Source organism: Ornithorhynchus anatinus, chromosome X1 (genome assembly GCF_004115215.2).
Source record: "Ornithorhynchus anatinus isolate Pmale09 chromosome X1, mOrnAna1.pri.v4, whole genome shotgun sequence".
NCBI lineage: Eukaryota > Metazoa > Chordata > Mammalia > Monotremata > Ornithorhynchidae > Ornithorhynchus > Ornithorhynchus anatinus.
The window spans coordinates 8,479,635-8,623,813 of record NC_041749.1 but is presented as its reverse complement, the minus strand read 5'-3'; the positions used below and the strand labels follow the sequence as shown (position 1 = coordinate 8,623,813).

At 40.9% G+C, this 144,179-nt stretch overlaps 2 long non-coding RNA genes across 4 annotated transcripts; one reads left to right on the top strand and one right to left on the bottom strand.

Moving 5' to 3' along the window:
- The first annotated feature begins 34,294 nt into the window (after positions 1-34,294).
- LOC114806566 lies at positions 34,295-109,579 on the top strand. 3 transcript variants are annotated; one of them, XR_005659512.1, is made up of 4 exons: positions 52,652-52,768; positions 107,284-107,356; positions 108,861-108,890; positions 109,339-109,579. It is a non-coding gene; the product is annotated as an uncharacterized LOC114806566 (long non-coding RNA). The 3 variants fall into 3 exon arrangements; XR_003754603.1 differs by lacking the exons at positions 52,652-52,768; positions 108,861-108,890 and adding an exon at positions 34,295-34,586; XR_003754604.2 differs by lacking the exon at positions 108,861-108,890.
- On the bottom strand, positions 107,174-130,684 carry LOC114806565. Its single transcript, XR_003754602.2, has 3 exons — positions 130,618-130,684; positions 110,839-110,912; positions 107,174-107,386 (listed from the first exon to the last, which is right to left on the bottom strand). It is a non-coding gene; the product is annotated as an uncharacterized LOC114806565 (long non-coding RNA).
- Positions 130,685-144,179: the final 13,495 nt, after the last annotated feature.

Here is a 144,179-nt window from a genome sequence, read left to right as displayed (position 1 = left end):
CTGAGCCATGCTGCTTCTTGTGAATTAACCACTTACTTTGTGCCAAGCAATGTCTCTAAGCACTAGAAAAGAACACACAGGTGAGAATTAGACACAGTTTCAGTCTTTTCATTCATTTATTCCTTCAATAGTATTTATTGAGCGCTTACTATGTGCAGGGCACTGTACTAAGAGCTTGGAATGTACACTTCTGGGGGCTCACAGTCTTAAAAGAAAAAGGAGGGAGAGGGTGACGGCCACAGACACATAAGGAGAGATGAAACAAAGCATTTAGGCAACATAAAGACAAATACAAAGATCAGTAGGGTGCTGTGGTGCGAAGAGCATAATTTTAAGCTCCTCGAGGTTCAGAGTTCACAATCACAACCCGGCCACAGCCTTCCCAAGGTTTTGTGGAGGCGGCATAAGGTTGCGGCTTCTTTTCTCTGCCCTCCGGGGCGATGCAGGGCAATGGAGGAGGGAGATTCCTTGGTAACTCCGGGAGGCAGCTTGAAGCTGGGCTAGAAGAAGACCCTGGGGATCACCTTGGCGGGGCAAGCAGGAAGAGTCACCCGATTCGATCATCTTCTGGTAAGCAAAGCCCGGGACATTTACCTGCTGTGTGACATTGAGCACATCGCCTAATTCAACTGCGCCTCAGTTCCTCATCTGCAAAAGCAGCATGGCCTATTGGAAAAACGCATGGGCTCTGGGAATCAGAGGACATAAGTTCTAATCAAGAGCTTAATACAGTACTCAAGTGGTTAGTACAGTGCTCTGCACATAGTAAACACTCAATAAATACTATTGAAATACTACTGAATAATCCTGGCTCTGCCACATGTCTGTTGTGTGACCAGCTGTGGCTTAAGTCCAGACTCTCTGTGGTGCATAAGACATGCAGGGATCAGAGTTCTGGAAGCCCTGATGACGAAGATGAGGGGAAGAGGCCCAATCGGTTCCAATTCCGACTCTGCCGTTTGTCAGCTATGTGACTTTGGGCAAGTCACTTCACTTCTCTGTGCCTCAGTTACCTCATCTGTAAAATGGGGATGAAGACTGTGAGGCCCACGTGGGCCAACCTGATCACGTTGCATCCTCTCCAGTGCTTAGAACAGTGCTTTGCACATAGTAAGCACTTAACAAATGCCATCATTATTAATTGTAAGCAGTTTGTCTCAGCCGGTCTCCCTCACTAGGTTGTAAGCTCCAGGAGAGTGGCATCTGTGCTTCTTGTTTCTGTTGTACTTTCCCAAGGGAAAGATGGGAGGCAAGAAGCACTTAAGCACTTAACAAATACCAACATTATTATTATTAGCTTGGGGAGGCGTGAGGTGCTTTTTTTCTCAATCTGACTAACAATTGTCAGGATCAGTCCTTAAAAATGCCCTAAGGTAAAAGTGACCAGCTGATGACACCTATTATTCTCAACCTCCTGGCTCTGCATCTGGACTTCCACTTTTCATCTTATCTACATTCCTTGCTTTTCACCTTACGTCCTTATTGTTTTTATTAATAATAATGCTAAAAATAATGGTATTTGTGAAGCCTTTACTATGTGCAAAGCACTGTACTAAGTGCTGAATCAGATGCAAGATAATCAGGTTCCAGATGGAGCTCACAGGCCAAATAATAATAATAATGGTATTTATTAAGGGATTACTATGTGCCCAGGATTAATCATTCATTCAATTATATTTAAGCGCTTACTGTGTGCAAAGGACTGTACTAAGTGCTTGGGAAAATACAGTTCAGCAATAGACGGACAATCCCTGCCCACAACGAGCTCACAGTCTAGAGTGGGTGGAGACAGGAGTCAATGCAAATAAACAAATACTACAAATAAGCACCAGGGCAGAGACAAGTTAATTCAGTTGGACACAGTCTCTGTTCCACATGGAGCCAAGAGTTTAAGTAGAAGTGTGTAGGATTGAATCCCCGTTTTACAGATGAGGTATCTGAGGCCCAGAGAGGTTAAGTGACTTTCTCTAGATCACACAGAAGAGAAGTGTTAGACCAGGATTAGAATCTAGGTCCTCTGACTTCCAGGCCTGTGCTCTTTCCGCTAGGCCATGATCCCTATTTTGTAGGTGAGGGAACTGAGGCAGAGAGGAATGAAGTGACTTGGTAGAGCACCCTTGCTGGAATCAAATAAAAGCCCTATTCTAGGAAAGTTGTAATTATTTAAACTGTCTAGCCATGCCCAAGTCATCATTCCTTGTCTTATAATGTTGGTATTTGTTAAGCACTTATTATGTGCAGAGCACTGTTCTAAGCACTGGGGCAGACACAGGGGAATCAGGTTGTCCCCCGTGGGGCTCACAGTCTTCATCCCCATTTTACAGATGAGGTAACTGAGACACAGAGAAGTGAAGTGACTTGCCCACAATCACACAGCTGACAAGTGGCAGAGCCGGGATTCGAACCCATGACCTCTGACTCCAAAGCCCAGGGTCTTTCCACTGAGCCACGCTGCTTCTCTGCTTCTTTTATGTATTCAAAAAGATACACATAAAATAGAAAGCAGAGAGTTTCATTTGACCTAGGGAATTGGGCAGGCCATCAAAAGATGGAGCCCAAGGTATCTAGGTTGTTATGTCAGGCAGCTGGAAAAAAGCAGAAAAAGTGTGGCCAAGGGAACAGTGATGGGAGAAGAGGAAAATTTCTAGGAAAGTGGTAAAATTGGGTTTAATAAGGACTGAAAGTATAACCGATAACCTAATGCAGTCTTTCTGTGCACAGTTGGTGATCAAAGCCAGTGGAGGAGTAATTACTAAATCCCAACTGAAGCAGGAATGAGTCAGGAAGTAGTGATGATAACGTAGAAAGACTTTGTCTTCCATTAGATTATGAGTTTCTTGAGGAGAGGAAACGTGGTGAGCCCACAGTAAGCTACCTTACCAGTGACTATCTATGTTCCCATGCATAGCAAGAAGTAAGAGACTGGAGAAGGGACTGATGGGCTCTACCTGAGGTAGGTGATTGCTGGCCTGTGGGGGCCGAGGATGGAGGGAGGCAGGACCTTCCCTCCCTGCTCTACCGGGTAGCGGGCCTGGGCCCATCAGTGACTGCCTCGTAGGGCCACAGCTGTGATGTGTAAAGCAGATAAAAGGCGGTCATTTTGAATCGCAGGAGGGCATTTACAGAGCTCGGCACACACAGGCATGCAGCAGAGAGGGGGCAGAAACCTGCAGAAAAGCCAGAAGGAAGCAGGCTGAGAGCAGCAGAAGCGGCAGAAGAGCAGCACTGGCCAGCAGCAGAAGGCTGCAGCACTGGAAAGTGGAAAGAAGAAGCATCGGCGTAACAGGCTCCTAGGACCACAGACTGGTATTGGACCCTTGGTGCAGTGGGACAAGTGAGTATGTGTATGTGTCACTCCCTTGCACCTTAGTAAAACTAAGTAAAAACCTTTCCAAAGTAACCTCGGTGACCGGAGTTGTGGTTTGACTTCTACTACGTGTCCTCGAGGCTCTCCCGGAGCCTGGGAAGTTCATGTTTTATTTTTTACGGTATTTAAGTGCTTACTATGTGCAAAGCACTCTTCTGGTTGGTATGAGTCGGGAGCTAGCGACAGGAAACGTTTCTCTTCTGTGGAACTCTCCAGTGCCAAGTACTCTGTTTTGAATACCATCGATTGATTGATAACACAGTTTCGAAGGATCCCGAGCTCAGATATTTGGAGCTGTCTATTAGACATGCATTATGGAATAAAAGAAATCAAGTGTAAAAGAGCACAGAAATATATGGAGATTTCAAATCCTATATCATCAACATATGGTAGTTAAAAGAAATGTATTTTACCCGCTTCTAATCTACTAACGAATGAACGATGACAAATAACTGACTTTTAGGGATATGCAAATTGATTTATATCTCCCAATGATAGTAAATATGAAAAGGCTGGCATAGCTGCCCAAATGAATCTTAGTAATAACATATGCTTTTGACATATATGTTGAAAAAATGTGAGAGAAGACAGAAGGCATTTTACCATGCTAATGGGGTACCTACCCAGGCAAAATATTAGATCAATTTTTCAAACAAGAAATGGGAGAGAATGAAATGAGATCGCAATTCTTCCCCTTTTTCTTCCCCCAGAGTTGCCAAGGGTTAAATTCCTACCCATTTTCCCCTAGCTAAATCAGGACTGGATTTGAGTTTTAATAGTTAAAGAGAATCATTGTGAACAAATTAAGTTGAACAGCTGAGATTTGGCAAGACATTTTCATCATGGATTATGATGATTTTTATTGATGAGAAAATTTTGCTCAATGTGCTAAATATACAGTTTCAAGATAGGTAATGTAGTTTCCATAAATAGGGATATCTGCCTCTTTTATCTAATCACTTCATGGGCTGTGATCATCGTGTTTGAATTTCAGATATTTGAATGTACGTATAATTCCTGCTTATTCATCAGCCCTATTTTAAATGCTGTATTTTCTTCTATTATCCTTGCCTCACCGGCAAATCGTTGTTCCAGCTTTAACCTTTACGTCATCTGAATCCACTTTCTTCCCGTTAGCCCGGTGCCTTAAACTTAGCACAACATTTCATATGTGAGATCATAAAGCCTGAGTAACAGATCTCTGTGTAAGTAGCTTAAAATAGCCCTGACCTTTTGCATTTCCCATTGCACTGTCTCCTGAAATATAACTTGTCAAAAACCCATTTCATCATTAGTGCTTCCTAGTTCTAGGTTTTCCAACAAATGCTGGTGTTTTAGGATATTTTTCCCTAGGTATATTTGCTTCTTCTCTTTATTTGCCGTCTGTTCTATCTGCCAATATTTCCACCTTCTTTAGTTCCACTTGCACAGTTTCTCTGCCTAATTGACTTCTCTGACTTATTCTAACCCCCAAATAAATCAGAATAATAGTAGCACAGTCATCATAATGAATAGTTTAGTGTAGTAACGTAATCAACTCTGCTATTGATAGTCCATAGACAAGAGACCTCCAAAGAGATCTTGCTTTTATATCTGGTTGTGAAATTCAGGATGTGACTAATAAACAATACAAATAATTAAAATGGTGAAAAGACAATCTTTCACCATCCAGTCCTTGATCCCTCCCTCCCCCTTCCCCATCTTCCAAGTTCTACTAAGATCGTACCTCCTCCGGGAAGCCACCCTGATTATCCTCCCCTTCCATTCTGGGTCTCTTTTGAACTTGGGTCCATAGCTCCTTCCCACTTTCATAGTCAACCGACTTACCTACATATACCTTATACTCCATTGCTTCCTTCATCTGATATATATTTTAATATCCACCTACCCCATTAGCTGGGGTAATGTTAGTTCTTACAGTTCGTGGAGTGCCCTACACTCAAGTAAGCCACCAATAAATTCCATTTTTTGGTTGATCAGTCGATTGAAAGCAGATAAAAATATGCAATTATTTTAAAATCAGTTTAGTCCTTCATTCATTCAATCGTATTTATTGAACACTTTCTATATGCAAAGCGCTGCATTAAGCTCTTAGGATGGTGCAATATAACAACAAACAGGCACATTCCTGCCCGCAATGAACTCACAGTCTAGAGCGGGAGACAGGCATTAATATAAATAGATAAATAACAGATATGTGCATATGTGCTGTGGGGATGGGAGGGAGGATGAATGAAGCAAGTAAGAGTGGGGCAGAAGGGAGAGGGAGAAGAGGTGAGGAGGGCTTAATCAGAGAAGGCTTCTTGGAGGAGATGTGATTTCAATAGGCTTTGAAGTGGGGGACAGAAATGATTTGTCAGATAGGAGGAGGGAGGGCGTTCCAGGCTCGAGGTAGGATGTGGGTGAGAGGTCGGTGGCAAGATAGAGCTCGAGGTACAGTGAGAAGGTTAGAAGTAGAGGAACAAAGTGTTTGATCTGGGCTGTAGTGGTCCTAAGCATTTTCCTCCTCCACAATGATAAGAGCAGTTAATGGACACAGAACTCAATGCATTTTTCCCACTCAGCGTTGACCTTATCTCTGAGCTTGTAAATACTTGAGACCCATACTCGTGTGGTGTTACATGTGGTAAATTAGGCACACAGCATGATCCTGGCATATAAGGAGCTTCCAGTCTCCAGGGAGAAACAGACATTACAATAAATTATAGTAGGGGAAATAACAGCAAAATGGCCTCACCTCTCCATCTTTCCCATAACTCGAGACACCACTAGTAGTAATAATAATTACAGCATTTGTTAAGCACTTACTATGTGCCAAGTGCTGCTCTAAGCACTGGAGTAGAAACAAGGTAATCAGGTTGACCCACGTAGCGCTCACAGTCTTAATCCCCATTTGACAGATGAAGTAACTGAGGCACAGAGGAGTTAAGTGGCTTGCCTAAGGTCACACCGCAGACAAGTGATGGAGTCGGGAATAGAACCCATGTCTTTTGATTCCGAAGCCCGTGCTCTTTCCACTAAGCCACTATCCTCTCTGGCTCACAGGCCTGGATCATTTTTCTGAAAAAAAACAAAAAACTTAGAGTTCACATCTCCCTACTCCTCATAATCCTCCAGTATTTGCCCATCCACTTCTGCGTCAGTTACAAACCCCTTACCATCCACTAACAAAACATTTAATCAGCGCACCCCATCCTATCTTGGCCTGCTGATTTCCTACTACTAACCAGCCCAGCACGCTTTGCTCCTCCACTGCCAACTTACTCACTGTACCTTGCTCTTGTCTATCTCACTGCCAGCCCCTTCCCCATGTGTCTGTTTCAGGACTGGAATTCCCTCCCCTTTCATATAAAATAGATCAACAATCTCCTCCTCTTCAAAGCTTTATCAAAATCATCTCTCCTCCAAGAGGGTTTAATAATAATAATAATGTTGGTATTCATTAAGCACGTACTATGGGCCGAGCACTGTTCTAAGCACTGGGTTAGATACAAGGTAATCAGATTGTCCCACTTAGGGCTCACAGTTTCCATCCCCATTATACAGATGAGGTAACTGAGGCACAGAGAAGTTAAGTGACTTGCCCAAGGTCACACAGCTGACGAGCGGCGGAGTCGTGATTAGAACCCATGACCTCTGATTCCCAAGCCCATGCTCTTTAAAGGCTTTGTTGTCTTTTCCCTTTCTCCCTTTCCCAACTTTGCTGCCCAAACGCTCAGATCTATATCCTTTAAGTACTTGATATTCACCCCACCCTCAGGCTCAGAGCACTGAAGTACATATCCTTAATTTATTTTAATATCTGCCTCATCATGTAGACTGTATGTTCTTGGTGGGCAAGTAGCATGTCTTCCATTCCATCTCTGTTGTATTATACTCTCCCAAGCACTCAGTACAGACCTCTTTCCACAGTAAGCCCTCAGATCCCACTGACTGATTATCCTCTTTATGCAGCAAATCGGCAAATTATAAATTTTCTTTCCAGGAAAAATTACTTTTATATCTCTTAGAATATATAATTATTCACACCAGGCATCATTATTATTATTATTACTATTATTGTGGTATTTATTAAGCGCTTACTATGTGCCAAGCACTGTTCTAACCCCTGGGGTAGATATAAGGTAGTCAGGTTGTCCTATGTCGGGCTCAGAGTCTTAATCCCCATTTTACAGATGAGGTAAATGAAGCCCAGATAAGTGAAGTGACTTGCCCAAGATCACACAGCAGGCAAGTGGTGGAGTGGAGAATAGAACCCATGACCTTCTGACTCCCAGGCCCATGCTCTATCCACTACACTGTGCTGAGCATTGCATTAAGTGTTTAATTGTTCTTGCACAACCAAATATGAATATATGAACCAATACAAAATCATTACCATTAACGGAGTCTTCCCTTTGAATTTTTATCCTCACTTCAAAATAATATTTTGGTTGAGAAGTAAATTACCTCAACTTACCTCAACATTTTAATTGTATCACTAAAATGACTTTGTGATTCAATTTGCATTTGACAAATGCGTTTTGGCTCATTTAGTGATCCAGAATCATTTTCACCCTCTCCTCTGTCTCTGGCAGGAAGTCCCTGATTTCTGTTGATTTGAGTTAATAGACAAAATATTATCTCTGGCAGAAAGCCAAAGATATGAAAATGCCTATTTCTCTCTTTCCCTGAAAGAAATTTGATCTTGAAGCTTGGGGGATAAGGGGAAAAAAACAGGGTGGTGTGTCTATTAAGTGAGAAGCAGCAGGGTCTACTGGATAGAACACAGGCTTGGGAGTTGAAAGGACCTGGGTTCTAATTCCCACTCCCCCACTTGTGTGCTGTGTGACCTTGGGCAAATCATTTACAGCATGGCTTAATGGAAAGAGCACGGGTTTGGGAGCCAGAGGTCATGGGTTCCAATCCCAGTTCAGCCGCTTGCCAGCTGTGTATCTTTGGGCATGTCACTTAACTTCTCTGTGACTCAATTACCTCATCTGTAAAATGGGGATGAAGACTGTGAGCCCCACATGGGACAGTCTGATCACCTTGTATCCTCCCCAGCGCTTAGGACAGTGATTTGCACATGGTAAGCACTTAAATGCCATAATTATTATTATTATTATTTACTTTCTCTGTGCCTCAGTTACCTCATCTGTAAAATGGAAATTAAGACTGTGAGCCCCATGCGGGACATGGATTGTGCCCAACCTGATTAGCTGATATCTACCCCGGCACCTAACATAGTGCCTGACACATAGTAAGCGCTTAACGAATACCATAAAAAAGTTAAAATCCTACATCCCATGGACAAATACTGGGAAAACTATATATTCTGTCGTAGCAGCAAAAATATCTCAGTAGAGTCGTTGGAAATCCACAGGCTGAAACAAAAGCATTTGTGCTGAGCCCCTACTGAATTTGCTTCTATTTTTTGGACAAGAAATAATCAGAAGCATGGCACAAGATTAAAGCAAAGAAGCTTAGTTGCAAATGGTCTTAGATATTTAAAATTATAGCATAGCATATAATATAAAACCACCAGCAATGTCAAGTGATATTTTAGGCTTTGATAAAAAGGAAGTGTTTGAAATTAAATCAATGAACATTCTTTTCAAGTAATAATAATTTATAGACCATATCTAATCCCCATCTTTGTGTTCTCTCCCTTTGCTTAGTACAGTGCTCTGCACACAGTAAGCATTTAATAAATACTACCCTAACAAGACTTACTTGATGAGATCAAAGCAAGTTAAGCTGTTCACTAAATTCTAACACTTTTCCCAAAGTTAATTATCTTCATTTTGATGAAAACAAAGGAGACATCCAAGTATTTTAGGGAAATTTTCCGTCATTATCCAGGAGGACAGTTTAGAAGATGCTGGTAGGGAAACCTGTGAGGGGAATTATACGATAATCTAATGGGTAAGTCATTCTGTTCTCACAGAATATAGCTCACTGCAACTTATTTTACATTCCTTCCTTGAAAATCTTAGCCAATGTTTAAAATAGAAGATGATGAAGAAAAGTAAGAATATTTTGGACCTACTCTCTATACTATGCATTTTATACCTCCTCCTTGGTATTCTACTCTCCCAAGTGTTTAGGACAATGCTCTGCACACAGTAAGCACTCAATAAATACCATCATCGATTGACTAATTGAGAATGAATCAGTCTTCCTTTTAGTACCATTGTTTTTTTCTTCACTATGGAGAAGACAGAGCCAAAGTAGTTTACAGATAACTAGGAGGAAATCCTTAAATAGTAAATCAATCCATAGTTTTTATTGAGCACTTACTGTGTGCAGAGCACTGTATTAAGCAGTTGGGAGAGTACAATACAACAGAGTTGTTAGACACAGGCCCTGCCTACAATGAGCTTACAGTCTAGAGAAGCATATACATTCATATGCATAAAAGGATTTCGAGATTTTGTGACTATATGAATGTAGAGATGATGATGATGATGATAATAATAACAATAGTAAGCGCTTACTATGTGCCAAGCACTGTTCTAAGCTCAGGGTATATATAAGTTCATTCATTCCTTCAATCGTATTTATTGAGCACTTACTGTATGTAGAGCACTCTACTAAATGCTACAAGTTAATCAGGTTGAACATGGTTCCTGTCCCACAAGGGGCTCACACTCCTATCCCCATTCTACAGAGGAGATAATTGAGGTCCAGAGAAGTTAAGTGACTTGACCTAGGTCATATAGCAGAGATGTGGCAGAGCTGGGATTAGAACCCAGTTCCTCCTGACTTCCAGGCCTGTGCTGTATCCACCAAGCCATGCTGCAGGAGTGCTGAGATGAGAGTTGAGAGACCCAAGGAGAAGAAAGATGAATCGTATCCTGGCCAACGGGGGATTTCAGAAGTTTGTAGATGGCGAGCAGCTGAATTCCTGCAGAATTGAAGGGTGAAGGAAGAAGGCCACAAGCCAGGGGTTGGCGGCAGAAGAGGGGATAACGAGACACACAGAAAGGACAGTTTAGAAGGAACAGTGTGAGATATATGGTGGAGAAGGAGAGGAGAATGGCTTTATTTCCTATCACACCACTTTCTCTCGACTAAGAACAAGTCGTTGCAAGCATCTCCCACATGTAGATTTCATTTTCCACAATGCCGTGGGTTTGTTTTCATTACTGTACAGATGGTTTGGTCATGAGAGGCTCTTATAAAAACTACTTAGCACCAGCTTCATTTGGGGGCTTAGGAGAAAATTGTTCCTCAGGAAGATTCAACTTCCAGCTCTGGGTTTAGGTGTTTTGAACATGACACATCTGAGTTGCTGGAAGAATGTTGCTAGCTCAAAAGATGTGACTTTAATCCTCACATTTTCTCTCCATTTGGAAAGACTTTGCTCCTACTTATTTTTATGCAAAAACAAGGGAAGAAAACAATTTTCACAAGATTCGTGAAATTGCTCGTGCTGTCTTATGTAACATCATCACTCTATTCCTAGTCGCTACACATTTTTAACAGGTCATTATTTTTCAATAAGAGCTTTACTGTGCCCTGTGGAAAGTAGAGTATTGAAATTTCATCTTTTGAATAATGTATATTTTTATCAACCCCAGAGCACCTTTAATAGTAAGAAATTAACTTGACAGACATCAGTTCTATTTGCAAATGCGTGATTTCAGAAAGCAAATCCGATATTATATAACTTTTAAATTGATTTGTTGTCTTTCCAGAAGTAAAGCAAATAAGGGAATTAAAGTCCTTAGATTATGAGGTTTTTAGATTTGTTTTTCATCATTATTTATGGTCAGACTAGTCTGATATGCAGCTTTCTTGAGTTTAGCTCTTCCTATTTGACTGACTGGCAATAGAGGTGAGTTGTAGAACACGATCAATTAATCAGTAGTATTTATTGAGCCCTTATTGTGTGCAGAAGACTGTATAACATGCTTAGGAGAGTATAGCACAAGAGAGTTGGTAGACACACTCCTTGCCCCCAAGGAATTTACAGACCAGACAGGGAGTCAGACAATAAAATAAATTATGAATATGCACATAAGTGTTATGGGGCTGAGGGTGGGTGGGATGAATATCAAGTACATTGAGGGTACAGATCCAAGAGCATAGAGAGACACAGAGGGAGAGAGAATAGAGAAAAATAGGGGAAATGAATCCACAAGAGGCAGATGCTTGCAACAACTTTATCTTAAGCAAAAGAAACTGCAACAAAATAGGAATTGAAGCCACTCTCTTCTCCTTCTCCACCAGAGATCTCACTCTCTGTACCTTCCAAACTGCCATTTCAATGTTCTTCATTATTGGGGGAAGGTTACACAAGTGCCATGGATTCGGATCGTTGGAGCTTTTTTGTTTTTTGAGCTGCCAAATGAAAGATTTAATGGATTTGGGATTTAATAAAATCCCTGCAAAGCCTCTTCTTCCAGAGGATAAATGGAAAGACTAGTACATTTTCCCAATCTGCTTCCGATTCTGGATGCAGACTTGTAAAATGATTCACTGCTGGGAAATTCCACTTGGATTGTAAGCTCCTTGAGGTAAGGGATCTTGTTTCTTTCTCTATTGCACCCACCCAAAAGATGAGTGTACTGGTTGTACACAATATACTGTAATAATGTTGGTATTTGTTAAGCGCTTACTATGTGCAGAGCACTGTTCTAAGCGCTGGGGTAGACACAGGGGAATCAGGTTGTCCCACGTGGGGCTCACAGTCTTAATCCCCATTTTACAGATGAGGTAACTGAGGCACAGAGAAGTGAAGTGACTTGCCCACAGTCACACAGCTGACAAGTGGCCGAGCTGGGATTCGAACCCATGACCTCTGATTCCAAAGCCCGTGCTCTTTCCACTGAGCCATGCTGCTGTAAACTCCTTGAGGAAAGGAATGTCCCTCCTTTCATTCATTCATTCATTCAATAGTATTTACTGAGTGCTTACTATGTGCAGAGCACTGTACTAAGCACTTGGAATATACAATTCGGCAACAGATAGAGATCGGCAACAGATAGAGACAATCTCTGCCCAGTGATGGGCTTACAGTGTAATCAATCCTTTCTCCACTGTACTTTCCCAAATGCTTAGAATGATGTATTATTGATGATTCTGGTATGAAAATCTAGAGTTTTGAGGATAGAGTTGGTAACCACATTCCCTGCCCACAATGGGAGAGAATAAAGAGAGAGATAAACATTAATATAAATAAATGAATGTGGATGTGTTCATCAGTGTTTTGGGGCTGAGGGAGGGGTGAATAAAGGGTGCAAATCCCAGGACAGGAGTAAATACGAGATGGAAAAAAAGAGGCCATGGCTAAATTGGTAGAGTTGAAGGTCATTCGATGTAGGATGGTAGTTACAGTGTGAAAGGGGATAAACCCTCCAAGGGAGTGGGTGTAGACTGAGAATAGAAGGGAATCCAGAAGAAGGCAGAAGCTTACTCTCTTTGCTCTTTCTCTAGAAATATCCGCGGGTTGTTTCTAACATACCTAGTTGTCCTGGCTAATTACTATTAATTATACCATCATCTTTCCTTGGTTCCTAGCCCTACTTCCACTGTCCAATTTGGCCCCATAAGCCTCCTTCACATGGGAAAGGAGGTTTCTGAAAGAAATGAGCTGTGAGAAAACCCCCAGGAAGGAACAACAGCGAATTCCACTGTATGTGAGGAAATGCTGGTTTCCCCATCTTCCTGTTTTCATGATTTGGGTTGGTAAAAATCATGCCGACTGTTCAACTTTAACTGAAAAGACTTTAAATAGTTAAGACGCACACCTCCACTTAAACAGGGCTCTAGCCAGGAATCTATTTGATGAATAACTACCCTGTCAGAGACTCAGTAATAAGACATCTTCAATTTCTCCAGGTGACTAGTTGCAGGTTTAGCAGAATACAGTAGCTGTATCTTGATGCTCGGTGTTATATGTGCAAGTCATTCTGATTATTCTCTTGTCAGCCTCCTTGCACCTCTTCAACCAATATGCATCAGTTTTAAGGAGACTCTTTTATCATCCTAGATAATTATTGCTTTCATTTTTGACAACGTCTTGAAGTTTAAATTAAACCTTTGGAAATGCCAATGTTTACCCTGGAGTGTAATGACATTTATTCATAATATAATGAAAAATATGTATCTCTCCTGCTACCCTGACATGTTAAAATTCTAGAAATGAAGATTGGATGGATTGAGAATATTTATTTTTTATCAGAAACTAAATGGCTTCAGACATCTATTGTAGAAAAAAATGGTAGTAATTCAAAAGAAAAACTTTGTGGACAGAAATACAGAAACAGATGTCAGAAACATATCAGTGAGGATTTGAACCCCAGGCTTGGTGATGAGTAACACACTCCCCAGAAAAGTGATTTTAACCCAAAGTGATACCATAGGGTTCAGTCTTTGTATTACTGATCTTGAAAAGATGTGAGAATGGTTGGGATCAGTAAACCTGCCCCAACAGTACAAGTACCATTTTGGGGGCCATAGAGCACCTAAATTTTTAGAAGAGAGATTCCTGGTTAATGTGGCACTCTTGGATCTCAAGACAAAACCTGAAAGGGAATTCATTCTTTCTCACTCTCTATTTAGTTCCTGCCCTCTAGAATTGAGCTTTGTGAATGGTCTATCATCTGAACCGCTAGATTCAATGAAATAGATCAAAACTATTCACTTTGGAAGTCTTGCTTCATGGCACTTACTGCTCTTCTGGATTAACAGGAAACATTCATTTCCTCTGCCATTTTTACCCATTTGAAGTTCTGGTTCTAATGGTCCTTGATGGGGGTTTGGGTCTTTTTGGATTGTTTGGGTCTTATGAGACCATTTTTCTTCATCATTTCTCAGTGCAGCAGACACTACCAGAATTATTTCTTTAACGTTTTGCAGACCTCTACTCAGTTACATTTAGCAGTTTCTGAAAAGGCGCTTGCAATGTCCATTTGGGCTATCAGAGGTGAGATTTTCAGGATAGAATTCCAGGCCTCCCTATAAAAATGATGCCTATTTCTGATGGTGCCAAATGTATAATGAAAATAATGATGACATTCCATTGTCATCCAATTCTTGTTGAAAAAGTGTTCATTGAAAACAAATTCCGAACTTTAAATATCTCAATCCTTGTCATACTATCCTATAGGAAGTCCAGTGGGTGATCTCTTCATCAGTCCTGGAATATGCCTTTAGTCCTAAATAGAATGGTTACTCATTGAAAAGGTATTTTACTATGTAGTTGTATTTGAATATGCATAATTCATTTTAAAATGGATTAAATTTATCTTTATTTTTTTTTTTAAATACTGAAACTTAAGGATTCAAATGCAATTGTTTTCATCACATACATGTTTTTAAATATCTCCATTATCATGGTAACACTAATTTCTTAGTCCTTAGTAATAATAGTGCTTACTGTGTACAGAGCATTACACTGGGCATTGGGAAAGTATACAAAGGTGGGAAATATTCTCTGGACTTCAGGCGACTCAAAATCTAAAAATAAAGAGTGGGAAGAGGGGACTGGTGACAAACAAAAAGGGATTAATCAATTAAAAAAAAGTGATATTTAATGAAATCAGTGAAGATCTGAGTTGAACTTTTTTGAGAAAAATGATCTGGAAAACAGAGTGAAGTGTGCAGCGGAGTAGGGAACGAGGAGTTTTTGCTTGATGTGGAGGTGGATGGGCAACTACTGGAGCTTCTTGAGGAGTGGGGAAACACGGTGTTAATGTTTTTGAAGGAAAATGATTCAGGCAGCAGAAGGGAGTATGGACTGGAGTGGAAAGAGGCAGGAGGCAGGAGGTCAGCAAGGAGGTTGATACAATAATCCAGGAAGGGTGAGAGAAGTGCTTGCATTAAGGTGGTAGCAATTTGGACGGAGAGGAAGGGGCAGATTTTGGCAATGTAGTGAAGGTAGAACTGACAGGATTTAGTGATGGCTTGAATATGTGGGTGGAATGAGAGAGAGGAATCAAGAATAATGCCAAGATTATGGGCCTGTGAGACAGGAAGGATGGTGGTACCATCAACAGTAAGCAACGGCAACGGCACTTCTCTGCTGTGTAACACTGGGCAAACCATTTCACTTTTCTGGGCCTCGGTTCTTTCATCCGTAAAAAGGGATTAAGACTATGAGCCCTATGTGGGACAGGAGCCTTGTCCAAGCCAATTATCTTGTAACTACCCCGGTGTTAGAACAGTGACTGGTTCATAATAAACACTCAACAAATAGCACAATCATTATTATTGATCATTATTCCTATTTCATGGAGTTGGCCCCAGGCTGTAGCTGCTTTTCTCTGTCCCACTGGGGAGTTGTGAGGCAGGTCAGGACAGAGGTTCCTGGGTGACCCTGGGAGGCAGCGGTCCAGGTGACGAAGATGCCAAGGGCCCTGGATGTAGCAGCAGGAAGATGTCAGTGATGGTGGATTTGCTCCCATGCCTGTCCGGCAGTGAGAGGCACCATGGACTGCTCTGGACTTATGCTGTCGAGTTGTCTCCGACCCATAGCGACGTCATGGACACATCTCTCCCAGAACGCCCCACCTCCATCTGCAATCGTTCTGGTAGTGTAAACACAGACTTTTTTTGGTAAAAATCAAGAAGTGGTTTACCATTACCTCCTTCCATGCGGTCAACTTGAATCTCCACCCTAGACTCTCTCCTGTACCACTTCTGCCCAGCACAGGTGAGTTTTGACTTGAAGCAGATTGCCTTTCACCCTCTAACTACTGCCCAAGCTAAGAAAGGAATGGGTAGGCCTCTGCTTGACTCTCCTTCCCATAGCTGAGACTGGTAGAGAACTGGAAACCCTCCTGGTGTGATTGAGAGGGGTGGACTGCTCTGCAGCTGCTTAACTCTTTGAAGCCTGCTGTGTCCCTGATCCCATCTGGTGGAGTGGGATTGGCAGGAAGTCAGAAAAGGCTTTTGCTGCCTATCATTCTACAAGTCAAGCTAATAAATGTGTAATTAATTATTAGTAAAGCTAATAAATCATTTCATTTAATGAAAATTTAGATTCCATTCTTAGATGGGCCTGTGTTGACTTTCAAAATAACTAAACATGAAAAGATAGAAAAATTACCACTTGTACTCAGAAAAATGGAAGATGGGAATGGAAGATGCCATTGGAAAGGTAAATGCATTTTCATCGTATTTATTTTTTGTAATGGTATTTGTTGAGTGATTCCTATCTAATTATAACAGTAATAATGGTATTTATTAAGCGCTTACTATGGGCTAAGCACTGTTCTAAGGACTGGGGTCTAGATACAAGATAATCAGTCTGGACACGGTCCCTGTCTCACTTGGGGCTCACAATCTTAATTCCCATTTTACAGATGAGGGAGCTGAGAGAGAAGTTAAGTGACTTCCAGGCACTGTTCTAAGTCACTAGGGTAGAGACAAGTTAATCAGGTTAGACACAGACTAAGTGCAACATGTCACAGTCTTAATCTCCATTTTACAGGTCTGGTAACTGAGATAGAGAGAACTGAAATGATTTGTCCAAGGTCACACACCAGACCAGTGGCAGAGCTGGGATTAAAACTCAGGTCCTTCTGACTCCTGGTCCACACTGCTTTAAAATCTAATTAGTTCAGCATTTTTAAAGATCAACTATTATCTAACTGGTATCCAATAGAGTTCTTACATAAAGCCTCCCTGCAACACTTCCTGATTGGTAATGTATTTATTGAATGAAATAGACATCTGTATCAATAATTGGATTGTCCACCATTATCCCACTAGATGCTTATGCTCTCTGTGGGCAGTGAATGTGTCAACCAACTGTATTGAAGTATACTCTCTCAGTGCTTAGTACAGGGCTATGCACACAGTAAATGCTCAACAAATTCCACTGATTGATTGTTAATGATTGATTATTCTTAGTTAAGAAGACATTATTGGAACAATGTATATATCCCCCAGGGTTTTCTAAATTGGAGTAATTAATTTAAAAATTGTTATTACCTTAAACATTTTGCTCTAATATATTTCATTCAATTCAAAGCATTAAACATGGTCTAATTCTTAAGAGTATTGCTCATTCAGTGTGACTTAAAATATTTCAATTGGCATAAAATGAATAGAACTAACCTAAGATGGAGACTCAAATTTTGTTTTTCACTCCTAAAAGAAATATGGGACAGACTGACTGTAATTTGTTATGTGACTCTTAATCACTAATTAAAGATAAAATTACATTTGAAAAATAATAATGCTCACACATTGCATTTTCTTCATTACTAACCTTTAATTTTCTACTCAGTGTAGTTTCAGATGATCAAAAACCTTGATTTTTACTGGCCTAGTTAACATTTTGAAAAGTACAAAAAAATTCACCAATTCAAAAACTCCAGCAACTTAATAGCAATGATAGTGCCACGGTGCTGTTTTATGAGGTAATAATCCAGTTCCATTCTTGGGATAAAAGTGTTCAGTATTCAACCTCGTAGTTTATCCACCCAGGAGCCAGATTATTGCCTCATAAAATAGTGCAATAGTTCTATCATCACTTAATTAGAAAACAGGATATTTTACAGCTTCTTTTTATTGTATTTTTACGGTACTACTCCAATGCCTACCTCACTGTTACAAAAGTAGTATCTGATCAGAAGGCATACAACTTTGGTCCAGTGGAAAGCACACTTCTCTGGAATTCAAGAAAACAGGATTCATGTCCTGGTTTGGAGGGCTGAGATATCAATTCATCGATCAATTGATCAATGGTATTTATTGAAAACTTACTCTGTGCAGAGCACTGTATTAAAAACACTAGGAGAATACAACAGAGCTGTGGACAGAACACAGGCCTAAAAATGAGAAGGATCTGGGTTCTAATCCCAGCTCCACTACTTGTCTGCTGTGTGAGCTTGGGCAAATCACTTAACTTCTCGATGTCTCAGTTACCTCACCTGTAAGGTGAGGATGAAGAATCTGAGCCTCATGTGGGACATTGACTGTGCCCAAAGTGATAAGCCTGTATGTACCCTAGTGCTCAGTACAGTGCCTGGCACATAGTAAGTGCTTAGCAAATACCATTAAAAAAAAAAAAAAGGAGGATCATTGCTGAAGGAATCTGAAGCAAAAATGAAATAAAATAAGCATATAATGGGCATTCCATGAGGTAGGCAGATCCAGCAGGTATTTTTAATCAATCAATCATATTGATTGAGCTCTTACTGTGCAGAGCAGTGAAAGCAGTGTACTAATTTACTAGGGAAAGCACAATATAACAAACACATTCCCTACCCACAGTGAGCTTACAGTCTAGAAGGGAAGACAGGTATTAATACAAATAAATAGATCAATCAATCAAATAACAGATATTTGCTTTGGGGATGGGAGAGAGGATGAATGAAGGAGCAAGTAAAAGCAGTGTAGAAGGGAGGGGGAGAAGAGGAGAGGAGGGCTTAGTCAGGGAAGGCTTCTTGGAGGAGACGGGCCTTTGATAAAGCTTTGAAAGTGGGGAGAGTCATTGTCAGATGCAAGGGAGGGAGGGCATTCCAGGCCAGAGGTAGGATGTGGGCCAGAGGTCAGCAGTAAGATAGGCAAGATCTAGGTGCAGAGAGAAGGTTGGCATTAGGGGGTGAACGGTGCAAAGCATATGCTCCACTGGTGTGCTCGGGTTGGCTTTCTGTATGCCATTTCTCTTCCTGATGATCACCCTGATCCAGGCTGGTATCATTTTCCTTCAAGGTGGGAGGGAAAGAACTTCCTATTCTAAAACACCGATACAGCAGGTGAGAGGATTGCCCACCAATGTGGTCTAGTGGATATTGCATAGGCCTGGGATTCTGAAGGGCCTGAGTTCTAATGCCGCCTCTGCCACCTGCCTGCTGTAAGACCTTCACTTGTCTGTGCCTCAGTGACTTCTTCTGAAAAATGAGCACTGAATCTGTGAGCCCCATGTGGGACAGGGACAGCGTCCAACCCAATCACCTTGTATCCCCACAGTCCGTAGTACTGTGTCAGTCACATAGTAAATGCTTAACAAATATCACAATTACTATAATTACTGTTACGATAGGCTATTTGCAGGCAAGAAGCAAAGAGGCAGGTGCCGGAAGAAATACATTTAATAACCCAACCTGAGAGGAGCATGAACTTAATCGTGAACGAAATCAATCAATCAATTAATCATTCTTATGGAGCACTTGCTATGTGCAGAGCACTATACTAAGTGATTGGCAAAGTATAAAAAGGAAGGGAAATTAAGAAGGTTGGTCAAGATTCCAAACTCTTATGACAGTGTTTGCACACAGTAGACATTCAATAAACACTAATGATTTCATTGGTTGACTAACGGACGTATCCTGTGCAGTGACTTCTGCTGAACAGAGATCTGTTGCCTTGTTCCACCTCTCCAAGGATTTATTCATTCATTCATTCATTCATTCATTCAAACATATTTATTGAGCACTTACTGTGTGCAGAGCACTGTACTAAGCTCTTGGAAAGTACAATTCAGCAACAGAGATAATCCCTGCACAACATCAGGTTTACAGTCGAGAAGCGGAAGACCAAACCAATAAACCAAAACAAGAAAACAGGCATCACTACCATCAAAATAGATGAATAGAACCATAGACAAATGCACATAATAATGTTGGTATTTATTAAGCGCTTACTATGTGCAGAGCACTGTTCTAAGCACTGGTAGATACAGGGTAATCAGGTTGTCCCATGTGGGGCTCACAGTCTTCATCCCCATTTTACAGATGAGGTAACTGAGGCCCAGGGAAGTGAAGCGACTTGCCCACAGTCACACAGCTGACAAGTGGCAGAGTGGGATTCGAACTCGCTTCTGACTCCCAAGACTGGGCTCTTTACACCGAGCCACGCTGCTTCCCCTAATCATCACATCATTAATAATACCACCCTATTAGACTTAATCCCAAGAATTAAATTCAATTGGAATCAAAATCAAAACTTTAAAAATAGAGCTTGGATTATTTCTTCTTATGGAGCAAATGCAGTTTTACCTTAACATTGTCACTGTGGCAACTGTAGCTCTAGGAAGGGTCAATGATCATTTAACAAGTTGATAGACATTAATGGAAAAAGCATTTTTAACTCATCTTTAAGACTGTGCAGACATGGGATTTATCACATGACTTCCTTTAAGGTGGAATTCCACTGTGATATTCATTGTTTCATAGCGGAAGTATAATTGTTTTAATCCTGGACATATAATGTAATCATCACGATTACCTAGGAAGGTCTACACAGTCCATATTTATCAGTGCAAAAGTTACAGTATAGGTCAAGGAAATTATTTTACAAGGCTTTTTTTTTTTTTGAAAGCTTTATGTTTTTAAAAGTCAATTCAGGACCCACCACTTTATGCTCTAAAGTGTGTCCTTTGGGTAACATGAAAGCTAAAGGATGGGGTGAGCATAGTAGAGTGCCTATAATTCACTCAATTCAGTCTCACAGATTTGACAGTTTGCTCTGCCAAAGAAGTTCAGTGTTCCCAGTGAGAAAAAAAGCCCAAGCTGTACAAGGGGTAAAAGTGATGGATAAAAATCAAAATTGTCTTCCAAAATGGGGAAAAAAAATTCCATTGTCTTGAGAGCTTTGATTGAAACTGTTGTTTTTTTTTTTTTTTTTCAATCTCAGCTAGGCAAGATGGAGTCATCCTTATCCTTGTGTAGTCTTTTCTGATGCCTATCAGAAGGCCATCGATTTAAAACAGGATTTTTTATAATTGGGATTTATCTGTGCCGTTCAAACATTAAATGCCGAAGTCATTTCATCGGTCCCACAATAGTTTGTATACTAGTTTGTAAAGTTGCCTGGGGACTTAGAATGAAAGAATTTATAAAAATGTCAGTTATAGTTGTCCAAAAACAAACCAACAGATTGTCAGAAATAGTTCAGCCAATCTAACAGAGATCTTCTAAAACAGCAATATTTTTTAGGGAAAAAAAAATCAAAAAAACAGAAAACGAAACCCCTAAATGATTTACCTCCATCACAAAAGTTAACTGTTTTGTGAAACATTCATATATTTTCTGTTATCTTTTAAGGATATGCCAAATCCAATGGCTTCAGGAATTTCTTTCTCATTTGATATTTTCCTCAGCCCAGAGGAAAGTGAATAAAATCATTTCCAAAATGAATAGATAATGTTTTAATCGCTAAATAATCTGACTAAAGATCGATCTGCATGCACATAATCTTCTTGTTTACCTCTTCGGTGCCTTCATTTTAGATTCATTTTTAATATTTCAATGTGCATACAACTGAAGTATTGAGTTGCCTATAAAGATGTTAATTAATTTTCCAATGTTCTGTAATTTCCACAATTCCTTTTTTAATCTATCCAACTCTTTCCTTTCTTTCCTTTCTCACTCCAGTAGTCAAAAAGTTTATCCATGTTTGCCTTCAAGAGCTAATCAATAAATCAATCAAATGGCTCCACCTCTTCTCTGCTGTGTGACCTTGGGCAAGTCACTTATTTATCTGTGCCTCAGTTACCTCACTTGTAAAATGGGGATTAAATTGTGAACCCCATGTCCAACCTGATTAATTTGTATCTATCTACACCAGCACTCACTTAATACAGTGCCTGGCACATAGTAAACACTTAAATACCATAAAAAAATTAATCAGTCAATGATATTGTGTGCACAGAGAAACTGATTCTTCCTCTTTTCATGTCACTAGGCTCTAGGGAAAATCCTCTGGGTTTCCCAATTTCCATTCCTGTCATTACTGGGATTAACATAAATATTGATAATAATAATAGTATCTGCTCAGCACTTACTATGAGTCAGGTACTGTACTAAGCACAATCAATCAATGATATTTATTGTTTTCTGTGTGCAGAGCACTTGTACTAAGATGTAAGGGAAATATAATACAACAGAGTTGTTAGATCCTATCGCTGACCACAAAGAGCTCACGTTCTGCAGAGGACTAAGTTTGAACAATATAAGATTTCAGGAAGCATTTCACAGAATGAGCTGAATAAGCCATATTTGTTCATTATTCCTGTCTTCTTCCTGGGGTATCATAGAAATATGACAGCCTCAAAATAGTTTAAGAAGGGCTCACTTTAATGCGCAGTATTTATTTTCTTGAATTTGTATATCATAAGACACAAACCTACTATTCTGGATCAACCTGTTTTCTGTTATTTCAGGTAATCTTATTGGAGCAGGAATTTTTTTTTTTCATTATTGGCTATTTCTCCTTGCTACTCTAACCCCGGTCACAGAAAAATGTGATGATTACTTTAAAAAATAATACAATACAGAAATAAATGGGAGGATTACCTGAATAGTCCCCTAAAATGGAATATTGCAGCAAGACAATCCTCTAAAGTGTCTTCCTATTATAATCCAAGATTTCCAGCAGTGAGCCCTAAGTAGAGAAACAGAAATTGGAGTCAGATTGTCTGCTTAATAAAAAGCAGTCGAATAGGACCCTTGATCAATTTTCAGCAGCAAATTAGAAAACTCACAAACTGTAGGAAGAAACTATCAGAGCCGTGATGGCCTCAATCTCAGAATATCTTTTAGGTAAAAAGGGAGAGCTCTCAGAACAGCTCCAAAGAGATAAGGACACCTATGCCCTTTCACACGAAATAAAATTCTGTATGTCTTTCAAATAGTCATGACTGCAACATTGGATAATGTTCTCTTAATCTGCGTATAAACTTTGAGTAACAGTAGCATCTCTCCTCAATGAAGGGCAATGCCAAACTCCATTATAAGAATCATTAAAGGGTATAAAATAGTAGAGATAAGGGAAACATCCCTGCAAATGAGAGAATGTGTACATAACACCATGCAGGTCTATAAAGGTAAAGTGTAGAAAGTGTATTCCCTAGTATTGCACAGAAGGATCCTTGCAAGGTGGAAATAGGGGTAAAAGGATGGAGAGGACGAGGAGTTGACCAGTTATCCATTTAATTTGATGGATGAAATTGACTCAGGCAAAAACCAATCAGTGGCATTTGCTGAGCACTTATTGTTGGGCAAAGTGCTGTACTAAGCATTTGGGAGAGTACGACAAAGCCAGCAGACACGTTCCATGCCTACAAGGAGTTTTATATTCCTAGAGCAAAAAACTTGTGGTTGCCCATCCACTTCTGCATCAAAAGATCCTTAGCCTGGGTTTTAAAACATGCATCTGTAGCATTAATATAAATAAATATAATTATAGATATATACACACCATTAATAAAATGAATTGAATAATGAATATGCACATATATACACAATGCTGTGGGGCATGGAGGGGGCAGAGCGGAAAAAGCAAGTCGGGGTGATGGGGAGGAGGAGCAGAGGAAAAGGGGGGCTTAGTCTGGGAAGGCCTCCTGGAGGAGGTGAGCTTTCAGTAGGGCTTTGAAGGGGGGAAGTGTGCTAGTTTGGTGAATGTGAGGAGGGAGGGCATTCCGAGTCAGAAGTAAGACATGGGCCAGGGGTCGACAGCAGGACAAGCAAGAACAAGGCCCGGTGAGGAGGTTAGAGACAGGAACGGAGTGTGTGGGCTGGGCTGTAGAAGAAGAGAAGGGCAGTGAGGTAGGAGGGGGCCAGGTGATGGAGAGCTTTGAAGCCAAGAGTGAGGAGTTTTTGCTTGATACAGCAGTTGATAGGCAACCACTGGAGATTTTTGAGGAGAGGGGTGTCATACCCAGAGTCTTTGTGTAGAGAGATAATCCGGGCAGCAGAGTTCAGTATAGACAAGTGGGGAGAGACAGGAGGTTGAAGGATCAGAAAGGATGCTGATGCATGAATCCAATCAGGATATGATGGGAGATTGTACTGACAAGGTAGAGTTTGGATGGAGAGGAAAAGACTTCAGAGCCTTATTAAAGGCACATCTCCAAGAGGCCTTCCCTGACTACATTCTAATTTCCGCTTCCCCCATTCCCTTCTGTGATGCCCTTGCACTTGGATTTGTACCCTTTATTCAGCCCTTCCTCAGCTCCACAGCACATGTGTACATATCTGTTACTTATTCATTTCATTAATATTAATGTCTGTCTCCCCCTCGAAGCTGTAAACTTATTGCGGACAGGGAATGTGTCTACGAACTCTGTTATATCATACTCTCCGAAGTAATTAGTACAGTGCTCTGCTTCCTCATCTTTTCCTCATCTCCCACTCCTTTCTGCGTCACCCTGTCTTACTCCCTTTGCTCTTCCCCCACTCCCAGCCCCAGTTGGTGAAATGAAGAAACAGGGAAGAGAAAAAGGACCTTATGAGGACACAAGGAAATACAATTTCAAATGATGGGGCAGAGCTGGGAACGGTTGTGGGAGAGCAACAGAAGGCACATCAGCTGGAGATTCAGCAAGAATAAGTGGAATGACTTTCTAGAACAGAGCTTCAGAAACATCTCAGCACTGATGCACGGCAGTCTTTCAGTGGGGTAGGAGCTGAGTTATGGGGAAAAGACCACATGCCCATCTAGATTCCATCAGAGTTTCTTGACAACCTACAATCTACAACCCTGGTAAACAGTTTATCGGTTGAACGCTTTCTGAACACCTCTGCCCATCTTCGAATTCCTCTCTGTTTCACGGCCTCTCTGTTCAATAATATTTATAAGTTCATCAGCTCTCTTGAAAACTGATGTAATATTGTTTAATTCCAAGGTTTTATCAGGTGGTGAACTGATCATTCAAATAATCATATTTATTGACCACTTACTGCACTAAATGCTTGGGAAAGTACAATTTAAACAGTAACGATCTGGTAGAAATGGTCCCTGCCCAACTTCAACTGTTTTGTCATTTTTCAGTGATGTATCAGATTGTCAAAGTCCTGTGAGATCCTCTTTGGCTAACGATTCTTCTGTGTAGTTCACTGACACCTGCATCATTCATTGCTAAATGAAGCTGCTTCCTTCCTTTACTACCTGTAACACTTCTATGTGAAGTTGGACTGGTCATTACCTTGTAAACTGCTGTGGACAGGGATCATGTCTGTCAACTCTAGTGTGTTAGGCTCTCCTAAGAACTGCATTTCACTCCCCCTTGCCCTTAATTCAGTACTCTGCTTGTAGTAAGCACTCAATAGATACCACTGATTGATTGATTACCGATTGTTCAGATTTCTGTTGGGCATGAAGCATCAAACCATACAGACTGCATCTACCAGGTGGTTGAATCTTCAGTTATGAGTTAGCATGGGGCTACAATTCCATAATTATCATCATGATTCCAGGATTATCCTCATTTTGAACTATGACCCATTTATCTATCCAAGTCCTCCAAGATGACCTGAAAATCTGCCGCAGTACCTGGCCACCTCATCCACTGTCTAAGTGGTTTAATCGATGTTAGTAGAAGCATAGTGATGTAGTGGATAGAGCATGGGCCTGTGAGTCAGAAGGTCATGGGTTCTAATGCCGGCTCCGCCACCTGTCTGCTGTGTGACCTTGGGCAACTCGCTTCAGTTCTCTGGGCCTCGGGTACCTCATCTGTAAAATGGGATTGAGACTGTGAACCTGATATTGGACAGGGACTGTGTCCCACTCAATTTGCTTGAATCCACCTATGTGCTCAGTACAATGCCTGGCACGTAGTAAAAGCTGAACAAAATATCATCATTATCATTCTTATTAAATGACCTAGAAAATTAGGAATGAAGGCAGGGAAGAGGGAGATGGGTCATTGTATTCAGCCTGGTTTCTACCCTGCCCAGAGTGGGTCCTCGGCCTCCCTCCATTGACAGCACCCCTTCCAGAACCCCCATCTCTTCTCTGTCCCACAGATCGAGAGTTACAGAGGGGAATGCCCTGGGTGGGCAAGATCCTTCCCAAGGAATCCAGGACATAACCGCTTCAGGTGTTCCTCCCCTGACCAAAGATCCGCGGCATCACATTGAGAGGCCAGGAGTAGGTCAGTGGGGGAAGAATACTGCTTTGTATTTTCCAGAAATGTTCTCCTTGTCTCTCAGTCTCTGGTTTCCTTTATGGTTTCACTGCATCAGAAGCTTGGCAGATATTCCAGATAATCAGAGCCAGTCTGTAGGAATCAATTAGAGGGTCATGAGCTTGTCATAAATCAACCCCTTCAACTGGGCAGAAGATGATCAGATGCAGCTGCTGAGGAGTGGCTATAATCCAGTCAAACATAGTTTAGGTAATTTGCACCTAATAAGACATCAGAGGTGAAGGGAAACACTCTCAAACTATGGTATAGAATAAGGGATAGAAATGAAAAATAATATTAAGGGCTGTGTGTGGCCAGCATTTTTTTTTTTTTTTGGTATTTGTTAAGTGCTCACTATGTATGTATCAAGTCACTGTACTGAGCACTGGGGTAGATATACGTTAATCAAGTTGGACACAATCCCTGTCCCACATGGGGTTCACATGAGGATCTAATCCCATATGAGGATCTGGGATTAGAACCCAGGTCTGTCTAAGAAGCAGCGTGGCTCAGTGGAAAGAGCCCGGGCTTGGGAGTCAGAGGTCATGGGATCTAATCCCGGCTCTGCCACTTAGCAGCTGTGTGACTTTGGGCAAGTCACTTAACTTCTCTGTCCCTCATTACCTCATCTGTAAAATGGGGATTGAAACTGTGAGCGCCACATAGGACAAACTCATTACCTTATAATCTACCTCAGTGTTTAGAACAGTGCTTGGGACATAGTAAGTGATTAACAAATACCATTATTATTATTGTTGTTTTATTTCTATGCACTAGGCCATGTTGCTTTTCAAAATTTACCAAAATATTTTTTGATACACAGAAAATAAGAGGGTGGATTTTTTTTTTCTTTCCTAAGTAACCCACTTACCAGATTGTTCAAACATCTAATTGGATACCTTCCAGATTCTTTACTTGTAAAGAGGATCACACATCTGAATTACTTTTCCCCTCACATTCAGACATGAAATGTATAGTCCTAAAATTACTCAAATTGAATAACCCCAGAATGCATATGGAATTACATCAAATGGCACAAAATGGCAGCCTACTTTCCCTCACTGGCTTCTGAGAAAACACTCCATATTTTCAAGGGAACAGGCTGTAGAATTGGAGAAGAAAGGTCTAAGAGTGGTTCCACTGCCTCCAGGTTCTCTTCCTACTCCTGGCAGCCTGAGGGACTTTTGCATTATATTTTATTAATTCTGGGTGGTTCTTAATTTCCATTTTTATCCACTGTGCAAAGAAAAACAGAGTTATTTTTATATCCTCCACAGTTCTTGGTACTAACGTTAAGAATAGTGGGGGGTTTTCTTTGTTCCACATTTAAAAAATGCATCCAGAGTCAACTGTGATGTGCATCTCTAAAAAGGAATTAAATGAATAAACAGGAATCATTTTATTTTGCATATACTTAAAGATTGTTTGGAGCTATAGTTAGGAAAAAATGAAGAGTGTATGAGAACCATCTTTGTGCATTAGTTTTTCTGCTTATGTGGTCTATGTTTTAAATTGATTATTAAATTTACTATTTTTAAAAAGCATATAGCTAAAATATATTATCCTACAATAGGCTTTTAACAAAAACAACTCAGACCGCAAATGACTGTCTTTGTGGGATGTTTCGGTTTAATTCTTGTGTTTTTGAGAAGTAGCATGCCCTAGTGGAAAGATCACAGGTCTGAGAGTCAGAGGATCTGAGTTCTAATTCCAGCTCCATACTCGTCAGTTGGACTTTGGACAAGTCGCATAACTTCTCTGTGTCTCAGTTAGCAGTTTAAGACCATGATCCCTGTGTGGACAGGGACTGTGTTCAACTCAATTATGTTGTATCTATCCCAGCACTTACTACAGTGCCTAGAACATAATAAGCATTTAAAAAGAATAGTATTAAAAAATGATCTGATGGATCATATTCAAACTTAAGCATCAATTCTCATTTATGAAGCAAACCCATGTTTTTCACTATTAAAATATGTGAACCACTTTCCCTTCTTTTCCAATCGCTTTCATTGGAGATGTGTGTTCATTCACATTGAATTTGAACCTTTGTGGAGCAAACACCTCACAGAATTATAACACTCTCGAACCGAGCTGCTCTAAATAGACTTTAAAATTGCTGTATTACTACACCGCTCCGAAGGGGAGTTCCATCCCATAAGCCCAAAGTCCAAGTAAACTGAAGTAAGATTTATTTATAGCCATTCTTACAATAACAGTGGTACTGACGGGGATTGTAGGTGTGACTGACAAGAACAAAGTAGTTGGCCATCCCTTCCAACTCCCACCAGGGAGCCGATCTCAAGATTGTTGATATCAGCACTCCTGCCCCAGTGACCAGCAGAGCTGTCAACTTTTCCACCTGAGCACAAGAGAAAGAGAGTAGCAAGGAGTCAGAACTAAAAGAGTATAGACTTCAAAGAGCAAATCGGCCAGAAAGTCCAAAGTTACTATATTAATGATTATGTGTATGTTTGTTACAGGCAGGGAACGCTTCTGCTAATTCTGTTGACCGATCTGTTCGGTCAGTCAGTCAATCATTTTTATTGAGTGATTACTGTGTGCGGAACACGGTACTAAGCACTCCGGGGAGGACAATGTAACAATATTCACTTGTATTTATTGAGCGCTTACTGTGTGAAAAGCACTGTACTAAGCACTTGGAAGAACACAGTATAACAACAGACACATTCCTGCCCACAACAAGCTCACAATCTAGAGGGAGGGGACAGCCATGAATATAAATAAATAAATATAACAGACGCATTCCCTACAAACAGTGAGCTTACAGTTTAGACATGAGCTCTCCCAAATGCTTAGTATAGTGTTCTGCACATAGTAGGTGCTCCGTAAATATGATTGATTGAGTCTTTTCAACCCTGTTAGGAACCTCTCAGAATGTTCCTCAGAGACCTGAACTGAAGGAGCCTGGGAGTTCAGCTCAAAAAAACACCCTGAGCAATCACTCCCACTGACCCCTGTGGGATGGACCCTTAGGCTGACCTAGCTGATTGTCAGCAGTTGCCTCACCCTTCATCTTGACATTTTAAAACAACTCCGAGAAGATCTAAAGGAAAAATAATCCATCGACAAATACTCTCTCCCCCGCTTCACATCTCTTTCAAGAGGACTTCCCAGAAGCCCATTTTTCCTCATCTCTCAGTCCCTTCTGCACTGCACTTAGTTCCCTTTGCCCTTTTCTCCTCCCAGCTCCATCGCACTTATGTATATATCCCTTCATTTTATTTATTGGTATCGCTGTCTGTCTCACCCACTCTAATAGTAATTACGCTATTTGTTAAGAGCTTACTATGTGCCAAGGACTGTTCTAAGTGCTGGGGTAGATACAAAGTAATCAGGTTGTCCCATGTGGAGCTCACAGTCTTATTCCCCATTTTACAGATAAGGTAACTGAGACAGAGAGAAGTGAAGTGGCTTGCCCAAGGTCACACAGCAGAAAAGTGGCAGGGATGGGTTTAAAGCCCACGTCCTCTGTCTCCCAAGCTCGTACTCTTTCCACTAAGCCACCACAGTAAGCCCTGTGTGGGCAGGGAATGTGACTGTTAATTGCTATATTGTACTCTCTCAAGCGCTTAGTACAGTGCTCTGCACACAGTAAGTGCTCAATAAATACGATTGAATGAATGATAATGCCAATAGACAAGAATACAGAAGTTTCTTTTTTTACAACTTTATTATCAACTGGTGCTTTCACTTCCTACTGATTAAAACAGTATGGGGCATCAGATGAATCAGTTGAATGATGAATCAGTTGAATGACCAGCTAGGAAGAAATTCATAATACTTGTTTTTTTGTTTTTCCTCCATTTGTTCCTGGAAAATTAAGACTCTGAGCCCGTTAGGGAGGGATTGTCTCTCTTTGTTGCCAAATTATACTTTCCAAGCACTTAATATAGTGCTCTCCACAAAGGAATGGTTCAATAAATGCGATTGAATGAAAGAAAGAGTAGGTGATAAATCATAATTAGCACATGAACATATTAGAAACAAGATCGGAGATACTCTTCGTAGCCTAGCTTTTTCCTTCCTTGCATCCTCTCTCCTTCAGCCCCAGTGCACATAGCCAGTGATTAAGCAGGCTAGTCAGGCAGTCAGCAATTGTTTTTAGTGAGTAATTAATTTGTGCAGAGCACTGTACTAAGCGCTTGGGAGAGTATGATACAACAATAAAAAGACACATTCCCTGACGACAATGAGCTCCAAACCTCACTGTATAACACAATATATCAGAGAAGCCCAAAACTGGAGGACATTTTGGCTGCCACCTTACTTTTCCTGCCACCTCCTCAGTCACCTCAGCATCCTTTTCCATTTACCTCCTCCAGGAAGCTTTCCCTAATTCATCACTAACTCCTCCTAGTCCCTCCACAATCACTTCCCCACTTCTGCCACAGCACTTGAACACTCACACTCACCCAATTGCATTTCCACACAGACCTTTACTTAGTAAAATGCCTCATTCAGTGCTCAGCACACAGTAAGCGCTCAATAAATACCACTGAATGAATGAATGATGTGATTTCAGAAGGACTTTGCAGAGGGAACGTGTTGTGGTCTAGTGTATATGAAAGGACATTGAGTTTTAGGCAGATGGAAGGGAGGGAAAGGAGAGCAGGGCACAATGAGGAGGTTAGCTTGAGGAGATTGGAGAGTGGGAGCTGGGATGTAGTGGGAGAACGGAGGTCACGTGTAGGAGAGCAAAAACTATGAGGAGATTCTACTTGATGTGGAGAAGAATGGGAAAACCATAGAGATTTCTGAAGCAGTACAGCAGAGATGTACTGTTTCAAAATTCGGGATCATGATCCAGTCAGAAGAGTGAAGTACTGGGTGGAGATCGACTGGAGACAGAGAAATCAACAAGGAAGCAAATGCACCAGTCCATTAGTACCTGATTGAAGAATATTCCAACTAAGATATTGATATGTAATCAATAGATCAATCAAGGGTGTTTATTGAACGCTTACCGCATCCAGAGGATCGCGCCAAACATTTGGGAAATACAGTGCAATAGAGTTGATAGATGCCATCCCTGTCCCCAGGACAGGGAAGCTTAGATACTTTATTAAAAGGGGGGATTTTCTCCAAGTCACTTTGAAATTCTTTGGAGGTCTGCTAGCTGAATTTACTAGGATGTAATAGTAATAATAATGTTGGTATTTGTTAAGCTCTTACTATGTTCAGAGCCCTGTTCTAAGCACTGGGGTAGCTACAGGGTATCAGGTTGTCCTATGTGAGGCTCACAGTTAATCCCCATTTTACAGATGAGGTAACTGAGGCACAGAGAAGTTAAGTGACTTGCCCACAGTCATAGCTGACAAGTGGCATAGGGAGGATTCGAACCCATGACTTCTGACTCCCAAGCCCAGGCTCTTTTGTCTCCCTTGATTTTTTCCAAAGGCAGTTGTAGATTATCTTTGTTCCAGGGAGGTATACAGGCAGAAAATAGCAATAGGTTCAAGAAAGCCTAGGATAAATTTGTAATGAGTGATGAGAAGAAAACAACAGCGATGTTCACGATCCTTCGGCTCCTCCAAGCCTCAGACGGTACCGTTGTTGGAGAGCACATAAGCTGAGATCCTCCATAATATGGGTTTTCAATGAGTTTTGAAGATAATTTTGCTAGGATTTGGAGAACAAAAGCACCAATCTGTTTTGGATGCAACAAGATGTAATTACGGTACGTGTTAATTATGGTACTTGTTAAGCGCTTATTATGTGCCAAGTCCTCCTCTAAGCGCTGGAATAGATACAAGGTAATAATAACATCATGGTATTTGTTAAGTGCTTAATATGTGCCAGGCACTGTACTAAGCGCTGGGGTGGTTACAAGTGAATTCCTGTCCCACGGGCAGCTCACAGTCTCAGTCCCCATTTTACAGATGAGGTAACCGAGGCCCAGAGAAGTGATGTGCCTTACCCAAGGCCACACTGCAGACATGTGGCAAAACAGGATTGGAACCCAGGTCCCTCTGGCTCCCAGGCCTGTGATCTATCCACTTAACTGCTTAGTACAGCGCTCTGCATAAGGTAAGTGCTCGGGCAATACGATTGAATGAATGAAGCTACAAAGTCTTCCACAAAGGATTAGTGTCATTTTGAACAACGACTTGTTTATCAGGTGAAGTTCTTCGAGATGACCCACTAAGCCGCTACATTATCTGGGTGCCTCATTGATTGTGTAGGTGGTTTAAACTAGGTACTGTCTGGCCTACTGACAAGGGGGTGGGACCAAGGGAATAGGGACTCGTCACCCTCCCAAATTGGCTTGGTTCCTTCCCGCGCCCACGTTTTGTAGAGGAGGGGCGATGACATGACACCTCCTCCCCCACTGATACCCCTATCTGTCCATCAGAGGACCAGGGCTGTTAACGCTTAGAACAGTGCTCTTCAATCAATAAATGCTCAATAAATACGATTCAGTGAACCAAGGGGTGAAAAGCACCATGGCTTAGTGGAAAGAGCATGGGTTTGGGAGTCGGAGGACATGGGTTCTAACAGTTATCTCATCTGTAAAATGGGAATTAAGACTGTGAACCCCATGTGGGACACGGACTGTGTCCAACGTGATTAGCTTGAGTGTGTATGTGTGTGGCTAGGACATGTGTGAATACTACAACCGGAGTTTTTTGGGTGTTTTTTTTAAAATGGGCGGTTCTGCAAGAACTCAACTCCCATTTTATGGGAGATCTGGGTCCCCTGGGTTGCATGGAATACAGAGCGACAAGAAAGATATTTATGTTCTCAAGTTCGGCTTTTTCAGATCCCTTACTATTTCTTTTTCATGGTATTTGTCAAGTGTTTTCTTTGTGCCAGGCTCTGTACTGAGTGCTGGGATAGATGCCAGCTAATCGGGTTGGACACAGTCCCTGTCCCACATGGGGCTCGCACTCTAAATTCCCATTTTACAGATGAGGTAACTGAGGCACAGAGAAGTAAAGTGACTTGTCCAAGGTCACACAGCAGACAAGTGGCGGAACCTGGATTAGACCCAGGTTCTTCTAACTTTCAGTCCCATGCTCCATCCACTGGGTCTCACTGCTTCTCTAAGAGACATATCTGCTTAGTATATTTTAAGAACCATCCATTTATCTCCCTTCTTTTCATCTTTGAGAGGCAGACTTTAAGCCTTCTACTTTGTGTTTTTGAGGATTCCTTAATCTTATCCTTTGAGATACTCTGTGAAAACCTATTTGAAGGTCTGAATTATCCACTCCTGTCTCTAGTGAAGTGGCTCAATCATTTACACTTTCAGCAGCTGCTGTTCATTCTTTTTTAATGTTAATTTAAGTTGCAGCATTTTAATATTTTATTTTATAGTGTTTCCATAACTGTCCTGAGCATATGTCTCCCTAATATTGCATATATTCCCTATTTATACAATTGAAATGGGTAGACGTATCCATAAAGCTGAATTACTCTTGTCAGAATACTCTGTGTAATTTAAGCAGTTTATGCTTTATTAATTTGCATATGCAACATGGAAATATGTATAATTAGGATTTTTTATTAGTTTGTCTACACAGAAGGGGCTTTATTTTTCAGTTTGCACATTTCGTCTTTTCTGTCCCTAGAGGCAAAGGAGCGGCAAAATTAACTTTTATAGAAATAAGGATTAGAAAATTGATGTACCACTTTACTAATACGGTGGAACATAAAAGTATAAAAATCTAATTTCAAATTCAACCTTTCCTCAGCCCAATACATTTGCAACGGTAATGATTAAGTATTTATGTTCCTGTAGTGAGTAAGACCATATCCAGAAGAGGCCATTTCCAAATCCTTTAAAGAAAGCCAGGTAAGGGAATGAAAAGGAAGATAGCATGAACGACAAACCCTTGGGGTGGAAGGGTGGTTCTTTCTAATAATAATAATGGTGATGGGATGTGTTGAGCGCTTACCATGTGCCAGTTACTGTACTAAGCGCTGGGGTGGATACAGGCAAATAGAGTCAAGCCTGGTCCCTGTCCCATGTGGGGCTCACGGTCTCAATTCCTATTTTACAGATGAGGAACCTGAGGCCTGGAGAAGTGAAGTGACTTACCCAAGGTCACACAGAAGACAAGGGGTGGAGCCAGGATTAGAACCCTTGACCTTCTGACTCCCAAGCCTGTTTTCTATCCACGACACCACGCCGCTCTCCAGCTTTCCAGTCCTTTCCTGAAGCAACTGGACATTCTGGGAAAACCCTACCTTCCTTTCAGTGGGCTAATTTCTCCTCAGGGAGAATGGAGGAAAGAGAGAACTGAAGAAGTGGGAGAGGCCATTCAATCTGAAGCTTCCTTCGATATCCTCCTTCTGCCTTTCGGCCTGTTGCCCTTAACAGCCAGCCAGAAGAGATTCCAAGTGGTAAAGATTTTCTCTCTGCTTACGCTCTACCTGGAGTAAAAGAGAAGTTAGAGGGAATTAATTGAAGGACTATCTTATTCCAAACATTTCCCAAGCAAAATTTCAGAAACACGCTGCTCGAGAAGCAGTATGGGTCCAGTGGATAGAATACAGGCCTGTTGGTCAGAAGGACCTGGGTTCTAATTCTGGCTCTGCCACTTGTCTGCTCTATGACTTTGGGCAAGACACTTAGCTTCTCTGTGACTCAGTTACCTCATCTGTAAAATGGGGGTTAAGACAACGAGCCCCATCCGGGACAGGGACTCTGTCCACTGTGATTACTTTGTATCAACTCCAGTGTTTACTACGATGCCTGGCACATAGTTAGTGCTTAACAAATACTATTAAAAAAAGCCAACACCAAGTATCTGATTTCAGTTGATTAGATTATCAAGGTTGACCTCTGCAGTTTTGAACCTCAGTGCCTTTAAAAATTACCTTGGAAACCTTCACTTTGATGTTTTGTGTGCTTATCCTTTCCAATTTGAGGTACCGATTAAATCCCAACATTGGTCATTATCTTGTTTGGAAAGCTGATTCAGCCATGGTCACTGGACCAGCACAGAATTTTTAACTGGGTCCTGGCTGGACCTCTTAAACACATATTTTCCTTGTATTTCCCTAATGGTGAGACAGCTAGTTTTGGTCCTAGTTTGTGGAAACACAACTAAGGGACTCCACTGTCACTCTCATGAGGTAAAAGTCCCCTAGTCTTAAGCCATCCTCTGTTTGAAAGCATCTCATAATTAGGTTAATCGTGCACATAAACTTGCACACCTAAATTTTATTTTTGGTGACTGTGAGAAAAGTGACAAATGATGGATTAAGTCCCCATTTTTTTAGCATGTCAAAATACATTTACTTTGATAAATACTTTGCGCAGTTTTTTTCTTCAACTCTTTTACCTGCCAGGACATGAGCAGTGTGTATATGGAAGTCTGGCACTTAAGATAATCAGCAGTAATTGGAAATGGGTGCTGAGCAGATAGAATACTTTACTTGAGAATAAACCCATTTTAAACATTTGCATCTTTTTCTTGTCTCCCGGGTGAACCTATAAAATTCTGGGCCTCTCCCAGGTCTTTTGTGTGAATGAAATATGCATTTGTTCAATCATATTTATTGAGTGCTTACCGTGTGCAAAGCACTGTACTAAGCACTTGGGAGTGTATAATACAACAGCAAACAGATACGTTCCCTGCCCACAGCAAGCATCCTTGATTCTGTCAAATTCTGGAGTATGGAGAGGAAATGTGAAGTGGTCAGTTATATTTTCTCTCCCTTTTTTAACTCTGAGCCTGTAGTTGGTCAGGGATTGTCTCTATCTGTTGCCAAATTGTACATTCCAACTGCTTAGTACAGTGATCTGCACACAATAAATGCTCAATAAATACCATTGAATGAATGACTGAATGAATTTTCATGGAGTCATCATGCAACCTTGATAAACTGCTCCTAACTTCTGCATCTTTCCTATAGTTGCCAGTTCTACACTATTGATAAAAACACCTACAAAGATGCTATCCATCTTGTAGTTTTTCATAAACCACTTGCCGACAGTGAACTAATATTTCTTTTTAAGTTTAACAACTCATGTCCAAACTGAACTGAGTGCTTTATTTAACTTTTACTTTCATGACTAACTTTTTTTTGAAATTCAATTTGTTACAGCTGCCATTTTAAAAGGCAGCTAATCACCCGATTTCATAAATATTACACTTCTGAAGTCAGACCCCAGGTAAATGGAGCTAAATATTATTATTAATAATAATGACAATAATAATTTATTGATAATGATAACTGTGGTATTTGTTAAACATTTGCTAGTGTGTCAAGCACTATTCTAAGCACTGGGGTAGATAGGAGTTGATCAGTTTGGACACAACCCCTGTCCCACATGGGGCTCACAGCCTTAATCCCCATTTTACAACTGTGGTAATTGAGCCACAGAGAAGTTAAATGACTTGCCCAAGGTCACACAGCAGACATGCGGCAAAGCCACGACTAGAGCCCACGTTCTCTGACCTCCAGGATGATGCTGTTTCACTATCTACATGAATGTTTTGGGTTGGTTTTTTTTCTGCTTGTATTATAGATGCTTTAATAACCACATTTGCACACAGTAAGCACTCAATAAATACAATTGAACGAATGAAGTCAAATTTGAACAGTGCGGTTTAGATTGAGTATAATCGATCAATCAGTGGTATTTCTTGAGCTCTTACTATATGCAAGGAACTGTAATAAGTGGTTGGGAGAGTGCAATACCACAGAATTAGCAGACACGTTCCCTGCCCATACCGAGGTTGCAGCTTACGGGAGTAAGAAGGCAACGGGACAACTTTTAAAATTGAAGGTGCTTCTAGAAGAAAATACTGAGATTAAAAAACTACTTGCACACAATTCACTGACGTTAGTTTGAAGTCGGAACTTCATGAGATCATGATGGCCAGTGGGAGGAAGGAAAATCAGATTTTATGGGTAAGAAATGCAACAGTGCAACAAAAAAGAGTCGTTACCTGAGCATAATGGGGAAGGCGATTTTATTAGCCGCACGTGAACAATGATAAAAATATCACTATTAGAGTCATCTTGAACCTAATGAACCTATATAAATAAAATATGAGATGCCTTTTGTTAAGTGTCAGTGGTGTGATGTTTTCAGTTTGATTTCACTAATTCTTAGCTCCCACAGGATGGATTGTAGTGATGCAAATCCCCCACTAAACTGTAGTAGACTTTATTTTAAATCTCCATGGCATAGTTACTGTGCCCTTAGGTACCAGCCTTTTAGGATTAATTGCCGGGCTCTATCTGTTTTATGACCTCATGCAGATTTTCCTGACAAGCAAGTTTTTAAATCCCCAAACCCATGAAATCTGATTCGCAGAGAAAAGAGGGATGAAGGAGAAGAGTGGGGATGCTGATTTCAGATATGTGAAAATAATACTAAGCCACTTTAGCACTTTAATACTCACTCCAGCTCCACAGTCCTTATGCACATATCCTGTACTCTACTTATTTTCCCCTGTCTATATTTTATTTTCATATATGTGTGCCTCAATAAACTGTAAACTACACATGGGCAGGGATCATGCCTACTAAATCTGTTGCATTCTGCTTCACCAAGCATTTAGTACAGTATTCTGTTCAGAGGAAGCTCTCAATAAATACCGATCAATCAATAAATGATATTCATTCATTCGAAGTGCTTGGATGGGAACAAACCAAGAAAATTAGCAAATATGTTCCCTGTGTTGTGGACATGGGATAGGTCTGTTTATTGTTATATTGTACTCTCCCAAGCGCTTAGTACAATGTTCTGCACACAATAAGAGTTCAATAAATATGATTGAATGAATGAATGAGATTACAGTCTAGACGAGGAGACAGTCCCTTGTACTTTCTACTAGGCCACACAGCTTCCCCTTGCAGGCAATCAATCAATCATATTTGAGTGCTCACTCTGTGCAGAGCACTGTACTAAGCTCTTGAGAGAGTTCAGCATGACAATTTAACAGACACATAACATGCTTACAGTCTAAAGGCAACGAATGTGAAATACCTGGAGAATGTTTTATGATGTTGATGATGTCATTTGTTAAGTGCTTACTATGTGCCTAGCATTGTTCTTAGCACTGGGGGGTTACCAGGTAATCAGGTTGTCCCCTGTGGGGCTTGCAGTATTAATCCCCATTTTCCAGATGAGGTACCTGAGGCACAGAGAAGTGAAGTGACATTTGGTGAAGCTGGGATTAGAACCCATGACCTCTGATTCCCAAGCCAGCGTTCTTTCTACCGAGCCATGACCTTTGATTAGAGAGAAAGGAGGCTGGCTCTTTGCAAACTGGTGGCCATGTCAGAAAAGGGGTATTGCAAAGAATCTGTGCAGCTATCATCACCGCAGAACCGTACAAAGAGTCTGGTCACAAGGTAAGCTCGTCGTGGGCAGGGAATGTGTCTGTTTATTGGTATATCACACTCTCCCAAATGCTTATTACAGTGCTCTGCACCCACTAAGCGCTCACTAAATATACTCATTGACTTAATAGTCAGTGCAGTTGATTTACCGAATGCAGGAATTTTCACCCAGGGAAGGGGTCATGTTCATCAGTTCTGTTGTATATCTCTCCTAAGAACCTACCATCGTCCTTAGCACACAGTAAGCACTTAATAAATATCATCGATTGAAACGCTAAATGCACGATGCTTCAAGTCAGAGAACTTGTTTTTGTTTGTTTTTTTTTTTCTGTTTTTCATAGCAGTTGTTTAGCACTTTTAGTTCATGTTTTTTGCTTTGGCTGATAGGTATCAGAGAGCCCAGTAGATCGTTATAATCATTATTATGATATTTAATTGGAAATAGATCCAGGCAAAGAGTAGCCCCGTACAGGAAGTATCCTGAAGATGGTTGTTGTTGTTTTATGGAATTTGTGAAGCACTTACTGTTCTGAGCACTGGGGTATTTAAAGTTTATCAGGACGGCCAAAGTTCCGGTCCCATATAGGGCTCACAGTCTAAGTCGGAAGGAGATTTATTTATTACTCTGGAAAACAGATGTTTGTTTGGGAGTCATCTGGAAGAAGGAGAACAGATGTTTGGGTTTTTGTTTTGTTTTTTTTTTTGCATTTCCAAAGTTAAATTTGATTCTGGCCTGGCTTCTGCTCCATTGGGAGAACTACTCCATGCTAGCACAGTGCTAACTGTTCAGTACAGTGCTTTACACACAGCATGCACTCAATAAATACAATTGAGTGAATACTGGCGTTGACCCCGAAGGTCACAAACCAATAGTCCTATCGTTCTCTGGTTTTGGAAGCAGAGCTATGTTTGGTTAATTTAAGTAAGGAGAAAAAGATTTCCTAGTCAATCATGCGTTACTTTTGCAGAGATATGAAATAGCTTGATTAGAGTCATGCCCCTTAAACTATCAAAATAACTTCCACAGAAGACAATGGGTGAATTTTCAAAACACCAGCCAAAGATTGAATTTGAGTCGGACATGCAAATAATTTACAGATGTGCCTGCTGCTATCGCATTAATTCTCACATTGTATGATCCTGCCTTGGAAATCAATACATAAGAAATGATTCACATGACTGTGTTTATTGAATGATATTTTATGGTCACAGCCAATTCCTCAGCACGCTGTTGAACTATGAAATTATTTACCAGTAAATATTTCATTAATGTGCAAACATGCACCACTGACAAGTAAATATTAATAAGTAGTAATCTCGATATGTTGATGAATAAATATTTGCACAGAGGAATAGCTGATACACAAGGCTTGGGTGGTTATCACAATACATATTAGGTGAATATTTTCATGCATGAAAAGGATGATGATTATGAATGCAGTCCACTATCTAGAGAAAGGTGTCTTTTAAATTATTCTAAATATAGGCTGCATGGAGACTGAAGAAAAACAAAGCATTTAAAAGTGAAATTATGGAGTAATTATCATTACAAAGGGTAAGAAAGATATGAAATGAATGAGAAGAAGTGAATAGGCCCTGGCCCTAAAGAGTCTGGGAGTCAGAGGACCCGAGTGTCAGAGAACCAAGGTGTCAGAGGATCTGGGTTCTAATCATGGTTCCTCTACATGTCTTCTGTGTGATCTTAGGCATAACAGTTAACTTCTCTGAGCTTCAGTTATGTCCTCTGTAAAATGGGGTTTAAAACTGCGAGCCCACGCAGGACACAGACTGTGGTGAACTGCATTATCCTGTATCTACCCCAGCACTTAGCACAATTCCTGGCACATAATAAGCACTTAACCAATATCATTAAAAAAGAAATGACAGTGGACTCTCCCCTCAGTGATGAAAGTTGAGCCTTGATCCAGATAGTGTGAGAAACTGTAGAGATAAATCAATTATAGTGCTAAGGGTTTTACTCAGAATCAACTGCATTCTCTTATCTCTGCCGGTCATATTCCTTTTGGGGACCAGTCTGTAACATCTAAATGGGGTTGCAAAGTACTGCAATGTGGCCTAGTGGAAAAAGCACAGTGCTTTGATTCAGATGACTGCCTGCCCTACCACTAGCCTACTGTGAGACCTTGGACAACTCTCCAATCTCTGAACTTTGGTTTCCTCATATGTGAAATGTGGATTAAATGACTGCTCTCTCCCCAATTTAGCCTGTGAGCACCAAGCAGGACAGGGACCTTGTCCAATCTGCAAATATTTGTATCTACCCCAGTGCTTAGTAAAGTTCCAGGCACATAGTAAGCTCTTCAGAAATACCACCAGTATTATTAAGGGCATGTGTGGACATGTGTGGCCAGCTATAGGAAGAACTGGGATAATATTATTAATAATCAGGGTATTTGTTAAGTAATTATTATGTCCCAAGCATGGAACTAAACACTGAGATGAATGCAACATAATCAAGTCAGATACTGTCCCTTTCCCCTTTGGGACTCTTCCAAGGAAACTGATGAGGAAACAGAAGCACAGAAAGGTTAAGTGACTTACCCAAGGTCACCCAGCAGGCAGGTAATAAAGTCAGGATTAGAACCCAGGTCATCTGACTCCCAGAACTGTGCCCATTTCATTAGACCACACTGCCAGTTTTCCTGTTTCCCAGAGTAATATTCTTTCCATTGGATCAACATCAAAGTTTCCAGTTTTAATCAGTCACTGGTTTAAACTCAACTCAGCTCCGGCCTGAAAATTTCCAGATTAAAGGGATGTGTTTTTGATGCTTCTGTGGGGATTGCCCAAATTCACCTAGGCACTTGGTCTCCCAATCTAGTTGAGTTAGGAGAAACTGTTCCTAACCTCAAGGAGCCTACAGTCTAGTGGTGGGGTAAGAGAGCGAGAGAGAGAGAGACCTTATAAGAAATTAGTTGTAAGGAAAGCAACAGAATGCAAGGCTATGGTCTTAAGGGCCATGGAAATAGAGGTGGGGTGAATAAGCCTTTTCCTCTCCCACCTTTTTTCCCCCATGATTTACCACCCGAGCAGGTATAAAAAAACACCTGGTGAGAAATAGTGTGGCCTAGTGGATAGAGCTCAGGCTGGAGACAGAAGGACCTGGGTTCTTGTCCTGGCTCCGCCTTTTGTTTTCTATGTGACCTAGGCCAAGTCACCTAACTTCTCTGCACCTCAATTACCTCATCTGTAAAATGGTGATTAAGACTGTAAGCCCCATGTGAGACATGGACTTTGTCCAACTGGACAAATTTGTATCTTCTATGCTTGATACAGTGCCTGGCACATAGTAAATATTTAACAAATACCTCAATAACCAATCATCATCAGCTGATCATCTTATTAGTCAGAAAGCTAAGTCGGTGGGATCCTTTGCACTCCACCACCACGAAAGTGCAGGCTTATCCTAGGTCCGTACATTCCATAAATACTGTAATATAGAGTAACAACTCTCCCGGGAAATCCTCTTCTTTTATGAAACTTGTGAGGGCTCCATTGCATCAATCCTTCAAGGAGGTTGATCGCTTATCAAAAATCCATGTATAGGGAGTTGCTGGCCAATCTCTATTTTTCCTAATAATAATAATAGTATTTGTTAAGTGCATACTATGTGCCAAACACTGTCCTGCCCCACCTGTAAAAGCTTAAGATAGCAACCTCCTATTGGCTCTCTCACCGATCCTTTCTTGCCTTATTAATCTAACAATCAATTAATGATGTTCAACAACCCCTACTGAGAGGTGTATTAAGGACTGAGGAGAGTATTCTTCACTCCGCTGCCCGGCTCATCTTCCTGCAGAAACGATCTGGGCATGTCACTCACCTTCTTAAACAACTCCAGTGGTTGCCTATCAACCTCCGCTCCAAACAAAAACTCCTCACTCTAGGCTTCGAGGCTCTCCATCACCTTGCCCCTTCCTACCTCTCCTCCCTTCTCTCTTTCTACCACCCACCCCGCACGCTCCGCTCCTCTGCCGCCCACCTCCTCACCGTCCCTCAGTCTCGCCTATCCCGCCGTCGACCCCTGGGCCACGTCCTCCCGCGGTCCTGGAATGCCCTCCCTCCTCACCTCCGCCAAACTGATTCTCTTTCCCTCTTCAAAACCCTACTTAAAACTCACCTCCTCCAAGAGGCCTTCCCAGACTGAGCTCCTCTTCTCCCTCTACTCCCTCTGCCATCCCCCTTATACCTCCCCTCAGCTTAACCCTCTTTTTCCCCTTTTCCCTCTGCTCCTCCACCTCTCCCTTCCCATCCCCACAGCACTGTACTCGTCCGCTCAACTGTATATATTTCCATTACCCTATTTATTCTGTTAATGAATTGTACATCGCCTTGATTCTATTTAGTTGCCATTGTTTTTACGAAATGTTCTTCCCCTCGACTCTATTTATTGCCATCGTTCTTGTCTGTCCGTCTCCCCCGATTAGACCGTAAGCCCGTCAAACGGCAGGGACCGTCTCTATCTGTTGCCGACTTGTTCATCCCAAGCGCTTAGTACAGTGCTCTGCACATAGTAAGCGCTCAATAAATACTATTGAATGAATGAATGAATATAATCAAATCAAGGCCCACATTCTCTGGCCTTAAAGTTAGTGCAAATTAAAGGGGACAAAAATGAACAGCAGGAGTAGAAGGAAAAGGATTTAGCAAGAAAAATAGAGCACATATATTGGGAGAAAGACCTGGATCAATATCTGAATGGAGAAACAAATACAAATATAAATGTACATATAAATGAAAATAGACCTGCACATATGCAAATTCCTACCGTCTCTGAGCTGTATATTTTCATGTCTTCTTCACTATCCCTCATGCAGCTGCCACTGAAGAATTTCTGATCTCTGACACTGTTGAATTTTCATTCCAAAAAAAAAGTAAATATTAAAAGACACATGAATAGCGATTAGCACTGGGTCAGAGTCCCTGCCACAGAGAGGGATAAGCAGAACCAATCTATCTGGATTCAAACCTACTCAGGTTCAGTGTGTTTTTAAAATTTCTAGTCCCTCCCTAAGGGTAGATCAACCATTTTGTATTCTATTATCAGAAAATGGCCACATTTTTTCTTCTGGGTTCTTCATGCATCTTGTTTAGTTATCATGCATTTTGCTTTTTAACTAGTCTAATAAACCCTGAAAACTTTCATACATAATGTTGTAGCCTTGTTCCTGGTTCCAAGCCTTCTGGGTAAATATAAAGTAGATGAGGGTTGTTTTTCTTTTTGGTTTCCACATAGGTATTACAGCTTGTACATCAGAGTTAGAATCTCTGGCATACAGCCTCCTGCAGCTTGGTGCAGAAGATATCAGTTGACAGTTTAGAAGATTTGAAATGAAAGCTCAAACATCAAGGGAGTTTTCTGAGACTCACCATAGGCAAAAATGAGTATCACCTGTTTTGTGATAGAATACAAATTAATGATTTAGACATACTATTTTTTTTTCATACAATGTGTTTTGTTTCTCTGTCACAGCAATCAGACTTTGATAGAATCCTCCTTTTGTAGAGCTAACAGCAGTTGGACTAAGTATTATACCACTGTCTCTGAGCCCAATCGATCAATAAATTGCATTTCTTGAATCCTTACGGTGTGCAGGACACTCTACTAAGCGCTTGGGAGAGGAACACACAACAATATAGACACATTCCCAACCGACAACGAGGCTGCTCTGTGAGGGAAGCCTAAGTATACTAGGAAAAACAGTGTGGCCGATAAGTTTTCTCTTGCGTCCAGTTGTCAGTCATCCTTGACAGGCAATTTCATTTCTCCAAGGGTTGAACCTTCTCACTTTGCCTCCGTCTTGCCTGTCTCGCCGCCGACCCCTGGCTCACTGTCCTGTCTCTGGCCTGGAATGCCCTTCCTCCTCAAATCAGACAGACAATTCCTCTCCCCCTCTTCAAAACCTCCTCCTCCAAGAGGCCTTCCCTGACTAAGCCCTCATTTCCTCTTCTCCCACGCCTTTCTGTGTCACACTGACTCGCTCCTTTTTTTCATTCCCCCTCCCAGACCCATGGCACTTATATACATATCTGTCACTTCTTTATTAATATTAATGTCTGCCTCCCCTTCTAGGCTGTAAGTTCGCCGTGGGCAGGGAATGTGACCATTTATTGTTATATGGAACTCTCCCAATCGCTTAGTACAGTGTTCTGCACACAGTGAGTGCTCAATAAATACAATTGAATGAATTAATTAATTAATTAATTAAGCAGGGAGCCCCTAGGCAAGCGGGATAGAGAAGAAGGTGTAGGGTAAGAATGGGGGAGGAAGCAGAAAAGGGGAAAAAAGATTTAGCATCCTCCACAGCCTGAGAGGCAGAAACTCACTAGTTTCCAATCGCAGAGTTTTACCCATCTGTTAAGTCTTTTGGCTTCATGTTGTGCTGTGCTAGTGTGATTAATAAAGAGTGAACTTTATTCCAGTTTGTTGTGGGTTTTTTTAGGGATGAGAAGAAGGGAGAATATGGTCCTTGCCCCAGGGATTAAGTGGTGAGGCATAGAGTTTAGGGGGAAAGAGGTACATTCCTGGATCGTTCTTTAAAAGTGGCTGCACTCTCAGGAGTGATTGGGTGGTGAAGAGAGGAAGCTTGTGACAGTGATGGTTTGACAGGAATTCATTCAAACATTTATATTCACTGAGTGCTTACTATATGCAGAGACTACTGTATTAAGTCCTTGGGAGAGAGCAATACAACAATATAATGGACATATTCCCTGCCAATAATGAGCTTGTGGGGAAAGGAGGGAAGATATGATGAGACAAGACTAGACAAGAAAAGATAAAGGAGGGAATATAAAATTTGGATGGGCGGGATAAGGGCTAGGTTGAGGAGTCCACGCAATCGGTGAACCTAAGAGGAAAGCAACAGAAATTTTGGGGATTGTATTATTAGTAATAATAGTAGTAATAATATTAATAATAGAGAAGCAACGTGGCTTATCGGAAAGAGCACGGGCTTGGGAGTCAGAGGACTTGAATTCTAATCCCGGCTCCGCTAAGCTGTGTGAATTTGGGCAAGCTGCTTAACTTCTCTGTGCCTCAGTAACCTCATCTGTGAAATGGGGATTAAGACTGGATGCCCCAGGTGGGACAACCTGATTACTTGTATCTACCCCAGTACTTAGAACCATGCTTGGCACATAGTAGCGCTTAGTAACAAATACCATTGTTATTATTATTAGTAGTAATAGGAGTAGTGTTTTTTGAGTTGCTACTTGGGCCAGTGAACTGAACCTGGTGTTTGGGAAGTAGAGAACAAAGAAGTGACAGTTCTCTACCTGCAAGGATCTTACACTCCAGTGGTTGAGACAAAACTAGAAATATCTACAACTAGGGCTGTCAGAGTGAAACGTTGAACAGACATATATGCGCACATGCTGATAATGAGTATAAATAAGCTCGTAAGTGATAAAATTGGCTGATGGGTTCATATGGTTTAAGATGTTGGGAAATTAATCGGGGAAGACTTCTTGGAAGAGGTAAAAATTTTAGGAGGGCTTGAAATGTGAGGGCTTTTTCAAAAGTGTAAGTGAGGGGACAAGGAGGGAGAGAAGAGAGCTTGCCTCATCGCAGTGTTGAGTTCAATGCTTTGCGTACAATACATCTTTGATAAGTGTCACTACTACTTTTATAAATATGTTTTTATTTGTATTTTTTATACTTTCATGTATAAATAGAGTATAGATAGTTAGGACCTTTTCTTTATAATCTACCTGAGATAGATCTAAATAGGAAACAAACAGTGCTAATCAAAGGATAATAATAATGATAATGATGGCATTTGTTAAATGCTTACTATGTGCAAAGCACTATTCTAAGCACTGGGGAGGATACAAGGTGATCAGGTTGTCCCACGTGGGGCTCACAGTCTTAATCCCCATTTTACAAATGAGGTAAGTGAGGCACAGAGAAGTTAAGTGACTTGCCCAAAGTCACAGCTGACAAGCGGCAGAGCTGGGATTAGAATCCATGACCTCTGACTCCTAAGCCCCTCCTCTTTCCACTACGCCACGCTAGTCCCAGCTCCATGACTTGCAGGCTTAGTGGCCTTGGACAAGTCATTTTACTTCTCTGTGTCTCAGTTTTCTCATTTATCAAATTGGGATAAACTAACTGTTCTCTCTGAAGTAATCTATCAGTGACATTTATTGAGTGCTTATTGTGTGCAGAGGAGTGTACTAAGCCCTAGGGGAGAGAACAGTAGAGTTGGTAGACACAATCCCTGCACACAAGGAATTTACAGTCTAAGACACTAAAATTAATTACGGATAAGGGAAATGGGAAAGTATAAAAATATATAAAATACCCTAATTTTAAAATTTTTCTATGTATAGTACTATGCTTAGTAGAGTGCCTGGCACAATTTAGTCTTTTTTACCCCCTCAGTAACTCCATGGATTAAAATGTGCTATATAAGTGCTTAGTACAGTGCTCTGCACACAAGCACTGAAGCAGCATGGCACAGTGGAAAGAGCACGGGCTTTGGAGTCAGGGCTCATGAGTTCGAATCCCAGATCTGCCACTTGTCAGCTGTGTGACTGTGGGCAAGTCACTTAACTTCTCTGTGCCTCAGTTCCCTCATCTGTAAAATGGGGATTAAGACTGTGAGCCCCACGTGGGACAACCTGATTCCCCTGTGTTTACCCCAGAGCTTAGAACAGTGCTCTGCACATAGTAAGTGCTTAACAAATACCAACATTATTATTATTATTATTATTATTATTATTATTAATAATAAGTGCTCCATAAATATGATTGAATGATATATACTTGAAGTGTGGTATATGAATCAGTTAGATCATTACAAATGAAGAATTACCTAAGCTAAACATCTCTCCATGGCTTGCTATTGGTGGAAGCTTCTTCCAGTGGTATGAGACCAGGATTTTATATGTGAATCTGTCTTGGGTCTGGCTCTGTAATTTTATAAAATCACTTTAATGAAACTCAAGATTTCTTCAACACTATGAAGTTCATGGTACTATGTGAGGGAAAAGCGGAGGGCCTAAAATAAGAAACACCACTGTCATTGCATTAAGTAGTTTACAATCTACTTTATGCTCCTTAATTACTTCAGTTTTCTCATTGGGAAGTGAAGATCAAAGGGGTCTCATTAAACACCATGGATCTACACAAGGCAAATTTCACATGTAACATGACATGTAAAGAAGCATAACAACTCCTATCCACTTCTTAAGTGCTGTCATTGTTGCTCCTCTCTTTTTCAAGCTAACACAGGAGGTGGCAAACTATTGGTTTGGTGTCGCATTTCAGGCTCATAATGTTGGCAACCATTAGGTTGACCTGAGTCAGAAGGTAAATCCTAACACTCCCTACGTGCAACATCTTCCTAAAATCCCATCTTCTTCAACATGACATGCCCTGTAATTTCCCAGCCATTTGCCATATATTAATATAGGCATCCTGAGCACTTCTCTATGTGTTTTCAACTGAACTTTTCATTAAACTTCTTTATCCTTTGCTAATATTTTCTTTATGTGAACGTTAAAATCGCTGCAGGCAGCAAATGTGTTGTCTCCCTGTTTTGCATTTCCAAGTACTTAGTTCAGGCAATTGCATGGAGGCAGGTCCCCATAAATACTAGAGAATACTAGAGACAAATGGAGAAGCAGAATGGCATAGGGGAAAGAGTTTGGGCTTGGGAGTCAGAGGTCACGGGTTCTAATCCCAGTTCCACCACTTGTCAGCTGTGTGACTTTGGGCAAGTAACTTCACTTCTCTATGCCTCAGTTACCTCATCTGTAAAATGGGGATTAAGCCTGTGAGCCCCACGTGGGACAACCTAATCATCTTGTATCCCCCCAGCGCTTAGAACAGTGCTTTGCACATAGTAAGAACTTAACAAATGCCATTATTATTATTATTATTACTAATATGTTAACTGTTGCAACCACTAATACTGCCAACTTCTGCTATTACAGCTACTCTATTTTGGTCTTAAAATTGCATTTCTCTGCAGGCTCTTTAACTCTCGCACAAGTTCCCACAGCTGCTGAACTAGGAAGCCTGAACTTTGTATTTCTTCACACTCCTCCTCCTCCTCCTCATCCACCTCATCAACCAAACTGGAGAAAGAGAAGGATGGGGTGTGCAGGGTTTGTTGGTTGGAGAAGTCTTAAAGGCTACCTGCCAATCAGATGAATGATGGCAATCATTCAGTAATCTGTTTCGCGTGCTTACTAAGCTCCTCGAAGAGTATAAACCCTGCTCACACATTTAGGAACATTCCTTGCCTACAGTGAACTTAGAGTTAAAATGGAGGGTAGATATTAATATTAAATAAATGAATTATGATTATGGGCATGTGTTGTGGGGCTCAGGAGGGGGTGGTAAATAAAGGGAGAAAGTTGGGATGACAGAGATAGGAGTAGGAAAAGAGGATATGAGAGTTTACTCAGGGAAGGCTTCGTGGAGGAGATGTGCCTTCAATAAGCCTTTGAAGTGGGGAAGAGAAACTGTCAGATATGAGAAGGGAGGATGTTTCAGGTCAGAGGCAGGACGTAGCAAGAGGTCAGCAGTGAGATAGAGGAGACAGAGATACATTCAGTAGGTTGACATTAGAAGAGCAAAGTGTATGGACTGGTTTGCAGTAGAAGAAAAATAAGGTGAATATTTGTTTGGGTTTTGCAAAACAAGTTTGAGTCTTCAATGACCTGGTAATGTTTGTCTGACAAATAAAAAACAAACTGCTCTTTTTCAGTCCCTTTTTGTTGTTGTTGTTTTTTGGTGGATTTATTTTGATATCTCTTCAGTAATTCACCCATAGTTATCGAGTGCTTACTATGTGCAGAGCAGTGAACAAAGAGCTTGGGAGAGTACAGTACAAAAATCGACAGATACATTTCCTATCCACAACGAGCTTACAGTCTCAACTGGGGGAGACAGACATTAATAAAAAGGAATAAATGACAAATACGTACATAAATGGTGTGGGGTTGGAAAGGGAGATGAATAAAGGAAGCAAGTCAGGGCGATGCAGTAGGGAGTGTGAGCGGGTGGGGGGACGGTGCTTAATCAGAGAAGGCTTCCTAGAGAAGATCTGTAAGGCTTTGAAGGGGGAGAGAGTAACTGTCTGTTGCATTTTTAAGTGCTTACTATGTGCTAGGCACTGTTCTAAGTGCTGGGGTAGTTGCAAGGTAATCAGGTTGGATACAGTGCACATAAAAATGATGGTGATTAAGCACTTACTATGTGCCAAGCACTGTTCTAGACACTGGGGTGGATACAAGGTTATCAGGTTGTCCCATGTGGGGCTCACAGTCTTCATCCCCATTTTCCAGATGAGGGAATTGAGGCACAGAGAAGTGAAGTGAGTTGCCCAAAGTCACACAGCTAAGTGGAGGAGGCGGAATTAGAATCCACGGCCTCTGACTCCCAAGCCCGGGCTCTTGCCACTAAGCCACTCTGCTTCTCCATGGGCTGATAGTCCTAATCCCCATTTTATGTAGCACAGAGAAGTTAAATGACTTTTCCAAGGTCATATAGCAGACAAGTGGCAGAGCCAAGGCAAGACTAATTTAGATTGTGAGCCTCTTTCTTAGATTATTGAGTCCTTTGGAAACAAGAGACCATGTTTAATTCTCACCCCGTTGTTTTGTTTTTTTCCCAGTTCTCAGTACTAATAATAACAACAATAGCAATAATATTTAGCAAGATAATCAGGTCAGTCACAGTCCCTGTCCCACTTGGGACGCACGGTCTAAGGTGGAAGGAGAAAGGTATTTTTAGCTCCATTTTACAAATGAAGAACCAAGGCACAGAGAGGGTAAGTGACTTTACCAAGGGCACACAGTAGGTAAATGGAACTGCCAGGGCTAGAATCCAGGTCTCCTGTCTCCAAGTTCCATGATCTTTCCACTACGGCAACAAACTCACAGCAAAATTTGACACTCATTAAATGTTCTGTAGACTGTGAGCTCCTTGCGGGCAGGGGTTGTCTCTCTTTATTGCTCTGTTGTCCTTTCCCAAGCACTTAATACACTGCTCTGCACATACTAAGTGCTCATTAAATACAATTAAATGAATGAATAAATATGTACTGCTACTATTATTAGTAGTAATGATAATATAGTTTTCATTAAAAACTTACTGTGTGTGTAATTGTATCACACTCTCCCAAGTACTTAGTGTTCTGCAAATAGTAAGCTCTCAATAAATACCACTGACTGATTAATTGATTGATTACAGCATAATTTACAGTAGCAAGTGCTGGGAGAAAATATGCCGGTGGGGATTAGACATAGTCCCTGTTCCTCGTGGCTAGAATGTTATGTTGATTTTAAAAAAAAAAAGAAACTTTGCAAAAGTGTTTCTTATGTAGTCCTACTCTTATTCCTATAAATATGTCTAATGTGATAGAGCACGGGCCTGAGAGTAAAAAGGTCATAGGTTCTAATCCTAGCTCTGCCACTTGTCTGCTGTGTGACCTCGGGCAAGTCACTTCACTTCTCTTGGCCTCAGTTACCTCATCTGGAAAATGGGGATTGAGACTGTGAGTCCCACATGGGACAGGGACAGTGTCCAACCTGATTTGCTTGTAGCCACCCCAGCGCTTAACACAGTGCTTGGCATGTAGTAACCACTCAACATACACTATTATTATTATATTGCTACAATATATTATTATAATTATTTATCGGTATTATAATAAACTGAACGTATCTTCCAAGTCTATCCTTAAGTCAAGTGGAAGTGAGAGTAGGAATAATCAGTAGTATTCACTGGACAACTACTCTGAGCAAAACACTGTATCAATCAATCGATCAATCGATCGATGTATTTCAGTTCACCATACTAAGCATCTGGGTGAGTGTTCTACCACAAACCTGGTAGACATGTTCCCTACCCTCAGTACAATGTTGAGACAAACACTAAAGTACATTTTGCATGGAATTTAGAAACTAAGAGTATAATTTATTAAATGCTAATTGAGAAAATGCTTACAATACATTTTGCAAAATTGAATTGCTATCATAGGGAATTATGTATTTGTAATAACCTCCTATTTTTACCCAAACACCGAAGAATACCAAAGAAAAGAATTTTAGGCTATTATTAAAATTCATTACTACAGATCCATTGTAAAACTAGCATATTAATTGATTAAATTTTCCAATCAGACTTGAGGATTATTCTTCTTCAAACATAATCCTCTATTTGAAGTTGAGTCACCTAAAATTAAAGCACCTACATAGTGACAGGGCCTCATTATGACTGTAAAGCCGTCACTGGGCAGGGATTGTCTCTATCTGTTGCCGAATTGTATATTTCAAGTGCTTAGTACAGTGCTCTGCACATAGTAAGTGCTCAATAAATACTACCGAAAGAATTATTATAACATTCCCTTTTCCAATGGCAAGGAGGAGAAGTGGTAGATTTTACTGGATATTATGTTCCAGAATCAATCAATCAATCAATCAATGGTATTTATTGAGCACTTACTGTATGGAGAGCCACACTGTGTATGCACTTGGGAGAGGACAATATAATGATATATCAGTGTTGGTAATAATAATAATAATGATGGTATTTGCTAAGCACTTACTAACAATAATAATAATAATGGTGGTATTTGTTAAGCACTTACTATGTGCAAAGCACTGTTCTAAGCACTGGGCGGATACAAGGTGATCAGATTGTCCCACGTGGGGCCCATAGTTTTCATCCCCATTTTACAGATGAGGTAACTGGGGCACAGAGAAGTGAAATGACTTGCCCAAAGTCACAGAGCTGGCAAGCGGTGGAGCCAGGATTAGAACCCATGATCTCTGACTCCCAAGTCCGGGCTTTTTCCACTGAGCCACGCTGCTACTAGGTGCCAAGCACTGTTCTAAGCACTGAGGGAGATAAAAAGTGATGAGGTTGTCCCATGTGGGGCTCACAATCTTAATCTCCATTTTACAGATGAGGTGACTGAGGCCCAGAGAAGTTAAGTAACTTGCCTAAGGTCATACAGCAGACAAGGGGCGGAGCCAGGATGAGAACCCACAACTTCTGACTCCCAAGCCCGTGCTCTTTTTACTGAGCCCCGCTGCTTCTCACAGAGTAGAAGACAAAAGAGCTGAATTTCCCAGAATGACTAAGGAGTGAGAGCCAATCAAGCTCTCCTCAAAACAGGTTCATCCTGTTCTGCCTTTCTGTGGAACTGAACTGCTGGTCTTAGGAAAGAATCTGCCAACAGGTATTGTGAGTACTCTCTTTTAAATTCCTGCCTGCTTAAGAAATGTGGTATAGATATGATTTTGTGTGTTTGTAATTTGGTTTTGATTGAGCTTTCCTCATTTTCTCTTACTACAGTTCTATACTGAACCTATTCTGAGCTTAGGTATTATATTTGGGAATGTCAAGTAGTAGGCAGAGTCTCTCTCAGGTTCTCCCTTCAGGCTAGCAAAAATGGCAGGCCCTCTGGAGAATGACTTAAGATCAGTGGCTAATATTTACATGCCAAAATACCTAAATGGGATGCTCTTTGAAATTTAAAGGTTTTTTCTGTTAATTTTTTATTTGTGTTTGCAGTGGAGTGTAAACTGGTTGTGGGGAGGAATATGTCTGTTATATTGAAACCTCTGAAATGCGTAATTCATTCATTGTGGTATTTGTGAAGTGCTTAACTTGTAAGCTGTGTGACTGTGGGCAAGTCACTTAACTTCTCTGTGTCTCAGTTACCTCATCTGTAAAATGGAGATTAACTGTGAGCCTCACGTGGGACAACCTGATGACCCTGTATCTACCCCAGTGCTTAGAACAGTGCTCTGCACATAGTAAGCGCTTAGCAAATACCATTATTATATGCCAGACACTAAGCTCCGGGGTGGATACCAGCAAATTGGGTTGGACACAGTCCCTGTCTCACGTGGGGCTCACAGTTTCAATCTCCATTTTACAGATGAGGTAACTGAAGTGATAAGTGAAGTGACTTGCCTAAGGTCACACAGCAGAGAAGTGGTAGAACTGGGATTAGGACTCATGACCTTCTGACTTCCAGGCCCATGCTCTATCCACTATGCCATGGTGCTTAGTACAGTGCTCTGCATACAGTAAGTGCTCAGTAAATACGATAAACTGATTGGATATTAATGTATTTTGTTTATGAACTGAGAACTATTCTTGCTGCATAGAAAAGGGTCAGAAAGTATATAGTATTGGTATGTGAACTATTTAGAGGCAAGAAACATTACCTGTCCCTTACATTCCGCTCACTGGAATAAATTAGAATAATAATGCAATACAAAATAAGGTTGCCCCTAAAAATATGTAAATGTAACTGAGAAGCCATCAAGCTATTTTATCTTCTAATTAGTTTTTTGTTTTGTTCAATTGAAGAAAACCTATATTGCAGGAAAATTAAAAAACTTGAAATGTTTCATGTATTTTTCCCTTAATAAATGTGAAAAGAGCGTCTCAGGCTGAAGGTACAAATTCATTCTAAAGATTCTCAGTGTGTAATCAACATTTACATACTTTGACCTCAAAGAGGAACAACGATTATTAAATTCCTTAGCCGTTCACTGTTACAACTTTAATAACTCACACCCCACTGATGGAAACATTTGCCGGGCCTCCTCCGGGACCACTCTCTGGGAAACTGCCCTGCATCAAGTATAGCATTAGTCACGAGTTGCTCTTATGGATGATGTCAGTAAAGTGAATGGCACATATTATTCCAAGAGAGGGGTTGTGGTTTAGCAAGCACAGCATGGGCCAATCAATCAATCAATCAGTATTGACTGAGCACTTGCCACTTGTCAGCTGTGTGACTGTGGGCAAGTCACTTAACTTTTCTGTGCCTCAGTTCCCTCATCTGTAAATTGGGGATTAAGACTGTGAGCCTCATGTGGGACAACCTGATTACTCTGTATCTACCCCAGGGCTTAGATCAGTGCTCTGCACATGGTAAGTGCTTAACAAATACCAACATTATTATTATGTGCAGAGCAATGGAATTAGTAGACATTCCCTGCCCATAATGAGTTTACAGTCTAGAGGACAAATTTGCAGTCTACAATCACATCATCTCCAAGAGCCCTTTTCCAATTAAGCCCATTTCCTCCCGGCTCTCAATCCCAGCTGCATTGTCTTTGACCTTGGATCTGGGATCTTTGGGCAATTGGCATTTTCCTCACCCACAGCATTTCATTTATTCAGTCATATTTATTGAGCGCTTACTGCGGGCAGAGCACTGTATTAAACGTTTGGAAAGTACAGTTTGGCAACAGATAGAGACAAATCCCTACCCAACAATGGGCTCACAGTCTAGAAGGGGGAGGCAGACAAAAAACAAAACAATTAGACAGGCATCACTAACAACAAAATAGTTTAATAGAACTATAGATATATACAAATAAAATAAATAGAATAATAAATATGTATGAATATACACAAGTGCTGTGGGGCGGGGAGGGGGGTAGAGCAGAGGGAGGGAGTAGGGGCGATGGGGATATGTATATCTATAAATTATAATTATAAATTATTCAATTATATGAATTCTTGTCTCCCTCTTCTAGGCTGTACTCATTTTTTTAATATACTTGTTAAGCACTTACTCTGCATCAGGCATTGAAAGTATTGACGTAGGTAAAAATTAATCAGACTCAATGCAATCCCTGTCCCACACGGAGCTCACAGACTCAGTGGAGGAGGAATAGGTACGGAATCCCCATTCTATGGCTGAGGAAACTGAGGCGTGGAAAAGTTAAATGACTTGCCCAAGTTCATACAGCAGGCAAAGAGCGGAACAAGGATTAGAACCCAAGTCTTCTGACTCCCAAGCCTATGCTTTATCTATTAGGCCACACTGCTTTCTCGTTGTTGTTCGGATATATGTCCACCATCTAATATTCTACTCTCCCAATTGCTTAGTACGGTGCTCTGCACACAGTAAGTGCTCAGTAAATACTATTGATCGAAGAGTTGTGGCTTCTAGTCCCAGCTCTGGCGTTGCTTGGTTGGGTGAGCATATCAGTTGGCCTCTTAGTGCCTCTGTTTCCTCATCTGTGAAATGGGGATAATTATCTGCTCTCAACACCGATTTGACTGTAAATCTTGTAGGAGACTTGGACTACGTCCGAGCAGATTATCTTGGCTCAGACCGAGACCTTAACACAGCGTAAATGACTTCTGGAAATTTATATTGCTTGAGCTATACCTTTGGATGATGTTACTTGAAGAAAGGAGGCTTTTTTCTCTTTTATTTTTCTTTTATAAATGAACAACCACAGAGGTCGGATTCCTGCTGTATTGAAGCTACTGAATACGAGAGTAGGATAAAGTACAATGAAATGCAGGGTTGTAGAATGAATGGCAGTAAGAGAATAGGTATGAGGCAATATGCATGATGTCGAAAGGTAATAAACAAGACAAAAAGGAACATTGGTTGCAGTAAAAACCGAGACTCACTAGGGAAGAGGAAACAGTCTGCATTCAAGAAGATGTGTTAATGAATGTTTTGTCAGTGAGTGGATGGTTTGTTTCAAAAAGGTGATACTTTGAGCTATAATAGGCTCATTGAAACTTTAGGAAGGATATAAGAAATCTTAAAAATCAAAATACAAGTACCTAGAAATCGCAAAAATAAGGACAGTGTAGATTACATCATCCTACAACTTCCTTTGGACTCAAGGAAATTTTTATTTTAGCACATACACATAAAGATAAATTTTTGTAATGCTTAAAAAGTAGTTCAAAATTTTTGAGGACAAGGTAATTAAAAATGTAGGAATTTAAATCGATCAATCAGGGGTATTTAATGAGCACTTACTGGTATTTAATGAACCCCTGGGGGGTTACAAAACGATAGCGTCGGAAGAGCCGATCCTTTCCAACAGGGAGTTTACAGTCCAGAGGAAGAGTCACACATTGAAATAACCAGAGACAGGGCAAATGACAAGATATGAGGATATGTACATATTTTCTGTGGGAATGTGGTTAATACCAAGTACTTGAGGAGTTTAGATCCAAATGCACAGGCAACATAGAAGGGAGAGGGAGTAGGGGAAATGAGGATTTAGTTGGGGAAGGGCTCTAGGATGAGATGTGAATGGAATAAAACTTTGTAGGTGGAGAGAGGACTAGTCTGAAAGATATGAAGGGGAAGGAAGTTCCAGAGCAGATGGAGGATATTCCCCCTTCAAAACCCTACTCAGAGCTCACCACCTCCAGGAGGGCTTCCCAGATTGAGCCCTCCTTTTCCTCTGCTCCTCCACCCCTCTCCATCACCCCCACTCCCTCTCTCTGCTCTTTGCCCTTTGCTGCCCCATAGCACTTTTGTATAGTTGTATGTATTTATTATTCTACTTATTTTTATTAATGTGTATATAGCTATAATTCTATTTATTTTGATGCTATTGATGCCTGCCTACTTGTTTTTTTTTTTGTTGTCTGTCTCCCCCATTCTAGGCTGTGAACCCATTGTTGTGTAGGGAGTGTCTCTATCTGTTGCCAAATTGTATTTTCCAAGTGCTTAGTACAGTGGTCTGCACACAGTAAGCACTCAAATAGGATTGATTGAATGAATGAATGACAGTGTGAAAAATGGGATCTAGTAGGTACAGCCTGAGTCATAGTAGACTTTTAAAATTGTAAGGTTGAACAGATGAACGAAACATGTTCTGTGGTCACTGAAAACCCAGACTGTTAGAAACAATTCAGAGTAGCTAACACTTTATTGTAATTGTTTTGTGTGTTTTTTTCTTTCCTTGAAATTGGGAATGAAATTCCAGGGGTTGGTATTTGTCAGCAGTAGCATACCATCCACCGCTGCTCCCTTCGGCTCTTATTGCAGACACAGCCCTGAGGAGACACTGCCTCATGAGAAGCAGGAGTAACATGTCTAGCTCCAGGGGCTTGGAGTGCAGAGAAATGTGGATGAGAGAGAGAGAGTAGGTGGATAGATTTATGTAATGTTTCTCCACCCTCCAGGAGCCTCCAGTGATTGCCCACCGACCTCTGCATCAAACAGAAACTTCTCACCATTGGCTGTAAAGCACTCCTTCACCTTGCCCCCTCCTACATCACCTCACCACTCTCACAATATGTACTATTTTCTACATGGGTCACATTGTTTTCTTCAGCCTATCAAAGGATATAGATTGCATGGATGGTTCACTGTCTACACTTACTTGGGCTTGTAGACAGTAAATTCAGTTGCGATAATGACAATAACCATATGGTCTTCGTAACAGTATTGGTCTTAGTGGATAGAGCACCGGCCTGGGAATCAGAAGGACCTGGGTTCTAATTCTGGCTCCTCCACTTGTCTGCTGTGTGAGCTGGGGCTAACCATTCAAATCCTCTGGGCCTCAGTTCCCTGAGCTTTAAAATGGGGATTAAAAATCTGAGCCCCATGTGGGACAGGGGCTGTGTCCAACCGGCTTAACTTGTATCTACCCCAGGGTTTAGAACAGTGCTTGGCACATAGTAAGTGCTAACCAAGTACCATAATTATTATTATCCATTATTATTTGTATTAATTCTGCAATACCACAATGGAAGGAAGACACTTAAACCTATTCATTAATGAAAGAATCAGCGTGGCTCATTGGAAAGAGCCCAGGCTTGGGAGTCAGAGGTCATGGGTTTGAATCCCAGCTCTGCCACTTGTCAGCTGTGTGACTGTGGGCAAGTCAGTTAACTTCTCTGTGCCTCAGTTACCTCATCTGTAAAATGGGGATTAAGACTGTGAGCCTCACGTGGGACAACCTGATTACCCTGTATCTACCCCAGCACTTAGAACAGTGCTATTCACATAGTAAGGGCTGAACAAATACATAGTGAGGGCTTAACAAACATAGTAAGGGCTTAACAAATACCAACATTATTATTATTATTATACTGGGAATGATTGTCAGAAAAATCTTGGACTCTAATGGCAATTCTTATTGTGATAAACCTATTGTAGACATTTTTCCTGCAAGAAAGTGTTGAGAAAATTTTTAAAACAATGACACCAGCACTTTAACTGTGAAATGTTTCAACTAATCTGTCTTTCAGTCAGCTTTCTGCTTAGATTTCAAAGCCTGTAGAGTCATAGAACGTGTTGGGAGTCACTTACTTTCCCCTTTATCACTTCCCATTATCATTATGTAGGAAAATGAGACTGAGCTTTGTTCCCAATTAGCTATCTTTGGCAGTGCACTGGGAAATGAAGATTCACTGAGAGACAGCACAAGAAAAATGCATCAGTGATTCTGAGTTGGAGCAGCAGTTTGCTGTGTGTTAATTGCAATAGTTATGATCTAGCCAGCCCCATTATTACAGACTAATGATCATTAACTTCTGTTTCCCACGTTGATATCTGTATTCTTCTCTTAAAAATACTTTGTTATTTAGCTTGCATTCTTCTTAACTGATTTCAATCGGTATTTCACAGACACCTCTTTTGAACAAACTACAAAATCTGGACCTATTTAAATAGTATAATAAGAGTACAGAAAGATAGGATGCCTTTGTTCTAAAGGGTTATTAGAAGGATTAATGTCATTTAAAACCATACTCCTTTACCAGATGAAGTCCTTCAAGATGACTGGAGACCAGTCTCCTAACCTCACCTGCTCGGTCATTGTCTATGAAGGCTTTCCCTTGTCAGCAAAGGGACAAGGGGGCCGAGCCTAGGAAAAGGAAAGGTGGGATATTCTGTGATTCCCGCTCTCTTCCTCCTCCCCTCCCAAAGCAACTCCCACCCCACCCTTCTTCTGTCCTCCAGGGGCTTGGGGACTTAGAGGTTGGGTGTTAGGCACGTCCCTCTCCCCTACTCCCCAGAGGAGCTGGGACATAGGATTGTGAGGCTCATGGGATAATAATAATAATAATATCAATAAACGATGGTATTTGTTAAGATCTGTGTCAGACACTATACCAAGCGGTGGAGTGGTTATAAGCAAACTTGTTGGACACAGTCCCTGTCCCATGTGGGGCTCACAGTGCCAATCTCCACTTTAGAGTTGAGGTAACTGAGGTCCAGAGAAGTGAACTGGCTTGCCCAAGGTCACACAGCAGAGAAGTGACAGAGTTGGGATTAGAACCCATATCATTCTGACTCCCAGGCCTGTGCTCTGTGCACTATGCCTAGCTGCTTCGTGGCATGAATGACATCCATGCCCACTCCGAGGAGCTGGTTTGGCAGGTAGTCTATAGGAAATAGAAAACATTGGCCCAAAGTTTCTTCCTGCTATCTCTAATGACAAGCAGCAATAGGAGAAAAAACAAATGTGTGTGAATGGCAGATGTTCCAATAAATCAGATCCCGTCTGCAGTAACCAATCAGAGGATGCAGCTAATTAGTGGGTCATAAATCAAGCCGTTCATCTTGGTGGATAACGACCAGAGAGGGGCACCTGAGGATGCTCAGATTATCATTTTGAGTGATAGGGCATGACACACTACTTCTCTGTGCCTCAGTTTGCTCATCTGTATAATGGGGTTGAAGACTGTGAGCCCTTTGTGAGTCAGGGACTGCGTTCAACCCAATTATCTGGTACCTACCCCGGTGCTTAGGACAGTGCCTGGCACATCGTAAGTACTTAATAAATACCACAATTATCAACAAATACCACAATGAAAACGTACTATTATTATTTGCTTAAAATAAATAGTAGAAAATTCAAAGCTCATATTTCAGAGATAGAGCTTTCCCTCTGTTCATCTCTGTTTCGTGGTGTCAACTCGTCTTATAACAGTTAACTGGCTGTTATCTCAGCAGCGATGGATGAGGACCTGAAATATTTGTATGTCTATCTTAATCGTTTCTCAGTGGCAAGTGGATTAACGCTCTACTGCAGGCGTGAAAGGCATCTCGCCAGAGGGCACAGCTCAGATGGACCTAGTGGGGGTTTATTGCATAAAGGCCTGATTGGATTAAGAATTATCTGTAGATTCCTAGCTTTTGATCCACAGGTCATTTCTTGGAGGGAAACCTGAATTTATAATCACTGTACATTGTAAGAGTCTGAGAGAGAGCCTGGTACCTCTCCCCTGCTGAAGGTGCACCTCCTCCAAGAGGCCCTCCCAGACTAAGCCCCACATTTCCTCAACTCTCACTCCCTTCCGCATCACCCTGACTCATCCCCTTTGCTCTTCCTCCTTCTCCCTGCCACACAGCACTTAACGTATATATCGATAATTTCATTTATTTATATTGATTCCTATTTACTCGTATTGATGTCTCTCTCTCCCCTCTAGACTGTGAGCTCCTTTTGGTCAGGGATAGTCTCTCTTTATTTCTGTATCGTACTTTCCAAGCACTTAGTACAGTACTCTGCACAGAGTAAGCGCTCAATAAATATGACTGAATGAAGAAATGAATGAATTGGGGAAATCAGTTCCAGTTCTGAGAGGCATTTAAATCCCCCCCCCCCCCGCCCAAAAAAATAAATGAAATTGCTGGCATCTACCCGAGCTCGGCTAAATTCCCAGGAAGGAAACTGACATGAAAGCTAAATAACCTCTCACCCCCAGAGACATTCTCTCTGGATGGCTATAATAGACATTCTGTTATATTAACCCCTGCTATTTGTGTAATGCTTTCCTCTGAGCAATTTAGAGCACTTTTGAAGCACATAATGTAGCTAATAAAGTCTTCTTCCAGTCCTGTGAGACAAGTGCATTTTGAGTGACAGTCCATGAGCAGTACGTTCATTTTCTTTTAATTTGAAATAGTAAAATATGTGGCATTCCTTTGACAGCAGGACACTCGGATACAGAACAGCACAAGCGATTTCTCTTTGTAGAAGCTGAGATTATCAGTATGTTGGACTAGGAATGAGAGCTCTCTTGAAAGGAGAAAAAGAGGTCCGTGACTCCATACTTGATGACTTCAGGGTGCTCTTGTTAATACGTGAAATGGTATTTGAGGAAAATATTATTGAATAAAAAGTGCAGACTACCTTGTGATAAGCACTGTAAACTTTCAGATGCCTTATGAAACCTGTTTTGACTAAACTTTCCAGTGACTGGAATGGGCTGCAAGGAAGGTCTGCACCTATATGTTGAAACTAATCAGACAGCCCCATCAAATTACAGAGACAGGAGTCGTAATGGAGGGCAAGAGCAAAAATGGCAATAAATTAGGCTATTTATTGAGTGCTTGTTGTGTGCAGAGCACTGTACTAAGCATTGGGAGAGGGGATAGCGAGGCAGGCAGAGGCAGGAATTTGGGGATAGGCAGGAAAGTTGCTGAAAGGCCCGGTATTATGAAAGAGAATTGGTTCATGGACAAGTGAAAAAGCTACTGCCCCGTAAGTCAGAGGACCTGGCTTCTAAACCCAGCTCCACCATTTACTTGCTGTGGGAACTTTTAAGCAAGTCACTTGGCTTCTCTGTACCTCAGTTTCCTCATCTGCAAAATGGAGATTCAGTACATTTCTCCACCCCCCCACTCCTTAACCTGTGACCCCATGTGGGATAAGGAATCTGCCTGATCCAGTTGTTTTGTATCTATTAATAAATACGATTACGACTACCATGCAGTGCTTCGTATTGTGCTTGGCACAGAGTAAGTGCTCAAAATAGCATTATTATTATCATTGTTATCATTAGTATCATCATTACATCATTACTATATTATATTATTGAATTACCATATTACTCTTATAGTAGAATTATCATAAAGATCTTCTTTGTCCCCAAAGCAGTTCCTCCCTTATTCCAAGTTTCTTAAGGGTAGAGACTGAATTATTTTTTTTATGACCTTGGGCAAATCACTTCCACTTCTCTGTGCTTCTGTTTTCTTATTTGTAAAATGGGGATCCAATACCTAATCTCCCTCGTAGTTAGGTTGTGAACCACCTGTCGGAGGGGAACTGTGTCTTATCCAATGAATTTGTGTCTACATCAGACTTTAGAATAGTGCTTGACATATGATAAGAACTTAACAAAGATTATTATTATTATTATCACTGTACTCTGAGCCAAGTAGGTGCTCAGTAAATACTGTTACATGGTGAAATTTTTCTTGGCTAGACCCTGGATAATAGTTCTGCCGTTTTACAATCAATCAATCAATGGCATTTATTGAGAGATTAGTATGTGTAAAGCTCTTTAAGCACTTGGGAGAGCATGGCCTTGTGGAGAGAGCACAGGCCTGAGAGTTAGAAAGACAGGTGTTCTAAACCTGGTTACACCAATTGTGTGCTGTGTGACCTCAGGCAAGTCACTTCACTTCTCTGTGTGAAGAGACTTTAGACTGTGAGCCATCTAAACTGTGAGCCTGTTGTTGAATAGGGATTGTCTCTTTGTTGCTGAATTATACTTTCCAAGTGCTCAGTACAGAGCTCTGCACGCAGTAAGTGCTCAATAAATACGATTGAATGAATTATTTGGGCCTCAGTTACCTCATCTATTAAATGGGGATAGAGACTGAGAGCCCCATGAGGGACAGGAGCTGTGTCCAACCTGATTTACTTGTATCTTCTCCAGAATTTAGCAGAGTGCCTGACACATAGCAAGTTCTTCACAAATACCACAGCTAGAGAAGCAGCGAGGCCTAGTGGCTAGAGCACTGGTCTGGAGTCAGAAGGTCCTGGGTTCTAATCCCAGCTCCGCCACTTGTCTTACATGTGATTTTTGGCAAGCCTCTTCACTTCTCTTTGCCTCAGTTCCCTCAACGGTAAAATGGGGATTAAGACTGTGAATCTAATGTGGGACAGGGACTGTGTCCAACCTTGTATCTGCCCCAGCATTTAGTGCAATGCTAGGCACATAGTAAGAGTTGATCACATACTACAGTCATTAGTATTATTCCAATTTAATAGACATAGCAGACATATCCCTTGCCAACACAAGTGAAGGAGCAGGATGGGTGGACATTGATTAATAATAATTATGGTATTTGTTATGTGCTTACTATGTGCTAGGCACTGGGATGGATACAAGCAAATCAGCTTAGACACAGCCTCCGTCCCATGTAAGGCTCACGGTCTCAATCTGTGTTTTCCAGACAAGGTAACTGAGGCCCAGAGAAGTGAAGTGACTTGCCCAAGGCCACACAGCAGACAAATAAATGGTGGTATTTGTTAAGCGCTTACTATGTGCAAAGCACTGTTCTAAGCGCTGGGGGATACAAGGTGATCAGGTTGTCCCACATGGGGCTCACAGTTTTAATCGCCGTTTTACAAATGAGGTAACTGAGGAACAGAGGAGTTAAGTCACTTGCCCAAAGTCACACACCTGGCAAGCGGCGGAGCTGGGATTAGAACCCACGACCTCTGACTCCCAAGCCTGGGCTCTTTCCAGTGAGCCACGCTGATTAGAACCAAAACCTTCCTCTTCCCGGACCCGTGGTCTACTCGTGACACATGAGCAGGGTTTCTTTTCGGCTTTAATTTAGTTGAAAAAAAGTTGCCCTTAACCTTTGTTTCCCCCTACTTATACCCTACCCCTTTCTCTTATTTCTGACTGTAAAATCCTGTTTATCACTTCTGATAATTGTGCTTGTACCAGGATTTGAGAGACTTTTTTTTTTCCTCTGCCTATCGAAGTGAACACTGGTCATACATAATTAGGGCTTAATTCAAAGCTGATTTCAAGTCAACCATGTGATGGAAAATTACTGTTAATGTATTCCAAACTCAATGGGACCATCCACTGGGCCTTGTTTATAAATCAATAAATTAATCATATTCAGTGAACACTTACTCTGTGCAGATCACCCTACTTAATACTTGGAAGAGTACAATAGATCTGTTAAACATGATCCCTGCTTACAAGGAGTTTACAGTCTAGAAGGGGCAATAGACACTGAGGTTAATTATAGGGAAAATCACAGAAAATAGGATACGTACATCAGTGATGTGGGGCTGAAGGTGGGGTGAATAGCAAATGCTTAAATCCCAGCTTCGCTCCTTCCAGCCTTCCTGGATGGCACACTCAGAGAAATTCAGAGTGTATAAATTTTAATAGACAAATCAAAGCAGATATTTGAGTTAACTCAACTTGGTGGGAGAGCCAAATTTACCACGTAGTTCCTGAGATGTCCATTTTGCTTATGTAGTAAAGTTGTCTGGAAATTTGCACCTACCAGAGAAACGTACAGTAGAGATTATATAGCAGCAGTAGAAATGGGCATTAATGTGACAGAACACATCAATGAGCATTTGTAAATTTTAGACTCCTTAGGCATTAGAGAAATGCCTATCAGGTAAATGCAAATGGAGTTTTACATGGACCGCTATGAAGAAAGATATCAGACTGTTTTCCTACTGAATTTCAAAAGGATTTACTTTATCCCAAATGTAAATAATCACCAGTTACGTCCCTGAAATGAATGTAAAATTAATGGTGTGTCATTTGCAAATTAAGCCATTTTTAAAGTATTGTCAAATATTCTGTAAACAGACATGGATTTTTTAATATTCCTGCAAACTATCATAAGACATGTGAGATTCAAATGTAATTCCTAGAATAATGACTGGCAAGAAGCATTAATTTTTTTAATTTTTTTTTTTATATAAATGAATAAAGTGGTAGGAAAGCCTGGGAATTCTTAATTAAATTTAAGAAAATTTCACCCAGAGGCAGATATTAAAGTTATTAAAATGCCTTCCATTTTTTTTTCCTCCTGATCATCAATGCAGAAAAGCTCCTAAGAGACAACAAATTTAAATATCCAATCTACAATTCCCTCAGCCCTAAGCCACAATCTATTAAAATATTTAAAAATAAATCTTCTGCGTATATATATTACAATCCAACATTACTCCCTGGGCTTAACCAAACTTCCCATGAAAGAAATCACTGAGCCTGAGAGAATAGACTTGATATTTAAATCTCAGCTGACTGCCCTATTTTTTGCAGTCTCATAACATTAAGTGATATTAACCTCTTCCCCTAGCAGAAATTCAAAAGCAGAATAGGAAGATTTCACTAAAGCACTTCTTATGAAATTCATAATGTTGGTTAGTAAGGCACAAGTGGAATGGTGGAGAAGAAGGAGAATAGAACCAGTCATAATTTGGGGCAGAGATGCAAGATGGTAATTGTTTTGAATATAAAGATAAGAATGTATGTTAAACACATACTATGTGCAAGCATCATAGTGCATCAGATTTAAAAAAAAAATAAAATATTTGCTTTACAACTTTTGTCATTTTTATTTCTAAAATATAATGCTTTCCTTTTGTGCCAAGAGATTGGTATAAAATTAAATGTTAAAACACAAAAAATCAGCATTCATGTCTCCTCGAGTAGAGACCATTTTAACTGACTCCATTGGAAAGTAGTTTATACTCTCTTTTGTCATGTCTTGCAGACTAAATGATTTTCAGTATTTTCAGTACTTTGCAAAGCTTATCATCTGCACAGTAGTGTTATTTAAAAGAGTCACTGAATAATATTGTTGGTATTTGTTAACCCCTTACTATGTTCTGAGCACTGTTCTAAGCACTGGGGTAGAGCATGGGCTTTGGAGTCAGAGGCCATGGGTTCGAATCCCAGCTCTGCCACTTGTCAGCTGTGTGACTGTGGGCAAGTCACTTAACTCCTCTGTGCCTCAGATCCCTCATCTGTAAAATGGGGATGAAGACTGTGAGCCCCACGTGGGACAACCTGATTCCCCTGTGTCTGCCCCAGGCTTAGAACAGTGCTCTGCACATAGTAAGCGCTTAACAAATATCAACATTATTATGATTATTATATGGTAAGCATTGCATAAATATAATTAATTGGTTGATTAATTATTTGGGGTAGATACAAGATCATCACATTGGACAAAGTCCCTGTCCCACATGGGGCTCACAGAAAGGAGGACAGGTATTTAATAAAAAAGAGCACATGACCCCTAAAGCACTAGAGTTACTTTAGAGTTACTCAGCTCTATGATAGAATAATTAATAATCAATAGAATAATTACTTTCCTAATCTAGTTGTTGTTCCACATAGTCACATATCACACTTTACAGCCCAAAGCAGTTCTTTATAATGAAAGTCTAAATAAATGTTACCCTTCTGCTTCCAGGTGTTCCATGTCTAAATTTAACAAAATATATTGCTATTCATATCCATGTGATATCTGGCTGTTGGAATCTAATACCTGTTAAGTACATTGTATCAGGACATTTTTTTTCCTGTATTAAGGGATTTACAGATTTTTTAACTAGTCCCACTTCCATCTTTTGAACGATAAATGAATTTATTCATTGTAACTTTCCTGATGATTACTTTAAAATTTATATTTCTAAAAAATCTACCTCCTCCAATAAACCCTCCCTGATTTATTTCCCAAACCCAGAGCCATAACAACTAGCCACCTCTAGCACTTGCAGTTTTATTCATAACATCCTCCATTGTGTGTAAATATGTACAATCAATTGCACAGACAATTTATATATTTTGATCACTCCATTTTGTAACTAGTTTTGTCAGTGTCCACCATTTAAGTGTAAGCTCATGTAGGCAGGAAATATGTTTTATGCTTCCATTGTACTTTTCCAAGTACTTATGCTTAGTACAGGGCTTCACAGCTCCTAGAAGATCAATAAATACCTTCAGTACTATTACTAACACAGTATTTTTTACAACAGGAGAAACATCATCTTTCTCTCTTCTGCAGTGAGATGTCAGTCTTTAATGAACTGACCATTTTCTTGGTCACAGAGACCCCACTTGGGGATCATGATGATGATGATATGCATTGAATACAAATAATTTGTCAAGCATAGTCTAGTTACAAGATAATGAATTGGGACACACTGTTCCATATAGGGCTTATAGTCTAAGCAGGTGGAAGACCAGGTATCCTATTCCCAATTTCCACAGGAGGAAACTAAGTTACCATGAAGTTGAGTTGCCCCAAATCACACAGCAGGCAGGAAGCAGAAAGGGATCATTCATTAATTCATTCAATCGTATTTATTGAGTGCTTACTATGTGCAGAGCACTCTACTAAGTATTTGGAATGTAAAATTCAACAACAGATAGAGACAATCCCTGCCCAACAACAGGCTTACACTCTAAATGGGGGAGACAGCCAGGAAAGCAAAGCAAAACAAAACAAGTAGTCTGGCATCAATATCATCAAGATAAATAGAATCATAGATATAGACACATCATTAACAAAATAGAGTAATAAATAATATATAGAAATAGGCACAAGTGCTGTGGGGTGGGGAAGGGGGAAGAGCAGAGGGCGGGAGAGGGGGGAATGGGGAGGGAAGGAGGAGGAGCAGAGGGAAATGGGAGGCTCAGTCTGGGAAGACCTCCTGGAGGAGGTGAGCTTTCATTAGGGCTTTGAAGAGAGTTAGTTTGGCAGATGTGAGGAGGGAGGGCATTCCAGGTCAGTGGTCTGATTAGAATACAGGACTTCCTTCCTTCCTTAATCCTGTGCTCTCTCCACGAGGTTGTACTTCATTGTTTTGTCAATCAACTGTATTTATTCATTCCATTCTATTCATTAAGTGCTTACTGCATTCAGGATGCTGTACTAAGCACTTGGCAGTTAATAATAAAATGATAATGATAACTTTGGTATTTGTTAAGCACTTATGATGTGCCTGGCACCGTACTGAGTGCTGGGGTAGATACAAATCAATTGGGTTGGACTCAGTACCTGTCCCACATTGAGCTCACTGTCTTAAATCCCATTTTAAAGATTAGATAATTGAGGCCCAGAGGAGATGAGCGACTTGCCCACGGTCACACAGTAAAGTAGAAGAGCCATGGTCTGTATCTCCAGCCCTGGTCTTTCTCCCTCTTTCTTTCCTTCAAGATATCTCTACTTGGATATCCTCCTGTCACCTTAAATTTAACATGTCCAAAATAGAGCTCCTTATCTTCCTACCCAAACCCTGTCCTCCCCCTGACTTTTCCATCACTGGAAATGACTTTTCCATCTTTCCCGTCTCACAAGCCAGTAACCTTGGCATTGCCCTTGACTCCTCTTTGTCATTCAATCCACTTATTCAAACTGTCGCTAAATCCTGTCGTCCCACTTTCATAACTTTGCTGAAATCCACTTTTTCCTCTCCATCCAAACTGCTACCACGTTAATTCAATCACTGATCCTATGCTGCCTGGATAACTGCATCAGCCTCCTTGCTGACCTCCCAGCCTCCTGGCTCTCCCCACTCCACTCTTCATTCATTCATTCATTCATTCATTCATTCAATAGTATTTATTGAGCGCTTACTATGTGCAGAGCACTGTACTAAGCGCTTGGGATGAACAAGTCGGCAACAGATGCCGTTTGCCGTTTGATGGGCTTACAGTCTAATCGGGGAAGACTTTCTACAAAGACGTTCAGGACATGTCTCCCCATTCCTCAAAAAAACTCTATTGGTTGCCCATCGACCTTCATATCAAACAAAAACTTCTCACCATTGGCTACCCTATTTATTTTGTCATTACACTATTTATTTTGTTAATGAAATGTACATCACCTTGATTCCATTTAGTTGCCATTGTTTTTACAAGATGTCCTTCCCCTTGACTCTATTTATTGCCATTGTTCTTGTTTGTCCGTCTCCCCCGATTAGACTGTAAGCCCGTCAAACAGCAGGGACTGTCTCTATCTGTTGCCAACTTGTTTATTCCAAGTGCTTAGTACAGTGCTCTGCACATAGTAAGCGCTCAATAAATACTATTGAATGAAATAAATACTATTGAATTTAAAGATCTCCACCATCTTGCTCCCTCCTTCCTCACCTCGTTTCTTTCCTTCTACAACCCAGCCTGCACACTTCACTCCTCACCCCACGCAAAGCTTCATTGAAGGCACATCTCCTTCAAGAAGACTTCCCTGATTAAACACCCCCCTTCCTCTTCTCCCACTCCCTTCTGCATCACCCTGACTTGCTCATTTTGTTCTTCTCCCCTCCCAGCACCACAGCACTTATGTATATATCTGTAATTTATTTCTATTAACATCTGTCTCTCCCTCCTCTCAACTGTAAGTTCACTGAGGGCAGGGAATGTGTCTATTTATTGTTGTATTGTACTCGCCCAAGAACTTAGTACAGTGCTCTGCACACATTGAGTACTCAATAAATATAATTTTGAATGAATGAAGAAATGGTTGAAAGAGTTTCTGTTCAATGCAGAAGTGGATGGGCAATCAGCGGAGGGTCTGGAGAAGTTGAGAAATATGGACTGAACCTTTTTTTAGAGAAATAATCTTGGGAGCAGAGTGAAGTACGAATTGGTGCTGGGAAAGACAGGAGTCAGGGAGGTCAGTGAGGAGGCCGATGTAGTAGTCAAGTTGGGATATAACTCGTTTTGGATAGGGAGGAAAGGGAGGATTCTAGAGATGTAAAGATAGAACTGACAGGATTTCATGACAGATTGAATATGTGTTGAATGAGTGAAATTTAAAAATCCAGGCAGCAGGGATCATGAATACCTATTCTATTTTTGTACTCTCCCAAGTGCTTAGTATAGCAGTCTGCACAGAGTAAGCATTCAATAAATATCATTGACAGATTTTCTTGTTCTGCTAAGATTTAGAAGAATGAGAGAGTCCATTTTTCCTGTACTACAGTATGGGCTTTGTTACCGACAGTAGGAATATTCTATGCCTTTCTCCATATACTTTCTTGGCTGCCAAATTTACAGTGTACTATATCTATTTTGGAAGTATAACCAAACTGAATTATTACTCGTAATAATTCATGGTGCAGTTGCTAATTGCTGAGATGCAATTTTGTAAAATTAATGAAGTTGCGGTAGTACTACCATTTGCAAGAATTTTCTTCAGCAGCACTAAATCTTTGTTTAGTTGTAGTACAAAGCTGCCAGTCTGTTATGAGAAAATGATTACTTTTCAGATCAGAGGCGGGTTATCTTCATTAGTCTCTCATTCATAATGTTTATAATTTGCATCATAACTGAAGAGCTTTTCAAAGGCACCTGGGTATTTTTCACAGGTCTTAATTAGGGTGTTAGGAAGCATTTATCAACGATCGTACGTTGCGCCACCAAATAGAATTGGTTATTAATAATAATAATAATAATGTGAAATGCTTACCGTGATCCAAGCAATGTATTAAGGAATGGAATAAATACAAGATGATCAGGTTGGACACAGTCCACATCTCACATGTGGCTCACAGTCTAAAGAAGAGTAAGAGCAAGTATTAATACCCATTTACAGATAAGGACACTGAGGAACAGAGAGGTTACGTGACTAGCCCAAGGTCATACAGCAGGCATATGTCAGAGTCGGGATTAGAACCCAGATCCTCTGATGCCCAGAACCAAGCTTTTTCTACTAGGCCACAGGGCCTTTTGAAGGGAAATGCCCCTCTGCAGGCAATTACAAGGAAAGTGGAAGACTTTACATTGAAAAATTTTGCTGTAGTTGATCATTTTTTCCCCCTAAATTAAAAGACTCATGAATCTGTATAGAAATGACTGTCAAACCCTTGTCAGTGGATGAGGTGATCAAGAGACAATGACTTGAATCCTGGAATTCCACCTTTTATACTGCAATTTAAATCTTCCTCCTTTTTGTGGCTCTGCCACTAAGTTTTGAAAGTTGTTATTGGCTGAAATACAACCAACTAAATGTAAATTAAAACACTAGATTAAATTAGATTGAAAATTGATTTAGTTTAAATAATTTCAGGAATCTTCGAATCTGGTGAAAGCCCATCACTCTTATGTTAGCAAACAAGGAGAACTATTCCATGAAAGATTCTGGACTGTTTAATACACAAAATAAATAACCTGAATCCTAAAGAAAACTCTCCAAAAGGTGGATCACAGTCTACAACACAATGGGGACTTTGTGGCAGGTCTTTTGAGTGGCACATACCTAAAGGCACATTAATGTATGCGCCTTGAGGCAGGGAGAGTGTCTAGAGATGCCTGTGTACTTGTTTTGTTTTGTTGTTTGTCTCCTGGTTCTAGATTGAGAGCCCGTTGTTTTCTATCTGTTCCTGAATTGTAATTTCCAAGAGCTTAGTACAGTGCTCTGCACACAGTAAGGGCTCAATAAATGCGATTGAATGAATGAATGTCTACTAACTTTATTGTACTCCCCTAATCACCTAGTAGAGAAGCAGCGTGGCTCAGTGGAAAGAGCACGGGCTTTGGGGTCAGAGGTCATGGGTTTGAATCCCGCTCTGCCACTTGTCAGCTGTGTGACTGTGGGCAAGTCACTTAATTTCTCTGTGCCTCAGTTACCTCATCTGTAAAATGGGGATTAAGACTGTGAGCCCCACGTGGGACAACCTGATTCCCCTGTGTCTACCCCAGCACTTAGAACAGTGCTCTGCACATAGTAAGCGCTTAACAAAAACCAACATTAGAGTGCTCTGAGCAGAGTTGAAATTTTATAAGCCCGGTCTAAGAGGAATGGTAAACCACTTCCGTATTTTTACCAAGCAAACTCTTTGGATCCACTACCAGAACAATTGCAGATGGAGGTGGGGCGTTCTGGGATTGATGTGTCCATGGAGTCGCTAGAGATCGGAGACGACTTGACAGCATAAGACAAGGGGATAGAGCATTGGTCTGGCATTCAGAAAGATCTATGTTCTTTCATTCATTCTATCATATTTAGTGAGTGCTTATTGTGTGCAGAACATTGTTCTGAGCGCATGGGAGAGTACAATACAACAATAAAAGACATATTCCCTGCCCCCAGTGAGCTTTCAGTCTGAGGGGGGTGGTAGACAGACATCAATACAAATAAATAAAATGAAGATATGTACAAAAGTGCTGTGGGGCTGGGAGGGGAGTAGAGCAAAGGGAACAAGTCAGGGCAACGCAGAAAGAAGTGGGAGATGAGGAAAGGTTAGAGAAGCAGCGTGGCGCAGTGGAAAGAGCACGGGCTTTGGAGTCAGGGCTTGTGAGTTCAAATCCCAGCTCTGCCGCTTGTCAGCTGTGTGACTGTGGGCAAGTCACTTAACTTCTCTGTGCCTCAGTTCCCTCATCTGTAAAATGGGGATGAAGACTGTGAGCCCCACGTGGGACAACCTGATTTCCCTGTGTCTACCCCAGCGCTTAGAACAGTGCTCTGCACATAGTAAGCGCTTAACAAATACCAACATTATTATTATTATTAAAGGTAGAGCTTAGTCTGGGAAGGCCTCTTGGAGGAGAAATGCCTTCAATAAGGCTTTGAAGTGGGGGAGCGTAATTGCCTGTCGGATTTGAAAAGGGAGGGTATTCCAGGCCAGAGGCAGGATGTGGGCCAGGCATTGTCCATGGGATAGGCGAGATCAAGGCACAGTGAAGTTAGCATTAGAGGAGTAATGTGTGTGGGCTGGGTTGTAGTAGAAGAGTAGTGAGGTAAGGTAGGAGGGAGCAAGGTAATGAACTGTTTTAAGCCAATGGTGAGGAGTTTTTGTTTGATGTGAAGGTGGATGGTCAGCCACTGGAATTTTTTTGAGGAGTGAGGTGACATGTCCTGAACGGTTTTCTAGAAAAATGATCTGGGCAGCAGAGTGAAGTATGGACTGGAGTGGAGAGAGACAGGAGGCTGGGAAGGCAGCAAGGAGGCTGATGCAGTAATCCACATGAGAGAGAATGAATGATTGTATTATCAGAGTAGCAGTTTGGATGGAGAGGAAGGGGCGGAATATAGTGATGTTTATGAAGATGGGACTGACAGGATTTGGTGATGGATTGAATATGTGGATTGAATGAGAGAGAGAGGAGTCAAGGATAACACCAAGGTTACAGGCTTGTGAGTGTGGTGGTGCTTTTAGTGATGGGAAAGTCAGGTTTGGGTGGGAAGATAAGAAGTTCTGTTTTGGACATGTTAAGCTTGACGTGAAGGAGGGCATCTAAGTAGGCAAGAGCGAATGCAAGACTGTAGAGAGAGAGAGAGAAAGATCAGGACTGGAGATGTAGATTTGAGTATCATTCTCATAGAGGTGGCAGTGGAAGCCATGGGAGTGAATGAGTTCTCCAAGGGAGTGGATGTAGATGGAGAATAGAAGGGGACCCAGAACTGAACCTTGAGGGATGCCCCTTAGTTAACGGTTGGGAGGCACATGAAGGAGAATGAGAATGAATGACCAGAGAAATAGGAGGAAAACCAGCAGAGGACAGAGTCAGTGAAGCCAAGGTTGGTTAATGCTTCCAGGAGAAGGGGGTTAGCCACAGTGTTGAAGGCAGCTGAGAGGTCAAGAAGGATTAGATTGGAGTAGAGACCACTGGATGGGGCAAGAAGGAGATCATTGGTAGCCTTTTAGAGGGCAGTTTCTGTGGAGGGAAGGAGACAGAAGCCAGATTGTAGGGGATCAAGGAGAGAATTGAAGGAGAGGAATTTGAGGCGATGGGTGTAGACAACTCGCTCAAGGAGTTTAGAAAGGAATGGTAGGAGGGAGATGGAGCAATACTTCGAAGCACTCATGGGGTCAAGGGAGGGGTTTTTTTAGGATGGGGAGACATAAGTGGCATGTTTGAAAGCAGTGGGGAGGAAGCCATTAGAGAGTGAATGGTTGAAAATGACTGTTAGGGAGAGCAGAAGAGATGGGGCGAGAGTTTTGATAAAGTGCGAAGCAATGGGGTCAGATGCAAAGATGGAAGGGGCGGCTTTTGAGAGGAGGCAAAGTATCTCTTCTAGACATACTGCTGGGAAAGATGGGAGAGTTGAAAAGGGGGCCGGAAAGGAGAAGAACTGAGGAGGGGCGGGAGCAATTTTAGGGCACTCTCCTGATAGTGGCAATTTTCATAACAAGTAGGTGGCCAGCTCATTGCAGGCAAGGGATGGGGAAGCAAGGGCCAGGGGTGAGTATCAATGTGCTTAGGGAATAGTGACTCAAGTGTAAGGCAAAAGGGAGGGAAAATAGCATAAAGAGATGAGGTGGAGTCAGGGAATGCTTTCCGGAAGAGATGTGATTTTAGTAGTGCTTTGAAGGTGGAAAAAGTGGTGATTCATTCAGTAGTATTTATTGAGAGCTTACTGGGTGCAGAGCACTGTACTAAGCGCTTGGAATGTACAATTTGGCAACAGATAGAGACAATTCCTGCCTATTGACGGGCTTACAGTCTAATCGGCGATCTGTCAGATATCTAGGGAGAGGTAGTTCTAGACAGGAGAGAGAGCATGTACAGGGGTAGAAGGTCAAACAGTTGAGAGTGAGGCACAGTAAATAAGTTGGTATTAGAGCCAGGAGTGTGGGCTGAATTGTAGTGGGAGAGAAGTGAGGATTGGTAATGGAGAAAGAGTCTTAAAGCCTATGGTGATGAGTTTAAGCTTAAGGAGGAAACAGATAACCAATGGGGCGGTGGTTGGAAAGATATTGTCTCTGTTGCCAAATTGTACTTTCCAAGTGCTTAGTACAATGCTCTGTGCACAGAAAGTCCTCAGTAAAGATGATTGAATGAATGAGTGAGGGGAGTTGTGATCAGAGCATTATTTTGAAAATCAATACAGGCAACAGACTGAAGTATGGACTGGCGACTGAGGCTGGAGGCAGGGAACTCAGGGAGGATTAGCAGTGTATATTCCTTGTGGGCAGGAATCATTCAATCGATAGCACCTATAGAGCATTACCTGTCTGTGCCCTATTGATAATTATCAGCTTTGTATTAAGTGCTTGAGAAACTACAATAGAGTTAGCAGACAAAATCTCTGCCCTCAGTGAGTTTACAATCTTGTGCAGAAATATCCTTCATCCTTCTGCTGTACTTTCTCAATTGGTGGGTGCAGTGCATTCCATCTTGTCAGCCTTTGATAAATCAGATTATTATGCCCTTACTTTCTTCCCCTATGGATGTGAGGCCTGGGTCAAGGATCCTGTTTACCCTCCTCTTGCCAGCTCTCTTGTGCGTAACATTCCTGCCTCAGGCTGAAATTCCAACTTGGTGTTGACAGCTAGTCCAAAATAGCAGTTAAATCTGTCTACTGATTTCTGACAGTACATCAGATTCTATTCGGCATCGATCCAGTAGGCTCTGTCCCTTAATTAACTGCTGTCATCTGCCACTGAGACTGGCTCATATCCCCTACTCAAGTAAGGTGAGCTGACTTAGCCACACATTCCATCGTATCCAAAGTGTTGTTTTCCTGTTCCCATGGTACCAAACTCTCCCTCTCATGTGCACATCTCTTCCCACCTTTAGGACATTTCTATCTGGATATACCACCAACATCTCAAACTCAACGTGTACAAAACAGAACTTTTCATCTTCCCTCCTATACCCTGTTCTCCCCTTGCCTTTCCCATAACTGTAGACAACAGCACTATTATCCTTCTCTTCCAAGCCTCCAACCTTGGCGTTATCTGTGACTTATATCACTTATGCAATCAACACATCCAGTCAGTCACCAAATCCCATCATTTCTACTTTCACAACATCGTAAAATTCTCCCTTTCCTCTCCATTCAAATGGCTACTATGCTGATCCAAGCACTTATAACAGAAATATTCCATTATGTCTCCATAGACTTCATTTATGATGAAATAGACATAACATATTTAGCCCTTCATCTTAGTTTATATTAAATGACATCCACCTTTTGTCCCCATAAATCCCTTTACCAACCTTGAGAGTAACCTTATTAAAATTCTGGTCTCAATTTTATTGTAATAAATAAAGCACCTCTAACAAAATAAGCCCCATAATGAATAATAATTACGATGCTACTGAGATCTTTGTTTCTATCTCAAAGAGATAGAAGTACTCTCGACTGTCTTTTTTATGATCTCTTAGTCTTTAAAGAAACATGTTTCATCAGCATACTAATACCATCTACCCGTTGACCTTTACAATCACTCTACAGAAGAAAAATAAGTGCACTTAAAAAGCATTAAATAACAGAGTAAAAATGCACAGAATCTATTATTAAAACTCCCTGCATGGTATTTAGTATACTTTAAAACTCAATTATTAGTTTACTTTTAAGAACAATTCCAAATATGTCAGGGAAATATTGGACCTTATCTTTTAATCCTCTTTTTTGTTTATAAATTTTGCACAACACAAAGACAACTGTCGTGGCCAAAGCTGTGGATTCTGCATTGGCTTTTACAGCCACACATGGTCTTGGAGGTGAGCTTCACCCTCAGTGGTGTCTTCTTCAGTTTTCACACGACTTTAAAATCTGACCTTCTTGAACTCAAGATCAACCACACTCGTTATTTTCTATGTTATTTTCTATGTATCATGATGTTGGGGTGCGGGGGAGACAAGACTAACCACTTACTGAAAATACTTCATGCATTCTCTGTGTTTTAACATCACTGACATTGTCCTATTTGGTGAGCAAGATATCAAGAGTGGGATTTGATAATCACCCTTTTTCATTCGCAATTCTGCATAAAATAATTGTATCCAATCAGATCACTTCTTCTTGTATATGACAGCATCTTTGAAATCCTGCGCTATTTCATTAATGATCTTTACACTGAGATTATTGCCTGTGGAGGCATTTGAGCAAACCATTACCTTTCTGCTTAGCTATATGTTGATGTGGGAGTAGAATTACCCGGTCTTCATTTTGGGCTGGTTAACGATTCTTTCCCCTCTCAGGGTAACACCTGGAGAGTTTCCTCACTGGGTCATTTCTCTGTAACTCAGTTACCTCATCTGTAAAATGGGGACTAAGACTGTGAGCCTCACTGGGACAACTTGATCACCTTGTATTCCCCCCCCCACCCCCAGGGCTTAGAACAGTACTTTGCATGTAGTAAGAGCTTAACAAATACCATCATTAGGATTATTATTATTAGAAGCTAGGTCCTCTAACTCCCAGATCCATCCTCTTTTCCCTTAGCCATGCTGCTTCTCTCATGTAAATTGTGTGCATAACCTCTTTGGGATGGTGATACATAGCATTCTTTAAATAAAAAATTTAGACTCAGAGGCTCTTGTCAGTTAGTATTGGAAAGCTTACTGGATAGCATCCACAGTTCTAAAACTGGCTTGCCAGAGAATATCTTTTAGAACATCCATTTGCTGATTAGATCAGAAGGGGCAGGTGGCTTCTAGCATAATGTTGGATGAAGACTCTTGCAAATGACTTTGTTTTCCATAAATTAGACATTCGGGCATCAGTATGGTTCGAATCCCTGTTGTGGTTTGCTGGTTTATCATTGGACATATGAAGTCAGTGGTAAATCCCGAATTTGACCCCCTACACAGCAGCAGCAGCAGCAGCAGCAGAGGGAATATAGAAGGCTGTAGGAATGCTACTAATGCACAGGTATTTACGTCCTAATAATTCTCGAGAGCTACATGAATACAAAGAATGTGCAAGTCCAATCTTTTTTTTTTTTCCCATTAAAAGCCTCATTTGGTATGCAACTTCTTCCAGAGAACGTATTATTCAAAACAGATTGGATGTAAAAATGCCACCTAATAATTCTTGAAGGAGTTTTATCCAAGCTGAATTGGAACTTAATGACAATTGATAACTGAATAAGTTTAGTTGAAGGGCACAAAGATGACCTCTGTGGTCCATCACCTCCAGTAGTTTGTCTATACGTGGAGCCAAATGGAGGCCCTAATTATAGAGGCCAATAAAAGGGTAAAGACAGAGAGCTGCAAAAGCGATGAAATCCTTACTTAAAATATGATAGATGTATCTCAAGAAGGAATAGATCTTTTTAAAGGAGCCAACAAATCTTTTAATACCTACATAATCTTTTCTGAGCTAGTGAATTTTGGAGGTCATACATTTAGTGACTGGAGAAAAGAGTAAATGGTGTGTCTGCCTTAAAACTCAAAGACTCATTTTCTCTAAGCTAAACTCGTTCAGTTTAATTCAGACTCATTCATGCTAAGTCAAAAGATGAAACAGTTTCACTTTTCAGTGATATTAACTTCATAATCACCATTCCTTTCCAATCATTTCCAAGTTACAAGACATGTAAAAGTGTAAATTGAATATTTGAAACAACAAGCTTAATCAATTCCCCCTGATTTTGAAGATCAGGTCAGTTTAGTTCTTTGATATTCAGTGGGAAAAAGATGGAGTGAACATATCAAGTCCATCACTACCCACAGGAGAAGAGAACCAGGCTTATTTTTAGAAACTTGGGCTATTTACCATTTTTTTCCAGTGGCATATGGCAGTCAGTCAAACATATTTATTGAGCATTCAGTGTGTGCAGAGCACTGTACTAAGCATTTGGGAGAGTACATTATAACAGACTCATTCCCTGCCCACAATGAGCTTAGAGGGAAAGAGAGACATTAATATAAATAAATGAAATTACAGATGTTTACAAAAAATTACAGAAAGGTACATAAGTACAGTGGGGCTGGAAGGGGGATGAATAGAGGGAGCAAGTCAGGGTTCTGCAGAAGGGAGAGGGGGAAGAGGAAAGGAGGGCTTAATCAGAGAAGGCCTCTTGGAGGAGATGGGCCTTCAATAAGGTTTTGAAGATGGCATCCACAGGTGTTTCACCTGACTCTACTTCCAAATTGCCTTAGCTTTCAGTCCTACAAATCAAGGAAGTTCCATTCATCACATCCCCCTATTTGAGGATTTGGATAGTAAAGTCCAAGCATGGTGGCATGTGAGCTCGTTGTGGCCAGGGCATGTGTCTTTTATATTGCACTACTGAAATAATAATAATCATTATGGTATTTGTTAAGCACTTAACTATGTACCAGGCATTGTACTAAGCATTTGGGTGTCTACAAGCAGATCGGGTTGGGTAAGATAGGAGGGAGAGAGCTGATTGGCTTAAAACCAATGGTAAAGAATTTCTGTTTGAGGCAGAGAGGAATGGTCAACCATTGAAGGTTTTGAGGAGTGGGTACACATAATCTGGATAATAACAATAAGAATGTAGTTACTTGTTAAGTGCTTAATTTGTGTCAAGCACTGTTCTGAGCACTGGGGTAGATACAAGGTAATCAGGTTGGACACAGTCCCTGTCCCACATGGGGCTCACAGTCTCAATCCCCATTTTACATATGAAGTGAATGAGTCACTGTACTATCCCAAGCTCTGCACACAGTAAGCCCCCCAAATTACAATCGAATGATTGATGGATAAATTAAATGCCATGGAACTGGGGAGGAGATGAGTATGAATGAATGACTGACAGAAGGAGTGTCTCTCATTAGTGCTCCTCCAGTACAAATTGGGCACTGCCTTTCACACTCCCTGGGTATGTCACTTTCCCAATTGTAAATATTTTATCACAACTAAAATGTCTTGGAAAATAACTGACACTGATGGAAATGATCTTTAGTTCTGTTTCTTTTAGAAAATAATGTACTCATGGACTCAATCACCTCACAAAAATGTTTTGTTTTTTCCAATATTGAAAAATTATAATAATCCCACTCCCAAATATTCATATGTTGAGAAAACATTTTCATATGCTTCTTTTTTTAAAAAATGGCCTTTGTTAAGCACTTACTATGGGCCAGACACTGTACAAAAACGTTGGGGTAGGTACGAGCTAATCAGGTTGGACACGTCCATGCCCCATTTTCCAGATGAGATAACTGAGGCACAGAGAAGTGAATTGTCCAAGGTCACAGAGCAGACAAATTGCAGAGCCAAGATGAGAATCCAGGCCCTCCTGACCCCGAGGCCCATACTCTAGCCATTAGGCCTCACTGCTTCTTCTTTCTTACAAGTAGACCCATTTTTGCAAGGCCAGAGAAATTCAGTGTTTGTGTACATACTGTTTCTAATTCTTTTATACAAAGACTATTTCAAGGATTCAGAGGGAGAATGCATTTTTTTAAAAAAATAGTTCTCAAATCAATGGTAATCTGTGAAAAAAGAATGATTCACCTATCAGGATGGTATTTATTGGGCACTGACTATGTACAGAGCAGTGTTCAGGTTACTGGGAGAATTCAATAGAGTAGAAATAATCCTTGACCTCAAGGAGCTTAAAATCTAGTGGAAAAGACAGTCGTAGAAATGAATTATAGGTAAGGGAATCAACTGAGTGTAAAGATATATACATAAGTGCTTTGGGGGTGAGGGGTAGGGAGAGTATGTAAATGCATGGGTACATTTACCGACTCAAGTTGCAGCAATAGTGTGACTTAACTACCCACTGAGTACAGTGGACTGTAATGAACACTGGAAAAAAAGTACAAAGATGAGATATAGACATGATCCCTTTTACTTCCTAATTTAATCCATTGAATCAGTTTATCGATCACATTTATACAATGCTATTAAGAGAAGTTCATTTGTTCACTCATATTTATTGAGTGCTTACTTTGTGCAGAGTACCATGCTAAGCTCTTGGGAGAGTACAGTATAGCAATAAACAGAAACTTGCCCCGCCCACAATGAGCTTACAGTCTAGAGGAGGAGACAGATATTAATATAAATAAATGACAGATATGTACATGAGTATTGTGGGGTTGGGAGCAGGGGATGAGAAAGGGAGCAAGTCAGAGAGAGGGACACAGAAGGGAGTGGGAGAAGAAGAAAGGAGGGCTTAGTCCGGGAAGACCTCCTGGAGGAGATGGGCCTTGAATTAGGCTTTGAAGCCAGAGAGAGTAATTGCCTGTCAAATTTGAGATGGGAAAACATTTCAGGCCAGAGGCATTATGGGGGTGAGGGGTCGGCGGTGAGATAGGATCGAAGTACGGTAAGGAGATTGGCATTAGACAGGCATTGGCCAGGTGAGCAGGCTGGATTGTGGTAGAAGAGTAATAATGTTGGTATTTGTTAAGCGCTTACTACGTGCAGAGCGGTGAGGTAGCGGGGAAGGTGATCAAGTGTTTTAAAGCCAAAGGTGATGAGTTTTTGTTTGATGCAGAGGTGGATGGGCAACCACTGGAATTTTTTGAGTGGGGAGACATGGGTTGAACAGTTTAGTTGAAAAATGATCTGGGCAGCAGAATGAAGTATGAACTGGAGTTGGGAGAGACCAGATATAGGGAGGTTAGCAAGGTTACTGATGCAGTAATCAAGATAGGTTAGGATTAGCTCTTGGATTAACATGGTAGCAGTTTGGATAGAGAGGAAAGGGCAGATTTTAGTGGGGTTGTGAAGGCTGAACTGACAGGATTTGGAGACACATTGAATATGTGGGGTGAATGAGAGAGATGGGTTAAGGATAATGCCAAGGTTACAGGCTTGGGCGACAGGGAGGTTGGTGGGGTTGTCTACTGTGATAGGGAAGTCAGGAGGAAGACAGGGTTAGGGTGGGAAGAAAAAGAGTTCTGTTTTGGATGTATTAAGTTGGAGGTCTTGGCAGGACCTCCAAGTAGAGATGTGAGATTGCAGAGGAAGAGAGAGATTGGGGCTGGAGATGTGAATTCTGGGATTTCTTAGAACCATAATTTGCCTCAAGGTTTTAAAGATGACTTTAAGTAATAAGCTACATAGTCAGTCATTTAGTTTCATATAGAAACTGATAGTCAGAACAAATCAATTAATCATATTTAGCATTTACTATGTGCAGAGCCCTCTACTAAGCGCCTGGGAGAGTGCACTACAACAGGTTGGTAGCCACATTCCCTCCACAGTGAATTTATAGTCTAGATGATGAATAAGAAAGTAAATTAATGTCAGATGTTAATTACAACTGAAACCCTTAAGGACTTTGAAATTCATCTTTCCCCCAGTTTCACGGCCCTTAATGTATCAGTCAATCAATGGTAGTTATTGAGTGCTTATTCTGTGTAGAGCACTGTACGAAGTGCTTGGGAGAGCACAATACAACAGAGTTGGTGGTAATAATAAAATTGTGGTACTTATCCATTCATTCAATAGTATTTATTGAGCGCTCACTATGTACAGAGCACTGTATTCATTCATTCATTCAATAGTATTTATTGAGCGCTTCCTAAGCCCTTGTTAAGCGCTTGCTATGTTCCAGGCACTGTACTAACAGCTGGGGTAGATACAAGCTATTCAGGTTGGACACAGTACATGTCCCATATGGAGCTCACAGTCTTAGTCCCCCTTTTACAGAGGAGGAAACAGAGGCATAGAAAAGGGACGTGACTTGCCCAACGTCATGTTCTCTGCTCACAGTGACTTTCCAATCTAGAAGAGGAACTAGAGATTAATCCAAATTAATGAAATTATGGCTATGAGCGTAAGTGCTGTGAGGCTGAGGGTGAGGTGAATACAAACCTCCCCTCAATTCTGGGGTTCCCTTCCTGCCCATGCCCCATCACAGGCGCCCCGTCAGCCTCTTTCTCAGTCATAATGATTAAGCAATTACTGTGTGCAGAGCACTCTTCTAAATGCTTAGGAGAGTACAATATAATAATCATATCTTCCCTGCCTGCCTAGAGAAGCAGTGTGGCTGAGTGGAAAGAGCAGGGGCTTGGGAGTCAGAAGTCGTGGATTCTAATCCTGGCTTTGCCACTTGTTAGCTGTGTGACTTTGGGCAAGTCACTTAACTTCTCTGTGCCTCAATTACTTCATCTGTAAAATAAGAATTAAGACTCTGAGCCCCATATGAACATGGACTGCGTCAAACCCCATTAGCTCGTATCTTTCCCAGTGCTTACTACGGTGCTTGTCACCCAATAAGCACTTAACAAATTCCACCAAAAAAAAAATAATAATAAAAAACTCCATGAACATTATAAGGTGATTGGGTTGATACCATAACGTGTAGAAATGCCACACAGTGAAAAGAAAAATAATGACTCCAGTTCTCCAAGTGCCTAGGTCATTTTTTATACAGTGCATGTGTAATGAGGGCAACAACTAATATGTCCTACCAACTTCAAAAGTTAACACTCCTCCAAAAATGTCTGATTTACTAGCAGGGAGGGTATTTAGGGCTCACTCAGAATGGGGAACAATAAAGCTATAAAATATTAAATTTCATGGATGAATTTAAATTATCCATCCAGAGATAGACATGGTAAGGGAGTTGAGCCAAGTCATGTTACTCAAAACACTGCAGAAAGACACAGCAGATATTATTGATGAGACTGATAGTTCCCTCATGTGAAAACAGCTCCTACAACCTCTTAAGCAGAAAAGATCATCAGACCCTAACTTCATTAATTTTTAACAACACATTCATTAGAGAAAAGCATTTCCTTCTGGAAAATTTTTAGGCCAATTTAACTTAATTTCTCTAGTCATGTATTACATCATTCATTTTCCTTTGACAGAAAAGAAAATTAAACCACCAGTGGGTTTAACCTATTTTATAGAGAACTTAGCACTGTACTGTCCATGAGTGGAAGTTCGATAACTGCCATCATAATCCAGGATGACCTAGTATACATTCTATGAAAAACTGTCATCTGGAATCAGTGACCTGCCTTCCCCATCCCAGTACAGCTGGAAATATTCCTGAAATTGAAAGTGAGTTGTTTTTTTCTTTCCCTTCTTAGAAGTTTTTCCTCATTTAAATAATGGGTAAGCAGCATGGCGTAGTGATGAGAGCATGGGCCTGGGAATCAGAAGGACCTGGGTTCTAATCCCGGCTCCTCCAAGGTCTGCTGTGTGACCTTGGGTAAGTCATTTCACTTCTCTGGGCCTCAGTTACCTCATCTGCCAAATTGGGATTAAAAACATGAGCCCCATGTAGGACAGGGACTGTGTCCATCTTGATTAACTTGTATCTACCCCAGTGGCACAAAGGAAGCCCTTAACAAGTGTCATATTTATAACAGTAATAATAATAATCATAATTACTAGTGCCCTGGTGCCTATCTTCCTAGTTCCATGCCTCCCACTTAAAGCCATGGCCTCCCAATGAGCTTGTGCGGGGCGTCAATGGAATACATTGCCGACTCCCACCCAGATAATCGCTTTTCACAGATCCCCTCAAACTGGATGTTGAAGTCAAATTCCTTCTGTGCTCAGAGATACTCCCAAGGCCTTCACTTCTGATAGAATGGGCTCCCAAAGAGCCAACACCATCACAAATGCTTTCATCGAAAGAGCATAACCAATTTCCATTTCTGGACAATTCTGCCTGAGAGCAGGGACAATGTCCACTAACTCTGTCGGACTCTCCCAGGTCTCTGTTCAGGGCTCCGTACACATGGTAGATGTTCAAAAAATATTATGGATCATTTTGAGGAGGCTACTGGAATGCCACCCAGCTTATCTCGTCCTTAATGTTTCTGAAAAATACTTTTGTAACTCAAATTACACATTCTATATTTAACATTCTTGCTTCATCTTGCGGTTAAGGAAAAACATGTGTAGGGAAAAATGCATAGGTTGCCTTAATATCTAAAATTATTCCATTATCAAGATTAGTAGTCCATTATCTTGCTTATCAAGATTACACAGGTTCCTACTTTTAAATTTAATTCTGAGTCGAATTAGTGCCTTATTAATTTTCTGGTCATAATTTTCCAATCTGGCACCACAGGAATTCTTCTACTGATTCTCCTCTTATCTAGGAATTGCAAATTTTCTGGTTGTGAGTCTCGCTGTTATTATGAATGAGTTCCAGATAGGAAATACACAAATCTCTCCAAATTATGTCCTTATTCTGGTCTTATTGGCAGTCTCTGTACAGGACCAGCACTTTTCATGTCTGGTAACTAGCAAAACCCGCTGCTCTTGTCTTATACGGTGAGCTACGCGTAGCTGAATAACAGAAACTTCTATTTTTCTTGGACACCAACACTAGATTCATCACCACCCCGTGACACGTCCCCGTTGCATAACGGGCTAGCCCTGAACAATGTTTGAAGGCTAAACTCAGACCCTAATCTGTCTGACTCTTCTGTCCTCGAAAACCAATGAGCCATGGTAATCATTTTACCTTTCAAATGAAACTGACAGATGTGAAATCTTAGTTTGGGCAATGCGGTCAACACAAAATATATCATGGCCAACTGCTTTGCTTTGTTGCTTCTTGCAGCCGCTGGACCATAGATGCTAAAACAGCATGACGGCATCAGTTTGGCTGTTGGTTCTCCAGATCGTTGTTGAACTCTTTTTGCCCTGTCAGATTACATCACCCGTTTGCAAACGTAGTAGGAGAGCAGTATTCATTCATATTCGATCATATTTACCTCAGGCTTCCATCTCCTCATTCACGCTGTAACCCTGGCTTGGAACTTGGCCTCTCCCCTTATCTATTAGCCCACAACTCTCTCCAAAATGAGAGTAGGATATCTAAGAGTGGGAAGGAAATTATATTTAAATACATTGATACTTTTTGCCAGAAATCTGTCACCATAATCCCATGACTAAGTAGAAAGCATCAGCATGGTCTAGTGGAAAGAGCACTGGCTTGGGAGTCAGAGGTCTTGGGTTCTACTCCCGTCCCAGCGACTTGTCTGCTGTGTGACCTGGGGGAAGTCTCTTCACTTCTTTGTGCCTCAGTTACCTCATCTGTAAAATGGGAATTTAAGACTGTGAGCCCCATGTGGGATAACCTGATTGCCTTGTGTATCTACCCCAGAGCTTAGAAGAGTGCTTGGTACATAGAAAGCACTTAACAAATACCATCATCGTTATCATTATTGATGGGAAGATTCTAAAGGCCAGGACTATGAGTATTTTAGGGTTTGGGGGTATTGTTTATAGCATCTGGAAAGCATTGACTATGTTTCAAGAACTCTTCTAAGTGCTGGAGTAGATACAAGTAGATATGATCCCTGTCCCAAATGGGGCTTGCAACCTAAGTAGTGGGAAAAACAGATATTGAATATCCATTTTACAGTTGAGGAAACTGGGGCAAAGAGAAGTGAAGGGACTTGTCCAATTTCACATAGGCAAATAGAGGAGCCTGGATTAGAACCCAGGTCCTCTGCGTCCCAGGCCTGTACTATATCCACTAGGGCAGACTGCTTCTGTACATTCCATGCAGCATGTACAGTGTTCTGCACATAGAAAGTACTCAATCTTAGTGATTATGATTCTTGTATTCAATATTTACACATTAATTTTTCAAGTAATCTCTCCATGGCAGAAATAGGTTCTAAGTCCATTCTTTAATTTCTTCTGCTTAAGGACGTTGATAGTTCTTCCTTCTTGCAGTAGTTTGGTGGCTGAATTCTGCCAAGATTAGATGTTGTGTTCAACAGCCCTGAAGATGTGACTGCAACTTACTTGAGGCAAGATTGGAAATCTAATTTAAGGAGTTTATTGGTAACCGAATATCCATTGCTACTTCACTGAATGAGTGAAATCAATGTGATTTACTGCACTATGAACAAAGGTTAATTTGAATAGAATAGCTATATTACTATCATTCTATTATCATTGAGCGTTAAGTACTCTCCTACCAATAAAGAAAATAGATTTTCCCCAAATGGCCTGGATTTTATCCAAAGATGACACTGTTATTTCCATGGAATCTTCCAAATAACAGATATTATTTAGTTCTCTCATTATTTAAAGAAATATTTCTTTATTCAAAAAGTCCTAATGAGTGACTTAAAAAAATGTGACAGTCACTTAAAAAAATGAATGAAAAGTGGAATCGTGGCTCTATTTCTATATTCTAACATGGATTGAAGTCCCTGTAACCAATATTAATAATGGTGAAATTTATTGTGCTCATTATTTGCCAAACATTGTACTAAGCCCTAAGGAAGATATAGTACAAGAAAATCAGAGTCCCTGTCCCACAATAAGGCTTACAATCTAAGGGGAATAGAGGTTCAGGAATTTTATTCCCATATTATGGATGAGGAAACTGAGGCACAGCTCAGTTACATGACTAAGGTCACGTAGAAGACAAATAGCAGAGCTGGGGTTAGAACTCTGTTACCTCAGTTTCCTCATTTATCATGGATTCCTCTATTAAAAGTCAAAAAGTTTTTTTTAATTTTTCCTATGCAATTTCGGGCATATCTAATGGATTGCCATTCCACATAGAATCACAGACTCCTACCATGGAAGAAATAGTTTGCAAAGCTTAATGAATAAATCTGTTTCTCTCCCTACATCCTCTATCAAAGGATGATAGCGTAGATTTAGTAAAGGTCTTTCCTTCATGTCCCCTTATCCCACACCCTAACTAAATCTGAATTTCCCCTACTCTGTCTCTCTTCTGCCTCACTTTTGCATTTGGATTTTTAGCCTTTAGTCACTCCATCTTCACACTTATAGCACTTAAGTACATATTTTGTTTTAATGTCTGTCTTCCCCTCTAGCCTCTAAAATCCTTGCAGTCAGGAAGTGTGCCTACCAACTCTATGACAGCATATGCTCCTAAGAATTTAGTACAGTGCTCTACATGTAGTAAGTGCTCAATAAATATGATTGATTGATTGATGATAGCGAAGATCTCTTCTTCCCTATCAGATAAAGGTAGGAATATGAGTAATCTTATGAAGCCAGATAATGGACTATTAGTCTTGATAATGGAATGGTATCAGATATAATAATAATGATATTTGTTAAGTTCTTACTATGTGCCAAGCACTGTTCTAAGTGCTGGAGTAATAATAATAATAATAATGGTATTTGTTAAGTGTTTACTATGCACCAAGCACTGTTCTAAAGGGGAGTAGATTCAAGATAATCAGGTTGTCCTACGTGGGGCTCACAATCTTCATCCCCATTTTAGAGATGAGGTCACTGAGGCACAGAGAAGTTAAGTGACTTCCCCAAGATAACACAGCAGACAAGTGGCAGAGTCAGGATTAGAACCCACATCATCTTTCTCCCAAGCCCATGTTCCTTCCACTAAGCGGTGCCGCATCCTTTCTGTTTTCCTTTGGTCAATCAATCAGTTACTGTGTGCAGAACATTTTCCTAAGCGCTTGGGAGAGTTAAATGGAAGAGTAGATGTAAAAGATCCCTGCCCACAAGAAGCTTATATACTAAAGGAAGACATAGGCAGAAAAAAACTAATTATAGATGGAATAAATGACAGATGGGATAAAATAGCTCATTATGCTTCCCCACACTCTATTTCTGGGCTTGATAACTTGTTCACAGCATTTTATGTCTTTTGAAAATGTGCTTTTGTCAGTGAATAGACATGGCCTAAAGGAATTAAGGAAACCAAAGGCTAGTTTTTTGTTTGTTTGTTTCAGTGAATTTCTACAGTCTATTAGACAGAAACAACTTTTATCTTGAAAATAAGAAATAACTGGCTAGAGGCATTGTCTCAGACAGAACTATTTCTCTTGGAAGATTTTGTAAAGAATAACTTCTTCAAAAAGTCTCACAAGGAATGATTTCTTTTCATCTTTCAATTCATATGGTCAAATCCTTTACTAGAGAAGATGGTAAAAAAGCTGATTTTTTATTTTATAAATTCACCTCTCATGAAAAATATATATAAATATTTTGATCTAAAGTAGTTGTGAATTCCACAAGAACATGAAATCATTTAACTCTCACGGGAATCACATACCAACAATCCAGCCAATCCAGTTTTCTAACTCCAGCATTGACAACAGAGTGTTTGAAGGAGAAAATAAAATGGTCACTGCTTGAATTTGTGTTACAAGCCATTCCCATTGGATAAGATTGTAAAGCAGTTGGGTATTCTATTCTTTAGGCTTTCACACAGTGTTTTTCTCTGAGAGAGATTTTTTTTTTCAGCTGAGCTCAATTGCAGTGCAGGATTCAACCTTGTGGAGCCAGCAAGCTCACTGCTGCAAATTATTCAGGCAGCTTGTACTCTGTGACACTATTAAGCTCACACTAAATACATCTTCTAATAGATGATTAGTGGAGTTAAGAAATGTTTTAGCAGAAGTCACAGCAGTTTTAGTCCTCGTAGAACAGAGAGCACTGCTTGAGGGCTTCAGTACATAGACATGATTTATTCTTGTGCTGTTGCAAGGTGCTGAAGGATCTCTTAGACATTTTAAAAATAAAATGTAACTAACCTCATTTCTTCACTCTTCCAACAGAAGATGTAACCTGTCACCTTGGGGAAAACATTACTTCTTGATCTCTGTACCAATAGATACCTGTGCTTCTATCACACTAATAATCACTCACTGTGGCTGAACATTATATTCATCATTGCTCATTCTTCATATATGACACCAGAAAACATGTAATATGTTGGTGTACAGATAGAATGATCTAGTAGTAAAAATATATATGAAACATGTGCCGAACACTGTACTAAGTGCTGGAAGAGAATTCACCAGTGGGAATTAGATATGGTTCCTCTCCCTTTTGGGGCTCACAGTGTATGTGAACATGTGGAAAAAAAGAATGTGCGACTGACACTTTCTTTTTCAGTCATTTTGCAATAGTCTACTGCTATATGACACTATTTGAGGCTTTGTTTGCTTCACTACGTTTTGTTCATTCTTCTCTGATTGCCAGCTGTTTCTCATGGGCTGATCTCTTGCCAATCGTCTAAATCTATTCGCTCTACCTGCCCCTCTAAACACATGCTACTACCCTTCATCACTTCACACTCCTATTTTAAACCTCTGTCTTCCCCTAATTTTTTAAAAATGTCCTCACTTGATCTCTTTGCCACAGCCAGATCTCTAATGGCATACCACAAGACTCTCTGCCAGATTTCCTGCTTTTCTTGCTCTTCACTCAATGTGTCAGGAAGTTCAGCCCCTCACAAGGTGGATGACTCCCTAATTTACCTCTCTAGTCTTGACCAATCTCTTAACCTACAAATACACATCTTCTCTAGCCTCCAGAATAGCTCCACTAAAGAGAGAGGGCATTCCAGGGCAGAGACAGGATGCAGGTGGGTGAATAGGCAGTGGTGAGATAGATGAGACGGAGATACAGTGAGTAGGTTGGCATTAGAGGATTGAAGTGTGTGGGCTGGGTTGTAGAAGGAAAACAGTGTGGTAAGATAAGAGGAGGCCAGGTTATTGAATGCTTCAAAGTGCATAACAAAAACCACTATCACTTACATGTCATTGATCTCAGAAGAGATTATTTTCTTTTTTCATTATACTATGAGGCAGTTATTTTCATCCTAGAGACAGACTCACCCATTAATGGGTGTGCGGCAGGATAATAAGAAACTTAATTTACTGCCAGTGAGTGGGAGAGAGGAAGCCTGGGTTCTTGTTTGTAGACATTCAATTGAAAGATCAGTTCTGTTCCTGAAAGGGAGGAAATGGAAAGGGTGGCTCTCAGGAGAACAGGATTTAGGGAGCATCTCTCCTTGGGAACCCCATGCCCCTCTGTGAAATGTGGTCCTGAATGATGAGTGAGCAGTCTTGTTTCATGTTAGGGAGTTGAAGGTGATGGATCCATCCCCACTTGCCAGGTTGGCTGGACCACAGCGTCAGAGATTTCATAAACCTGAAGCAGTGTGGCCTGGAGAAGTAGTGTCACCTCTTGGCTAGAGCACAGGACTAGGAGTGAGAGGAACCTGGGTTCTAATCTCAACTCAATCACTAGTCAGCTGTGTAACCTGGGGCAAGCCACTTCACTTCTTTGGGTCTCAATTACATCATCTGTAAAATGGGGTTTAAGACTGTGAGCCCCATGTGGGACATGAACTATGTCCAACCTCATTAACCTGTATCTACCTCAGGGTTTAATACAGTGCCTGACAACTAGTAAGCACTTAATAAATACCATTTAAAAAAATGAGAAAGAAAGAAAGAAAGAAAGAAAGAAAGAAAGAAAGAAAGAAAGAAAGAAAGAAAGAAAGAAAGAAAGAAAGGAGACACAAGTGCACCTTACAGGCTCATTCTCCTTTTTCTATGATGTTTGTTAAGCATTCATTATGTGTCAGGAACTATTCTAAGCACTGGAGTAGACATAAAGTAATTAGATTGGACACCAACAAAGAAATAAAGTGACTTTCCCAAGGTCACCCAGCAGACAAGTGGTAGATCTAGAACTTGACCCCAGATCCTTCTGACTCCCAGGCTTGGATTCTATCCACTAGAGCACACTGATTCTCCTTCTGTGGAGGACAAGCACCTGGACTCTGGAATGACCAGATTGGGTGGTCCTCCAGTCTTCATACGTAGCACATGTCCAGGAGGCATGAATTGGATGTCTGCAATTACCAATCGCCAAAGAACAAGATCGAAAAAGGATCTAAGAGACAGATAAATTTTAGGAGATGGGCTGAACCTGAATGAAAATTACCTCACTTAAATCTTTTCAGGTTGCATAAGGATCAAGAATCATGTGAAACATGTGAATTCCTAGTATATCATAGAAAAAATGCCATACTCTCTCCATTCATTCAGTAGTATCTATTGAGCACTTACTATGTGCGGAGCACTATACTAAGCACTTGGAATGTACAATTCAGCAACAGATAGAGACAATCCCTGCCCAATGATGGGCTCAAAGTCTAAACGGGAGAGACAGACAGCCAAGCAAAACAGAACAAAACAAAAACAAGACAACATCATCAAGACAAATAGAATCAAGGGGATATTCACTTCATTAACAAAATATATAGGGTAATAAATAATATATACAAATGAGCACAGTTCTGAGGGGAGGGGGAGGGGAAAGAGCGGAGGGTGGTGGGGAGGGGGAACAGAGAGAAAGGGGGGCTCAGTCTGGGAAGGCCTCCTGGAGGAGGTGAAATCTCCATAGGGCTTTGAACAGGGGAAGAGAGTTAGTTTGATGGATGTGAGAGGGAGGGCATTCCAGGACAGTGGTGGGATATGGGCCAGGGGTCGATGGCACGACAGGCAAAAACGAGGCACCATGAGGAGGTGAGCAGCACCAGAGGAGCAGAGTGTATGGGGTGGGCAATAGAAAGGGAGAAAGGAGGTGAGGTAGGAGGGGACGAGGTGATGGAGAGTTTTGAAGCCAAGAGTGAGGAGTTTTGGTTTGATGCGAAGGTTGATAGGCAACCACTGGAGGTTTTTGAGGAGGGGAATGACATGCCCAGAGCATTTCTGTAGGAAGATGATCCAAGCAGCGGAATGAAGAATAGACTGGAGCGGGGAGAGACAGGAGGAAGGGAGATCCGGGAGGAGACTGACATAATAATCCAGTCAAGCTATTATGAAAGCTTGTACTAGCACGATAGCAGTTTGGATGAAGAGGAAAGGGCAGATCTTGGCGATGTTGTGAATGTGAGACCGGCAGGTGTTGGTGACGGATTGGATGTGTAGGGTGAATGAGAGAGCTGGGTCAAGGATGACACCAAGGTTGCGGGCCTGTGAGATGGGAAAGTTGGTAGTGCCGTCCGCAGTGACGGCAAAGTCAGGGAGAGGACAGGGTTTGGGAGGGAAGATAAGGAGCTCTCTAGACTGTAAGCTCATCATGAGCAGGGCATGTGACTGTTCACTGTCATATTTCATTATTCCAAGTGCTTAGTACCGTATTCTGCATAAAGTAAGCACTCAAGAAATATGACTGATTGACTGGAAATAAATTATTAATCCATCTAACAGTAGGATTTACTGAGCACTTACTATAGGTCAAGCTTTGCATTTTAGCACTTAAGAGGGTAAAATAGTGAGTGAGTGGAAATGAGACCTTTCCACAAGATGCTTACAATCTAGCAGGGAAGACCAAAAAAAAAAAAAATGAAGTACAGATAGAGAAGAAGTGATAAAAAATAAAGCTAAGTAAATATGTGATCCCCCTCTCAGAATCACCTCTGGAGAGTTTCCAGTCCTCTACCAGTCTCGACTACAGGAGGGCGAGTCAAGCAGAGGTCTGTCCATACCATTCCTAGCTTGGGCAGTGGCTAGCAAGTGGAAGACAATATGCTACAAGTGAAAACTTACCCGTGCTGGGCAGCAGTGGCATGGGAGAGAGTCGAGGGTGGAGACTCAATTTTACTGCACAGAAGGAGGCAAGTTCTGGATTTTACTAAGAAAACTCTATCGATCCACTACCAGACAATTACAGGTGTAGGTGGGCATTCTGGGAGAGATGTACCCATGGAATCACTATGGGTCGGAGACGACTCGACAGCATAAGACAAGACACATGATATGGGGGAGATGACGGTGAGTGGTATGAGTACCTAAGTGCTTTGGTGATTCAGAAATGCTGATTTGTAGTTGGATGCGATATAGAATGGAGAGCTGAGAGCACAGGTCCTTTGACCTGGAGTTTATTCCTGATGTAGAAAAGCATGGGCAATCATTGGAATTACCTTACAGTTAGGGGTGCAATTCAGTAGAGTCAGAGATTGAGAAAGAGGGGAGAAAGATTAAGGAGACTAAGGGAAGCCAGGGATTGATAGGTTCTGAGCCGAGAAGGGATGGGAAGAGAGAGATATTTGTAGATTTGCAAAAGAAAATTTCTAGGGAGGATACTGGTGCAGCAAAAGGCAACCTTGATGTGCACAAGAGTGGGGAGGTGTTATTTACACCTTGTTCCATTGCACCCACCCTGTACTGTGAGGACTGTCAATTTCAAATCCTGATCCAGCCTCAGTGTGAGCACAAAAATACTGTCTTCTGGTGTGACGGTATGTTTAAAGTTTGTGACACTCTTTTATCTCATGCTTCCTTGTCTCATTTGCCTTAAAAATTATTTGCTCAAAAACTGTCGATCCATTCCTAATAAGTGGTCCATCCTAATCAAGCTGAGCAATTGTTATGGCATACATGAATCGATCAATCTTTCAAAGGTATTTGAGAGTTTACTGGGTACAGAGCAGTATACTAAGTGTTTGGGAGAGTACATTACAACACAGTTGGTCGACTTGCTCCCTGCCCACAGGGAGCTTACAGTCTAGCAATAGGAAACCAGGTGGTATTAACATAATGGTAGTCATGTATACATTTGAATAGGCTTCAATAACTCAAGATATTTCTGATCTGTAGAACAAATTTCAGAACTGTAAATCACCTTGAGGGCAGGAATGGTGTCTACTAACTCTAATGCATTGTACTATCCCAAGCATATAGTACAATATTCTAGAGGTGCTCAGTAAGCACCATGGATTGACTAAACATGCTCAAGAGTGTTTCATATTTCATGAATTAATAGTATTTAGCTCTTAGCACATGCTTGCTCTTGACCCCACTTCCCCCTCCAGTTATCGCCCTATCTCCCTACTACCCCTCCTTTCCAAAATCCTAGAACGAGTCGTCTACAATCGATGCTTAGAAATCCTTAACTCCCATTCTCTCCTAGACCCCCTCCAATCTGGCTTCCGTCCCCTCCACTCTACCGAGACTGCTCTCTCTAAGGTCACCCGTGACCTCCTTCTTGCCAAATCCAATGGCTCCTACTCCATTCTGATCCTCCTTGACCTCTCTGCTGCCTTTGACACTGTCGACCATCCCCTCCTCCTCCATACCTTATCTCACCTCGGCTTCACGGACTCTGTCCTCTCCTGGTTCTCCTCTTACCTCTCTGGCCGATCATTCTCGGTCTCCTTCGCTGGAGCCTCCTCCCCCCCATCCTTTAACTGTTGGAGTTCCTCAAGGGTCAGTTCTCGGCCCTCTTCTGTTCTCCATTTACACTCACTCCCTCGGTGAACTCATTCACTCTCACGGCTTTGACTACCATCTCTATGCAGATGACACGCAGATCTACATCTTCGCCCCTGTCCTCTCCTCCTCCCTTCAGGCTCTCATCCCCTCCTGCCTCCAGGATGTCTCCACCTGGATGTCGGCCCGCCACCTAAAACTCAACATGAGCGAGACTGAGCTCCTCATCTTCCCTCCCGAACCCGGTCCTCTCCCAGACTTCCCTATCACCGTGGATGGCACGACCATCCTTCCCATCTCTCGGGCCCACGATCTCGTTGTCATCCTTGACTCGTCTCTCTCGTTCACCCCACACATCCTATCTGTTACCGAGACCTGCCGGTTTCACCTTTACAATATCGCCAAGATCCGCCCTTTCCTCTCCACCCAAACGGCTACCTTACTGCTACGGGCTCTCGTTATATCCCGGCTAGACTACTGTGTCGGCCTTCTCTCTGACCTCCATTCCTCCTCTCTCGCACCGCTCCAGTCTATTCTTCACTCCGCTGCCTGGCTCATCTTCCTGCAGAAACGATCTGGGCATGTCACTCCCCTTCTTAAACAACTCCAGTGGTTGCCTATGAACCTCCGCTCCAAACAAAAACTCCTCACTCTAGGCTTCGAGGCTCTCCATCACCTTGCCCCTTCCTACCTCTCCTCCCTTCTCTCTTTCTACCACCCACCCCGTACGCTCCGCTCCTCCGCCGCCCACCTCCTCACCGTCCCTCGGTCTCGCCTATCCCGCCGTCGACCCCCGGGTCACATCCTCCCGCGGTCCCGGAACGCCCTCCCTCCTCACCTCCGCCAAACTGATTTTCTTCCCCTCTTCAAAACCCTACTTAAAACTCACCTCCTCCAAGAGGCCTTCCCAGACTGAGCTCCTCTTCTCCCTCTACTCCCTCTCCCACCCTCCCTTCACCTCTCTTCAGCTTAACCCTCTTTTCCCCCCATTTCCCTCTGCTCCTCCCCCTCTCCCTTCCCATCCCCTCAGCACTGTACTCGTCCGCTCAACTGTAAATATTTTCATTACCCTATTTATTTTGTTAATGAAATGTACATCGCCTCGATTCTATTTAATTGCCATTGTTTTTACGAGGTGTTCTTCCCCTCGACTCTATTTATTGCCATTGTTCTTGTCTGTCCGTCTCCCCCGATTAGACCGTAAGCCCGTCAAACGGCAGGGACTGTCTCTATCTGTTGCCGACTTGTTCATTCCAAGTGCTTAGTACAGTGCTCTGCACATAGTAAGCACTCAATAAATACTATTGAATGAATGAATGAATGAAAGTCTTATACTATCAAGTCATCGCCAACCCATAGCAACTCTACAGACACCTCTCTGCCTGACCTCCATCTGCAATTGCTCTGGTAGTGGATCCAGATATTTTTCTTGTCAGAAGTCTGGAAGAGGTTTACCACTGCCTCTTTCCATGCAGTAAACTTGAGTCTCCGCCCTCAGCTCTCTCCCATGCCTCTGTTGCCCAGCATGGGTGAGTTTTGACTTATAGCAGATTGCCTGCCACTCGCTAGCCACTGCCCAAGTCAGGAATGGAATGAGTAGGCTTCTGCTTCAGTCTCTCTCTCATAGTTGGGAATGGAAGAGTATTGGAAAACTCTCCAGGTGCCACACTGAGAGGGGTCTTAGAACACAGAAGTGCTTAAATGCCATTATTGTATTTATAAGATGTATGTACTATACTGTATATAAAATATATTATTGAGCATGGAGACCATTATACTGAACACTTGGAAGAGTGCAACAGAGTTAAGCAGACACCAGTTCCTGCCTGCAAATTACACACAATGGGAGTATTTTTGTTTCATTTGAGCGTCATTTTATTTTCATGAGGTGTTTTTTTCTTTTAATTTCATTTCATCTTTTTTTAACTTGTTCCTTTTATAGCTCTTTTATTCACTTTTGTGATAAATAGTATTTTTTTTTTTGCCTTTTGGTCTCAATCTATTATCTTTACTATCTGTTTTTGAATTAGTTTTTCTCTGCATTTTGTTTTTGCTTTGCATTTTTCAAGGTGTCATTTTTGACCTTGAATCTTTGTTCATTCTATGTTTTCAATGGCAGAGTACGTCAGATTTGCATGGAAATCATCTGGTAGTGAATTAATTAATTGTTTCTCACTCAGAATACTTGACTGCCAAGTATTCGCAGTGCACTCAAATAATAGCTACAGGGTAGAGGTCACTCAGTTCCTCTAGGAGAAGTCAAAGTAATATTTGCAAAGGATAAGAAAAATGGGGTTGAGTTTCAAAATTCATAAGTCTTCCAAATCCAGGTTCAAGAGAGATTGCATTTGACTTTTTTTTAAAGCACCAAGACCGGGAAATAGGAAGAAAAGTTTATTCTTGAACAATAAATAATTACAAAAGTTATTTGAAAAGTTTACAATGAATTCAGAACCAGCTCTTCCCCCAGACATGTTCCAAATGAAATAGATATTATCCACCTCAGCTGATGTCCCTTTGTTTTAATCCTTGCATAAAGTAAAAGATTACCTCAATCCATCCCTTGGGTTTGTATGTGATTTTTGACAGTCACCCCAGTAGTGTAAAGGCAAATGAAAATTGTTTGTTTTCATTTAGTGATTTTCGTTTATTTACTTTACTTCTCTATTGGAAGCACTTTCATTTGTAGCAAATTTTAATGTTTTTGATCATTGTTTTATTGTTGTCATTATCATTATTAAAAATTTATATAATGCTTCCCCCTAGAGGAATTGAAATCATATTACAAACTTAAATTACCAGAGAAACATTAATCTTCACAATGCCCCCATGAGAGAGCTAAAGCTTCGGTAATTAAAGTATTGAATAGGTGTATTGCTATAGCTTACATAGAAAACCCTGCACTGGGAAAACAAGAAACAAAAGAAGTCATGAGTTCATTACTTCATTTGCAAAATCGTATTAGTTAACAGTCAAGATTACAGCTAATTCTCAGAGATATTGTTAGCTAATAACAGGGCTAAATAAGTTCTTTCACCCCTGCCAAATCATGTTTCTGACACAAGCTATTTTGACTAAAAAAAAAAGAAAGAGCAAATTATTGACACTTTCAGAGTCATAGTAACAATGACACACTGGTCGTTTTCCATCTAGTTTACTTCTCAGCCTCACCCTCACAACCTTAACATTAGATTAGGTTATTCTTCAAATATAAAATATATATATTTGAAAGGATGCTTATCAGGTTTTTTGAGAGGAATGTGGCCTAGTAGAAAGAGTGGGAGTTGGAAGATTCATTCATTCAATTAGTTATTTATTCATTCAATAGTATTTATTGAGCACTTACTCTGTGCACAACACAGTACTAAGTGCTTGGGAAACTACAACACAATAAAAAACATTGACATTCCCTGCCCACAATGAGCTTACCCCTTGCTACATCATTTACTTGCTGGGCAACTTCTCCGTACTTCAGTTTTCTCACCTGTAAAATGGATATTTAGTAATAAAAATTATGGTATTTGTTAAGCGCTTACTATGTGCCAAGCACTGTTCTGTTGTCTCCCTCTTGTTTAGATTGTGAGTCCTATCTGGGACATGGGCTCTGCCTGACCTTATTATCTTGTTTCTATTTTCAATCCAGTGCTTGCCATGTAATAAGCACTTAGCAAATACTGTAATTATCATTGTAATGTCTGGAGGGCCTGGATACGTTGTGATGATGATGAGAATCACCCACTTGAATGGGAGGCGAACCTGGGTCCTGAGGCTTTTCTTTCCACTAATCCAACAGCAGAGCTGGCTCTAGTATACGCCGAGATCTTTAAATAGTTGGCCATCTGGCTTCAATGCTAAAATTTTTGTCCCCGTCATGGGACATTTTGTAATACCTAACTACCAGGATTAGTAGATATTAATGTTATTATCACTGTCATTCATGAATTAGGTCATGGTTATCCCAGTCATGATTTATCATCATAGAAATATTAGACATGGATGAGAGTTTCCACCAATCTGGCCCATCTTGCATATTGGCTCCCTCTGCACACTCCTCCTAGCTTGCTTTGTAACTGGTTTCTGCTGGCAACTCTCCCCTCTCCATTTCTCTTCTTCATCCCTTTCTATCTGGAACTCTTCTCACCTCCTTGCTGACCCTTTCAGATTTCATCCTTCCTCACCTGGAAAGCATTCATGGAATTCCACTTCCTTCAACAAGTCTTCTTAATTCCCACCCTCCCTAGTCATTTCAACCCTAGAGCTACCTTTAATGTTTATGAATTTATTAATACTCATCCTCAGCACTTGTGTACATATGTATATTTAACTGAGGATTCATTTCTTTATACTGATTCCACTGCTTATAAATGTCCCTGTCTGCCTCCACCATTAATGGTGAAAGTTGTTTGCAACTGGGGATAGGTCATATGCTTTGATTGTCCTTTACTGAGACTTCTAACTAAATTTTAAATGTCAGAATTTTCATCCAGGACTGAAAGAACATCCGTGCATAATTCAAAAAGTTGAAAGTCACTTCTGAGAAAAATAGGACTTTGTCCACCTTACATTGTCTCATGGTTTACAGTATGGCTCTCAGTCCATAATTACTTTGAACTATATCTCTGTGAAATATATAGATCAGAGACAGTTTTTGACTTTCTTTGCATGATACCCAATACAATATCATGCTTTCATGATTATTTGATCAAATATTTTACAATAATGGTAGCAAGTTATGAGTGTTATAATAGAGTTATAATGTTTAAATAAGATTTATATACTGGATCTCTATTTTTTTTCTTTGTTTTCATTCATGTTGTTTCCAAGTTCAGTCACTGTTTTTTCAACAAGTTCAAGAGGATGACCTGAAAAGATGGAAAGAAATGGGTATTCAGAGAAGTGATGTTTAACACAATCTAGTAAGATGATAGTTGAAATAGGAGAAAGAATAATCAGTTTTACTCTGAAGATATCAGGTCTCTGGTCAAATATTCTTTGTGAAAACAGCTATATAGTATGGACTTCTGAGAGAAAACTCTGAAGTACATTTCTCAACAAAATATTATATGTTTTGTGGAGCCTCTATTCACCACCAAGGTCCCTTGTTCTTTAGGATTAGGTTTATGAAATGAAGAAGTCAGACATGTATCCATCTGACTCTTGTTAAGCAACAAACCCAAATCTCTCCATTTGAACAAGGTTGGGATTTTAGATATTTGCTTTTCAGGAATTTCTTCAGCTAGTTAAGGTCAATCAATCTATTGCATTTACTGAGCACTTACTGTGTGCAGAGCACTGTACTCAACAATTGGGCAAATACAATAATATAGAGTTAGTAGATATATTCCCTGGACAGTCTTTATGGAGAGACAGACATTCAAATAAATTACGTATATTCAAGTGAATAGATTATGCTTTGGGGAGAGGGTGTTGGGGGGAAAAGGGCTTTATCAGGGAGGCCTATTGGAAAAGATGGGACCTTAATAAGATCTTGAAGGTTGAGAGAGTGATAATTTGTGAATATGTATGGGGAGAGAGTTCCAGGCTAGAGATATGTGGGAAAAGGATTAGCAGTGTAATAGATGAGATCAGGGCACAATGAGCAAGCGGACACTAGAGGAACCGAGTGTCCGGACTGGGCTGTAGTAAGAGATCAGTAAGGTGAGGTAACTAAAATCCAAACATGGCACTCCATAGTTTGTCCTAATTTAATTCTAATTTTTTTCCCTTAATCATGGTTTTTATGTCATACCATCATCCTAGAATTTCAGCCTTTTGCGGGCACGGAATGTCTCTATCGACTCCATTATTTCATACTCTCCAAAGCACACTTGATACGGTGTTCTGCACACAGTAATCACTCGATTAATTCTGATTAATTTAAAATAGTATTTCATAGAGCACTGTGATAAACACCTGTGAGAGCAAAATATGATTTAGAAGGCTCGATCCCTGCCCTCGAGGAGTTTATAATCTAGCACATGCAAACAAATCGTTTGAACAATTTGTAAAAAAGGCAAAGGATGTTTCCTTATTTCTCACTAACTACTATAATTTGAACTAAACTTTAATATTTCTTGTTCAAAACTAGTTAACGTGATTTTAACATATATTCTTTTACCTCTCACATTTCTATTTCATGCATGCTGACAATGCTGATCTTTGACAATACAAATTTGGAACGGCTAACTAAGCAGTGAAGCCTCCAATCCTACCCCTAAAATTTATATGGTCTATATGGCACTGCCAACTCAGGGTTTAAAAAAAAAACCTAACCCAAGCAGTGGATGAGGGAAATCTGTGGAAGGAATAAATTACAAAATATCACAGAAATAAAAACTATAATTGCATTAAAAATTAAAGTCTCATTATGTGGTAAGCACTGCGGTAGAGAAAAAACAATCAAATCAGACAGAGTCTATGTCCCACACAGACTAAGAGGAAGGGGGAAATGGGTATTTTAAACCCATTAAAATAATGGGTTTAAACTTTATAGTATGAGAGATTAAGGTCACGCAGATCAGTGACAGAGTTGGAATTCCAGGTTTCTGACTTCTGGACCTCTGTTCTCTCCACTTAGTCACATTACTTCCCTCTTAGGAAAGACTAAGTCCCTCTTTTCCTCAGCTCCCCCTCTCCTACGCATCACCCCGACTCTCTCCCTTTGCTTCCCCGCCCTCTCCCTGCCCCAGAGCACTTGGGTATATATGTACCTATCATTCTATTTATTTCTATTAATTCCTGTTTACTTGTTTTGATGTGTATCTATCTACAATTCTATTTATTCATATTGATGCCTGTTTACTTGTTTTGATGTCTGTCTCCCCCCTTCTAGACTGTAAGCCCAGTGTGGCCAGGGATTGTCTCTCTTTATTGCTGAATGTACATTCCAAATGCTTAGTTCTGTGCTCTGCACACAGTAAGCACTTCATAAATGCAATTGAATGATTGAATGAAATATTAATCTTTAGGGTAGGTTTGCATATTTTCACTCTGCATTTTTGATTGGGATTTAGTTAACTGTTCTGCATCAGTACAAACCTCCTTGGGTTCTGCAGGCTGTTTGATGAAGCTCTCTTTGCCTACTCATGTGGTTTTAGCCCAAGAGATATATTATAGCATGAGTTTTCCATAGCGGGAGGTTCTACAAGAAAGTAACTCATGTTCAAAAACTCCTCCTAGTTTTATTTTCAAATTCATCCATTGAGCTCATGACTAATAAATTCAACAAATACTCAAGATACCATTATCCTTCCTGCAAAATCTATTTATATACAGATTTAGCAAAAACTGATTAAACACTTTTGATATTTCAGTTACAGTAGTTATCAAGGTAATTATTTATATACTTTTATTAAAGTAGACAACTCTATAGTATTGTATATTCCTACATGTTTAGTTCCATGCTTATTAAGAAAAGGTTTATCTAACAGTGTATGAAAATAATGACAGACCCCAAAGTACAATTAAAAATTCAGAACACCGCTTAGTTAACTAGGGATCATGTGGTTTAACATAACAACTTCATAGGTCAATAATGAGCAATTTGAAACAGCAATCTAGCTGAAGAAATTTTGCCAAACGTTTGGTAGCGAAAGTAGCAGAATATATCCTGCAGTACTTAGTACAGTCCTGGTCACATAGTAAATTCTTAAAAAAATACTACAGTTAAAAATAAAGAATTAATGGTCAAAAGAACTGGGTTTGGTTTTTTTTTCTAATGGAATTAAGTACTTACTATGAGCCAAGAACTGCAGTAAGTGCTGCTGTAGATAGGTACAAACTAATCACGTTGGATACAGTCCCTGTCCCATATGGGGATCACAGCCTTAATTCCCATTTTACAGATGAAGTAACCGAGACCCAGAGAAGTTAAGTGACTAGCCCAAGGTCACACATAGCAGAAAAGTTGTGGAGCTGGGAGTAGCACCCAGGTCCTCTGAGTCCCAGGCTGGAGTGATCTTTCCACTAGGCCACTTTGCTTCTCACAAATGAGCCACTCCTGTCATGGGCCTGCCATGAGACCTTGGAGAAGTCACTTCGCCACTCTGGGCCTGCTTCCTGACTTGTAAAATGGGACTGAGAAAGATTGTAAGTCTCATGAAGGGCTGGAGAAGCCCCAAATTTCTATTATTGAGGGCAAGGCTCATAGAGGAATACTTTTGTAGGAAAAGGATTTAAGATAAAGAAAAGTTGTGCTTCCAAAGACAAAGGTCCAATTGAAATGTCGGCCAGGCATGATGAATAATATTAAGGGAACACAGTGATTTCTGTAGAAAGCAATAAACCCTGTGAACACTTGCAATATTTCTTGGTACTTCAAAGTCTGTTGAGTTATATGTATCACCTGCTGTGCAACTGCAATGCTTGTTTAATGTAGAAATATTGGCATGTCACTGAAAACAATCATGAATTTTCTATTACCAAATATTTCATAGAAGAATGAAACTCTGAACTCCATTGAGGATTCACATGTTTCACTTCACGAGTTGTACGTATACACCTTCTACGTGCTTTTAAATTTATGCTGTAATAAATGGAGAGAAAAAAAAGTTGAGATGCTGTGAGAGACTGGATAGAACTGAAAAAATATAACTTCCCCAACATGGAACACATATTTCCCTATGTAACTTACACACACACACACACATCTTGAGAAGGCAGACAGTATGTAGATATCGTTATGCCAAAATATAATTTTATTCTAAGTGGGGCTTAATGACCAGATCCCACATTTGAATGAAGTTTATCTATGCAATTTGATTTTTGTTAAGTTCTTATTCTCCCCACCTAGACTGTAAGTTCATTATGGGCAGGGAATGTACCTGCAAATTCTGTTGTGTTGTACTCTCTGTAGTTCAGTGTTCTGCACATAGTAAGCACTCAAATACTATTAATTGATTGGTTATGATGTGTCAGGAATTCTTCTAAGCACTGGAGTAGATACAAGTTTATCAGGTTCGACACAGTCCCTCTGTCCCACATGGGGCTCACAGTCTAAGTAGAAGGGAGAACAGATATTGTTGAGGAAATTGAGGTAGAGAGAAATTGTGACTTCCCCAAGGTCACAAAGCAGACAAGTGGCAGATCTGGGATTAGAACCCAGGTCTTCTGACTCCCAAACCCATAAAGCCATAAGATAATGACAGTGATGGCATTTGTTGAGCTCTTACTATGTGCCAAGCACTGTTCTAAGCTCTGGGGGGGCATACAAAGTATACAGGCTGTCCTATGTGGGGCTCAGTCTTAAACCCCATTTTCCAGATGAGGTAACTGAGGCATAGAGAAGTCAAGTGACTTGCCCAAAGTCACACAGATGACAAGCGGCAGAGTCAGGACTAGAACCCACAACCTCTGACTCCTAACCTGTGCTTTTTCCACTGAACCATGCTGTGTTGAGTTTACACTATGAAGAGCATTGCACTAAGCACTTGGGGAATGTACTTTATTTCATAGTTCATTAATAATAATAATGTATTTGTTAGGTGCTTACTATGTGCCAGGCATAGTTCTAAGTGCTGGGGTGAATTCGCACAAATCAGGTTGGACACAGTCCCTCTCCCATGTGGGGCTCACAGTCTCAATCCCCATTTGACAGATAAGGTAACTGAGGCACAATGAAGTGAAATGCCATGCCCAAACTCACACTGCAGACAAGTGGCAGGGACAGAATTAGAGCCCATGACAATGACTCCCAGGTCGGTTCTCTGTCTAACAAGCCATGCAATTATATTTCCAAGCACTTAGTACAGTGCTCTGCACCCGGTAAGCACTCAATAAATACGATTGAATGAATGAACACATCTGGTATATTAACACACTAAGGGTTATCATCATCATCCTCATCATCAATGGTATGTACTGAGCGCTTACCATTTGCAGAGCACTGTAGTGAGTGTTCGGGACAGTACCACAGAGTTGGAGTCAATTAGTTATCAGAAACTGCATGAGTCAAGAGTTCTGGTTCAGTGGAGACTTGACTTCCCACTATGGTCAAATTTATAAAATTCAGCCCCTTTTCCCCCCATAAACTACTTTGGGTTCCATAATAAGTGGTTAATAAATAGATTACTACTTATTGCAACTCTTTCCACACTGATCTGTTCTACTGCTGTTTCCAATATTCCCTACCGTTTCAGCCTTCTGAGTATTTAAATAGGATTCGACAGTGCTTGCAATCACCGGGCCCTGGGACAATTTATTCTGGCAAGATAATATAGTCAATACGGATTAGTTGTCAGTTATATAATACAATTGTTTCAAAAATTGTGTCAACTTATCAAATTGCTAAGTGCTAGTCAATGTCTCTGGACTTTTTTTTCTTATCATTTAAGATGTTTAGTTACAAAATATCAACTAATATTCTAATGTAAATTTGGCAAACTCTCCAGTCATGGTTCATGGACCAAGAAGTAATATTACAATTTTATGGCTAGACTAGGAATAAGACAATACTAAATGACTAGAGAAGCTCATAATAATAACTTCTAAAATTAATATGAATGAGTGGATTTATTCTTTCATGCAGGGATGCCTCTTTTCACTCTATTGATTTCTTGTACCTGTAATTGATCTTAGTGTCTGCACTAAAATCCTAGAATATAGGCTCCTTGAAAGCAGGAATCATGCCTATTAAATTTATTGTACTTCCCCAAGCATTTAATTCAGTGTTCTGCATAAACATGGCATTCAATTAATACTATTGATTGGAAACATTTCACAAAAATTCCTGACAAATGTAGTACTTCCCCAGGTCTACTACAGGTAACAATATTAAAGCTACTTCTCATCGACTGTATGGTTCTTGAGGGCATGAAACATGTTTACTAGCTCAGTTTTATTGTAGTCTTCCTAACAGTTAGTACAATGCTCTGCACACAGTAAGTGTTCAGTAAATCCCATTGATCGATTAAATGAGTGATGAAGCACCTCACCTCTGTCAACTTTGTGTTCTCTTCTGTGTTTCTCACCCAATCCTACAGTCAGTGGAACAAATGATACTAAAAAAAGTTCAGTCAGTTCTGCCAAAATTAATGTTTCATTACATATTTTACCTAGAACACAGTTAAGAAATGAGTTAATATTCTCTTGGCAACATTTAATTGGAATAGAATGCAATGCACCGTCAAAAGAAGAGGGAGTGTTTATTGATAGATGGAAGATGATAGATAGGTAGATGGTAGGTAGATAGATAGATAGGTAGATGATAGGCCCAATTTTGAACAGGGGGAGAGTTCTACAATTAAATTTCTCCTTACAAGGGGATAATCAAGAATGCATATTAAAGAAAAATGACTGTGGCACAACTCAACTCCTGTTCTTTATTTTTTCCCCTTTACATAATTTCTCTAATTCCTAGTGTTCCATATTCCTATTTGGTGTATTTGCATTAATGCATCAAATTTGCATTAAATCACCCTCTTCCTAGTTAATCACTTTCTGCCTTCGTTCTTGATCTATCCAGAGTCTGCTATAATATCCTACTTCATCTCTAAATCTTAGAGGTTCTAATCCTTTCATTTCCATCATGTTGATTCCCAGAACTGAGCTGTTTTCAATAGACAAACCACAATGCTTCTTTGAATATCTTCCCCATCCTTTTCAATCACACCCCAGGCTCAATCCCCCAATAGCCTGTGGCTATTGAATGACTAGTCTCCCATTTGTATTAATTTTGCTCTCCAGGCTAATGAGTCAAATAGGTTATATTTTGGATTCTTTCAGCTTGAACAAATTCATGTTCAAAGTTCTAAGAATCAGCATTGCTTGGATAAGTTTTCTTGTCGTTTTGATTTACTTGATCAGCTGTTGTTTATTTGTACAAAATTTGACTTCCCATTTCTTTCCTCATCACACAGTTACTGCTTACTATTGGTTTCAAAGTTGCCCACTCATTTTCCATATTTTACATATTGGTTCTATTCATTTACTACTCCCAAGTTGACACTGTTGGCTCTTCACAAGCTCAACTTCTAACAGAATCCCACTCTCAACCCTCCCACCTCAGACTTCCTGCTCAAATCATTCACCGGCCTTGAATTCACCAAACAGCTCTTCCCATCCTCAAAATCTTCCTACAATCACACCATCCCCTAGATGCCTTCTCCATTTAACTCTCAACACCCCAACCTGTGCCACATTGCCTCAACCCAACAACAACCTTTCAGCACTTGGGTCTATTTATCTCAATTTTTAATGCTCAGGCTTGCATGTTTATTCGACTGTATATCTAATTATTAATTTAGTTTATCATCCTAATACAATCAGGCTTCTGTCTGCTATATCCATGTCCTTTCTCTGCTCTATTTGAAAATAGTTTGTCTGTCTGTCTGCATAGATTCTGAATCCCTTTCAGAGCAAGGATTGTGTCTTTTGGTAACAATAATAATAATTAATGATAATAATCATGGCATTTGTTAAGCACTTAATAGGTGCCAGGCATTGTACTAAGTGCTGGGATGGTTACAAGCTAATCAGGTTGGACACAGTGTGGTGTGCTGTTAGTATTTAATACAGTGTTAATACAATGTTCTGCATATGGTACACACAGTAAGTGTTCGATAGATACAATTCATTGATTGTTGTGTCCTCTTCTTTCTGTTCTCTGAACAACAGCCAAGTTATCAGGAATCCTCGTGGTGAATCTTCTCAGACTACAATAGTAAGCATCATGGGACAAGATTGTGAGGTAAGTATCCACTTCAGAAACCTGGCATCTCTGTGGGTGATAAAATGCGGTTAATAAGAATCTCAGATACTGCTGCGTGATCCTTGGATGCATTCTTTCAAGGAAATTCAATTTGGGAGGGGAAAAAAAAAACCTGCCACATCGATGGCTTGGAGTTTCTTGGTATAAAGATGGATATATAAAATATGTTTGGACCCATCAACAGAACTCAAATTAAATTGCAATGAGAAATAGAAAAGGCATGAGGTTTTTTTTTAATGTCTTTAAAAAAAATCAAAAACAACTGTTGAAAAAGTTTAATAGACTCTTTATTGTGCCATATTAAAGCAGCATTGTGTAGTGAATAGAGCCCAGGCCTGGGAGTCAGAAGGTCATAGGTTCTAATCCCAGCTCCGCCTGTTGCCTGCCATGTGGCCTTGGGCGAGTTACTTCACTTCTCTGTGCCTTAATTACCTCATCTGTAAAATGGGGATTAAGACTGTGACCCCTATATGGGACAGGGACTGCAACCAACCCAATTTGCTTGTTTCCAACCTAGTGCTTAGTACATTGTCTGGCCCATAGTACACACTTAACAAATACCATCATGACCACAACTATTATTATTCTTGGTAAACAGTAATCTGATTTAAGGAATATCTCACATTTTTTTTTCAATTCTGTGATCCTCCAAAACCTCTGACCTATATGAAGAGCTTCTTCCTGACCTATTTTGAAGTCCTTACTTGAAAACCACAGGGAATATGAATACTGATTAGCTGAGAGAGTGAATGAATGAATGAAAGAATCTTTGTAGACTGAGTTGTGGGACGACGAGGAGAAAGTATGCTCATCTTCCATAATGTATGCTCATTTTCCATAAGTAGAGCAATGTATAGTTGCCTTCCTCTCAGAATAGTTTTTCACAAAGTACTGTTGAAATTTACATTGTAAATTACTTCCGTGCCTTATATCTCTCACAACTATTTTAATTGACAGCTATTAAAACATATTATTCATGAAAGTTGTCAGACCACAGGGAAATGTTTTATTTTACAAAATTATATTTGAATTGGTTTGCCCAATTTTGATTTAGAGGCACTAAAAGCTGGTGAAATTACTATTCATTCAAATGTTCAGCTGAAGAGTAAAAATAGCTTAATTTTAGCAAATAAAAACTCACAGCAATCATAATAGTCATTTACTTTTGAGAATCGCAAAGAACAAACATAAAAGGCCAGCTCATTTAACTTTGAAAATCAGCTATTTTGTATGCAAAAAATATTACTTTTTCAACCACAATTTGTATAGAACTATTCACATTTCCTGCAAACATATAGTCAAGCTAATTCAGTCATAATTCAATTCACAACAGCTGCATTGTAAGCAAGTGATATGAATGCAAGTATCGTGACACTGTGCCATACCAATATAAGTCTTTTTTGAATAAGACAATCTTACAGCTTAACTTTTAAAAAGGATTTTAAATAGTTTAACTACTTGCTATCTTTTTTTTTATTTGTAGGAATTTTATGTAATATTTTGCTGTTAAAAGGTAAATGCTAACTCTCAGTAATGTAATTGCCAGTGGTTTGGAAGCTTTTTGAACCTCCCATTTAGTGATTAGACTTTCTTTTTCATCATATTAATCTTTGCAACAAGGCTTAAAATTCTAATAAAGCAAGAAAATTTTAAAAACCCATCTGAAAGATCAGGCTTTGTATAAAAAAAATAATAAAAGTCTAAATGCAGAAGGAAAAGGGTCCTCATTTACCATTCTTTGAAAGTTTGAAATGTGCCTCAGAAGAATAACAAATCATACAGGACACACATGGTGAGGGAAAATGAGTTTTGGCTCATAAGCATTAAAGAAACCTTTGAAGTTGAAATACATTTAGAAGAAAAATAGAAAAAACTATTTTTCTTTTCCTTTTTACTACTTAGTAGTAAACACTGCTGCATTCAAAATTCCTTAATGTCTTTCTTTTTTTCTTTCCTTCAAGGTCCTCGGAGAATTTCCCTAAAGCATCAAACTGGCTGACTTGATATTTGCTTGATTTAGTCAATCAAGGGCATTTATTGAGTGCTTGCTGTGTACTTTTAAAAGTCATAGATCAACTAAGAAGCAACCTATGAGAACCAATTTAGGAATTCTGTTCAACTTCCCTAATCCCTTAGTACAATTTATTGTGTTCAGTAAATACCAATGCTGCTGCTTGATGAGAATAAAAAGGGGAATCTGAAGAAGTATAAAGATATGTATATATTTGCTACAGTGGTGTGTGAGAAACCCAACTGTTTTCGTGACACAGAAGTGTGGAAGAGTTAGTGGAGGAAGTATATGAGGTGGGGGAAATGAGGTTATTCAGGGAAGGCCTGGGGGAGATAATAACGATAGCGGTATTCACCAAATACCCTATGCCAAGCACTGTATTTAGCCCTAGGATAAACGCAAGATAGGTTGGACCTAGTCCCTGACCCATGTGGGACTCACAGTTAAAGTAAGAGCAAGAATAGGAATTAAATCCCCATTTTACAGAAGAGGAAAGCAAGGCACAGATAAGGAAATTTAACTTCACACAGCAGTCAGACAATGGAGTAGGGATTAAAAACCTGGTTGTCTGATTTCCAGGCTCATCCTCTTTCCATTAGGCTACACTGCTTCAAGTAGAATAATAGTAATAATGTTGCTATTTGTTAAGTGCTTACTATGTGCCAAGCACTGTTCTAAGTGCTGGGGTAGAAATAGGGCAATTAGGTTGTCCCACGTGAGGCTCACGGTCTGAATCCCCATTTACAGATGAGGTGATGGAGGCACCAAGAAGTTGTGACTTGCCCAAAGTCACACAGCTACCAGGTGGCAGAGCAGAGAATAGAACCTATGACCTCCGACGCCTAAGCCCGTGCTCTTTCCACTGAGCCATGCTGCTTCTCTAGAAGCCCTGGCTCAACCCACTCGGGTTCCAGGTGTGTCAAGGACACCTCAATTTGCTTTCACACCCCAGAATTTGGTAGGAATGGGATTATTTCCCCTGAGTTCCACATCTGACTCAATTATTCTAGGTCTAACAGCAGGAATTAATCAGTCTAACAAAGGTATTCAATGAACACCTGCTTTGGAGCATACAGAAAGTAAATTACGAGATGCAACGTGGCATAGGGGAAAGAGCACTGGCTTGGGAGTCAGAGGTCATGGCTTCTAATAGTGGCTCTACCACTTATCTGTGTGACTTTGGGCAAGTCACTTAGCTTCTCTGTGCCTCAGTTACCTCATCTGTAAAATGGGGATTAAGACTGTGAGCCCCATATACGATAAACTGCTTAACTTGTATCTACCCCCAGTGCTTAGAACAGTGCTTGGCACATAGTAAGCACTTAACAAATACCATTCTTCTTATTATCATCATTATTATTACATAGTCATGAAGCCAGACTAGAGGAACTCGCAGTCTAGTGGGGGAGGTGGAAGCAATAGAACATAAGGGTAAGTTTTAGATAAATACCTGTGGGTTGGGATGAGTATCAAAATGGTAGGATGCACTGACTCAAGGGTGTAGGTGATCCTGATTCCCATGACCTGGAAAGCAGAAAATTCTCACTGGCTGTCTTGGTGAGAAAAAGCCTCCTCCCTTACACATGTATCTATTTGCCACCTCCCCATTTCAAACTAGAAATGATGCACATCCAGCAATCAGGTAGCTGGAATGCATATACATGCTATTTCCCAAAGACCTCAGTTGTACTCTCTCCCCTTTCCTTATCCCTCTCTCTCTCCCTTTCTCTCCACCTCCCTTTCTCTCAGATTGTTTTTGTGGATTTCCTTATCTCCCTGTCTCTTTCTCACATTGTCTCTGTGGGTCCAGTGTATTTGTCTCGCTCTCTCTCAACAACTCTCTCCTTCTTTCTGAATCTCAGTGTGCCCATATCTCTGATTCTCAACCTATTGTTGGGGCACCATTCACTTGCCCCCCAAGAGCCTCACCCCTGTGCAGATCCCCATTTGGTAACCCTTGCCCGTTCCCCGTGCCCATCCAGAGCTCCAGAAAATATGGTCACTGTGTTTCCAAAACATTCCCCTGGAAGTACATTCAAGGTGGGAAGGAAATATGGAAGTTTTCCAGTTATAAAATTAAAGTTACGATGAAACAGATTCTTCACGATACCCCAAATGGTAAAATGAATATTTATTCATTTATCAAGGGAAGTTGTTGAGGTAACATTAAAAACATTTGACTGATTTGTTTTTCCTAAAGAAAGACATTCTGATATAACTCTTTGGATGCTCTAACCTTTTTAGGGATTGTATCCAAGGTTTTGAACCAATCAATTTTTTCTAAGGTCATAATTTCTCCTCCCCAGACAGATTACATATTTCCTCTAAATGGAGCTTTAGGGAAATCACTCTAACTGTCAATTTGAAGCTGAGGATGATTTCAGGAAAATACTTCCTTCTTTGAAAGGTACTTTCAAACTAAAATTAAACTTGAGCAAAAGTGAGCTTTCATCTTGGAGGCAGGCTTTGGGGGATTAAGTATGCTGTCCAAATCTCCTTTGACTGCCAATGCATCCCAGAACGGTGTGACCTTCAGTAAACATATTCAACCTTTTAGACCTCTTCTTTGCACTTAGAAATGTGGCTGCATTTAGTGAAATCTGCCAGAGAGACAACCTGCATTTGAAGATCCCAACCTAAAAGGCCAAATTATGGAAGCAGCCATTTAATTTCCTATATTAATAGTTCATTCTGAATCACATTAAAAAGTTGACACGGCTCAGAAGGGAGCCTATAACAGGGCCTAATTTACCTATAATGGCATTTTCCAGAATACTCTTGGGAGTTGCAGTGTTAGAAAATGTAATTTAATGAGACACCATTATTCTAACACTGACACAAGAAAAAATTATTGCAAAATGGGCCCTCTATGTAAGCTGATTTTACAAGTTTGTTAGGATCAGGCTTAGGCAATTTAAGATAATATCAATTAATCTATCAATTGAGCACTTACTGTGTTCAGTAGGTCATACTGCAAGAATGCAACAAAAGAGAGTTGGTAGAAACTGTCCCTGCCCACAAGGAGTTTATGGTCTAAAGGCGGAGATGAACATTAAAATGTATTACATAGAGGGAAAATTCCAGAGTGTGAGTTTATATACATAAATCATGTGGGTCCGAGGGCAAGATGAATATAAAGTGCTTAAGGAATTCAGATCCAAGTGCCTAGACAACTCAGAAGAGAGGGCAAATAGGAAAAACAAGGACTTAAAAAAGGAAGGGCTCTTGGGGGAGGTGTGATTTTAGTTGGGCTTACTTAAAAGTGTTTTTTCTCTCTTGGCTTCAACTAGCATATAGTGGCAGAATTGGGAACGATTTTCCGACAACACACACTTGTGTCGGTATTAAGCACTATGTGATGTGAGAAGAAATAATTGTATGCTCCCGGTGCTTCATGTGTGTGACATACGACAAAGTAAGACATGATTGCCTTGCCTTTGTTTAGGGGCATAAGGAGAAAGGAGTTGTTCACACCCATCCAGAATCAACCAGAGAGGCAGGGAAGTCCAAGAAAAGATGAATGCAGTAGTCAAGGTTGGATATGATAAGTGCTTGGAACAGCATAGTAGCAGTTTGGATGGAGAGGAAAGGGTGGATTTTAATGTTATGAAGGTAGAACCAACAGGATTTTTTGATAAATTGAATATATGGGGCAATCGTGAAAGACTGGAAAGAGAGAATCCCAAAAGGAACTGGAAAAGGAGCTGCTAGAGTAATCCTGACAGGAGAAAGGAGCAGTGCCATGATGGTTGGTTGGAAGGGTGGATCAAAAGCAGAAGAAGCAACGTGGTTTAGCAGATGGAGCAAAGACCTGCTGGGAGTCGGACCAGAGTTCTAATCCTAGCTCTGTCTGCCATGTGACCTTGGCCAAGACATTTCACTTCTCTGGGCCTCAGATACCTCATCTGTAAAATGGAGAGTAAGAGTGTGAGGCCCATAAAGGACAGGGGCTGTATCCAACCTGATTGATTTGTATCTACACCAGTACTTAGAACAGTGCTTGACACACAGAAAGCACTTAAGCACCATAATCATTATTATTATTCTTATTACTACAAGGGGCAGATACGGTAAAATAAGAGCCAGAATAATAAGATCGAGCCTGAATGGTAGAAAAATGAGAGAGGAAGAAAGAGAAAGGTTGCATTGATGATATAAACCTTAAAACTGTAACAAAATTCTGCTCCCTAGGCTTCAATAATACTGTCCAGAAATGACTGGATAGACAGAGAAGAAGAAAGCAGAAGAAAACGGCCATTCTGACTCCTGGCAAATTCTAAGACAGAGTTTGGCAAAAATGGGACACTAAACTCTATACCAAGATGACATTTCATGAGGCTGCTGTGGTTGTTCTCCCTTTCTGTTGAGCTATTACAACAGTTTCTTGACTAGTTACAAGTGCCACTTAGAAATGACACTCGACAAAAGTGCTGAAACAAGATTACTGGCAATAGATTCCTCGAACACAATCAGCTCCGTAGAACGTGGGATAGGGCCTATGTGTTCCATCTATCAATGGTTTTTCTGAGGGTTTATGCAAAGTGCTGTACAAAATGCTTGGGAGAGTACAAACAATAGATTTGGTAGACAGGATCCCTGACCTCAAGGATCTTACAGTCTAACAGGAGCGATAGATGTTCAAATAAATTAAAGGAAAGGGAAGTAACCAATGGGAGGGACAGTAGGGCGTAAGTGGATAGAGCACAAGACTGGAAATCAAAAGGTCATGCGTTCTAATCCCAGCTCCACCACTTGTCTGCTGTGTAGCCTTGGGCAAGTCTGTGCCTCAGTTACCTCATCTGTAAAAAATGGGGAAGACTGTGAGCTCTATGCAGGACAGGGACTGTGTCCAACCCAACTTGCTTGTATCCACTCAGGTGATTAGTACAGTGCCCGGCCCACAGTAAACACATATTCCATAATTGTTATTAACTATAATCTATCCCAGCTCTTAGTACAGTGCTTCAGATATAGTAAGCACTTAAGTACTACAAAAAAAAAAGAAAAAGCAGGATGTATGAGGAGAATGGATGGGAGCAAGTGGTGTGATATGGGACACTCTAAACGCATTGTGGTTAGGGGATGTGTCTGCTTATTGCTGCATTGTACTGCACCAAGCGCTTAGTACAGTGCTCTACACATAGTAAGTACTCAATATGAGTGAATGAATGAGGAAGAAAGCACCCATAATTCAGGAGGGCAGAATAAATGAATCAACAACATATGACATAAAAATTATGATTAATGATTAAAAATTACGGTATTTGTTAAGCACTTACTATGTGCCAAGCACTGTTCTAAGTGCTTGGGTAGATGCAAGGTAATCAGGTTGTCCTAAGTGGGGCTCAAAGTCTTAATCCCCATTTTACAAATGAGGTAACTGAGGCACAGAGGTGTTAAGTGGCTCGTCCAAAGTCACACAGCACACAAGTGGCAGAGCCGGGATTAGAACCCACGACCTCTGACTCCCAAGCCCGGGCTCTTTCCACTGAGCCACACTGCTTCTTAAACATCAGTTTGGACACAGTCCCCGTTGCACATGGGGCTTCCAGTCTCTATCCCCATTTTACAGTTGAGGGAACTGAGGCTCAGAGAAGTGAAGTGATTTGCCCAAGGTTAAACAGCGGACAAGTGGCAGAGCCGGGGATAGAAAACATGACCTTCTGATTTCGAGGTCCTTGGTCTGTTCACTACACCATGCTGACATAGGACATGCTATAGTGGATAGAGCAGGGGCCAGGGATTCAGAAGGTCATGGATTCTAATCCCAGCTCTGCTACTTCTCTGCTGTGTGACCTTCATACTTCACAGATTTGTGCCTCAGTTACCTTATCTGTAAAATGGGGATTGAGACTGAGCACCGTATGGGACAGAGGCTGTGTCCAACACGATTTGCTTGCATCCACCCCAGTGCTTAGTACAGAGCCTGGCACATAGTAAGCGCTTAACAGATACCACAATCATTATTATTATAAGATATGGCACTATGGTAAAGCAATGCAGTAGACATGGTCAGCTTGCTCAAAGGCTTCATGAAACTGGGGATGTCAATAAAAAACTTGGAAAACAGGACGGGTCCTATCTGGGACAAACCCAATAAGTCTCAAGGAACAAGTGAGACAATTATCCATCTATACTTTCTGATACACTCTCATATTCGTAGGATCTCTCCATCATTTTAGTCGAAATTATGGAGCAGTATGCGTTTTCAACTTGATCGGTTAAAATAGAAATAATGCAAAGTGTTTCCCGGGGATATTTTTAACCCGTCAAAATACAAAAGAGTCGTGGTCTTCACAATCATATGCAAATTGTTTGGTAATTATACAGCAGCAATGTGGAGAGAAGTTGGAAGGTCAAAGTCCTAGGAAAAAGGGCCCCAAATTTGTTTTGCATAATAAAAATGCACTTTTTCTCTTTAAATGACAGTTTTCCCTTACTCACTCACCTTTTTGAACTTCCATGGAAACGATTTCTAATTTTGTAAGATTGAATGTGGAAAACTCATACAAAACATAAAATCAAATAAATGTGGTTTGTTTAGCCTCAACCTCCATACAGCGTATGGTTCTAAATGAAACATAATAATGTGTACAGACCCAGAAAACATAGGTGAATTAAGCATCCAGAAAATTAGAGTTCATTTCTTTTCAGCAATAGTTATAAGGATAGGAAACCCATAATAAATTAAAACTAAGAAATAAGCTACTGTTTTTCCTCCTGGAGAATCTCCAGCTTTAATGAGGTAAAAATAGGTGGCAATTCTCCAGTCGGTCAGTATTGAGAGCTTACTGTGTGCAGGGCACTGTTCTAACCACTTGGAAGAGTGCAATATAACAATAAACAGACACATTCCTTTCCCAGGACAAGCTTACAGTCTGCAAGGCGTGAAGTCAGCTCTGTCTCTCACCTACCTAAACAGCATTTCAACTCTACCCAAACACAGGGATCCTGAAAATATAGATAGCATCATCTATGAAAATGAGACCCATCTCTGGCTCATTTCCTCTCCACAATCTACATGGAAATGTTTCAAAGTCATATAGGTGAGTACTTGGAAAATCAATCATCAATCAGTGATCTTTATCGAACACTTCCTGGGTTCAGGGCACTGTCGAAAGTGCTTAGTGTCCAATGAAGTAGGCGTGATTTCTGCGCTCCTGAAGTCTACAGTCTAGCTGCCCAAAGAAGAATTAAAATAAAATTACAGGCAGCCTATCATAAAAATCTATACATAAGTGCTGTGGTAGGTGTCTAAGGGATTAGGGGGTACAGCTTCAGGGCTTAAGTGAATCTGAAAGGAGGGAGGGAAGATACGGTGGAAAAGTGGGAGATTTGTCAGGGAAGTCTTCCTGGAGGAGATGTGATTTTAGTAGACATTTGAAGGTGGGAAGAGTGGGTGGCCTGTCACTTTTCTAATATGTAGAAGTAGCAAGGCCTAGTGGATAGAGCACGAGCTTGGGAATCAGAATGACCTGGGTTTTAATTTTGGCTCTGCCACTTGTCTGCTGTGTGACCTTGGGCAAGTCACTGACATCTCTGTTTCTCAATTACCTCATCTGTAAAATGGGAATTAGGACTGTGAGCTCAATTTGGAACTGGGACTGTGTCCAGCCAGATTCAGCTGTATCTACGCCAGTGCTTAGAATAATAATAATAATAGCATTTGTTTTGCATTTACTATGTGCCAGGCTTGACACATAGTAACTGCTTAATACCATTATTATTATTATTATTATTATTAAGATGAGGATTAAAGACCTGTTCTCCCCACCACTTAGACAGTGAACCCCATGTGAGACAGGAGTTGTTTCTGATTTGCTTCTATTTAACATGCCCCAGCACTTGTCAGAAAGTACTTAACAAATATAGTATAGCAGTTATCTTTTAAACACAATTAGCAAACATTGTGCATTTCCAAATCATTTTCCTTCATCGTAGATTAAAACGTTATCTCAAAAAAAATTATTTTCTTTGAAAATTTTCCCCAGTTTATTTAGAAACCTGGTACTTTCAATGCCATGCTATTAACAACAATAGTAATTTTAAGCATTTTCCAAATCAAGATCAATCTCCTTGTATTTTACTTTATTTTTTAGTATCATAAAAACATTTCAGTGCACTGTCAAAAAGGAATTTCAGTGTTCTATAGAATGGAAAAATGGAAAATAAATGGCATCAATTAAGAGGTGTGAAAGTCACTAACACCCTCCATAATTTTCTGATCAATAAAAACGTAGCTCCATGCTCTACACCAGCAACAATAAATGCAATTAGATTCAAATGGTTCTGAATGATTTATGGACTTAATTAAGGCTTATAAGAATTCATTAAGGAGCTACAAGAATTGTCTTTACTCCTTACAGCTGGGTGATACACATACAAATTCATATTTATAGTTGAAAATGCTCGTGTTGCATCAGAAGTTCAAGATTCATTAAAAGGGAAACATTCTTAAATATGCTGTAATCAAAATAATCAATTTTTCTATGGAAATATTGCAAATTGGTACTACTTTTCCACTTATACAGCTAAAATAAATTTCATTCGACATCACTAATTGTCTTCAGATTTTCAAACAGTAGTTTATTTTTGGAGTTTGGATGCACTATTTATTCCCTCTCCATTTTACAGATAAGCCAACTAAGACCTAGAGAAGTTAAGAAATTTACCCAAGGTCACACAGCAGGCAAATGGACAGTTAATATTTGCATGCAGTACTGTATTGCTGGTACAAATTGTAAGAAGGAAAAATACTAAACAACCCTAAATACTTAGGTATTTTTTGAAAATTTGGATTAGCCTTAATTTTTCATCTATCACTGACTGAGGGTGGAATATGGACAGAGAACCTCTGATCTGTGAACAGACTGACCTTCTAGTCAAATGTTTCTGGTACAGCATTCCTTGAGGAGGAGGAAGAGGAGGAGGCTGGAATCAGAGGACATGGGTTCTAATCCCAGCTCCGATACTGGTCAATTTTGTGACCTTGGCCCAGTCACTTATTTTCTCTGTGCTTCAATTCCCTCATTTGCAGAATGGGGTTTAGATATATGCTGAAAATATAATTCTAATAATTCTGAATATATATTCTAATATATAATAGATATATTAGTTAGAATTCCTTAACTCCCATTCTCTCCTAGACCCCCTCCAATCTGGCTTCCGTCCCCTCCACTCTACCGAGACCGCTCTCTCTAAGGTCACCCGTGACCTCCTTCTTGCCAAATCCAATGGCTCCTACTCCATTCTGATCCTCCTTGTCCTCTCTGCTGCCTTTGACACTGTCGACCATCCCCTCCTCCTCCATACCTTATCTCACCTTGGCTTCACGGACTCCGTCCTCTCCTGGTTCTCCTCTTACCTCTCTGGCCGATCATTCTCGGTCTCCTTCGCTGGAGCCTCCTCCTCCTCCCATCCTTTAACTGTTGGAGTTCCTCAAGGGTCAGTTTTTGGCCCTCTTCTGTTCTCCATTTACACTCACTCCCTCGGTGAACTCATCTGCTCTCACGGCTTTGACTACCATCTCTACGCAGATGACACGCAGATCTACATCTCCGCCCCTGTCCTCTCCCCCCACCCTTCAGGCTCGCATCTCCTCCTGCCTCCGGGACGTCTCCCCCTGGATGTCGGCCCGCCACCTAAAACTCAACATGAGCGAGAATGAGCTCCTCATCTTCCCTCCCAAACCCGGTCCTCTCCCAGACTTCTCTATCACTGTTGATGGCACGACCATCCTTCCTGTCTCTCGGGCCCGCAATCTCAGTGTCATCCTTGACTCGTCTCTCTCATTCACCCCACACATCCTATCTGTTACCGAGACCTGCCGGTTTCACCTCTACAATATCGCCAAGATCCGCCCTTTCCTCTCCATCCAAACGGCTACCTTACTATTACGGGCTCTCGTTATATCCCGGCTAGACTACTGTGTCGGCCTTCTCTCTGACCTCCCTTCCTCCTCTCTCGCCCCGCTCCGGTCTATTCTTCACTCCGCTGCCCGGCTCATCTTCCCGCAGAAACGATCTGGGCACGTCACTCCCCTTCTTAAACAACTCCAGTGGTTGCCTATCAACCTCCGCTCCAAACAAAAACTCCTCACTCTAGGCTTCAAGGCTCTCCATCACCTTGCCCCTTCCTACCTCTCCTCCCTTCTCTCTTTCTACCACCCACCCCGCACACTCCGCTCCTCCGCCGTCCACCTCCTCACCGTCCCTCGGTCTCGCCTATCCCGCCGTCGACCCCCGGGTCACGTCCTCCCGCGGTCCCGGAACGCCCTCCCTCCTCACCTCCGCCAAACTGATTCTCTTTCCCTCTTCAAAACCCTACTTAAAACTCACCTCCTCCGAGAGGCATTCCCAGACTGAGCTCCTCTTCTCCTTCTACTCCCTCTTCCATCCCCCCTTTACCTCTCCGCAGCTAAACCCTCTTTTTCCCCTTTTCCCTCTGCTCCTCCACCTCTCCCTTCCCATCCCCACAGCACTGTACTCGTCTGCTCAACTGTATATATTTTCGTTACCATTTATTTTGTTAATGAATTGTACATCGCCTTGATTCTATTTAGTTGCCATCGGTTTTTACGAGATGTTCTTCCCCTTGACTCTATTTATTGCCATTGTTCTCGTCTGTCCGTCTCCCCCGATTAGACCGTAAGCCCGTCAAATGGCAGGGACTGTCTCTATCTGTTGCCGACTTGTTCATCCCAAGCGCTTAGTACAGTGCTCTGCACATAGTAAGTGCTCAATAAATACTATTGAATGAATGAATGAATATATGTTCTCCCTCTTACTTAGACTGTGAGCTCCATATGGGACCTTCTTATCTTGTATCTACCCAGCATTTACTGCATTGTTTGACACCTAGAACTTGCTTAACAAATACCACAATTAAAGTATATGTATTATGAGCTTAATCAGTTAATTGTATTCATTGAGCATTTCTCTTGTGCAGACCATTGGACTAAGTGCTCAGGAGAGTACAATATGGCAGCTTTGTCAGACATATTCCCTCCCCACAAGGAACTTACAGTCAGAGGGGAGACAGACATTAATATACATAAATAAATTACGGATATGAGGCTTCCTAAATCCCATAGGGTGGGGTGAATAAAGGGTGCAATTCCAAGTCCAAATTCCAGTGTTCGGACAGAGTATTCAAGTGAGAATTAGACACGGATAGAAAGGTGTAGCTTGAATAAACTGCTGCTCTTTTCTAAAGTTTGCACAATAATGTGTTAATCATTCAGAAAATGTACGCAGCATAAACTTCTCTGCTGTGGCAGCTGTCACCTCAAAATCTCCATAGTCTACAGGGACCTGAGCTGCTTGAAAGATCCCTGAAAAATCTAAGTTTAAGCTGGAATTATCCACCAATGACCCCTATCACTGAAATGGGTTCATTCCTTCCTTAATTCCCTTCTGTTTTCTCCCAGATGTTGCAGAGAGAGAGAGAGAGAGAGAGAAAGAGAGTGAATGCAATGGTTAGAACCTTAGGTCTTTCTGGAGTGGACTGAGATCCATGTCCAGCTCCCAGCTAAAGAGAGCTTTGTTTTCCCCTATCTTCCACTCCAAAGTTCAACTCCCCTTTCTCCACAGGAATCTTTTCAGTCCTCTGGCTAAAAATCCATTCCATATTAGTCCAAACCACCCTGAGGTGTTGGAGGGAAGAGGGAAGAGGACTGTACCATCACTTCAAACACTTCATTATTCAATCATATTTATCGAGCTCTTAATGTGTGCAGAACACTGTACTAAGTAACAGGGAGAGTACAATATAACAATAAACAGATGCCCACATTTGGCTCAGTGGAAAGAGCATGGGCTTGGGAGTCAGAGGTCATGGGTTCTAATTCCCGCTCTGCCACTTGTCAGCTGTGTGACTTTGGGCAAGTCACTTAACTTCTCTGTGCCTCAGTTACCTCATCTGTAAAATTAGGAGGAAGACTGTGAGCCCCACGTGGGACAACCTGATCACCTTGTATGCCCCCAACACTTAGAACCGTGCTTTACACATAGTAAACGCTTAAATATCATCATGGTTATTACAGTCTAAATGGGGAGACAGACATTAACATTAATAAGTAAATGACAGATATGTACATAGGTGCTGTGGGGTAGGGAGGGAGGATGAATAAAGGGAGCAAATCCAGGTGGCACAGAATAATAAAATCATGTTGGTATTTGTTAAGCGCTTACTATGTGCTGAGCACTGTTCTAAGCACTGGGGTAGACAGAGGGGAAGCAGGTTGTCCCACGTGGGGCTCACAGTCTTAATCCCCATTTTACAGATGAGGTAACTGAGGCACCGAGAAGTTAAGTGACTTGCCCAAAGTCACACTGCTGACAAGTGGCCGAGCTGGGATTCGAACCCATGACCTCTGATTCCAAAGCCCGTGCTCTTTCCACTGAGCCATGCTGCTTCTCAGCAGGGAAACAGAAGGAAATGGGAGAAAAGGAAAGGAGGGCTTAGTCAGGGGGGGCCTCTTGGAAAAGATGGGCCTTCAATAAGCCTTTGAAGAAGGGAAGAGTAACATCCTATCAGCCATTCGTTGGCCTACTTGACACCTCCCCAGTCTTAGATTAGGTTAATTTTTAATTCTTCATATATTTGTACATTTAATTGTTCATTCAGACGAACCGTAAGCTCACTGTGAGGGGCCACATGTCTACCAAGTCTGTTAAATTGAACTCTCTCAAGAGCATAGTAGAATGTCCTGCATCTGGTAGGCACTCAATAAATACCATGATTGAAAATGCACATACGGTTTTCACCCACAGTAGCCAGCTACAGGCAGAATCGAACTCAAAGCTGGCTCTTTCCTTCCACTGGATCACCAAAATAAGTAGCTTTATCAAGATCAATCTTCTTTACAGCTCATTAGTTGGGTGACCATGAAGCAGTGGCAAGTGAAAGTCCACAGTGATTTGTTAGCATCTATTATTTACGAGAAGTGACATTAGCTGGTTACCCTATATGATGCTAGCATTAGGGAGACGGGGCAGTCTTGTATTTTACAGCCTCTCGGGAGCACTGAGCACAGTAGAAGAGTTACATCGAGGAGCAAGAAATGTTACTTCTGAGAGGAGGAAATGGGATTTAGGAAGCCTCATCAGGGATTTACATGGTCAATGTCTTTAGCATTGAGGTGATAGACTAAGGTTGTTCACTCAGCTGTAAACAGGAAATTAATCCTGAACTCCTCATTAAATACTCTTGAAGAAGTGGCTTTATCTTGACCTTCTTTCATAACATTTTATTATTTATTCTGTCACCCTTGCATCAGATTTACAATTTAAAAAATCCTCACCCTACCGAGCCCAGCCCGAGTTAGTGCCAAGAAGGAGCAAAGGCAGAGATTTCACAAGCATGAGTTCATGGATTTATAAACTAGATGAAGACTCAAAAAGATCTGAGGAGGATTCTGGGCAAACATTGACTTAGAAAATGCAATATAACAAAAATCCAATATACCGGATTGCACTGCATTTTTCCTTTGTATATGGAAACGTTGCTCTCTGCCTTCTTAAAATATACAATTTTATATTAATAATAATAATAATAATAATGTTGGTATTTGTTAAGCGCTTACTATGTGCAGAGCACTGTTCTAAGCGCTGGGGTAGACACAGGGGAATGAGATTGTCCCGCGTGGGGCTCACAGTCTTCATCCCCATTTTACAGATGAGGGAACTGAGGCACAGAGAAGTGAAGTGACTCGCCCACAGTCACACAGCCGACAAGTGGCAGAGCTGGGATTCGAACTCATGACCTCTGACTCCAAAGCCCGCGCTCTTTCCACTGAGCCATGCTGCTTCTCTCTATATATTATCTCTAGCAACCCTGCCTGTTTCACCAGAATTGCATGGAATGAGAAGGCCTGGGCCAGGGATAGTCCTCATCTCCACTAAGACTAGGTCAGGTACACAGTGAGTCAGAAACACATACTAACACACAATCAGATGTGCACGAATGCAGTTAGATTCAAGGATTAATTCCTTGTATCTAGGCACATAACAGAGTCAGTCAGAGTAATTTAATCAGTCATATTTATTGAGTGCTTACTCTGTGAAGAACACTGGACTAAGCACATGGGAGAATGCACTATACTGATATAACACAGTAAGAAATAATAATGTTGGTATTTGTTAAGCGCTTACTATGTGCCGAGCACTGTTCTAAGCGCTGGGATAGACAGAGGGGAATCAGCTTGTCCCACGTGGGGCTCACAGTCTTAATCCCCATTTTACAGATGAGGGAACTGAGGCACAGAGAAGTTAAGTGACTTGCCCACAGTCACACAGCTGACAAGTGGCAGAGCTGGGATTCGAACTCATGAGCCCTGACTCCAAAGCCCATGCTCTTTCCACTGAGCCACGCAAGAAAGCCATATAGGCAATTTTGCTCTCTATCAGCTAGGAGAGAATGAATCCATGGATGGGAAACCTCTCCTTGTCCCCCTCACACTCCCAAACCACCTCAATTCATGCCTCCAAACCTGAACCAAGCAGCAGTAACTAGACTCCCTAAATTCCCAATTTGGAAAGTATGACCCACTAACTGGACTCCCTTTGAAACTGACTGGATGATTCCTGGGGTCCTTTTTTTTTTTTTTTCCTTTAGAGTATTTGTTAAGCCCCTACTATGTGCCAGGCACTATACTAAAGGTTGGGTTACATACAAGGTAATAGGATGGACACAGTCCCTCTCTACATGGGGGTCACAGTCTTACTCCCCATTTTACACAAGTTAACTGAGGCACAAAGATGTGAACTTACACCAAGGTGGCACAACACTGTGGGCAGTGATTGTCTCTCTTTAATGCCGTATTGTACTTTCCAAGCACTTAGTACATTAGTACGATCGAATGAAGTGGCAGAGCTGGAATTAGAACCCAGGTCCTTCTGATTCCCAGGTGCATGCTGTGTCCACTAGGCCGCACTGCTTCTCTCAAGGCTCAACTCTTTGTTTGCTTAACCTCGTTGGACTTAGTTTCAGATTAACTCTCCTATGATCTGTAATTATGGATCTATTTTTCTGTCTCCCCAAGATCTTCCTTAGCCCAAGATGCTCAGCTGCAGCCCCTTAAGTCCCTTTGTTAACTCTACTCCCATGCATCATTGTATAGCAATATAAGAATCGTGGTATTTGTTAAGCATTTATTATGTGTCAAGCTCTGTATTAAGCAAATCCCCAAATACAAGCAAATCCCTGTCCCATGTGAGGGTCACAGTCTCAATCCCATTTTATAGATGAGCTAATTGAGGCACAGAGAAATGAAGTGATTTGCTCAAGGTCATACATGTGGCACAGTCAGGCTGTGAGCCCATCAATGGGCAGGGATTGTCTCTCTCTTTTGCCAAATTGTACACTCCAAGCACTTAGTGTAGTGCTCTGCACATAATAAGTGCTCAATAAATATGATTGAATAAGAACCCATGATCTTCTGACTCCCAGGCCTGGGGTCTATCCAATATATCATGTTGTTTCTCACATGTACATATTCACATATAATATACATATACATACCCACATATATTACACATACATACACACGTGCATGAATCCATATATATATATATATATATATATAATATTGGGTATATTTCATATTAGGATCTAGCCTATAGCAAAAGAGAGGGAAAATATGATTTGCTATCTGCTCTGATCTGCTAATCACATTAGCAGAACAACAAACCAGGGTACATATCACTTGAAGCCATAGTAGAGGGAGGTCACCAACTGAAGCTGTTGCTAGCCAAAATAGCAGGGATTTTATGTAAGTGCCCTAGGGAAACTGCAGTCCTACTGGAGAGCACATAAACATTTTAATCTCCTTCCTCACAAGGGATCAATAAACTGTACTTTTGCACTTTGAAGGACTTCAGATATTCGAGTTTATAAGACTTTACAGTTGATAAGATGCCAGATAAAGGTTTTCAAAGGGGGGGCTACTTAAAGCATGCCAGGATAATCAACATTTTCAAGAAAAAAAGAGAGTGGGCTGTGGAAACCACAGGGGGAATTTCAGAGCTTTACACTGCAGGCAGGATTCTAACCAGAATCCTTCTTAGAAGATTACTAGAGAACACCGTCAACTGTGTGCTACCTGAATCACAATGGGCTTCAGACTAAATCGAAGATAATCAGAATTGATCTTTGCAGGGCAAGAGTGATAAAGGAAATGTGAAGGGAACAGTTTGATGATTCCATACCATGTTTACTGACCTCATAAAGGCATTTGACATAGTAGATGAGGTACTGGATATGACTAAATAAATTTGGCTTGGTCTGAGGAATTCACCAAAATTTTTAGGTTACTCCAACGGAATGGTTAGTTGAATCAGAGTAGAAAGTGGCCTGCCTTTCTCCATAACTGGTGAAATGAAGATTTACCTATTCAATTATGCAATTTTTGAGACTGTAACAAGGGAATTGAAAGCCGGAGCAGAAAAGGGTTTCTTATCCTTTGGGAAATTCTTTCAGCTCAACATCCTAAGTGTCTTCAAAAGTTTTTAAGACACTGTTGCTTAATGCAAATGACTGTACTCTGGAGAAACACACACAAGAGAAAATTCAAATAATTAAGAACTGCTCTGCAGATGGAGCGTTACGCCATCGATCAAAACTAAGTTTGAAGAAAATGAAAGTAATGTACCAAGTCCACCCCAGGGAAAACCTACACAGAAATAACCTGGACCTACTCCAGAAAACATCCGGTTCTAGAACAGTTATACCAACATCATTTAGAAACCAAGCTTGAAACTAAATGCGCAGGCCAAAATGACAGTAATGAGCTTCTGGAATTGGAGTCAACTCACCAGCGCTGAATCAAAAACACAGCTCTCCTGGACAGGACTGGACAACTGAACAACCATAGCTGCCGGATGATGAACTCAAGTACCCATAAACCAGGAGGGCAAAATAAACCAAAGTGGAAAGAGCACAGGCTTGGGAGTCAGAGGTCATGGGTTCGAATACCCGCTCTGCCACTTAGCTGTGTGACTGTGGGCAAGTCACTTAACTTCTCTGTGCCTCAGTTACCGCATCTGTAAAATGGGGATTAAGACTGTGAGCCTCACAAGGGACAATCTGATTACCCTGTATCTAACCCAGTGCTTAGAACAGTGCTCTGCACATAGTAAGTGCTTAACAAATACCAACATCATTATTAAAAATACAGTGAAGTACAATCTCAAAAAATGTGGGAGGGCAGTGGATTCTTGGGAGACCACAGCAGAGCACAGACAAAATGACCAACATTAGCATGTTGTCTATTTTTTATGGTATCTGTTAAGGTCTTATTATCATTCATATTTATTGAGCACTTACTACATGCAGACCACTGTACTAAGCATTTGGGAGAGTACGATGCAACCGAATTAGCAGACACATTCCCTGCCCATAACGAGTTTAGAGTCCATGTGTCAAGCACTGTTCTAAGTTCTTGTTGTGGGCAAGGAATGTGTCTGTTTATTGTTATATTGTACTCTCTCAAATGCTTAGTACAGTGGCTCAAAACATGGTAAGTAATCAATAAATATGATTGAATGAATGAAGTGAATTAGGTTGGACACAGTCCCTGTCCGACAAGGGGTTAACAGTCTAAGAAAGGGAGAGAACAGGAAAACTGATGCGTAAAGAAGTGAAGTGACTTGCCCAGAGGTCACACGGCAGACAAGTGGTGGAAGCAGGATTAGAACCCAGGTCCTCTGATTCCAAGGCCTGTGTTATTTCCACTAAGTCTTACAGCTTCTCTTGAATAAAGGCTGCATGAAGATCAAAATACTAAGAAGGAGCTTTAAAAACAGTGACGGGCCCTGAAGGAAAATGTCCATTAATGAAGCACTGGTTTATTCTTTAAAATAAACTGTGTTGCAGTGTTAAGGATACTCATTATCTAAGCTGCCACTCAAATATAGGAGTGATCTTCATTCCATCTTCAAAAATGAAAATGAATATGTGTCGATTTTGCTGCATTTACATATTTACGAACATATAGCTATAAATATATCTACCTACATAGATAGATACCTATACATATACCTATATTTCTTGTAGACGTTGACTGTAGGCCTCTGAGTTTTTATCATTCATTTTATTTTCCATAGGCAAAATTTATGCAGCTTTTAATGAATGATGAAAACTGACTCTCTAATGATATCATTTTTACAATAGTGAGCACTAGAAATTCTTTTTTCATGCATCTTTTAAAAACATGTCTAGTTAGACTTACCCAGTGCTTGTTTCCAGCCTGTTAGAAGGAATATTACAATACTAATTTTTCCTAAGATACAATGGAGTCTAATTAAAGGAAGTAAACAACTTCTAGATCCACGGAGAGGACTGAACATACGCCAAGTATTATTATGCTAAAAAAATGACATCTGTATTTAGTTCTGAGTATTGTCTACTTCTGTGGATGGTACTGATTCTGATGGTACCAATACTGATAATGATGATGCTTCATGAAGTACTTACCTCAGAACAAAATCTGGATCTTTGAAATGAAAAATCTAATAAACAAAAATAAATGAAATTTGGCCACAGCCCCAGAAAACATAGTCTGTAAAAACACAGGGGAATGTGGGAAGAGAAAAACTGGAAAAAAGTCAAAAACACAAGTGGCTAAGATGGACCCGAACCTTAGAGGCAGAGATCACATCTATGGACTCTATTGCACTGTACTCTCCCAAGTGCATAGCGAATTGCTCTGCATACGGAAAGCGCTCGATAAATATCACTGATTGATGGATTGAAGTGAAAAGCATCATTAATTCCCCAGGTCATCTAAGGGCCAAAATTCCACCAGCCACAGAAGAGGATCAGAAAACCCTGATCACACCCTCGGTTATGGCCTTCTGGTCTTGCTAAGAAAAAACCTGTACCCTTTAAAAGTGCTATAGAGAGCAGATTTTTAATGTCATTTACTATGTACCAGACACCATGCTATACACTGGGGTAAGTACAAAGTTGTGAGGTTGGACGCAGTTATTGTTCCACATGGGGCTCACAGTCTTAATCTCCATTTACAGATGAAGTAACTGAGGCACAAAGAAGGTAAGTGTCATGCCTAAGGTCACCTAGCAAACAATTGGCGAAGTGGGGTTCTTTTGACTCCCAGGCCCATACTCTATCCACTAGACCGCACCCTTTCTCTAATTGAATACACTGGATTCATTGCTAATTATATTTGCTAGCAAACTGCTTGGGCAGGAACTATTCCAAGTAGGGAAGCGAATGGCCAACATCCACATGGGGACAACCTTTGCACTGTCAAGTAAGTCTACTGTGCCATCCATTCATCCAGTTATATTTACTGAGCGCTTACTGTGAGTACTGTCCTAAGCGCTTGAGAGAGTACAACAATAAACAGACATTCCCTGCCGACAACGAGCTTATAGTTTCCGCACAATCTTAGCAGGAGCACGTAATGCAGCACACCCATGAGGCTACCTAACAATCCTTATCGACAGCTGCATAAATGACTTTTTCCTTTTACACACTTAGGTTTCTTGAGGGCAAAGATCTTGTCTGCCAACTCCATCGTACTATACTCTCCCAAATGCTCAGCACAGTGCTCTGCACAAAGCACTCAATAAATACCTTCGCCTGATTCCCCCATAGTTGGAAATACTCAACATCCCACACACTTAATACAGTGCTTCACACACTGAAATTGCGCGATAAAAACGACTAAATGAATAATTGGTTCATTCATCCTTCCCTTCATCATATTCAGGATATTCTGTGGACCTCTCTAAACTAACCCCTCCCCATTACCTCAGAGCTATATCATTCATATTGACTTTGAGCAAAGATCATTAGGGATACCAAATGGGGACTTTAAAATCTCCCTGGACATTCTACCCAGATCTTGCAGTTAATTGTCCTTGGCTAGTCAAATGTCATGTGAATCAATGCCTTATCGTGGCAGGAGAGTTTGCATATGATAAAGAAGTTTAGAGCTATGTCACTGAGAGATAGTCTCTCATCCGGGTTACCCATAATGAAGAGGTCTAAACAAAAGCAACGGACAAAGTTGTTTCACCGGTGCTGGGCAGCAACAGCATAGGAGAGAGTCAAAGGCAGATGACGAAGTGAGCAAAATCTTGATCAGAGATAATGGCAGAGACAAATTTTCACAGCATAGAAGGCAACGGTAAACCAAGTCTGTTTTTTGGGTTTTTTTTAACCAAGAAACCTCTATGGAAAAAGAACCAGAGTCGCTATGAATCAGAAATGACTCAACAGCATCTAAGTCAAAAATACCCTTAGCTAAATTCCCTACTGATTGACTGGTTTACCAAAATTCATTTACCATTAATTAGATCACCCCTGTTATTCCCACCATCCTTGGCCCTTCCCCTACCTATTGGTTCATTTAATTGTCTCCATGGCGACCAGACTATTTCCCCAATACCGGCCCATTACCCAGGCAACAACTTCCTATTACACTAGCTAATGTTGGATGAGCTAGTTCTTTCTTCAGTGAACTGTTCTTTATATTTTAATAATCCCCCCAGCTACAATTATGGGTCGTGTTCACTGAATAGCCATTCGATCTTTTTCCAATATAATCAGTTAATATCCCCATAAAAGTAAATGAATTACAGGAGTTTGTTTATATTAAGTTAATAAAAACACATCCTTCAAAATTTCCTTGTTTCCACCCACACAAAAAATGCATAAAAACTTGCTGGTAAGATGATAACCAAATAAGTGTTATGCAGATTTGCAAATTGGCTTGGTCTTTTTATCTTCTGTTCTTTCCCTTCCTTCCGTTCTCCACTTTTTTAGACATGAAATGTATTCTTGTTCTCAGTCCAGCAAAAAGGTGTCTAGAGATGAAAACTCATGTGATTAAGTAGTCACAGAGGAATAGGTAAATTTAGACACAGTCCTGGTAGAAAGAGCATGGGGCTGGAAGTCAGGGAACCTGGGTTTTCATCCCAGCTCCGCCACTTACCATCAGTGTAACCTTGGGCAAGTCATTTAACTTCTCTGGGTCTCAATTTCCTTAACTATAAAATGGGAATTAAATACCATTTCTTCTTCCTACTCCAACTATGTGCCTCAGATGGGATGGAAACTGTGTCCAACTTAGTTATCTTGTATCTACACTTAGGCAAAATAAGTTCTTAACAAATACTCATTATCATTATTATTGTTGTAATTATTCAGAATAATAATAATATTGATAATACTAAAAGGTGTTTCAAAAATAATCACCTACCTCCACATAGTTTTCTGTCCACTGGGTTTGAAGATGCCACTCTCAGAGATGATCTTTTAAGAGTGAATGCATCTGTAGGCAATTCAAGTATTGAGTGCTGACAAACAATTCCAATCACTGACATCAGGTGCAAGCTCATTGCGAGCAGGGAATGTACCTGTTTATTGTTGTATTATACTCTCCCAAATGCTTAATACAGTGCTCTGCACCCAGTAAGTGTTCAGTAAGTATAATTGAATGAATAAATTACATTTTGATGCTCCAATGCATTCAAAAGCCAGAATGCCTGATGTGGCTTTTCTTTCTTCCTCTCTATTTCACAAGCATCTGCTCCAAAACACCTGTTCCCCAATTACTGAACGCTACACCCATATTAACCCTCTCTCTGGGTCTTGTTTCTTAGCTGTTCATTGTTCTATCCCAACAAGTGAGTTTTATTTTATTATGTTTTTGAAAATTTTTTTGAGCTCACCTTCCTTGGGTTACTTTATTTCAGTTCACCCATAAAGCAGATCGTGGCCAATCATCCAGGACATCGTATTGGATCCTTTTTCCCTGGCATTTTTATTTCCAGGGCCCAGGCTTTCTTTACCATGGTTCCTGCCGCACAGAGTCCTGTGATTTGGAAGTGAAGTCCGCTATTCCCGGGACCTGGGAGAGTAACAGAATGGCTCTGGGGCAAGATGGATGGGAGTCACTCCCAGAAGCCTGATCTACATTAAGGGAAGCACTGCCTCCCACATGCGAGTCTTTTAAAGACATTTGTATCTGCAGGTTTGATCTCTTCAAGGGTTGTCATAAGCCACCCAAATAGAGCAGTATCCATCAATCGGTGGCATTTACTACTGAGAGCTCACTTCCTCCAAGAGGCCTTCCCAGACTGAACTTCCCCTTTTCCCTCTGCTCCCTCTCTGCTCCCCCTTCACCTCCCCTCAGCCAAGCCCCCTTTCCTCCCCTTTCCCTCTGCTCCTCCTCCCCTCCCCTCCCCTCAGCACTGTGCTCATTTATAGATGTTTTTATTACCCTATTTATTTTGTTAATGAGGTGTACATCCCCTTGATTCTATTTATCGTCATTATGTTGTCTTGTTTTTGTCCGCCCGTCTCCCCTGATTAGACTGTAAACCCGTCATTGGGCAGGGATTGTCTCTATCTGTTGCCAAATTGCATATTCCAAGCGCTTAGTGCTCTGCACATAGTAAGCACTCACTTAAATACTATTGAATGAATTTATTAAGCACCTACTATGTCCTGAACCCTGTATTAGGTGTTAGGGAGATACGATACATTTAGAGTTGTAGAAAGAGCCCTACCCACAAGGACCTTTCAGTCTAATGTAGTAATTTAAGGACGGTACTATCCATTTTCCTTTCCCTCAGCATCTAGTGAAAGGCTGATGTGATGCCAGTGGAAAGAGCCCAGGCTTGGGAGTCAGAGGACATGGGTTTAAATCCCAGCTCAGGTGCTTGTCAGCTGTGTGACTTGGGGCAAATCACTTAACTTCTCTGTGCCTCAGTTACCTCATCTGTAAAATGGGGATTCAGACAGTGAGGCCCATGTGGGACAACATAATCACCTTGTATCCTCTCCAACGCTTAGAACAGTGCTTTGCACATAGTAAGTGCCTAAGAAATGCCATCATTTGTTTATATTTGATCCATAGGTTTGCCTGCCTGCCTAGCATGTTAACCACTGAGCTCAGGTGGAATTTTTCTAGCAGTCTAACTAGGGCTTTCTGGTAGGTTCTGGTTGTTGGGCTTTGCACACAGTAATCACTTAATAAATATGATTGAATGGGCTCTCCTGAAGGCAAACAAACAAACTTTTTTTAAGGTGGAGCTGAGAGGTCGAGGGGAAGAGTAATAGGAATCCTTCCTAATGAGACTTCATTTCCTAGAAGACAAAGGCTATTTCTTGTCTCCTAGGCTAGAACCAGAAATAGCAAAGCCTCCTTCACAAAGAAGCATGGCATAGTAGATAGAGTATGAATCTGGATGTGAGAAAGTCATGAGTTCTAATCCCGGCTCTGCCATTCGGTTGCTGTGTGACCTTGGGCAAGTCACTTCATTGCTCTATGCCTCAATTACCTCAGCTGTAAAATGGGGTCTGAGACAGTGAGCCCCACATAGGACTGGGACTGCGTCCAACTTGATTTGCTTGTACCCACCCAAGTGCTTAGTATAGTGCCTGGCACATAGTAAGTACTTAACAATGACTATCAGTATCATTATTTTTAAAGTACACTGAATCCAAAGAATGCATAAGCAGGCTAGAAGGTCAGAATCAATCCATTAATGATATTTATCATGTACTTACTTTACTGTGTTAAGAGCTTGGGAGAAGAAAAATAGAATCAAAAATATAGACATAGTGAACCACAGTCTCAAACAATTTCAAATAACAGTCTGCAGTTATATCAAATAACAAATTTGAGTAACCAACTTCTGCAGTTTGGAGGCCACTGCAGAAGGTAGATAAACCTGGAATGCAACAGTCAGGAAGGAGTTTGTCTCTTTGAACAAAGGCTTACCAAAGATTAGAATACCAAGAGGCAGGTTTGAAAATAGAGACTCAGCCCTCTATGGGGCGAATACATTTGCATAGCAAGGATCTAGCCGATAAATGCCACTAGATCTGCGAACCAGGTATCAGTTCTTAAGCCACACGTGGGTAGATCAGGAGAGCACCTTACTATCCGTAGTGTTATCTTTGCCGCGAATGAAAGGCAGATATGGAATTGGCATGTGGATCACATACCCTCTAGAGGGGCATGTAGAAGGCTTGGATTTGGGTTTCAGTTAATGATCAATTAAGAGTAATAATAATAATGTTGGTATTTGTTAAGCGCTTACTATGTGCCGATCACTGTTCTAAGCGCTAGGGTAGACACAGGGGAATCAGGATGTCCCACGTGGGGCTCACAGTCTTAATCCCCATTTTACAGATGAGGTAACTGAGGCACAGAGAAGTTAAGTGACTTGCCCAAAGTCACACAGCTGACAAGTGGCCGAGCCAGGATTCGAACCCATGAACTCTGACTCCAAAGCCCGTGCACTTTCCAATGAGCCACGCTGCTTCTCAATTGAGCAACCACTCTGCGGAGAGCTCTCCACTAAAACTCTGAAGAGAGTACAATAGCTAATAGGCATGGTCTCTGTCCTCAAGGAGCTTATAATATAGCAGGGAGAGAGAGAAATTAGGAGAAGCAGGAAGTTTCCCTTGACATCCTCCCTCTTGTCACATGGGCCTTTCACCTTGCTCTGTATTCTCTGACACAAGGATAATGAGGATTTGCTAGTTTTGCTGATCTGCTGTTTTTCTGCAAGTTGTTCTTTGATCTCAGATTTTTCCATCAAACGAGACCAGTTTTTACTTGGAGGAAAAACCCGGGAAAAGTGACGATACAACTAGATATACCCCCTAGTAAAGTTTGACTAGCGCAAAGTATATCAGAAGGAATTTTTCCCACCTCTTACATGTTATTTTTCTGTGATAAGTCCTAGGACTATGCTAATCCTTTAACAGTAACACTTCACAGCAGGCTTTGATTCAACTTCTGGCCAACTATGGCTTTTGGGACTCTTTCTGCTATAATAATTGCCTAGCCAGGTATTTTCCATCCTGTAAACCCCTATGGGCATGGAATGTGTCTACCAACTCTGTTTTATTATACTCTCCCAAGAGTTTAGTACAGTGCTCCGCACACAGTAAGCGTGCAGTAATATGGCTGACTGATTGCCCTGGGCATGCATACTTACAATTTTTGTTTCTTGTACAGATCTTGAGTAAATAAGAACTGGAGAGTTGTTAGATTCTAGGATGCCTCATTCATTCATTCGTTCAATAGTATTTACTGAGCACTTACTGTGTGCAAAGAAGTGTGGCTTAGTGGAAAGAGCACGGGTTTGGGAGTCAGAGGACATGGGTTCTAATTCCTCCTCCACCACTTGTCTGTTGTGTGACCTTGGGCCAGTCACTTAACTTCTCTGTGCCTCAGTTACCTGATCTGTAAAATGGGGATTAAGACTGTGAGCTCCACTTGGGACAACCTGATTACCTCTTCCCTAGTGCTTAGAACAGTGCTTGGTACATACAGCGCTTGGTGAGTACAATTCAGCAACAGATAGAGACAATCCTTCAATGGGCTCACAGTCTAGAAGAGGGAGACAGACATCAAAACAAGTAAACAGGCATCAATAGCATCAATATGAATAAATAGAATTATAAATGTATATATGCATCATTAATAAAATAAATAGAATAAATAGGTACATATATACACAAGTGCTGTGGGGCAGGGAGGGGGATAGAGCAAAGGGAGCAAGTTGGGGTGAAGGGGAGGAAAGGGCGAGCAGAGTAAAGGGGGTTTATTTATTCCTATTCTGAAATTACAGTAAAGTAACAAAGCCTAGTGGAAAGACAGTGGGCCTGGGAGTCAAAGGACCTTGGTTCTAATCCCAGCTCTGCCGGTTGCTTGCTGTGTAACCTTGGGCAAGTCACAACTTCTCTGCCCTTCAGTTTCCTCAACTGCAAAATGAGGATTAAATACCTGATCTCACTCCCACTTAGACTGCAAGCCCCATTTGGAACAGGACTGTATCCAACCTAAATGACTTGTACCTAGCCCAGAGCTTAGACTAGCATTTGACACCTAATGAGGACTTAAAAATTACCATAAAAAATTACCTAGACAAATGCCAGAGGAAGGAAAGAGGGAGGGCTTTACAATAGATAAGTGGATGATGCAGTGTAACTTTGACAGTGATAGCAAATCATCAGCCTCTCGGCATACCAAATTTTGATATAAAATCATCAAAAATCCAATGAATAAGGTGTACCTTTGACAATCACATTCCAGTGACAATATCAAAGATGCCCAATCGTTTAGCAGTCAAGCAGTGGCATTTACTGAGCATCTGAGCTGTGCTCGATAAATTCAATCTGTGCTCAGCACTGTACTAAGCGCTTGAAAAATGAGCCAGAAGCAGAATAAGCCTCCCCTGCCCTCAAGGACATAAAATCTAATGGGAGAGATAGGAAGACTATCTGACTCAGAATTCTGAGTCTAAGACCTTTTTGCTGACATACACTAAATAGGAACATCTTAAGTGTTAAGACTGTAAAGTCCTTTCTTTATGGTATTTGTTAAGCCCTTATTATGTGCCAAGCACTGTTCTAAGCATTGGGGTAGCTGCAGGCTAATCTGGTTGGAGACCGCCCATGCCCCACATGGGGCTCCATCTTAATCCCCATTTTGCAGATGAAGTAACTGAGGCACAGAGAAGTAAAGTGACTTGCCCATGGTCACACAGCTTACATGTGGCAGAGCCAGAATTAGAACCCAGGTTCTTCTATCTCCCAGGCCCATGCCCTATCCACCAGGCCCTTGAAGGCAGGAGGGATCAGTCTATCAACTCTATTGAAATATACTCTCCCAAGCACTTAATATGGTTCTGTGCCTACAGTAGATGTTCAATAAATACCCTTGACTGATTGATGAGAAGCAGGGTTAACAACACGCCTTCACCAGAGCACTCAGAAGGAACTGGGAGGTGGTGAGTCTAGCCAGGATTTGAATCAGAGCATCTGTGGAGGCCCGAAAGCACGACTGAAGGAGAGATTCCCAAGATAAAATGATGGCTAGCAATAAAAGTTCAAATAAAAAATACAGTTGAGAAAGTTTCAAGGGGAAATCTGGTTTAAAACTAAAAAAAATAGGATAGACATAGGGCACCAGTATAATAAATGACAAATCCAAAAAGGCAGCCCCTTATTGCTCGATTGAATTCACTTACAAAAATTGATTCAATTAAGAGGCTCCTTACCATGGGCTGAGATTCACTCCCACTGTCGGGGTGACAGTGGGATAGTTGGTCTGTTGTCATACCTTCCCCCGAAGCAATAACTTGCTCTTTATGACCACTGTTGGCGTAAATTCCATCACCGTGGGACACAGAGTTCTCCCTCATTTCCACTAGTCAGTGTCCAGTCCATCAATCGTGCAAAGAGTGTGCTCTATCAATTTCAAGGCCAATGTGTAGGACACGGAGAAAACAACTTGCAATGTTTCAGAGTTTGATCCCACCTGTGATTTTGATCAACTGCTCCATCATGTTTGACATCGAAAAATTTCATCCAACTACTCAGTGCATTTCCAAAGACTGTTAAGAAGACTAAACTATCTCAGCATTAAAAATATGACAGATTTAATTTCCAGGCAGAAATAAAGGCCTGTCGAATACTACGCTTTGAAGAATTTCATTCCGTGCTTATACATCCATTTTTACATCCTGAAAAACTTTGCATTTGAAAAGTCCCAGTGCAATAAGACTGCAGAAATAGCAAACAGAAGCCTTATAAAATGTCATGTTCTTTATTTAACAAGCTATGCAACCTTTTACTTCTCTAGGCACTAGAAAACAGTGCTTCGTATTAACCCAAGGGTCATGCATTCACATTAGGGTGATATTCTCAGCAGTTTTCAAAGTCATTCCTTGTAGGATATAAATTTCTGAAAGGAAAAGAAAATTAGTTATTTCAGGCATAAAACTTGTCTCCTAGGAAAAGTAGTAATTAATCCAGTAGTGCCCAAGTGCTATAATGAAAATCAATGAAGGCCCTCTGAAAATGAGGATTTAGAGATTAGGTTTGTCTAATTTTTCTTTGTTACATTGAAAGGCCACTCTACTTCTGTGATCTATAATCAATATTAAGGCAAATAACTTGTTTATAAATTGGGAGAAATGAGGTTTTCAGCTTCCAGAGCATTCTACAAATTTACGTTCGATTCGTACGGAATCGTCACAGAATTAAGAGCGGATTGCTGTGTTCAGGACTTACCTATTAAATTGCCTCTAAAAAATGCACAATTCAATTTTCTTTTCCCCGAGCTCCAGCACAACTTTACCGGTGACTCATTCCTGCTTTGAGATCCTTCCTATAGATTGCCATTTTAAAAATATTACAATGATATCAAAAAATTGTCATTTTCTTTTTTAGAAATTGAATATTTTAAATATTTATCAAAGTTTTCCACATATGTAGATTGTAATAACAGTAATAATTGTGGTATTTGTTAATCAATCAAGGAATCAATCATGTTTATTGAGCACTTACTCTGTGTAGAGCACTGTAACATTATTATTGGTATTAGTATTATGGTATTTGTTAAGGACTTACTATGCACCGGGCACTTTACTAAGCCCTGGGGTAGTTACAAGCAAATTAGGTTGGAAACAGTCCCTGTCCCATATGGGGATCATGGTCTCAATCCCCGTTTTACAGATGAGGGAACTGAGGCCCAGAGAAATGAAGTGATTTGCCCAAGTTTACACAGCAGACAAATGGCAAAGCCGGGATTAGAACACACAACCTTTTGACTCTCAGGCCCATGTGCTATCCCCCTATGCCATGCTGATGGAAAAGACAAAGGTATTGTCTGTCACAGAGCAGGGGTCTCACACTCTGGGTAAGGGCTAGTGTAAGATCAGCTAACAGGAATTTGGTCCTCTATCAAGAACTGAATCCTGGGTGCCAATTACATCTGGCTCATCGAGGATAGTGGTCTAATGGCAAGTTCTCAGCCAGTCAGGGCTGGAGAGGATGAATATCACCTTTCAGGGGATCTTTTCCACTCTCTGATAGGAATACCAGTCACGGATCACTCTTCCGATCCGTCCCAGTGCTTGTGATGACATATCACTTCCTGATTTTCCGGGGGCCCTTCACTCACCACCGGCAATGTCCATCAAAAGTCGCTCCACCCATCTGCTGACTGCACCTGAGGATGTGACGTGCTCACTTCGAGCTAACGGTGGCTCTGGCCGACAAAATGGAAACAGTCCGGTCAAGCCTGTCTCCCATTTCTCCCCCATTTTTCCCTTCATTTGGGCTTTCGGAATTGTCTCCTTATTTCTCATTTAGCTCCTGAGTTTCTCCTTTCCCACATCCACCACCTCCAAAGAGATACCATTCTTTAGGTAGGAAAGGGAGATAATGTCATAAAAGAAGCTCATGACAAAGTTATAAATGATGTGTCACAAAGCTAGATCGGAGTGCAAATTTAGAAACGTATCTACACGGCACTTAGGACAGTGTCTGGCACATTATAGAAGTGCTTAACAAATACCATAATAAAAAATCTGTTCACTGTAACTCAAACTATTATAGCACTTTGATACCTATTCTCAATTTATTGTAATGATTCCACCTCCCCTCCTCAGGAAGGAAGGGTGAATTAAGGGTGCGAATCTGAGTGCACTTAACAAACACCATAATCATTATTATGGGTTCTAATCCTGGCTCCGCCATTTGTCTGCTTTGTGGTCTTGGATAAGTCACTTCACTTCTCTGGGCCTCAGTTACCTCATCTGTAAAATGGGGTTTCAGTCTGTGAGTGCCATGTGGTACAAGAGGTGTATCAAACCTGATTGGGTTGCATCCATTCCAGCTCTTAGTACAGCGTCTGGAACTGTAAGTAATGTGCTAGTGAGTGGTTTATCCTTTCTGTAGCCTATAAGTAATGCCACAGTTATTATCCATTGACTCTATCCTAGCTGTATTTATTTCCAGTGTGTGCCTAGTTGCAGTTTCTAAGCCCCTCTTGGATTCCAAATAACTTTTCAGTGGGAGTTTGGAATTTACTTCTACCCTTCTGTGTTCAATCTTTGTATCTGTAGGCTTGGGAGATTCCCATTTCGCTATACTGTGTTAGCTAATTTATAAATGTATTCCTTCCTTATTCCCAACATCATCATTAACCTTTAGAGAACAGTACTATTACCTCATAATTAGCCCATCATAGGCATGCAGTTTGGTAGAACAGGGCATATGAAAAATGATATTGCTTCAAAGCAAATTTGGGGGCAGTCTTACTCCAAATAAATATGTATTGTCGCAACTGATTTTAAAAACAGCCCAAGGAGGTATTGTGTGACTAACTTGCTGTCTCATAGCTTACAGGCAAGTAACTCCCAAACTTGAAAGTAGAGTCGAATGTTGTTGTCAGGGAATGTATCTGTTTATTGTTATATTGTACTCTCCCAAGCACTGATTCAGTGATTTGCACACAGTAAGCACTCAATTAATATGACTGTATGAATGAACGGATGAATGTTATTTTCCAATTCAATCTCTGATGCAAGGTAGAAAGGTAGCTATGAAAAACAGTGGCCACTTTAAATACTTCTCATTCTTTTGTAATACACATTTTCTTCAATTAGGATTCCCCTACTGGCCAGATCACTACTGCCCTTTGGAATCATTTTCTCTTTTCAAGGAAGCTGCACATGTACTGACTGTTTACTGCATTATTCTATTATGTGGCAAAAATTTTGTCATTTGTTGATGAGTTGTTTTAAACTGAGCGTGGGAGAAAGGATAAAATTTTGAAACAGGACATCACTGGGGGAATTCTTGAGGTAAGTGCTATTAAGCAGTTCTCCTGTCAACGCACATTAAGACCTAACCACAGTGACAGTGTCTCCCTAAAAGTATAATTTATTGCTAAAATCTGCTGTGTCAGCCAAGTCTTAGTTTTATTTTCCTTTCTCAGCACTGTTGTTTCCCAAACTATTTATATTTACAATAAATTTGGCAGCAAAGCTGACAGAAACTAATGCTCAGTTCCTCCAGTGGAGACACCAGGAAAGAATGTTAGCTGAAGAAATGACTGAATGAATCGATTAATTATTCTTATTTATTGAGTGTTGACCACGTGCAGGGCACTGTACTAAGCGATTGGGACTGTACAAATGAAAACTAAACTCCATCAAGGTCAGTCCACAGGAAAATACTATCATCCCTATAGCAGAAAACCACTTGATCCATTAATCAATCCATCAATCATATATACTGAGTACTTACTTTATGCAAATCACTGTATTAAGCACTTAGGAAGAGTACAATATAACCATTCATTCATTCAATCATTTCTATTTAGTGTTTACTGTGTGCAGAGCATTCATTCATTCAATCATATTTATTGAGCGCTTACGGTTTGCAGAGTACTGTATTAAGAGCTTGGAAAATACAATTCAGCAATAGAGATAATCCCTGTGCACACTAGGCTTATAGTCTAGAAGGGGGGAGACAGACATCAGAACAAGTAAACAGGAATCAATAGCATCAATATAAATAAATTGAATTATAGATACACATCAAAACAAGTAAACAGTCCTTAATATAAATAAATGGAGTAATAGATATGTACATATATACACAAGCGCTGTGGGGTGGAGAAGAGGGGGTAGAGCAAGGGAGTGAGTCTGGGTGAAGTGGAGGGGAGGGGGAGCTAAGGAAACAGGGGGCTTAGTCTGGGAAGGCCTCTTGGAGGAGGTGAGCCTTCAGTAGGGTTTTGAAGGGGGAAAGTGCAATTGTTTGATGGGTTCAAAGAGGGAGGGCATTCCAGGCCAGAGGTAGGACGTGGACCAGGGGTCGATGTTGGGACAACTCAATACTGAGTTGTGTCTACCAACATTATAACAATATAATGATACAGAGTTGGTAGACACATTCCCTTCCCACAAAGAACCCACAGTCTAGCGGGAGAGACAGACATTAATATAAATACATAAATTGCAGATATGTACATAGGTACTGTGGGGGTGAGGGAGAAATAATTATAAAGGGAGCAGATCAGGGTGATGCAAAAGGGGGTGGAAGAAGAGGAAATGAGGAGTTAGTTAGGGAAGGTCTCTTGGAGGAGTTGTGCCTTCAATAAGGCTTTGAAGCAAGGACAGTAATTGTTTGTCGGATATAAAGAGAGAGGATGTTCCAAGGCAAAGGCAGGACACAGACAAAAAGTCGGTGGCGGGATAGACAAAGTAGAGGTGTAGTGAGTAGGTTGGCATTAGAGGAGTGAAGTGTGCAGGCCTGGTTGTAGTAGGAGAGCAGTGAGGTGAGCAAGGAGAGGGCAAGGTGACTGAGCATTTTAAAGCTGCTGGAAAGAAGATGCGTTTGTTTGATGCAAAGGTAGATAGGCAACCACTGGAAGTTCTCAAAGTGGGGAAACAGACTGAACACTAATGTAGAAAAATGATCCAGGCAACAGCAAGTAGTTTGCACTGGAGTCAGGAGAGACTGGAAAAAAGGAGGCTGATAGAGTAATCAAGGTACAATAGAATAAGTGTTGGGAAAGAAAGGAAAGGAAGGATTTAAACCATGTTGTGGAGGTCGATCTGATTAGATTTAGCGATATATTGAATATGGAGGCTGAATAATAATGATAATAATAATAACAGCATTTGTTACGCGCTTACTATGTGTTGAGCACTGTTCTGGGGAAGATACAAGATGATGAGATTGTCCCATGTGGGCTCACAGTCTTCATTCCCAATTTACAGATGAGGGAACTGAGGTACAGAGAAGTCAAATGACTTGCCCAAAGTCACACAGCTGACAAGTGGTGAATGAGAGAGATAAGTCAAGGATAATGCCAAGGTTACAGACTTGTGAGACCAGAAGGATGGTGTTGCCATATACAGTGATGGGAAACTTATGGGGAGGACAGGGTTTGGGTGGGAAGACAAGGAGTTCTATTTTGAACATGTTAAATTTGAGGTGTCAGTGGGACATTCAAGTGGAGATCTCTTGAAGGCAGGAGAAAATGTAAGACTGCAGAGAGAGAGAGAGAGAGAGAGAGAGAGAGATCAGGACTGGAGATGGAGATTTAAGGATCATCCACAGAGAGGTGGTAGTTGAAGCCAGGAGAGCGAATGAGGTCTCCAAGGGAGTGGGTGGAGATGGAGAATAGGAGGGGAACCAGAACTCAACCTTCACGGTCACCTACAGTTAGGGAGTAAGGGTCAGAGTAGCCCATGAAAGAGACTAAGAATGAGCATCCAGAGAGATAGGAGGAGATCCAGGAGAGGACAGTGTCAGTGAAGATGAGACTGAATAATATTTCCAGGAGAAGGGCGGTGGTTGAGGGGGATTAGAAAGTAGAAGCCATTGGTTTTGGCAAGAAAGAGATTATTTGTCAGCTTTGAGAGGCAGTTTCTGTGGAGTGAAAAATATGGAAGCCAGATTGGAGAGGGCAAGGAGAGAATTAGAAGAGAGGAACTTGAGAGAGCAGGACAGTGAGACAACACTACAGTTTTCAGAGGAATGGTAGGAGAGAGATGGGGCAATAACTGAAGGGAGCCATGGGTCAAGAGAGGGTTTGTTGCTGTTTTTTAGGATAGGGAGACATGAGCATAGAAAGGAGAGTAAAGGAGGAATAAAGACAAATTCCCCCTACCCTCAAGGCATTTACAGTTTAATGCAGAGACGGACTAAAATTACTTATAAATAGTAACACCAGAATAATAACAAGAATTAAAGCAAGGTAAAAAAATAATATGCAAATAAATTTTGTTATGTAACTTGCCTGCTGTGTGACTTTGGGCAAATCACTTAACTTCTCTGTGTCTCAGTTTCTTCATCGGAGAAGCAGCGTGGCTCAGTGGAAAGAGCACGGGCTTTGGAGTCAGAGTTCATGGGTTCGAATCCTGTCTCGGCCACTTGTCAGCTGTGTGACTTTGGGCAAGTCACTTAACTTCTCTGTGCCTCAGTTACCTCATCTGTAAAATGGGGATTAAGACTGTGAGCCCCACGTGGGACAACCTGATTCCCCTATGTCTCCCCCCAGCGCTTAGAACAGTGCTCGGCACATAGTAAGCGCTTAACAAATACCAACATTATTAAACCCTGATCTACCGCTTGCCTGTTGTGTGATCTTGGGCAAATCAATTCACTTCTCTGTTCCTCAGTTACCTCATCTGTAAAATGGGGATTAAAACTATCAGCCAAAGGTGGGACAGAGACTATGTCCAACACAAATACCTTGTATCTAGCCTAGCGCTTAGTACAGTGCCTGGCACATAGTAAGTGCTTAACAAATACCACAGTAATTATTATTGTCTATTCCTTGTTTTCCAAACATAATGCACACTTAATAAATGCTAGTGGCTAAACTGGTGCTCATTCTTAAAGGGGAAAAAAACCAAAAGATCAAGATATAATAAAACTTGAAGATCTATGGCAGTTAGACCTTATTTCATGGAAGATATGGTGTGAATCTTAGTATTTCAGTTGATCTTTGTTCCGTTCTGCAGTGGGAAAAACAGTTTCATACCGTGTTTAGAATTGCGGTCCACCCAGGGTAATATTTTGCCTCTGACAGCGACACCAAAAGATGCTTAAAATAAATGATGAGTTCACGGTCACTGGTCTAGAAACCTCAAGGTATTTATATAAGGTTAGCAACAAATATCCAAATGATGCACATCAGTTTTTGATGGCAAAATCATATTCTGTAGCTCGGAAACCATAGAAGATCATATGTAGGCCTTTTTCATTTGTCTTTTTTTTATTCCTCTTGCTAATTATTAATTGGCCCTCCTACTTGGTACTTGTATTTTTCTTCATCTAAAATAGTTTCCTAGGTCCTCAGAACAAGTTGCTACCCTGGATTTGGTGAAATCCATGCTGGAGAGGCAGCATTATTATATATTAGTCCTTTAATGTGTCCAGGGAAGATATGGAAGAGTTAAGATTGCTGATTTTTTATCTTTGAACGGCCTC